The sequence below is a fragment of the Dermacentor andersoni genome, chromosome 6 (genome assembly GCF_023375885.2).
Source record: "Dermacentor andersoni chromosome 6, qqDerAnde1_hic_scaffold, whole genome shotgun sequence".
Classification (NCBI taxonomy): Eukaryota; Metazoa; Arthropoda; class Arachnida; order Ixodida; family Ixodidae; genus Dermacentor; species Dermacentor andersoni.
The window spans coordinates 156,553,929-156,698,107 of NC_092819.1; the positions used below are offsets into that span (position 1 = coordinate 156,553,929).

General features: G+C 47.3%; 3 protein-coding genes and 1 long non-coding RNA gene across 11 annotated transcripts in view; 3 read left to right on the forward strand and 1 right to left on the reverse strand.

Annotated features, from left to right (window-relative positions):
• LOC126523467 (uncharacterized) overlaps positions 1-11,732 on the forward strand; it is a 15,616-nt gene extending 3,884 nt beyond the window's left edge. The window contains exon 2 of the mRNA XM_050172072.3: positions 2,136-11,732. Within this exon, the coding sequence (XP_050028029.2) occupies positions 2,136-2,459 (324 nt within the window). The 3' untranslated portion in view covers positions 2,460-11,732. The remainder of the gene's footprint in view (positions 1-2,135) is intronic.
• A 41,334-nt stretch (positions 11,733-53,066) lies between these two features.
• Wdr82 (WD repeat domain 82) lies at positions 53,067-103,326 on the reverse strand. Of its 2 annotated transcripts, none has more exons than XM_050172080.3 (7): positions 102,995-103,326; positions 97,586-97,683; positions 94,134-94,200; positions 82,082-82,181; positions 75,476-75,748; positions 64,274-64,489; positions 53,067-54,268 (listed from the first exon to the last, which is right to left on the reverse strand). In XM_050172080.3, the coding sequence occupies exons 1-7, from the start codon at positions 103,153-103,155 to the stop codon at positions 54,233-54,235; spliced, it is 951 nt and encodes a 316-aa protein (XP_050028037.1). In that variant the 5' UTR covers positions 103,156-103,326; the 3' UTR covers positions 53,067-54,232. The 2 variants fall into 2 exon arrangements, with proteins under 2 accessions (XP_050028037.1, XP_050028038.2); XM_050172081.3 differs by lacking the exon at positions 102,995-103,326 and adding an exon at positions 102,479-102,977.
• Positions 103,327-103,397: 71 nt separating this feature from the next.
• Positions 103,398-115,367, forward strand: LOC129382605 (uncharacterized). Its single transcript, XR_008610651.1, has 3 exons — positions 103,398-103,550; positions 103,709-103,816; positions 115,269-115,367. It is a non-coding gene; the product is annotated as an uncharacterized lncRNA (long non-coding RNA).
• Positions 115,368-135,958: 20,591 nt separating this feature from the next.
• The window catches only part of LOC126523469 (ABC transporter G family member 23-like), a 198,501-nt gene continuing 190,280 nt past the window's right edge, over positions 135,959-144,179 (forward strand). For all 7 annotated transcript variants that reach the window (XM_055066856.2, XM_072288869.1, XM_055066855.2 and 4 more), the window contains exons 1-3: positions 135,959-136,820; positions 138,617-138,771; positions 142,409-142,610. In XM_055066856.2, coding sequence (XP_054922831.2) covers positions 136,812-136,820; positions 138,617-138,771; positions 142,409-142,610 — 366 coding nt within the window. In that variant the 5' untranslated portion in view covers positions 135,959-136,811. The remainder of the gene's footprint in view (positions 136,821-138,616; positions 138,772-142,408; positions 142,611-144,179) is intronic.

Here is a 144,179-nt window from a genome sequence, read left to right on the forward strand (position 1 = left end):
ATTAAACTTAATTACTGATTCTACGGGAGCTCTGACCGGTCTCATTCATGCCCTGGCAGTGTTCACAGGATTAAGGTACCTATGCTACCACTCACAATTCGTGCACAAGTTCTGGCAGCACCAGTGCTCTTATTTACACAACTGAATGTTGCTTAAATAAGAGCGTTACGTATATATGACTGTTCCAGCTAGATTACTGGCTAAGTTGCAACTCAAATGTCGACAGGTGGCATTTTACTCTGCATGCCATATAATGCTCAAATTGGGTGCATTACTTGCCTTTTCATCCATAATAATTTTCAAGTGTGAATCATCTGCAACGAAGCCAGACAAGCTAATTCACTACAAAGAAACGGTGACACCATCCGCCTCTTATGACGAGACACTAGAGTAATCTATACCTGGTACTCTTATTTCGACATGAGCTGGTATAACGTAAAACTATTCCAATCTGTTGTTATTCCAAATCAGTCATTAACCCTCCGTGATAGGTCAAAATGGCTCGGGCTGTGCCCACATGGGCTGGACCCAAACCATTCTGACCTGTGAGGGAGGGCTAATGGCCGGTTTTTAATAATAACTGATAGTTTTATGTTATAGGGCCCATGCTGGGATGGAGATCTGCTGGTACTGGAATAAAAAAATTGTGCGTGCTGTCATTTTCACTTGAAACGGGTGACTATATACCATTCACAATCACTCGCGCCTTTTCTTGTTCACATGGGATCTGGCGACCGGAAAAAGTATACAATTGCAGTCTGCAGTAGAGAACGGTGGCGCATTTCAATTATTACCTGTTATAAGCGTGCGCTGTGCTACCAGCGGCACCATGCACTGTGAACAGTTAGGCGAAGATGCTTATCGCTATAGAATTGGCAATGATAGCTGTGAATCCCGCATACGACGACCCCGGAGAAGATTCGCTGGTACCAAAATGAGAAGCTGAGTGCGCACTGGTGTTTTCACGTGAGACGGGCGGGTGAGTACTGCGGTGAAGATGTCGCGGCAGGCAGCCATATATTGCCGTGCGCTATGGGGCTTTGCTAGTTCAGGAGCAACCAAATTAAGAAGGCCCACTGGGCTTCAGCAAGCTTTCCTCACCAAAACGGGAATTGGCCTCCCTGGTGCAGTATTCGGCCACTACCTCTCTCGTTATTCCTTATATCAAAAGGCATCAACTCGCAAATCTTTTGCAACAAGAAGTCTTTTTGTGAGCTTTGAATGAGTCAAGTCATGGGCAATCAAGCGATCAAATTGTTACACCTTATTTGCTTTCCTCTTGTTTTTGCAAGTCTTGTGCCAACATTGAGCAATGTCTAGTTGCTTTGCTCATCGTTGCACTGAGCTCTGGTATTAATGTGATGTCCAAGATGAGTCTGTGGCGTCAACTGAGGATGGAGACCATTTTTTCGGCACAGCTGATTTGTCAAGAGTCATTGATTTTTTTACTTCTGGCCCTGCAGGAAATACTGCTTTGCTTGTGACATCATGAGAAATTCAGCCAGTAGCTTTCGTATGTGTATTGGCACAACACGGCAAGCACAAATGGTGGCGACAATTGCAAGATATTCAAGGAAGGTGCAGGCAGGTTACTGAAATTTATACTTGTTGCAGCATTTGCTGGGACATTAGTTGACTGTTGGTTGTTGGAGAGCCTTGGTTTGTTACTTAGCAAACTTATTTTTGTGTAATCTATGCTACTTACAAACTTACAAAAAAGGGGCTTAGATGCTCTAAAGGCTGCCCTGGAATAAAAAGGGGAGTCAAAGCAACTCGAAGCAAAACACTTTCTGAACAAAGCAAATAAACCTGCTTACTCATCTTGGGCGTTTTAGCCTAATATTACTTTAGAACTTGCAGATCGTTCTTTTGTCACTTGATGATTATGTATGTTTGTGGGGCACATTCTAAATCAACAAACTAAAGAAAGGAAAATTTACGCTTGGTCATTTGTTTCTTAGGTTGCCTTTTAGAATACATTGTAGCACATTTTGTTTTATAGTACGTCCCCGGGTGGGCCCTTTTATTCCATTTTGTTTTGTTACTACTTCTCTAGAAACCAGTGACATGTCTTTGTTCATATAACTACCGCCTTGCCTGCTAACCTATGCTAGTTTTGTCTTCGTTTTACACAGGCCTCATCCCTGGAGCTGCTGTGCCTGACTTCAAACGCTCCATTGCGGCCTGCGGAACAGCAGCATTTGCTTGACATGCTTGTGCCACGGCTCCCGCAGCTGCGCGCACTGCATGTGCATGCCCCAGGGGTGCGGCCTCTTCCACGCCGTATGCCGGGCCAGCCACGAATCCACTTTGACGGCAGCAATGGCGACAATGCCAATCCCACCATCGTCTTCACAAATGAGCTCAGCATCCTCTGCCGTGCGTCCAATTTCATTGGCCTCACCAAGCCGTACAACAGGGACCCCCAGCCTGTGCTGATGGAAGCCGTCAAGGGCTGAAAGGTTTGACGTAGGGTGGCTACACCCTTCACTAGAGGGGCAAGGCATGTTGGGCTTGTTTTGTTGCCAGGTGGTCTCGAATGAGACTGCGGCAACAACATCAAGCATGGGCATGTTTTTGCTGGTCTGCTACGCAGGGATGTTACATTTTATTGCAAAAGGCAAGTGCAGTGATGATGAAGAGCTGTTCTTTTGTTGTTGCCTTATGGGGTTTTGGTGAGAGAAGCACCGTGTGTAACCTTAATCACTCTTATTGTTTACCGTAGCATGGTTTCTCTTGGAGTCTGTAAAGTATCAGCCACGTGGTAGCATAGGCAGTGAAGGATTTTATGCTAAATGTCTGGGAAATGGGCTCTCTTGGGTACCTTTTTGTGTGTGCGCATGTGTGTGTGTGTTTGTGTGTGTGTGTGCTTACAATCAAGGAAAAGAGCGAGAGAGATGTAAATATTGATTTGGCCACGTTTCAACGTGTCGTTGGATATAAAATGCGAGCCACTTTATCTTGCCTCTCCTTGTTGCACATCTCATGGCTCAACGTGTGCAAAGCGAATTGCTAGTCCCGCTGCTGTGACCTCACAGTTTTAGTGTTGTGAATAGAAATGAGAAGGTGGTGGATAATATAGCCCTTCTTTTCATGCTGCAATCACGGCAAGCGCAAACTGCCACGAAGGCTCCTCAATATTTTTCCGAGTCCTAGCAGAACAGTTCCTGCTAGCTTTTTTGTTTTCCACATTTGCCTAGTTCTGTGGACTGATGAAAAGATGAGTGTACAGTGCAGATCCAGTTTCTCTGCAATGATTTCACATGATCGCTTGGAAAAGAAATACTGCACAGTCACAGTCTTTGTTCATGACAAGGTGAGCTTCACAGAAAGATGGAGGCTTGAAGTAGTGAGCAGAGTTTGAACAAAAGGTGTGTCAGGTGGGAGCCAATGTTTCAACAAGGGGACTTGTCTACCCTAGCCTCCAGGATCGGTAGCAGGCACTCCGAATGTTCATCCTAACCGAAGAGCGCATGTGTGGCGGTTCATCTTAAGTGGATTTTTTTTTTTTTATTAGTCTATGGAAAACTAAACAAATGTTCTCATGTTTGTTATATTCAAGAATTCGGCTAAACCGAATTCGACCTAATGGGAAATTTCTGTAGTACAGTAGAACCCCGCTGATAAGTTTTTCAAGGGACCGTACAAAAAGAACCTAAGAGCCAGAAAATAAAACGATTAAAAAGAATGTCTCCAGTGGTGAACTGTACACAACTTTATTGCTTGCTTAGCACAAAAAAATATAGTGGAGCATTGTCTGCCACATCTTGTCCCGACCGACGAGCACAAGACGTTTTTCTAGCATTAGCAAAGCCGCGTGGATTTCTGGATCGTCACTTGAACGCACGTAGCTTCTGATCCAAGCCCCTACTGCTGGCATAAAGGTTGGCTCCACTAGCTGCTCCTCTTCCTCCTCCTCCTCGTCAACTTCGTTGTCAATTGTGGAGGACTCGGCACACTCAGACATGATCTGGTCGATGGCGAGAACCTCGAAGGTACAACGGCGTTGTCTACAGAAGTGTAATCACTGTAAGCGATCCCGTTGGCACCAACAGCTTCCGTGGTGAGCTGGTTGCAGTCTTCAAAAACATCGTCCCCTACTGTTTCATTGGTGCAAGTGGCGCCGCCGAGACATTTAGCGAAGCAATTTGCCACTGCAGGTGCAGTGACGGTGCTCCAGGCTGCAACCAAGTAATGCATGGCATCTAAGATTGCGATGCCTGTCCGCTGCTTCCCACGCGCCACACTTGCCAGCGACCGCTTGACAATGCACTTCCGATAAAAGTGCTTCACGCTCTTAATTATGCCAGCATCCAAGGGCTGTAGGTGGCTAATCGTGTTGGCCGGAAGGTACACGACCTTGACATTCCGTAGCGCCAAGGTATCTTTTGGGTGCGCGGAACAGTTGTGCAACAAAGGAGCGACTTTTCTGTCCATGTAAGTCAGGAACTTCTCAAAGAGCGAGCTGGTCATCCATGCCTTAGAATTTTTCTTGTAATGGCAGGGCAGGTGGCAAGGGTTTTGAAATTTTCCTGTGACCCAGGGTTTCATCATCTCCGAGCCATCTGAGTTGCAGCACAGGCAGACGTTCTTTGCTGCATTTCCTGCCATGACAGGACTCGCCCTTAAGGCTCGATGTCTTGTCTGGCTGCAGCTTGAAGAAAAGGCTTGCTTCGTCTGCGTTGAAGATGTTTCTGGGTTCGTAATCCTTAACTATGGACACCACACTCTCTCAATCTGTGGACGGTTGCCATGTCAACGCCGGCAGCCTCTCTGCCGACTGATCTGTAGCAGATCCCATGCCTCCTTTGGAAACGGTGAACCCACCTGTTCAACGCAGAAAAATTTTCGATCTCGAGTTTGTCAGCAACCTTCATCGCTTTCTCTTGCAATATTGTTCCGTCAAAGTTAACATCTGCTGCTCTGCTATGCTTTAACCACTTGAAAACGGCCTCACCAAGGTGCATGTGCAACGCACCCCAGCCTTGCTTGCATATGACGTCGAAGGTCCGGGCGTTTTCTTCAATTTTGCCTCTTTTAGTGATAATGGAGTTAAGGGTAGACAGCGTTAGCCCTAACTCCTTCGCTACGCAAACCTTCTTCCTCGTTGGGTTTTCGTCCACTTTGCGCAGAATCGTCAACTTTTCTTCCAGTGAAGGTGCTCTTTGCTTTCTTGACGCCATAGAAAAAAACAAGCGGACGCTTCCTCAGCAGACTAGTTTCCTCCTAGGCACTGGAGAGAAGCCACTGACAGCAGCCCACACACGACTGCGGTGAGGCGAGTCCACAGCATAAAGAAGCCAAGGCAGCGAAAAGGTGGCAAAGGACAGCGAGCGTAAGCGGGGCAAGCGCAACCACGCAATTGATGCAACCACTGACATAAACAATGATTCAATTTCAATTCAATCCAATTCAGTCTTTATTTTCTCTTGGACAGAAGGAGACAGGACTAAAAGCTTGCAGGCTTGACAGAGGTCCTGCAGCCTGATGGTAGTACAGTCTGCGCAGATGCCCCCTTGCAGTTTTTTTCCTGTCGCAGAAGCATGGCACAACATCGTGCGGCTGATTTTGTAGTCAAGTCGGGCCAGTCCACGCGAAAAGCCAACATGGTCATCGCTGCTCATCGCTTGAGCCCGATTGGGGCGCCAGTTATCAACGTAGCACACGGGAGCGTTCCTGCGATTACGATGTAACAGCGGGGTTTCTAATGCATGGGATCCTACGGGGGCGATGCCAGCACCAACCAACGAAGACTTGGCAGCCAGGAAAACGCTGCAGCCGGGAACGTAACAGCAGGGTTCTACTGTAATGAGCTAGTAAAAAGAGAGGAGGGGGATAACAGGCGTATTGGCACGATGCACCAGCAGCAGCCAGGCTGTGTAGTGTCGGCTGACTTATTCTTGCGGGTTAGTTCAGTGCACTTGCTAGAAGCAGCATGGAAAGATATATGCAGACCAAAATTTGAGTACAGGTGTCTGAACAGGTTGTTGCCTTCTGTTGGCATTCCAGCAAAAAAGAAAAAAAAAAGCTAAATATTGTTTGTAGGGTACCATTAACACTGTTGCTGAATAAGGTGTCTTAAGTTGTGTTTTTTCAGTAGTGCATCTTCACGTTGCAAATAAGAAGCGTTCTTAGCAGGCACTAACCTTAACAATCCCCTTGTCACTCTGATATCCTCAGATTCTATGTTTTATTGTTTTGTTTTGTTTTGTTTTGTGGTGAAGCAAGTGTCTTGTGCTTAAATTAAAGGCTTGCTTTATTGAAATTGTGTTGCGTTAGTCTTGGCCGAGGCAGAATAAAGAGACAGCAGGCACAACATATTTTAAGGACAGAATTTGGTCTGACTTTCAGATACTTCTCCCTCAAAGCCCCTATGTTATTTATGGACATGCTGCTAGCTAGTACTTAATTGTATGCATTCTTTTATGGCATGAGTAGACAGATCGGAGTCGGCAGTCACATACACATACCGTATTTACACGATTGTAGTTCGACTCAAATGTAAGTTGACCCCCCCCCCCCCCCCATATCGCGTGTGACAGGGAAAAAACAAACAGCATACCCGAGGGTGCATTCCATAACGAAAATTTATTAGCTGGCATGGTCACTGGACTGGTCGTCATCACTTGTGCCATCATCCTCTCTAGTGCTGCCATAGTCATCACTGCTAAGGTCCCACAGCGCATCGTCGTCCGGCGAAATTACACATTTGGCAAACGACCGCGCCATGACATATTGTGGAACAGCAGCCCACGCCGAATGCACCAAACCGCACGCACCCGTCAGGGAGGCTCTTTTGACAGGTTCGGTTGACGGAAGTTTGCGGTCTTCTAGCGCGAGCCACTCACACTCACGGCGGAGCAGGTACTTAAGAGGCGAACATCCGGGCTTGTTTCATGACTATGTCGCACTGCACTAACAGGGGCCGATCACGCATTTCAGCGACGTACGCCGCAAGCTTTGCCGACAGCTCCGGAAAGCGTCCCGACTTCGGCCTGTGGGAAATTTTTTGCTTGCCGTCACAGCTGAAAATTTTGCTTCGCTGCAGTCGGCACTCTCGCACCACCCATTCAGAAACATCGAACTTGCGGCCCGCTGCGCAGTGATTTGTTTCTTAGGCGTAAAGGATGGCAGCCCTCTTGAACGCTGCTCTGAACGATCGCAGAATGTTTAGTGGGCCTGGTGCACTTGTGACGACCGAAGAAGCATGGAAGTAGCGCGTAGCCGGCAGTCGAGTCGAACGCGTCGAACTAAGAGCTACAGGGAAAGAGAAACGCATGAGCGGCGTTTGCTCGTTCATGAACTGTCGCTACTGCCCGCAAGAGTCGCCGTTCTGAGGGTGACGCCGCGAATGGAACAGCACCACTTCCAGCAACTATCGACGCCCCCCATGAGTGTTGCGTGCACTGTAAAACTCTCAAAAATGTTGAAAAGCTCTTCTGAAAAGCGAACAAACATGCAGGATAGTGAAAAGCTACAGGTAGGGTCATAGAGCAAACATAAAATTGTAACTACGCTGTGGCGCCCCTGATATCTCGTGGGTTTCGCTTTTTTGGTGGTGCCATGTTTTGGTTTCGATTGTAAGTCGACCCTCCCACTTCAGATTTTCAAATTAATAAAATAGGTCTACTTACAATCGTGTAAATACGGTATGCTAAAATCTGGGTTCACCATGCATGATGAGGAATAACCTTTCGACGGTCAGTGCAGGGACCTTTTGTTTTCACATATGAGAGAATCTGCAGTCCTAACCACAGAAACATTCTTCGTTGCCGGAATTGGGTAGTTAGAAAAAACATTTATTCGGCATTAAATGATTAAGCCTGCAGGGTGTCATGCTTCTGAGCTCAGTTTGTGGTCCAGTAACAGCACCAATACAGGTTACCTTAATGTCAGCAAGCCAATACGAGTAAAAGCTATGAATGTGGTGGTTGGATCACTGTCTGTAGATGTCCTGGAAATTGGCAGTCTGTCTTGTATAAATTTCATCGGTTTCACTCGTTGCTTGGGGCAAGGAGTGTTTCACCCAGTGCTAAAGTCTGGTGTGGATTTCTGACCTGTTGCCCGAGCATGGGTTGGAGTCCAGGAAAAGAGAATTGTACTAAGATGAAGAGAAAAGGACAGCGCTTGTCTCATCAGTTTCTACTGTTTTCGTGCTTGTTTTCCTCTGAGATAGAATGCACAGTTGTCTGACTTTCTTTCTTCATTCAGTTGTTGTGTCGATGTTTTCTCTCAGTATATTGCGTTGTTCTGACTCGTAGCTAATACATGAAGGGTCTGTGCCACTGAGCATCCTTTAGATTTTTTTTTTTCTTCATGGGGTGTTAGGAATCTAAGGGTGGAGGGACTTTCTTGTGCATTGAATAGCACAAAGTGGTGACAATGTCTATTTCGCAGTCTTGTTTAACAAGGAATGGCACGAGGTGAGACTTTCTTTTAACCAATAAGAATGAAAGGTCAGGCTGTTTGATTTTGACGGAGCCTAAACTTTGCTCTAGCTTAAAGGGCCCCTCACCGGGCCCCATTGCAAATTTTGGTTATCCACTGGAGCTTGTAAAATGTCGTCTGAGGGATGTCCTAGCAAATTAATTTTTTTAATCAGTTCATTAGTCTAGGAGAGAGAAGAAATTAACTGTCCTTTTACCGTACCGCCGGGAGGCAAGTGTCACTGCCAATGGGGACACTCTCTCCCTGTGCCTTGAGTAAGCTTCCGCAAGTGACGTTCCTTCCCTGCCTTCCGCCATACCAGAGCCAAGAGACTGCGTCTTGTTCGTGCGTCGAGCCCTGCCTCTTTTCTTTTTCTTTCTTCCTTCTTTTGCTGCACTGTGCATTCAAAATGACAGCATTGTGCACTGGATGATTCAGCAAAATCGCGTGCCATGGTGAGTGATGTAGCTAGCACTGCATTCTATGTTGGCACTTTTATGTGTGTGACCTGGACTCTGACCGAGGGTGGAGGTTCCTTGGTAGGGAGGGCGTGCGGTATTTTGTTTGAAATTTCAGCTCTTTTCATGGCCCGCAATGCTGCAATACTTTGCAGACACGATTGGCAGTGCATGATGTGTACGGTACACCTGCCTGTTTAAAATTGCCAAGCCTGGTGAGGGGTCCATTGAAAGACATGGAATGACACATGAGACCTGGTTTCAGCAGGTTTCTAAAGCATCATTTGAAACTGTAGCATACGTCCTGTCGTCCACTATCTGCTCATCTGCTAGTACAGTATCTGCAGACCACTGGCAAGATAAGAGATGCAAATTCCTTGTGAATAAATCTGCTCCTTCTGTCATCATTGGGAAGGATTGTAGCTTGGCATACAAAAGGAAGAGAAACGAGTACGAACTTGGAACTGTGAAAGCCCCGATAATACTTTCCATTGTTACAAAGTGAGGGATGTCGTACACCTCAGCGTATTGCTTGTACACAACATTTGGCCGCAAGCGAAATGGAAAGATATTCATTCGGGATTAAACTGCATCGCTGCATCTTGCTTTTCCAGGAAAAGTAAGAGTTGAAAGTACACAAGCGCAAGTTAAACATAAAAAGCATTGGCTTTCCTCTGTGCCCTCAGTGAAAGATCATAATCGAACCACTTCTGCATTTTTTCCTTACTTCTCCTTGAAAGCATCCTAGAATGGAATCGCAGGCACTCGAAATGGAATTACAGGCACTTGAACGTAAGAGCCTTATTAAAGTGCAAGTTATTTTCTCGGACATCTTAGAATGGAATATGCGAAAATATCTGGAAAATGAAAACATATGTATCATTGCTCCAGTAGGCTTGAAAACGTAAGCTAGGACATCAGGGGCAGTGCTCTAGTTCAAGCTTTTGAACACGGAGAGAATCAGTCGGGCTTGCTTATGGAGCACTGCACTTTAGAAACATTCCACTGTGTAAGGTGTCTCATTTTGACTTGTGTGCCTTTCAAAGTGTGATCAAATCAAGTGTCGTCTGTTTGCTCCTCTCTATGTGGCATTTGGCTCATGCTCAACCTTCTCCAATACTTCTGTGAAATGAAGTGCTTTGCAGTGGCCCATCCTGCCAGATTCCTCGTTTTCCTCATAGAAGGATCACAGTTACATCGTCAAATTTGTGCTGTATTAGAATGCAAACATAGAGCATTGATCCTCATATCAGTGACTAATGAGTGTCGGCAGTGTTAAAATGAGGGTGGAAATGTACACCGCTGCCTACGTTGATGCTTCAAAATTACAATGTAAACCACTTACATACAATTCTCTGCAAATTGGGTTTGGATTCACACTGTTCGTACACAAAAGTAATCTGTTGGAATGGGCACCAGCCAATCACGATACCCAATGAAAGCAGAAGCAAAGCCATGGACTAATGATAAACAATTCCCACAGGCAAATCGCTTTGTGGATTCAGCCCCTGATAAAATATGGCAAATAAACAATATGTCTTCTCTATATAGTACTCTGATTAAATTACTTCATTTTTGTGCTGTGGTGCTGTTACATAACTTGTTCTTGGGCGAGTCACTTCGTACTGAAGGAATAACCGTAGCATTCACATGACAGACACAAGAATGGTAACCGCATGACCTCATTGGATGTATCATTCGTCCTGTCGGCTTTCTTGTGTTTGTCTTGTGAATGCTACAGTTCTTTCAATAATGCGACTTTTAACTTGCTCGATCCAATACGTGTTTCGTTCCCTCGGTCCTTCGCTCAGGTACATGTGGCCATAGTAGTAACCCATATCCATGGTTGTGCTTTTCAAAATGTCATCTCCGTGTGAATATCTTGCTATTGTCAAGCTCATCTTAATGGTTGTTTGGAATTGCCACTATTTTTACACTTGCACATGCTTTCTTCTTTCCTGATTACAGCTCTCGTTAATTCATATTGTACAAGATAACAGCAATTTACACGTTTCTTTTATCTCTTTTTTGCCTAAGTTGTCGTAGTAGTAATACTTTAGTGCCCCTTTTTCTGTGATACATGCTTGTTGGCCTTGTACTTCCATTATCGTTTTCTAAATACTATTAATTTTCTGCTAATTACTCTGATGCGTACTGTTCCTGAATACTGTTGTGCCCCTATGTTCTGTGCCCAGCTGTATTCTTCTTGTGCAAACCTATGGTGGCTTTCTTTCGTCACTGTTAGTATATACTGCATACCTGTTTTGCGTATTGATGTCATGGCAGTTGAAGCTGCACCCATGGAAAATGTTACTGTTGCATCTTTTGACGTATACATCTGCCCCGAGTGATACCTTATAATCATCGTATTTCTAGCATACCCTTACGTTCTTCAGCGTTTTCTCTTCACTGCTTAGGTACACATTGTGTTACACGCTCATGTTGTGTCGTGCATTACTTCCATAATGCTGTGCGTGCCTAGACCCCCCTTCCCAAGTATCGGAAAGGAGCTCAACGTTTGTTGCATGTTAGCACGAGGAAGCGCACTCTCGGATGATAATTAGTGCTCTGGTGTAAAAGCATTCAATGCCTTTACAATTGTGGAAACCATTACAGCTTTCAGATTGCACTTATCAGACTTCTTGCCCCTGCTTTACGCTTCCAGCCTTGCCCTCCCTGTGCTCGTCTGTTTTACGATTGGTTGGTTACTGTATGTTGCAGAAAGTGCACTTTACACTCCTGCAGTGCATTCCCGTGGGTAGACAGCAGCCTTAAAAGGCACTCCCTCAGCGCCCTGTAGTTGCAATGACAGAATAATTGATTGGACTCTGACTGCTATACTCCTGATGCCTCTGCGCCTATTTGACCACAGAAATGTGCCATTGGAAATTTCACCCATTCTGGGGTGCATTTTTGTTGCGCAACAGTAACGGTAATCATTAGCATTCCCATGCGTTAATAGCAAGCTACCAATGCTTTCCCCTCAGGTTTTGCCTTCTGCACAAGATGCTTGGCACATCTAAACATTCCTGATGAGTGCTGGGCTCATGTGACATTAACAGAACCATCGTTACCACAGGAACTATATCTTTATTGTTGTGGTTGTGTGCCAGAAGTACACACCAAAACTGGTAGAAGATGGTGGCTCTCATATTGAGGCCAAACACTCAAACAGGTTCAACAAACTGATCTGTACTGTATTTACTCGCGTAATGATCGCACTGTCTTGTAAAAAAAAATTGACACAAATTCAGGGGTGCGATCGTTATGCAGGTTGAATTTTCCACGAAAAGAAAAAAAACATTTCATCCCACATGTGCTGCGGGATGATAACAGGTCAACAAACAGGCAGCTGCCACTGTAATAGCGTGCAATGCGGAAAAAAAATGGCAGCCAGCGGAGCTAGCCGAACACGCCAAACTCAATTTTTTTTCTTCTCGCGAGTACATTGTGCGCATTGAAACAGCTTCTTCCGTATCAGTAATGGATAATATTCTTAATATCGGCAAGTTTGCGGCAATAACATAGCCATGTCCACTTTGAGGGCACAGAAACAGAGATGGGTGCACTTAGCTGCCAGTGACACAGAAACACATAGCGGGCATGCTGCGAAAACTGCGGCATTTGTCTTCTCTACTATCCTAATACGGCATGCTTTCGCTAAGGGTGGGTGAATCTCTTAGCTGCGTTACAAGCGATGGCGTGTGAATAGGGTACACGTCTAACGCGACTATCGTTGCCACTCGCGATTTGTTGCGTGCCCGCAAGTCCAGGCGCCTTTCTGTTGTTGTTTTTGTTGGCCACATTCGTTATAAAGCCTATCTGGCCTTTATCTGCAGATAAAGCCAAGACAAGTTTGTTTGTAGCTATTTATTTTTCATGGAAGTGCGGAAAATGAATGAAATGGGGCATCTGCTTTAGAAAGTTTGGAGCATGCAGACCACTTGGTATGTTTTGAAGAGTCGTTCGCGTAGCATTCGACAGCATTCGACAGATAGAAAGCGCGATCATCATTAGCTAGACTTGAAAGTTCGAAAGTTTATTTAGCGTAATTAATGTACAATTGCAAAGTACACACTTTTGAGACCCAACAAATTTGTTAAAGGGTCCCGACCAATTGTTATTAAAAAAAAACACTTCTATGGCAGCTGTTTTTTGAATACTGTAAAATCGCATAAAACTAAAATGGCTGAAATAAGTAAAACAAGAAAATACAGTAGGAAAAATTTCGCAAATGAGATACATTTTTCGAACAATTTTTTTTTACATCATCAAAAGCTTTGGCACAGGAAAAGAAAAGAAAAAGCGAGGACGTGTACAAGCATGCACAGTGTTACACATTGTCGTTCGAGGTGCGATCATTGTACAGGAAAGAAAAAAATTGAATTTTGACGACAAAATGCAGGGGTGCGATCATTACTCGAGTAAATATGGTATGTTTACCGGCGCCCCAGGTGGTGCCACACCACCGCTGAGGTCAAGTGTCTGGGGCTCGAGTGTCCCTGCGCCGCCTGAGAGAGACGCATTCCAACCGTGGAAGCCTGCACATGGTCGATCGTGATTCTGTGCCTGTACGTGAATAAATAGTTGTATCGCAGTATAAAATATACAACTGGCGACAAGAAGGGCATTGTGGATGCAGAACCAGCCTGGTGAAGACATCAACCCCAGATGCAAGCAGGCAAGTGATTCTGCTTCCACAGAACAATAACCGAACTACACAACCTTCTTGCGCAAACGTACAGATATGGCGATGTTTGGCAAGGTGGAGGAATACAGCAAGGAGTCCTGGCTCTTGTACACAGAACGGCTTGATGCATTCTTTAGTGCAAACGACATCCAAGAAGACGAAAAATAGACTGTGGAGGGCGTGACCACAAATCGCCATATTGCAAGCACATCAACACCAAGTGCTACAATTGTGGCAAGGTGGGACATTTGGCGAGCTGCTGTCTTTCCAACACTGACAAGGCAAGAAGCCAGTCAGGTCGAGTGAACAGTCTCGAACCAGGTAACAACTCAACCGAGTGCTTTCCACATTCACTGGCAACAAATTCGGCTGTAAACCCCATCACAGTAACCTTCAAAGTGAATAGAGCCTTGCTAGAGATAGAGTTAGAGTTAGACTTTGGGTCACCAGTATCCGTCATCTCGGAAGACACATGCAAACCCAACCAGCATTCACTACCCTGGCTAATGGCAACAGACATCAAGCTAAAATGCATCTGTGGGGCCATCCTTGTGCTTGGTTCCCTTACGTGTAGACGTATGCATAGGCGAGACTACGAGTCAAAGGTCACTCTTGGTAGTTGGTTGGAAGAGTCCAAATTTGTATGGCCAGAACTGGTTCTCAACATTCAACCTTCTACCAGGGCTGGTGAACACAACACAACTGGTAGAAAATGCAACAGAGCTTGTGGTGCAAAACATGTTGTAAGAGTTTGAAGACATGTTTAAGCCAGGTTGTGCAGTTCTCAAGGGACCTCCAGTTCTTGTAGAGCTTTTACCCGACACTCAACCGCAGTACTACCAAGCGCACTCTGTACCTTATGCAGTGCAAGAGAGAGTGGGGTATGAACTTAAAAGATTGGGAAATGAAGGAATCATCACTTCAGGGGGGGGGGGGGGGGGGGGGGGAATTGACCACTCAGTATGGGCATCTCCCATAGTACCAGTGCTGAAAGCAGGAGGAAAAAGCATCAGGACTTGCGGAGACTACAAGTTAGGTGTGAATCTTGCAGTGATTACTACCCAGTACCCACTTCTAAAGGTTGAAGACATTTTCACTTCCTTGCAAGGTGGAGTCCAGTTGATGAAGCTAGACTTAAGGGAGCCTACAATCAGATACCTGTGAATGAGGAGACAAGTAAACTCCTGGTCATTAATACACACACAAGTCTGTTCACATACAACCGCTTAGCCTTTGGCCTGTCATCAGCTTTGGCACTCTTCCAAAGAAGAATAGAACAAACTAACCTTTGTTTACCTAATGATGCCCTCGTTACTGGCAAGACCGATGCAGAGCATCTGCAGAATCTGAAAAGTCCTGCAAAGGATCAAAGAATCAGGTCTGAAGCCGAGACAGGAAAAGTGCGAGTTCTTTAAACCCTCACTTGAGTCGTGAGATCTGTGTAGCTGGACTTCGGCCTGCAAAGAAGAGCGCTGAAGCCGTCATTGAAGCACCAGAACCCAAACATGGGGGGAACTAAGGCCCTAATTGGACGCCTTTCGTGCTACGGAAAGTTCCTGCTTAACATGTCGACACTAGTACTAGCACCCTCGTAGGCACTGTTACAGAGGGAAAACCATTGGAGATCGAGAATGAGATGCTTTTACCAAGAACAAACGAGCCATTATGGAAGCAAAGATTCAGGCCCACTAATATCTATCAAAGGAGCTTGTGCTAGCTTGCAATGCCTCACCCTATGGGGCAGGTGCAGTACTGTCACATCAGCAAGGTGGGGTGGAGTCGCCACTGGCATTTGCATCTCGCACCCTCACACCAGCAGAACCAAACTATTCACAGCTAGAAAGGGGAGCTCTTGCCATAATTTTTGGTGTCACGAGCTTCAGGGACTATCTTCTGTGCCATTGTTGTGTGCTAATGACTTATCACAAGCCGTTGGTGGCTATCTTTCAAGTATACAAGGAAACTCCAGCCATAACTGCATCAAGAATTCAACACTGGGCTCTTACCCTTGGAGCTTACAACTACAGCATCGAGCACCATTTGGGACGCCTCAATGGGAATGCAGATGCCATGAGCAGGCTGCTGAAGATGTTGCACCAACATCCAACAGAAACACCAGTGCTGCTAAAATCACTCTACAACTTTGAAAAGCTGACAATATCAGTTAAGCAACTGCAAGACCTTGCAAACAGTGACCAGAGCCTAAGTCAGGTTCTAGAATGGGTAAAGGACAGCTTGCCACAAAGCATGCCAGACAAGTCGCTACAACCATTCAAGAACAGAACTGCGTGGGCATCAGAGTCTTCTATAACCGGGAAATCGCATGATTGTGCCACCTCCTGCCCTCCAGCGTGTCCTTAAGCTGCTCCATGAAGCTCACCAGGGTATGGTCGTAATGAAAGGCATGGCAAGGCCTCTTCTCTGGTGGCATGGCATAGATGCCTAAAGTACTGCTCAGATGCATAGAGTACTGCTCTTGATGGTGTCCAGAGTGCCTTCAGCATTCTCCAATGCCACCTAAAGCAGAACCAGTGTCCTCGCCAGAACCGCAGAGATGCTGGGTGCATTTTCACTTGGACTATGCTGGACCTTTCGAGGGGAAAATGCTTCTTGTAGTAATTGATGCAAAGTCAAAGTGGCTCGAAGTGCTCATTGTGTCAAATGCCACTTCTGAGCAAACGGTGAAACACCTGCATGAATTCTTTTGCAAAGTTTGGATTACCGAGGTGTATTGTGACAGATGATGGAACGCCCTTTACTGGTCAGCCCTTGCAGGAATTTGTTTAAGAAAATGGAATAAAGCATATCCGAACTGCTCCTTTCCATCCGGTATCAAATGACTTGGCAGAACGAGCAGTTCACACAGTGAAGGACGGCCTCAAAAAGATTTGAGGGAAGAGACCTCAAGCTCTGGCTCGCTTGATAGCTGCTCATCTGCCACAGAGTACCTCGTCCGAATAGAACATCCCCAGCAAACCAGATGCTCAGTTATCCTGTCAAGGCAAGGTTCGACCTTGTTATTCCCAAGAAGGGTGATGAGGAGGCTATTACACACTCTGAGCAGTGGCCTAGTTCTCAGAAACTCAAACCATGCTACAAGAAGGGCGATAAGGTTCTTGTTCGCAACTTTGGCAGAGGACCGAAATGGTCCCTTGGTGACATTGACGACACCAGTGGATCAACTTTGGTAACAGTGTCAACTCCACAAAGACACGTATGCCGCCACTACGACCAAATCAAGTGGCAGTCGACAGGGACTCCAAACCAAGTTAAACCCTGCAGTCACTACAAGCTGTGGCCACGCACCCAGTGACATGCCCACAGTGGAGACTGGAGTGCAAATCGCAAGACTCGAACTACCCAAAAGCCTTCGAGATATACGTAACTTGCTTTCCTTAAGAAAGGAGGAATGCTGTGTATGTTTATCAGCGCCCCTTAAGATGGCACCACATCACCAGAGCGACTGCGCTCCCACTGAGCTCAAGTGTCTACGTCGTTTGGATGTCTACACACCATGTCGGAGAGACGCATTCCGACCAAGGAAACCAGCGCCTGGCTCATCGTGATTCTCTACCTATATGTGAATAAATAGTATCCCATTTAAAATGAACGACACAAACGTTACTGTGCACACTTTGGTGAAAATTTTTAACCCCAAAGTGTGCTGTTTATGCCTTAAACACATAGCACTTAATTGCACAAACCTTTTTTTGGATACTTCACAGCAACAATCGTCCTTTTAGAGTACACTTCCTCCAAATGTTGTGCAACCCAGGTTGCCTTTTCATTGTAATATTGAAATGCAAGCCCTGTTGATAGCAAACCACCAAACAGTGTGCTAAAATAGAGTATGCACACCAAGATGACATCATGTGGCAAAAGTGTGCTTTCAACCATTCCTGAAAGTGCTCACTGTAAGCAACGAAATTTGAGCTCGTGGCATTCACACCAGTGTTCCTGGATTTTGCCAAGAGAACTTCTTTTGTATATTATGCTTCAAAATATGCAAAACAAAGGTGGCTATTGGGCTACTGCTCTAATTAAGTAACGTACACTGAACCGTAAAATTTTACAGATCACGAGGCCCGAGAAAAAGTAGAATTTCCTAGCAGTGACTAGTGAAACCATATAGTGCTATGCATTGTTTCATAATTAGCATGCAACATTGGGAAAACTACCAAAGTACATGTAGTACAGTAATGCAAGTCTCGCTCCACACGTTTTGTAGTTCAGTTGTTGATATGCAATGCTTTTTACGAACACTACTACTTTGGTGTTGGGCTGCTGAGCACGAGTTCGCGTGATCGAATCCCGGCCACGGCGGCCGCATTTCGATGGGGGTGAAATGCGAGAACACCCGTGTACTTAGATTTAGGTGCACGTTAAAGAACCCCAGGTGGTCAAAATTTCCGGAGTCCTCCACTACGACGTGCCTAATAATCAGAAAGTGGTTTTGGCACCTAAAACCCCATAATTTAATTTTTTTTTAACACAATTGCTTCACATATTGCAAATACAACTTGTGAGCATAACATTTACTTATTGTTACGTCGAATCACAAGTAGCTTGCGCACATTTGTGCTTTGAGTATGTGACATACTGTTTTAGTGGTGAGGGCAAGGGATGCACTGTGGGTGCTCATCACAGAAACATGTCATTCCAATCGTTTGGGGGCAAATAGATTCAGATTTGTGACATTCATGTAATAATTAGATCACACGTTAGACATCAAAAGTATAAGACCTAATGTTACGTAATATTACGTTATGTGTGCTTATATGTCTCATTCAAATGTTACACAGTACTTTTTGTTTGTAAATGAGTGAGACAAGTCCCTTTAAGAGACAGAATATATATATATATATTGTAACCATGTTGAGGAACACAGGTTAACAAAACAGCGATATTTATTAAGGGTGAACCTGTACCCACAACTAAAAGTCGCTGCAGTTGTGAAGAAATCCCCGGCAGTCGCGTTTTAAACTGGCCTCGAACCATCTTCATCTTTCTTCTCGTGTGATACCTCGTGCACGTGGCGTATGCGAGCCGGGTCCAACCGGCTACCCGTGCCACAAAGATAGCTGCCTGTTGTTGCTGAACAACACCACGGTACGGCGTGCACAGCGTCCAATACAAAGGGCGCGCAACTTGAATGTCACCAAGTTTGTCGCGGCATTATCCCCCTCCTTATCGCATCGGCCCGATGCGTGAAAGGAAGTAGGGGATCCTGTGGGCTCTCACTTTTTTTTTTTTTTTTTTCATGACCTCTCGTGGAAGGGTTTCATGCGGACAACATGCACAACTTCCGTGGAGTTGTGCCGTCTTGGGCTCTCGTGTCCAGCGGATGTCACTTTGTAAGTGACGTCACTTATGCGACGAAGTATTTCGTAAGGGCCGAAGTATCCGCGCAGAAGCTTTTCAGACAGTCCACGGCGTCGCACTGGCGTCTATACCCACACCTTGTCACCGGGCTGGTAATGAGCTTCACTACGGCGCTGGTTGTACCAGCTGGAGTCGATGCGTTGTTGGCGGCTTATTCGGTACCTTGCCATCCGTTGTGCCTCCTTGGCTCTTTACAAGAAATCATCTAGGTCAGATGAGTTATTGTTTTCTTCATCTAACGGCAACATATCATCCAAAGTTATGGTTACTGCTCGGCCGAATACAAGTTCAAACAGGGCGACTCGTGTTGTTTCTTGAACGGCCGGATTATATGCTAAGGTGATGTACGGCAAACTTTTGTCACACAGCGTATGTTCAACGTCGACATACATAGAAAGCTTGTCAGCCAGTGTTCTGTTGAGGCGTTCAGTTAAACCGTTTGTCTGAGGGTGGTAGGCCGTAGTTCTCCTATGATCAGTATGTGTCATTGGCAAAATAAGCATATCATTAGGCTCGCAGTAAAGGCTGTTCCACGATCGGTAATAACAACTGTGGGAGTGCCATGCCTGAGCACGATGTTGTTGACAAAGAATTTTGCAACTTTGACAGCCGTTGCACTGTACAGGGAATCAGTTTCTGCATAATGGGTCAGATAGTCTGTGGCCACAACTATCCACTTTTTGCCTAAATATGATGTTGGGAAGGGTCCAAGGATGTCCATACTGACTTGTTGGAATGGGGCTTTTGGTGGCTCTATAGGCTGGAGGAGGCCGGCCGGTTTTACGGATGGAGTCTTGCGCCTTTGACACTCGCGACAAGTCTTGACATAGTGCTGCACTGATGCTAATAACTTAAGCCAGTAGTATTTCAGACGAATCCTGGCGAATGTATGGCTCACGCCCATGTGTCCAGATGTCAGTTCATCGTGACATGCATGCAAAATTTCTTCTCGCCTAGCTGTGGGTACAAGTAAAAACTTTGTCTCACTGTTGTCGAAGTTTCTCTTGTAGAGGACAGTTCCTCGCAGACAGAACGAGGAGAGCCCTCTAGAGAAAATACGCTGGAGTTGAACATCGAGTCCCTCCAGCCGCTGTATAAGTAGAAGCAATTCTGAGTCATCTCGTTGTTGAGCGATTTGTGACGCGTCAACAGTGCCAAGGAACGGGAAATCCTCTTCCGACACAGTTGTCTTGACTGGTGCACGTGACAAGGAGTCGGCATCGCTGTGCTTCATCCCAGATCGGTGTATGACAGTAATATCATACTCTTGAAGCCTAAGGCTCCATCTTGCTAGTCGCCCGGATGGATCCTTGAGATTCACCAACCAGCAAAGCAAATGGTGATCACAGACTGCTCTGAATGGTCTACCATAGAGGTAGGGTCGAAATTTATATATTTCCCAAATGACTGCAAGACACTCTTTCTCAGTTGCTGAGTAGTTTGCCTCTGCTTTCGAGAGCTTACGGGTGGCATAAGCTATTACAGTAGACTCCCGTTAAGACGAACTCGCTTAAGATGAACCCTCGGTTAAGATGAACAGTGGAAGTCGTTTGTTTGGTTTCCCATAGAGTCAATGCAAAAAGAAGATCTGCCTAATATGCACACTGCACACGTGCTAATAGGTTAAGATGAACTTTCATGACCAGCCACGCCTTACCTGCACAGCTTTACTTGACCATCCGAGCAGCACTTTAGGGGAAACAAAAAAAAAAAATATGAAAGCTTTTCTGCGCCGTCGACCATCTGTGCGAGGCGGGGAGATGAGGAGACCTAACCACCTCAGTGTTTCTGCGAAGGTTCTGCTGCTCCTCCGCTCCTTCTCTCCCACCCTTCCTCACTCACTCCTCTGTCTCCTCCCGGCCCGGCTACAAGAATTAGCCGCGCCTTCAAGTTCATTCTCTCCTTTGCCTCCCCATCACCGGACCCTCCCCCTCTGCCCTGCACAGCGCCAATGCGATGAGCTCTTCATACGAGGCATTTTCAGCGCTGTGCTACTCCCCTTCCTCTCTCAGCTCAGCGCAGAATGACTGCGATACTCTGAGCGAGGACTCTACTGTGAACTTGGAGGAGAGCAGCATTGTTTATACGCTGAGCAGTAAGGGTGTCTCCATTGGCATGAGTGCGTATGTCAGCATTGATGAAGGTGTGCAAACATGTAGGGCTGACACACTGGAAGCTTTAATGGAAGAGGACCTGCCATCAGAAACTGCTGCTGATGATGACAGCATGGATGTTGTGCTTGAATCTGCAAAAGTGACCTGCAATGCAGCTGACTCTCGCCTAGATACTTTAGTGCAGTTTTTCGAACAATGCGAGGTCACCGAGGAATATCTTAGAAAATTAAGTGATATGTCTGCATTTATAGCAGCCAGGTGATTTTCTTCACAGGCACAAAAAAATATAACAGACTGGGTAACAGTCAACAGTGCCTGATGCCTTACTAGGGCAATGTGTAGTATACCACTAGTAGTGCAATAAATGCTTATATTGCAGTTATTTTTTCCCTGAAAGGCCATTTCATTCATTTGTTCTCATATACGAGGTATTTGGACACACACTGCATGCATGCTCAAACGTCAGTTTTAGAAGCACTCCTGATCAGACGAACACTTTTCATGATCCCTTGGAGTTCGCCTTAAAGGGAGTCTACTGTACTTTCTCCTGGCCGTTCTTTCACTGCACTAGTGTGGCACTGAGGCCGACGTTACTCGCATCGGCATGAACTTCAGTGCCGGCTGTCTCATCAAAATGGGCAAGGATTGGAGAAGCTTGCAGGCATTTCCTTAACTCGTCAAAAGCGTCTTGTTTGCTTTTCCCCATGAAAGGTTCATCTTCTCTTGTTAGAATTGTAAGGGGCTCAGCAATCTTTGAAAATTTTTCCACATCTTCTGTAGTATGCGCATAAACCCAAAAAAGTCGCACTGACTTTTTGTCTGTGGGTGTCGGGAACCTCGTAACAGCTGCTTTCTTTTCGGGATCTGGCCGAATGCCTTCAGTACTGATGACGTGTCCGAGAAACCGAAGTTCATCAAAGCCGAATTGACAATATTGGTCACATAATATACTAGTACAGGCTAGAAATCTCAACACCAAGGCTGCATTCCTAGGCTGCAGACATATTCAGTTCTTTCCCAGACCCTGCGGTCCACAAACTTTTGCAGTTGAGTGTACATTGTACAAAAACCAGAAACACCTGCAACTTCTGTCACATTGGCACAACCTGGATCCAAAATGTTCTGTATAGATTGATAACAGGGGGCAACCCCTCAGTACACACTGCCTCCCAGCAGTGGTAAACAGCAGTGCTTGTAGAGTCAGCCTCTTGTGCAGAAATCAAAATCTTGTGAGAAACAGGTCATGTTGGTCTTCTTTGCCACTGGACACGTTCGCTGTGGGAATGCACTTGCTGCTTGCAGAATAGATTAATGCAAGCACAGAGACAGAAAATATTTACATGCCAGAATGTGTTCACAATGTATTGGGTAGGCAGTGGCCAAACGTGGTGCGTGTTGTTCTTTGCTCATTCATCTGTCTCGGTGTTCACTGTGGTGGCTAAGTAATAGCATTCCAGGACAGTGTCAGTCGAGCATGCTGCACCCGTTGATTGATGACTGGTTGTGGGGTTTGTGGCAATAACTGCGGGGCACTTCTGTCAATGTTGGAAATTGACCACAAGGCACAGTCCCCACCATGGTGTGGACTGCACACAATAATGGATGCTGGTTGCAAGTGTTTGCTGCAAGCATGTGACTCTTGGGGGTGATGTGCTTCCTGGTGTGTTGGTGTCGGGTGTACCAGTGGGCAGATGCTCTTGCTATGAAATGCCACTTCTGCATTTGTAATCCTAGTCTTAAAAATTTCCGGTACTAGTGACTATGTGAGCAGCCAAGTACATCTACTATGCCTTTGTGTGCACATGCCCTATGTAAGTAGGTCAAACCAGTATTCAAGCTCAGACAGCTTAGCACCAACTCAACAATGTTCGTGCAAACTAGGTCATGTCAGGCTAAGATTACAGCTGCAGTCTGTGCTGATGCAGGATGACGAACTGTACAGACAGCAAATTTAGTTTCATGTAAGTCCCTTGATGGTTGTGATGAAGGTGATGAGCAATGATTTCTTATAGCCAAGACTGGAAAAGTTCATGAGATTGACAGCTAAGTAGTCCATGACACCAAATTATGCCTAACCATTGACTACCTTTTGCTGTAAGCAGGTTGTGTGACTTTTCTTCCAGTACTTGAGACAGAAAAGTCACCTGTGATGTATTGCTACTACAGAATTGTCTCATTATCTTGTCATTAAATTCCAGCTAAGAAATTTAGGACAATGTTTGAAGTGAGCAGTGCTGGCAGGTGAGTAAACAATTTTTCCACTTGAACAAACAAGCACTGACGATAAACTTCAAATAGTGGCCACGACTTCCCAGGTGTGTGGGCTCAGCCTTATGGTGCTCTGATATAATATTGGCAAAACTGACTAGACATTCTTCCATACTCACCCGACAAGTGTTATGGCGGCACACTTCCAATGAGACAGGGACTGCTAGAAAAAAAATGAGCCTCCAGCATATTCTTACATCATTGTCATCATAAGTTCATTGACATAGGATGAGAATTATTTGTGATTTATTTGCTAAAAGTCTTATGGGAGATTAGGCAAAAGGTTGATAAAATAGGTTTTTGATATGGTAGGCCAGTACAGGATCGCCGCCAATCACAATGGCCACAGAGAGCTTAGCCTAGTCACACACGGGCCACATGTTGCTCCCACAGCCTCAAAAATCTCGGCCCTGGAGTATGTCATAACAGGTAGTAGCATGAGCATCTGCTTTCTATACTGACATTGTTTTGGCTGATTGCTGTGCACTTCGATCTGGCTTTCACTGGTAGCACAGCCATTGCCTTGCACAGGGATGACAGAAAAGCTTCCAGATAAGGCTTTCTATAGTTTACACAAGTACCTGAACAAGAGAAATTGTGATTAGTCGTCAGTCATGATCATCCGTCAATGCATGTAGTTCTTGCCACACGCCAGCTTATATTAATAGTGCAGTGTATACTATGTGAGACACATGTACCGTATGGCTTGTGCCAAAGGTGTTTTCAGCATTGAAGCAGTCGAGCTGTGCTGTCTTTTTCTTTTTTCCAGGTGCGCATATAGCCATCTATGTTGTCTACATGCATGTTCCAAGAGTTGTCGTTTGTGTGCTTACTCAATGTGTGTGCGACTCTGTAGGACCATGCCATCAAAGGAAGGCACGAGAGTCAAGAAATAAAGGGCTACTGTGAAAAAAAAGCTGTGTGTTTGTATCAGTGTTTAGAGGATGGCTCAATCAGATTATGTATGTGTAGCAGTAGACACAATACAATGCACATGCCCTTTCCTGGAAATTTTGCAGCAGAAAGCTTTGGTAGAAAGACCTGCTCAGCAGTGCAGCTTTGAGGTGCATGCAGCTTATAAACAGCCTTTGCAGTGGTTTATTGGCAAATGCATTTGCCCTTTCATTCTGCTTGTCCTTGTTTGCACACTTGCCTTTTCATACCGTTTATTTGCATCAGTTACATCATAAATGGTCACACATGAAGAAGGCAGCAAACAAGACTGATTCAGCAATGGGTTTTAATGTCCCAGAGCAGTACAGATGCTATTAGGAATACTGTAATAGAGGGTGCTAGGTTGATTTCGATCACCGAGGACTATTGCACGTGCATTCAATGCTAGGAAGCCAAGTGTTTATGCGTCCCCATTGGAATGTAGCTGGGAAGGGATCCCATGAAGTCGTGCTTGACATCATTATGCAAAAGCCACAGAGGTAAGTTACGGCAACAAATATATATGTAATGGGCGTACCCCAGATGCAGCTTTTCTGTATGCAAAAAAAAGAAAGACAATGCCTGTATCTTAGGGTTGCCATATTCTCAACTTTGCACCGAAGTGGCTACCTTGGGGGGCCTGTTAGCTACAAAAATTTCGGCTGCTATGCTGCTTGGCTAAATTTGAGACCAATATTTGTTATTGTAGTTGTACCTTTGTGACCTTTGTAGCAATTGGTACAGGATAACGAGTTAGTTCACAGGATGACGAACAAGGGAAGCCGCTGGCTTGTTTTGGTCCAGGCTCTGAAAAAGATCATTTCTTCTGTTGAAACATTGGCTCCAGCCTGAGCCTTTCCATGTTTGCCTGATAATGTTCAATAGAAGTAATATATAATGTAAGCAGTATTCTTTTGCCTATGCAGTATTTTGCTTCATTTATTGTGTCAGCTTAAAAGTGAAGATGCAGGAAACGGTTTTCAGTGGCTGATAGTCGCTACAAACTTGCAGCAAATTACACAACTTGTTCTCTGTACTGAAAATATAAAACAGCAAGCAACAAAAACACAGAGCAAACTAGTTTTGTAGTGCTTGTAAGTCTTTGTAACAATAGGTGTGAGCAGACTTTGGATGCTGAAGAAATGGTACTGGTTGCACAACCCCAGCCGAGTTGCAACTGGCACCTCCGTGTAACGTATATCTGTGCTTCACTCTGTCCTTGTCTTGAAAGCACACCCTAGCACAACTGCCCAGTTATCTTTCACTGCTTCCATGTCTATGACGGTTCATGTCATAGACATGTTGCCAGATGGTCCCACCAAATAACAGCCAAATGATCTCAAAGTGTAGCCCTAAAGTAGCCAGATGCAAATGTTTTGCGAGTGAAAAATACCCAAAAACATAGCCAAAACGTGCTATGATGTTCTGCAGGTGGCTTATAGAGGGTATAGATAGTGTCCAAATCTCGCAGCATAATTTTCCAGCTCTAAGGTTACCTCCACTGCATGCAACCAGCACAGCACCGGCCTCAAGATCTGCGTAAAGAGTTCTAGCAAGAGCTGCCACTCAGACGTAGATTTAGGCACCACTTATTGTTACAGTGAACCAAATAATTTCTTTTCCGGTTTTCTCGTGACATTATTGATATTTACTGAGCAACGCTCTGAGCTAACTTTAGTTCGGGCCTCGCTTTACCCAAGGCATTTTTCTATAAGGCTCGGGCAATATAATGCCAGCTGCAACCTCGAGAATCGGATATGGCTGGTCACGATCGACTGCCCAAGAAGCGGCCCAAACTCAAGGCATTAAAACAGTGGGGATGCCTTTCCTATATGCTTGATTTATAAAATAAACATGGTATTTCTCTCCCGGTCTCTCTCTCCTCTCTCAACTTACTCAAAAGCAGCTCAATGCTGAATGAGGCATGGCTGCTGTTTGGAGGCACACTGGACTCGGAAGAAAGTTATGAAGTACGAGTCTTGTGATGCGATTTTGCACCGATTCCAATGTTTTAATGAAACACTCAAGACCGGGATCCCACACCGAGCATGCCTATTCGGTTTTCGGCGTACGAGCTATTTATATAGAGTAATAGTTTTAATGAGGATGGTGCCATAGAGAAATTGCAATTTAAGCAACCAAGCGTGCGACTGCCATTGCTGGCAACGCAGCTGGCGTCGTCTCTGGCCGCAACTCGTTCCACGAGCACATCGACCAGCTGACTGCAAATTGAATTCCTTTCCTGGTCCCTGGATCAGTCTAAACAAAGAAGATTGAACTAACGAAGCAACAGCGATGCGTGTGACCGTCACAATAGATGGTGACAACTAAACGCATCTCCAGTTAATCGCGCGGGCATCAAATCGATGAGAAAACTGGCCTTCACCCCTTAGGATATGCCGATAACTACCGCCATCCAAAAGGAGTGTAAGAGGCGGCAAAATGTTGACCGCCGAATAGCTGTCAAGTCTCAAGATTGATTTGGCAGTGCTTTAGGAATACGTGTCAGGTCAGGAGTGGTGGCGTGTGCAGGAGGGGTGGGGGGGTTATGCCACTTAATTTCAGTGGGGGGGAGCCTTGGTACGTGCCCGCTCGTATGCCTAAAAAATTGTTGCAACGATCCCACAACCTTCGCATTTCAGTGAGATCGTTCCCAACCTGCGCAAGTTGTTTTTTCATCCACTTTCATTTTCATCAATTTATCGTTTCTTTATTTCATTAATTATGCACAAGTAATTTCCCCTATGTTGTCCTTGGTGTCAGTGTTTGTTGACTTCTTGTGATTTGACTAATAAAAATCGGGGCCCTTGGTTAACCCCCTTTATTTTCGTTTATATATATATATATATATATATATATGTATATGTATATACAAATACACACACAGGGTGTACGTCCCAGCTAACTTGGACCAAAATATTGAAAAAAAAACCTATGCGTTCTCCAGAATGGAAATCACGTGGGTGTTGTTCGCATTTATCTAAACTTACAGTACCATTTTCTCGCTCGTCTTGAGTAATTAGCCGAGATAAATTAATTAACTTTTTAAATATAGCTTGAAACGTTCAGGCGTCATTAGGAAAGTTGTGGAGCTTCACAAATATTGCCCAACCCAGGTACTTTCAATGAGGTAGACTTAGCTTGGCCTTTTTTATTCGCGAAAAACGAAAGCTCGCGGAGTTTTAAAAAATACTACGTCACAGCGCGCTCTGTGCGCCAGAATTCGCCGCGATTACAGCGCGCTCATAAGTGATTTGTAAAAACATCGCCAGCGCCGCGCCTTCCCTTCACTTACGAGAAAGGGCTTCAACCTTTGCTCAGCTCTAACATTACCTGCAGCGTCTGGCAACGGCCCTCCGAAAAAGCGCTTCGTCAGCAGCCGCTCGCTCCTGTCGCCGAAGAACGCACCGTCATCAGCCGTTTATTCCGATATGACGAGAAGAGCAATTCTTTTTCCAGCGTTAGCATTCAAGTCGATGCGGAATAGAAAAAATAAACGCAAAACATGCATCGTACATCTGGAACCTGTGCGAGAGAGAGCATCATTTGTTACAACGCCGCTTTTCTTCCAAGCTGTGCCAGCGGCTAGATGCATGTAAGCTCGACTGTATATTACCGTCGTGCCGCGCAACCGTTTCGAAGAATTTGTTTGCTGTGCCTAAAGCATGCCGTACTCAAGCGAGCAGAAGGCGAACATGGTCTTAGCCTTGGGAGTGGCACGGGGTGACAGGAGGAAAGCTGCCAAGGTATACCGAAATTGGCAATGTGGGGGAAGACCTAGTGCGAACGCAATGATGAGGAGTTAGTTGACACTGAAAGAAACAGGTAGCTTCAAGAAGACGCGGCACAGAAAGGGGACCATCGGTGAAAAGGCTGAAGGAGACATTTTGGCTTTCATGACTGCAAACCCTCATTCCAGCGTGCGTGATGTGAGTTGTGAGGTGGGCATTTCAAAGTCTTCAGTGTCAAGAGTTCTTAGGAACTGAAATAATCCGTATCACCTCCAACTGCATCAAAAGCTGCAAGGAAAATACTTTCAATGGCGGCTTGATTTCTCAAATTGGATCGTTGTGAACAGTGACGAAATACTGGATTTTGTTGACAAAGTGCTCTGGACAGATGAGGCAACCTTCTCCAGAAATTCTCAAGTCAACATCCATAATGCGCATTACTGGAGCGATTCGAACCCGCATTGGGTGACGCAGACCAGAGACCAGTACCAATGGTCATTCAGCATGTGGTGTGGTATCTTTGAAGGAAGAATAATTGGCCCCATATTTTTTGACCACATGCTCACTGCTCAGCGGTACGTGAACGACATCTTGGAAGACCCAGTCGAAGACTTTCACTGTGATCTCCCTCTTGCGTTTTTAAAGCGAACTTGGTATAAGCACGACGGTGCACCAGCTCACAGCAGCAGCCTTGCCCGAGCCTGGCTTGGCGAAGCCTTCAAACGCCAGTGGCATGGCCTGCAAGGTCACCGGACTTGACACCTCATGACTTCTTCTTGTGGGGACATGTGAAAGACCGACTGTACTGCAAACTTACATCCACACCAGGAGCGCTAAAAGCAGACATTGCTGAGGCTTGCAGCGAGATACCGTCTTGTGTCATCAAAAAAGTTACATCGGATGTGCTGAAAAGGAGCCAATACTGGATTATGGCAGAGGGCGACTTGTTTGAAACCATTCTTTAGACAGACATCACAGCGAATAAATCTCTACAACCGTTATCCATGAAAAGAGCCATCTGTGAGAAACATTTGTAGGATGTAGAAAAGGCACGTAAGTTATATGAAATTGCAAATTCTCTGCCGACAAGGAATGGACAGGAAGCTAAAAAGCAACCTTCCCTGTCAGTTTACAATTCTTCCTTTTGTGACAACCAGTGTAAATCACACGACGTTATCAAGCTTGTTATAATGCGTGATTGCTTGTTGGGGTGTTGCTCCCAAATTCGAACTCATGAGCTTGTCATTTTTCCTCCACATGCATTCTTCTAGCAAGAGAGTGCAATCATCGCCGCAGAAACGGGAGCCGCGCTGTATTTCAACTGCCGCCCGAACCCACTGGTGTTTATCTCGGAACCAAGCACAATGTGAAGCTCTGTCCCGGGCAGCACAAAAGGCGCGAAGAGAGCGATGTTTTTTACAAAGCACGGTTAAGAGCACTGTAATCGTGGCACACAGAGCGTGCTGTCACGTGGTATTTGTTAAACTCCGTGGGCTTTCATTTTTCCCGAATAAAAAAGGCTGCTAAGTCCATCTTGTTGGGAGTACCTGGGTTGGGCAATACTTGTGGAGCTCCACAGTTTCCTATTGGCGCCTGAACGTTTGAAGCTATATTTAAAAAGTTAATTTATCTCAGCTAATTGCTCAAAAAAGATGAGCAAATATATGGTACTGTAAGCTTAGATAAACGCTAACATCCACGCGATTTCTGTTCGGACGAACGCGTAGGTTTCTTTTTCTTCAAAATCTTGGTCCAAGTTAGCTGGGACACCCTGCATATATATATACATATGTATATATATATATATATATATATATATATATATATATATATATATATATATATATATATATATATATATATATATATAAATATGAGGGGTTCGGAAAATATGAGGGGTTCGGGCCACAGTCCTCTGGGGGGGAAAATTGAAAATTTCCCGCCTATGCGTCTTGCTGCTGTCGAGTCGCTTGTTGTGTCCTTTGACACATCCCAAGGTATTACGAATCTGCTGGGCATCATCAACGAAGCCATCAATGACTACGCTGCTGCTTTAACTTCACGTTTGCAGGAGCTTCAGGACAGATCGCGTCGGGACAACCTTATTTTCTATGGCCTTGCAGACAACCCATCTGAAACCTGGGCGCAGTCTCAACAGCATGTACGCGACATCCTTCCTAGAACTTTAAAGCTTAGTTTCTCCGACGATTCTATCTCGCGTACTCACAGATTAGGCCAATACAATGGAAAACGACCACGACCTATTATTGTTAAATTGGCTTCGTCAAAACTGAGGGAAAATATAATTTCTCAACGCCCCAAATTCCATGACTCGAGCGTCTCCGTTGGTGAAAATTTTCGCGTGGCTATGCATCATTTGCGTAGAAAGCTAGTGGAATTTGGAAAGGCTACCGGCTAACAATTCATGCTTCGTTTTAATAAACTGTATATTGCTACGGAACAGTATTTGCGATCACAAAGAGGCGAGCAGTGTGAAGACGACCACGACGATTAGAGGCTAGTGCGGGCTGTTGCCTCTTGGCCAAGCGCGGCGTATTTTCTTGTATATATACTTGTATATAGCTTTTAATCTGCATCTTCCTACGTAACATATCTGGTGGAGGTGGACATTCCCTGTACCTCGTCACGGAGCTTCGCAGCTGTGGACAGTACGTCGAGCCTTCCTTCATGGCTCCCGGCGACGACAACTCGACTCCGCCGGCTCCGACACCTGCTGCCACTTCGACGACCTACATCACTCTCCCCGCTCCCCGTGATCCTGGCGTATTCACGGGCAAAGATGGGGAAGACGTCGATGACTGGATCAGCCTGTACGAACACGTCAGCCGCAATAACTGGTGGGACCCTACTATCATGCTCGCCAACGTAGTCTTTTACCTCGGTGGCACACCTCGAGTTTGGTTTCGGACGCACGAAGATGAGCTCACCAGTTGGGATTCACTTAAGCAAAAGCTTCGAGACTTGTTCGGCAACCCCTACAGTCACCAACTTGCCGCGCAGAAGGCGCTTTCCGGCCGTGTGCAGACGTCAACAGAGCCTTATGTCACGTACATTCAGGACGTCTTGGCTCTGTGCCGCAAAGTTGACACACACATGACTGAGTCAGATAAGGTTTCCCACATCCTCAAAGGTATTGTCGATGACGCCTTCAACTTGCTCGTTTGCAACAACGTGGCGACGGTGGATGCGGTTATAAAAGACTGCCACCGCCTGGAACTCGCTAAAAGCCGACGTATTGACCAGCAGTTTGCCCATCTGCCCAACACCCCAGCGACATCTTCCTCTGCCGACGCTCCTCGTCCCAACAACACTGCTGATGTTACCAGAATCATCCGGCGTGAGATCGGGGCCGCCTATCCGGCTGCCTTCGACTCCAGTCCCACCAACGCATCTGCAATCACGGTTTCCCTGATCCAGGCAGTTGCCCGCCAGGAGTTCGAAAACATGGGTCTTCACACCATCTGCTCGGCCCATCGCCCTGATACCCGCCCGGCTTCTTCGATTCCACCCTGTCCCTCTTCTTCTTACCCACCACGTTTCCGTAACCCATCTGAATGGCGCACTGCTGACGACAAGCCCAGTGGTTTTCACTGCCATCGAATCGGGCACATTTCTCGGCACTGTCGCTGTTGCTGGAGTTCCCCAACCCGGTCTACTTATACTGCCTACTCTCGCTCCCCAGGTGGCCCGTCTCGTCCCTATGCCGCAGGCTCCGATAATGCCGCCACTGATTCTCCTGCATCGAACCGCCCCTATTCTCGTTCGCCTTCGCCCCAACAACGACAATCTCGCTCTCCCCAGCCCCGTCGCTCCTATTCGCCGACTCCCTTCGCACGCCGCTCCCAGCCGAAAACTAGACGATGCAGTGCCTCGAGGTGACCATAGGTGCATTGCTCCCTATGCCGCCAAATCCTCTACTTACGTTGCTCACTCATCTGAACCTTCTTGATGTGCAAGTCAACGGTGTTCCTGTGTCTGTACTTATAGACACTGGGGCGCATATGTCGGTAATGAGCGCTGACCTTCGTAACCGGCTCAAGAAAATTATCACGCCCGCCACGACGCCTGTTGTCAGAGTCGCCAATGGCGGAACAGCCGCCGTAATTGGTATGTGTACCGCCCGCGTCTCCTTCGCCGATCGCTCAACAATCGTGCTATTCACAGTCATCGCCCACTGTCCCCACGACATCATCCTCGGCTTAGACTTCCTCTCCGCACATTCTGCTCTCATCGATTGCTCCGCCAGTACTCTCCGCCTCGACCTGCCTGTTCTGGATCCCGCTGAACAACACCCCACTCGCCTCAGTTCCGTCGACTTCGTTCGCTTGCCACCTTCGTCCCTGACTTACGTTGACTTCGTGTCATCCCCACCAGTCCCCGACGGTCACTACATCGCGGCTCCTATGCAAGACGTCCTCCTTATACACACGGGATCACAGTACCTCATACAGTTTTATCTATTACGGCGAATTGCGTCTGCCTCCCAGTGGTCAATTTTGGCTTGACGACACCAAGTGCTGCCACGCGGGATGTCTCTGGCCCAACTGTGCTCACTCAGGATCACTCGGTAGCATCTATTGCAGTAGACGACAATTGATCCGATCCTCCTCTACCATCGCAGTCGGCAACTTGTACCATCGCCGACTTACAAAAAATTATTGTGCCCGACTTGCCGTCCGAGCACGCTCGTGAGCTCTACCGCGTTCTGTTTTCCTACCACAATATTTTTTGCTTTAACGATCGTCCTTTGGCCCAAACTACAGCTGTTAAACATCGCATTAATACCGGCGATGCCGCTCCTATTCATCGCCGCCCGTATCGAGTGTCACCGGCTGAGCGTCAAGTTATTCACGCAGAAGTTCGCAAAATGCTTGCCAAGAACATTATTGAACCGTCATGTAATCCATGGGCGTCACCTGTTGTACTGGTCAAAAAGAAGGATGGCTCATGGCGCTTTTGCGTGGATTATCGGCAGCTTAACAGGGTTACCAAAAAGGACGTGTATCCCCTACCTCGGATTGATGACGCCTTTGACTGCCTCTACGGTGCTCGCTATTGACCTTCGCTCCGGCTACTGGCAGATTGCCGTGGACGGCCTCGACCGCGAGAAGACTGCTTTTGTAACACCCGACGGTCTTTATCAATTCAAAGTGATGCCGTTCGGTCTATGTAACACCCCTGCCACTTTTGAACGCATGATGGACTCCCTTCTTCACGGTTTCAAATGGTCCACGTGCCCGTGCTACTTGGACGACATTATAGTATTCTCCCCAACGTTCGCTACGCACCTCGAGCGCCTCTCAGCAGTCCTGGACGTTTTTCGTCGAGCCGGTCTGCAACTCAACGCATCGAAGTGCCAATTCGTCCGTCGCCAGATTACCGTCCTTGGACGTCTCGTTGACGCGAACGGAGTGCAACCGGACCCAGGCAAGATCCATGCTGTTACGCAATTCCCTGTTCCGAAGTGCGTCAAGGATGTGCGCAGCTTCATCGGCCTTTGTTCGTACTTCCGCCATTTCGTGAAAAATTTCGTGAAAAACCGAGCTTTTGAAAAAAGACGCCCCTTTCCAGTGGGGCGATAACGAGGCCTCTGCATTCTTGCATCTAATCGACCTTCTCACAACGCCTCCCGTTCTGGCCCATTTTGATCCTTCTGCGCCTACCGAAGTCCGTACTGATGCCAGCGGTCAAGGAATTGGCGCAGTACTGTTACAACGCCGGCGCGGCAACGGCCGTGTTATCACTTACGCCAGCAGGCTCCTCTCACTCTCGGAGCGCAACTATTCAATCACTGGGCGTGAGCGTCTGGCCTTCGTTTGGGCGGTTGCGAAGTTCCGCCCATTCTTATATGGCCGACCCTTTTCTGTTGTCACAGGCCATCCCGCACTTTGCTGGTTATGCTCACTGAGCGATCCTACAGAAAGACTTGGTCGCTAGGCCTTACGCCTCCAAGAATATTCGTATTCTGTCACCTACAAATCTGGCCGACTACACAAGGACTCTGACTGCCCGTCTCGTCGCTACCCGGTAGACAACGTCGACAGTAGTACCGCCAACGGCATTTTCTCTGTGTCTGCCTTCGCTAACATCGCCGATGAGCAGTACTGAGACCTATCGCTGCGAGCACTCATCGAGCGTCTGCGCTCTGCACCTACAGACGCATCCGTTCGCCGATATGTCCTCAAGGGCGGCATTCTGTACCGAAGGAACTTCCTCTCTGACGGATCTGATCTTCTTGTCGGGCCAAAACATCTACGACAGACTGCGCTCTTTGAGATGCATGACACACCCATTGCAGGACACCTTGGGTTTACCCGCTGGTACGACCGCGTCCGCCGCTGCTTCTATTGGCCTGGTCTCGCTCGCTCCATCTGACGCTCTGTTGCTACCTGTGATCCCTGCCAGCTTCGGAAAACACCTCAGGTGCTACCAGCCGGTCATCTCTAGCCGATCACCATCCCTGTAGAACTGTTCTTTCGTGTTGAATTAGACCTCCTCGGTCCCTTTCCCACGTCATCCTCTGAAAACAAATGGGTAGTCGTCGCAACTGATTACGCCACCCGATACGCTATCACGCGGGCTCTTCCTACCAGTTGCGCCCCTGACGTTGCGGACTTTCTCTTGCGTGACAGTATCTTGCTTCATGGCGCTCCGCGACAGCTGCTTACTGACCGTGGTCGTAACTTCCTCTCGAAAGTTATCACCGATATTGCGCGCTTCTGCTCCATGCAATACAAGCTGGCTACCTCATACCATCCTCAAACCAGTGGCCTGACAGAGTGCTTAAACCGTATTCTTACTGATATGCTGTCCAAGTACGTTTCCAAGGACCACCACGACTGGGACATTGCCCTTCCTTACGTCACATTTGCGTACAATTCTTCCCGGCACGACACCGCCGGATTTTCTCCATTTTATCTACTGTACTGTCGCGAACCTACCTTGCCCCTAGACACGGCACTTCCTCCTGCTGCAATCTCAACAAGCGAGTATGCGCGCGACGCCATCGCCCTCGCCGACCATGCACGCCAGCTTGCCCGTGCTCGGCTGACGGACTCGCAAACCACTCGGCAGTGTCAGTACAACGCCCGCCATCGTGACGTACAGTTTTCGCCTGGTGCGCTCGTGCTACTGTGGTCGCCCTCTCGTCACGTCGGACTTTCAGAGAAGGTCCTTTCGCGATACACAGGGCCCTACCGCGTGCTGCGCCAGGTGATGCCTGTGACGTACGAAATTGCTCCTGTGGGTTCAACCTCATACTCTCCTCTGGCATCTAGTGATGTTGTGCATGTCAGTAGGCTCAAGGCCTACTACACTGCTTCCGAGTCCGGCCTTTAGTCGCTCCAGGACGGCGCTTTTGCCACCGGGGGTAGTGCTACGGAATAGTATTACCGATGACGAAGAGGCGAGCAGTGTGAAGACGACGACAACGATTAGAGGCTAGCGCGGGCTGTTACCTCTTGGCCAAGTGCGGCATATTTTCTTGTAAATATACTTGTATGTAGCTTTTCATCTGCGTCTTCCTACGTAACAATATTAACAAGAAGTGCTATGTATACTGTCATGTTGCCAGCCAAGTATGTGAAATGAATCCTTCCGATAGCCGGACTGCCAACAGTACTAACATATCCAGTGCCACTTCAAGCACTTCCCATACACAACAGTTATAGCCACTCCATGGTACTAAAGAAAGATTAGTTTCCGTCCTGTATTCCAAAATACGCAGTGAATGCAATAAGCGCGATCAGCTGTCCACAGTTATTGACACATGTGAAGCTGATATTGTGGTGCTGACCAAGACATGGCTTTCGAATAAAATTACTGAACCCTAGATATTGAAAATAGTTATACAAATTCTTTCGATATGATCGTGACCCGAGTACTGGCGGCGGTGTACTGATAGCTGTTCGTGACGAGACTATCTGCAGCAACTTAGCGCTTTCGTCGCCTCTTGAATTAGTTAAGTTAAATTATGGGGTTTTACATACCAAAACTACTCTCTAATTATGAGGCACGCCGTAGCGGGGGACTCTGGAAATTTGGACCACCTGGGGTTCTTTAACATGCACCTAAATCTAAGTACCACGGGTGTTTCTGCATTTTGCCCCCATCGAAATGCGGCTGCCGTGGCCGGGATTCGATCCCGCAACCTCATGCTTAGCAGCCCAACACCATAGCCACTGAGCAACCACGGCGCCTCCTGAATTAGTATGCATGCATATACGCGCCGGGCACAGGGACTTCATTTTTTATGTGTGTTACCGCTAGCCCACTTCATGTAACACGTTTTGTTCAGACTTTCATGATGCACTCAGCACAACAACCGTACGATTTTCCTTATATTCATTATTAACCCTGGGCGACTTTAACTACCCTACTATTAATTGGGGTACTGATTTTGCCTCAGTAGTTAATTGTTCGTCCGAGAGTTCATCTTTCATCAATATTTGTTTATACTTTAACTTAACGTAGCTTGCTCTTAAACCAACTCGGTGCACAACACATTCTGCTAATATCTTGGATTTATTCCTCACGACAGCGCCCGACCTTGTTTCCACTGTAACTCACCTGCCAGGTCTAAGTGATCATTGCATAATGCAGTTTAACTTATGAGCTTCTGTTCCTTCTATTAAATTGTCCAAACTAATTCGCGATTATAAAAATGCTGACTTTGATTCTATTAACCAAGCGTTACAATTGTTTATCATTGACTATTTTTGTAACATCCACTCAATAACCGTTGAAGAAAATTGGTGCCTGTTTAGGCAGGAAATACTTTCGCTCATTCATCGATTCATTCCAATTAGACGTATCACCTCTAACTCACAGGCACCATTGTTCAATGCACGTCTTAAACGTCTGCTAAATAAAAAGGAGATACTTTTTCGGCACACCAAGACAGCCATTAATGCAGAGTGTTGGCATACCTATGTCACTGCTGACTGCGAATACAAGCAAGCTATCGCACTTTCTAGGAGTGAATTTTATCAAGTTACTCTGCCTTCAATTCTTCATTATAGCCCGCGGAAATTTTGGAATATAGTCAGTGACAAGAAGTCATCCCCGATTGAATTGTGAGATGAAAATGGTGTTACGATAGCCCCCAATGACTGATGCGAAGTATTAAACAATGTATTCGTGTCACTCTTTGCTGCTTCATCACCCCACGCTTATCCTGACATCCCATTTGCTGATTACATTCCTATGAACCCTGTTTCTTTTGATGCTGTTGGTATTGCTAGTTTGATTACAAAGCTAAAGATATCTTCTTGTGCAGGAATTGATCATATCAATTCCAAGTTTCTTAAAAACACGGTTACGTATTCTTCTTTAATACTGTCGCATATTTTCGCTCAGTCACTCGAATTACCCGCCTTGCCTAATGGTTGGAAGGGAGGGAAGGTGGTTCCACTACACAAATCAAGACCCACTGACTCTTCGTTTAGTTATAGGCCCATATCATTAACCAGCATACCCTGTAAGCTCATGGAACATATCATATACTCGCATCTTATTACTTTTCTGGAATCAAACTCATTTTGCACTAACTGACAGCATGGTCTTAGGAAAATTTTTGTAATGTGACATTCAGCTCTTGGTATTTACTAATGCTTTATTTAGTGCTGCAGACAAAGGATTAACAATTGATTGTATATTCTTTGATTTCGCGAAAGCTTTCGACTGTGTCTCACAAATTGCTCTTCCTTAGGTTGCGGAAAATTAATATCGATGCTAATAACTTGCACTGGGTTGACTGCTTCCTTTCTAACTGCTTCCAATATGTATCTTCTAATGGACATTACTCTTCTATCACTTTTGTGCAGTCTGGTGTAACTCAGCTGTCTGTTTTGGATCCACTACTCTTTCTAATCTTTATTAATGACTTTCCCAAGTTCGTTACTTCTTCTACAAAACTTTTCGCCGATGAATGCGCAGTTTACCGCATCATCACTAACGCCTCTGATCATACAGCCCTGCAATCCGACCATACCGCCATATTTTTATAGTGCTTCGACTCTTTAATGATTAATAAATGTAAAAGCATGCGTGTCTAACGGACTTCCTCTTGCCCCGTTTCTCTCAACTATACCATCGATAACACACCATTAGCCTCTGTAGCATCTTGCAAATATCTCGGCATACATATCACTAGTCATCTGACGTGGAACGTACATCTCCAATACATATTGACACTGTACATGTTTATTTTTATCGAGTGACCATATTTCACCGTCTAACAAATGTTATCGCACAGCGCAGGACGCGCCTGCATGTATTGGAAGTTTCTGGAATGTTATCGATGGTTCCATCCGCTGTCTGTGACAGAACATTGTGTAATCTGATTGCATGTGTGCGCAACACGAATAATGTAGAACTTTGTGGAAGGCACGCGGGTCCCAGCGATTACTCTGGAACGTTCGACGACTGATGTATAAAAGCCAACGCGCTTGACTCGCTGATCAAATTTTCGACGATCGCCAAGCGTGTTTGCCGCTTTTGTTGTTCTTTGAGTTTAGCCTGCTTTTGAGGGCACAAGTTCGCCCAATAAAACGCTAGTTTCATTAATCACGGTTTGGCTGCCTTCTTCACCGTCACTGCTACGTGACATCTGGTGGAAGTGCTTTACGTTCATGTACTGGACGCCCCCAACAAGCCGTAATCTAAGCCCGAACCGCAAAGACCACACCAACGTCTTCCCGGAACATCGAGCAAGCCGCCGGCTACAGCAGCTGCTCCTGGAACACGGACTTCTATCAGAGACAACCAAGAAAATCGTCCAAGAAGGTCATCTAGAGACGACATAGAAGACAGCCCCAATGGCAGCTGCAGCGGCCGCAATAGCCCAGGGAGCCACCGACGTTCCGCGGTTCCACATTTGAGGACCCGGAAAGCTGGCTGGAGACGTATGAGAGGGTCGCTACATTTAACAGCTGGAACAGCGACAAGTTGCGACATGTCTATTTCGTATTGGAAGATGCGGCCAGGATGTGGTTCGAGAATCGAGAAGCCACCTTAACGACGTGGGACCTGTTCCGAACCGGTTTCCTGCAAACATTGACAAGCGTAGTGCGTAAAGAGCGCACCCAAGTGCTAGTACTAGAAATCTGAGTACAGCTTCCCAATGCGACCATAGTGATCTTCACGGAGGAGATGGCCTGTCTTTTCCGGCACGCCGACCCGGAAATGTCAGAGGAGAAAAAAGTCGGCTTCCTGATGCGGGGCGTCAAGCAAGAACTTTTCGCCGGACTGATTCGCAACCCGCCGAAGACCGTAGCTGAGTTTTCTGCAGAGGCATCGACGATCAAGAAAACTCTGAAAATGCGCACCTGGCAATAAAACTGCCAGGTGCTCACACCGCAGTGCGTCATCCAATGACTGCGTTCCGACGACCTTCAGGTGACCATCAGGGCCATTGTGCGTGAAGAACTGCGCAAGAGGTCGCAGCTTCGAGTGGCCTCGATCGCCGACATCGTGAAAGATGAGGTTCAGCGATCACTTAGAGTTCCTGAGGTGCAACCTCAATTACCATAGCCCCAGCCAAAAGCGATGACCTACGGCGCCGTCGCACGCCGTGAAGGTCCCCTCTGCGACCGTGCCAGGGCCCTGTAACGCCGCAATTCCGTCATCCGCCACCGTCAGCACGCGCAGCGCAGCTACGCGAGGAAGACGGACATTTGGCGCGCCCTCGATATCACCCGCTCTGCTATCACTGCAGGGAAGCCGGACATATCTACCGCCAATGCCCATACCGCGAAATGGGACTACGAGGGTTTACTGTCAATGCTCCTTGCCTGCAGCAAGGTGAACGTCCTCGTGATATCGCCGACTACCTCGCTGCTACTCAGTGCAGCTCTCGATGACCGTCCCGTTCGCCATCACCAGGCCGCTACCTGTCGCCGCAGCACCATCTATACACCAGCCCAGCCCGGGGCTGCTCTGCGAGCGCATATCTAGAAAACTAAAAGCAGCAACCGATGGAGGTGCGGTTGCTGTTCGTCGAACTGACGAAGATCCTCCGCCGCCGCCGAAGACAACTAAGAAACCATCTCGACGACCTAATGACGACACGCCGCCGTCCCGACGAAGTCAGGAAGCCGAGACTACACCGACGAAAGACGGCTTGACGACGCGACGTTCCAGCTCCAGTACTACACGACGCAGCCGTGATCCGACGCCAAGACCCAACTGCAACGCCAGACAAAGAACCACCAACCTCGACGTACTTCTAGACGGCCACGCAGTCACTGCCTTAATGGACACAGGGGCTGATTACTCCGTCATGAGTGGACACATCGCCGCCCAGTTAAAGAAAGTTAAGACTACATGTGAAGGCCCTCAAATTCGGACCGCTGGAGGACACCTCATTACGCCGACTGGAATCTGCACGGCAAGAATTACCATTCATGACCGGACTTACCCTGCTATCTTCGTTATCCTCCAACAGTGTTCACGAGACGTCATTCTTGGCATGGACTTCCTGAACCAACACGGCGCAGTCATTGACCTGAAGTCGAAATCGATAACGCTGTCAGAAGATCGAGCGATACCGCCAGAGAGCTCTCGTAGTCACCATGCCTTGAGCGTACTTGAAAATCAAGTCAGCATCCCGCCCCACACCAGCATTGTCATTTCTGTCGGCACCAAAACACCTGCAGACATAGAAGGCGTCACCGAGGGTGACCAACGTCTACTGCTTGACCATGAAATTTGCGTCGCAAGAGTGATTGCTCGACTGCACGGAGAAAAAATGAAAGTATTGCTGACAAACTTCAGCCAGGAGTTGAAGCACATCAATAAGGGCACAACAATCGCGTATATCGAGGAAATTCTGGAAACCAGCAATAGGTTTGTCCTCTTGGATTCTGTTGCATTTGCCCCGATGACCATAGTTCTCAAACCAGAATTCGACGTAATTCCAATCCTCCCCATGATCAAGCAGCAACAGCTCAGAAGCCTACTCCGACGATACAAAGACTGCTTTTCAACGACGTTGAGGATTCGACAAACACCAGTAGCCAAGCATTGCATAATCACTGAAGCATGCACTCAACCACCCCTCCAGAGCTCTTACCGATTTTTGACCCGAGAATGTGACACTATTAGGCAACAAGTCGACGAAATGCTGCAAGACATCATCCAGCCTTCGAAAAGCTTGTGGGCATTGTCTGTAGCCTTGGTGAAGAAAAAGGATGGAACCCTACGTGCCTGCATCGATTATCGTCGACTGAACAAGATCACGAAGGACGTATACCCCCTTCCCACGGATAGACGACGCATTGGATTGGCTCTGCAATGCTAAATACTTCTCATTGATGGACCTCAAGTCTGGCTACTGGCAAATAGAAGTCGGCGAGAGATCGCGAAAAGACTGCCTTCATCACGCCAGACAGCCTCTACGAGTTCAAGGTCATGCCATTCGGACTGTGCTCGGTGCCTGCAACGTTTCAGTACGTCATAGACACGGTGTTAGCAGGATTGAAGTGGCAGACGTGTCTTGTTTACTCGGATGACGTCGTCTTCGCCAGAAATTTCGACGATCACCTTAGCTGGCTTGCAACAGTATTAGAGGCCATCAAATCATCAGGGCTCACTCTGAAGCCGGAAAAGTGCCGCTTCGCTTACGATGAGCTTCTGTTGCTAGGCCATGTAATCAGCAAATCTGGAGTCCGCCCGACTCGCAGAAGACAGCTGCCATAGCAAAGTTCCCGCAGCCCATTGATAAGAAGGCAGTGCGTAGATTCCTTGGCATGTGTGCCTACTATAGGCGCTTTGTCAAGGACTTTTCAAGCATCGCAGAGCCGCTGACACATCTAACTAAATGTGATGTCGAGTTCAAGTGGGTAACGCCGCAGGCTGACACATTTCAAGAACTCAAACGACGCATGCAGTCGCCGCCGGTGCTTGCACACTTCAACGAGGACACCGATACCGGAATCCACACTGACGCCAGTAGCCTAGGCCTCGGTGCCGTCCTAGTCCAGAGGAAAGACGGACTTGAACGGGTGATATGCTAGCCGGTCGCTGTCAAAAGCAGAAGGCAATTATTTTACGACTGCAAAGAAATGCCTCGCCAGGATTTGGGCTACAGAAGAATTCTGCCCTTACGTATATGGCAGGCCATTCAAAGTAGTCAGCAACCATCAAGCGTTGTGTTGGCTAGCTAATTTAAAGGACCCTTCAGGACGACTGGCGCGGTAGAGCCTCAAACTGCAACAATATGACGCCACGGTTTTCTACAAGTCTGGATGAAAACATTCTGATGCCGATTGCCTATCACACGGCTCCATTGACCTGCCATTGCAAGACGACAAGGATGATGATGCCTTCCTTGGAATTATAAGCACGGAAGACTTCACTAAATAGCAATGTGCAGACCCGAAGCTAAAAAGCCTCATCTAGTATTTGGAAGGGAACACCGACTTTGTCCCTAGGGCATTTAAGTGAGGACTGTCTTCCTTCTTGCTTCAAAACAACCTACTTGTAAAGAACAGCTTCTCCCCAGTCCGCTCCAATTACCCACTTGTTCCCCCAGCACTGCGTACAGAAGTACTGCATGCCCTACATGATGATCCGATCGCTGGGCACCTCGGATTCTCCCGGACACTATCGAGGATACAGGAAAAGTATTACTGGCCATGCCCGACTGCCGACGTCGCCCGTTACATCAAGACACGACGAGACTGTTGGTGACGCAAGACACCACCGACAGGGCCAGCCAGATTACTACAGCCAATCAAACCTCCTTACCGACCATTCCAGCAGATCGGAATGGATTTGTTGGGGCCCTTTCAGACGTCAACAACCAGAAATAAGTGGATCGTCGTGGCAACGGACTACCTCACCTGCTTCGCTGAAACTAAAGCACTGCCGAAAGGTAGCACAGCCGAAGTGGCGAAAGTCTTCGTTGAGAACATCCTGCTGCGACATGGTGTCCCAGAAGTCCTCATCACCGACAGAGGAACTGCCTTTACAGCAGAGCTCACCCAAGCCATTCTGCAATACAGCCAGACAAGCCACAGGAGAACAACTGCCTACCATCTGCAGACGAATAGTCTTACAAAGCGCCTGAATAAGACCCTCCCCGACATGCTAACAATGTACGTCGACGTCAAGCACAAGACTTGGGAAGCCGTGCTGCCGTACATAACTTTCGCTTACAACACGGCAGTGCAAGAACACAGATCCCACCGTTCAAGCTGGTTTACGGCAGGAACCCGACGACGACTCTCGACGCCATGCTGCCATGCATCACCGATGAAGAGAATCTTGACGCCGCCACGCATTTTCAGCACGACGAAGCCCGACCACTCGCCCGCCTGGGATCGAGAACCAGCAGAGGATAGACAGCCGACACTACAACCTTCAATGACGCTATGTCGAGTACCAGCCCAGCAACCGTGTTTGGACTCCAATACCCCGACGAGGGCTTAGCGAGAAGCTTTTACGCCATTATTTTGGACCCTGCAAAATCATCCGATGCATTGGCGCACTCAACGAGGTCGTGCCAGACGGCATTTTGCTATGACAGCGATGCCGCTCATGACCCGAAATAGTCTATGTTGTGCGACTTAAGCTGTTCTACCAGCGCTAATAAACTTTGTAACTTCACTTAGCTGACTTTTGGACTTTCTTTTTCTGGACTGTGTTGCTTTGATAAGTGTCCGTGTGTGTTTCGCTCTTTGTACAATCGGCACGCTGTTCTTGAGAGGGGGGCATCGACACGTGGACTTGTTAATCTTTTTCGGGTGAGCGCTTTTCACCGTCTAACTACTGTTATCGCTCAGCACAGGACACGCCTGCATGTCTCGGAAGTTTCTGGAATGTTATCGATTGTTCTACCCGCTGTGTGTTGTCGCTGAACTTTGTGTAATCTTATTGCATGTATGTGCGATGCAAATGGTGTAGAACTTTCTGGAAGACATGCGGGCACCAGCGATAAATCTCGATGGCTCGTGTATAAAAGTCGATGTGCTTGACCGGTACATCAGACTTCGACGATTGCAGACTGTGTTCGCCGCTATCGTTGTGCGTTTAAGTGTAGCCTGTTCTTGTGGGCAGAGGTTCACCCAATAAAAGTTAGTCTTTCACAGTATTGCTACTGTGTTCTTTACCGTCAATACCACGTGACATTATTCTGTGTAACAGGCATTCCAGTTGGTTATTTCCTGCTTGCATTTCAATTTATGGTGATGCAGGCAATCCAGTCAGCTATTTTCTGTTTGCATTTCAATTTATGGCAACGGTACATAGGTATGCGATTATGTATAACAGGCATTCCAGTCAGTTACTTGTTCGCATTTCAATTTATGGTGATGGTACACATGTGTAACAGGCATTTATGGCAATGGTACATTATTTGATTACGTGTAACAGGAACTCCAGTCAGTTATTTTCTGCTTGCATTTCAATTTATGGCAATCGTACATATTATGTGAACATGCATTCCAGTAAGTTTTGTTTTCACTTCAATTTATTTTGATGGTACATGTTATGTGTAACAGGCATTCCAGTCAGTTCTTTCCTGTTTGCATTTCAATTTATTGGAAAAGTACATAGGTATGTGATTGCGTGTAACATGCACACCAGTCAGTTATGTCCTGTTCGCATTTCAATTTATGGTGATGGTACATATGTGATTATGCCTAACAGGCATTCCAGTCAGTTATTTGTTTGCACTTCCAATTTATGGAGACAGTACATACTGTGTGTAACAAGCACTCCAGTCGGTTTTGTTTGCATTTCAATTTATTGTGATGGTACACATTTTGAAATGAAGAGTTTGACGAAATCTCATCTGGCTGGGAAGTAATGGCATAACAGGAATAAAATACAGAACGCTGGCCAAAATGGGGCTGTAAAAATTTTAATGTTTCAGCTTCCACACGGAAAGCTGGTTGAGGGTAGCCGGACAGTTGGCAGAGGGGGAACGCGTGAAATCCACAATGGACCGCATCAAGAGTACCGTATTTACTCGCGTAATGAACCCACTCGCGTAATGAACCCACCCCCCACTTTTGTCGTCGAAAATTGAATTTTTTTTTTTTTTTACGTCGCGTAAATAACGCGCACCCGCCCGCAGGGTCGGTGTTCAGCATGTTCGCGTTATCTCGGCTCAATTGGCCGGCGCTGTCGACTGTCGACGATCATAAAATTGTCTGATCGCGCAGTGATAAAATAAACATCATTTGAAGCCAACGATGCTGAACACCGGCGACGCGAACGCGGGTGACGCGGGCGTCGACTGCACGCTTTCGTTGATCGTTCATTGACCTTGCATGATTCGTTGGTGGATGCGCAAAGGGCTTTACTGGGGCGTCCTCTTTGAAATGGGGTGACGGCAGTTTCCACCACGCTCGGCTATTTTCTTTGTATTTCTCGAACCAATTTGTCAAACTTCTCTAGATTCTTTTTTTTTACAATGATGATGATGATGATGTAAAGACAACGCACTTGGACAGCGTCGGTCGCCATTTCGCCAGTCCTATTTTGTTGCTGTTTAAAGGGACCCTGAAACGCTTTTGACGATTTTCTACAAGCGTACTGAGTCGTTAGAGTAGGTCCTTCTGATCATTAATTGACACATCTAAGTGCTCTGCGTAAAGCGTGTAATTTATTATAAGGTTTTAAAAATGCACATCGCTGCCGATCGCAGCGCACTGCTCGGCGGAATTTTAAGCCGCCCCTACCCATATGACCGAAACACGGAGGAAGGAAACTAAGGAGAGGCCCTGACGTCACTCTTTGTGAAGCAAAAGTGAAGCCGGAATTTGGCGTTGCTCATGGCGATGCTCCGCCTTTTGGGCCACCCTCCTCTCTTGTTTACATCTTTCGCGAAACCACGCCGCGCTGCGCGTGGTGTCGCGCGCTCGCGCAACATCTGGCAGAGCACGGTGCAGGTAACACAGCGCAACAAGACACGGTGACTAACGCAAACCCGCCCACTCAGCGCCTTTGCCACGGCCCGGAACCTACCAGAGCAACACGTGTGAGCGCTCAAAACCATAACAACGCCGCCATCGTGGCCCAAAAGGCGTGGCCATACAACAAAAGAAAATAAAAAAGCAGCAAAAAAATGAGAACCTTCTACGTCATTTCCTCCACACTTTTCTCTTAGCGCGCGGAGGGGGTAGGGCCTCTCCTTAGTTTCCTTCCTCCGTGGACCGAAATAACCCATATGACGTCAGTGGGGCGAGCTATCCGATTGGCTGACCAAGGCGCGTGATCGATAATTTTTCCAACTTTATGGTAAACAAATGATCTTCGTAATAGTTGGAATGTTAGTTAATTTGTTTTTATAAAGAGAAAGTAGCAGAAAGAGAATGCACAAGAACAATTTTTCAGTACACTTAAGCACTTCCGGCACACAGCAAGTGTCGTCTGCTTGTGTTACAACGTACTCCATTTTGACGAGAGCTCCGCGGTCAGAGTTGGTCTCAGTCTTTTCGCGAGCACTATGATTCGACTTTGTTGCCTTGTGGACTGCAAACGTAGCGACTGGCAATATGTCAAGCTGTGACATCGTGTCCCTCTGCAGGGCAGCGTACGAGCGAACTGGCTGCTGCGCATCGGACTGCCGCTATCCGATCGGCGTCAGGATTTGCACGTTTGTAGCCGTCACTTTACACCGGAAGATTACTAACGCACTAGCGTTTCGCGAGTCCCGTATTGAGGCAAACGTAAGCGCAAGGGGACAGGGTCTGGCCGCTTGACTGTGCCGTAACGGGATGAGCCGAGATGAGCAGAAGGGCAAAGGTGAATGGTCTGCATGGTGCAGCCACCTGGTGGCATAGAGCTCAACCATACACAGTAGCAGCAACGAAGCGTATTCTTTTTTGCTGCTCGTGCGTATTTTTCGCAGGAGTGTAATCATCAACACGTTGTTTTTATAAATGTTTAAAATGTTTTACACTTGGCTAGAGCAATATTAGCGCTTTGTTTGGCTGGTTAAGCGTGCGCCAACAAGTGTCTGGACCGTGCAGACCGATCAGGCCGCTCACGTACGTCTGCGCCAAAGTTCCTTCATCAGCTTGAGTTTATGCCTCCAGTCATTTGCCGATATGACCAGCTTGCCTGTGGCTAACGGAATACCAGACACGTTCGGCGCTACGACAGAATGCTCGCAACGCACGCTGCTTCGATAGCTCTCGCTTGGGGTCGACAGCCAAGCGGCTAGCGGAGAGGTTTCGCGCGGGCGGGGGCGGGCTTCAAAACAACCGGAAGTTGACGATGTGACGTCGCATCGTGACGCAGGACCAGTGAAGGCGGACCTTAGCCCCACTCGCTCGGCGAACGAGTTGAGGAGGAAAAGCATGGCTGGGGAGGAGGGTAACTTCTAATCGCGTGTAGCTCCATTAAAACGTAACGCCTCACTTAAATTGTGGTGCGAATGTTCTACTTAAGCTGTACCCTACGCGTCTACAAAATTTGTCCGAACCGTTTCAGGGGCCCTTTAAGTGCTTCGCTACGACCTTTGCATTATTTCGTGCGTGCTGTGCATTTTCTGCGCGTTGTGCGATGGGGCGTTACGCTAGCTACACGGCCGGTTTTAAGCTCAAAGTCGTGGAGCATGCTTTGGAGCATGGCAATCGCGCGGCTGGACGGCATTTTAGTGTAGACCCCGTGCGTGTGCGCTACTGGAGGAATCAACAAGAGGAACTCAGAGCGACGAAGAAAGATCGCCGGGCCTTTCGCGGGCCGAAGCAGGGCAAGTTTCCTCGCGTCGAGGAAGAAGTTCTGAGCTATGTGAAGAGGCTCCGCAACGAAGGATGTGCCGTATCCCACGAGCTGATACAGAATCACGCGCGGGCCACTGCAAGAAGTCACGGCATTGCCGCGAGTGAATTTAAGGCGAGCAGTGGTTGGACGACTCGTTTCATGCGCCGGAACGTGTTGTGCCTCAGAAGGCGTACTACGTTATGCCAGCGGCTGCCGGCAGACTGTGGGGACAAAGTGCGTGATTTCCACCGCTTTGTCATTCGGATCCGTGAGGACAAAAAGTTCCTGCTGTCGCAAATCGGGAACGCGGACCAGACGCCTATAAACTTTGACATGCCAAGAAACAGCACTGTCGATATGAAAGGTGCGAAAAGTGTGCAGGTTAAGACGACGGACGCCGAGAAGCAGCGGTGCACCGTGATGTTAGCTGTAACAGCGGACGGCAGGAAGCTGCCACCGTTCATCGTCTTCAAAAGTCGCAAGCGATATGAGTGGAAGCGTGGATTCAGATAGCGAGCCCGAGTGAGACAGACCATAAGCAGCCAGCAGCATGAAAATAAAAATGAATTTTTAATTCACATTCATCGCGTACGTGTTTTTACTATAAAGGTAAGGTTGGGATTGCGATTTTCCTATCTTCATTGTGACATGAAATTTCGACCTAAAAAATATCTAAATTTTTTTTCCCCGCGTAATGAACCCTCCCCCCAAATTTATGTCAACTTATCTGGAAAAAAGGTGGGTTCATTACGCGAGTAAATACGGTACCTGACTTGTGGATTTTTGGAAGACCATATAGTGCCGGAGTGGAGCCATTGTGGCAAACAAAAAATTTTTTGACAACCCCATTTTGGTCAGTGTTCTGTATTTTATTCCTATTATGCCGTTACCTCCAGACCAGACAAGATTTCATCAAACTCTTAATTTCATTCAACTACGACAGGCGTATGGCCAACCAACTCTTACCAAAATCCGCCAATTCATTTCGCTTACTGTGCAGGTGTCTTCGTTCAAGGCCCCATTCCAAATTCCCTACACTTGCTCAGACCCGTCGACACGGCTTTCGGACAGAGCGGTTTCAAAAGCTGAGCACTTGTTACTTCAAGCCAGAATCTTGGACTGCAAAGCAACCATCAGAGACTTCCAGAATCGTCTGTTCTTTGCTCGTCGTCGCCTTGAACACCAGTGCCCGGATGTCTTCGCCAGCATTCAGCTGCACGCTAACTTGAAGGCTCATCTGCAGTCTTGCCGCTGTGAAACTACACACCGAAACAAATTGGCACGTCTCGTGCCGCGCCAAAAGAGCACCATGTCAAATTGGGTCAAGTCAGCAGTGTGTAACCTGTCTTCATATGCTCCTAGCCAGCCCGAGCCAAGTGTTCTTGAACTCGGACTGATAACACGGGCCCTGCACCCGACCCCAAAAAAGTTATCTGTGCCGTGGAGCATGCCATTGGTCTCATCGATCACTCCGAGCGTGAAGATGACCGCACTTGTGCGATCAGTGTTCTCGCCAAACTCCCGCGTAAGCCACCCTCTGCCTTGTTGCCCGAGCAGCAAAACACCATCAAAAGTCTTTGCAGGAATAGCGACATTGTGATATTGCCAGCCGACAAGGCTAACGCCACAGTTATTATGAACATCAATGACTACATCAGTAAAATGTTGGACCTACTTCAAGACAGTTGCCCCTATACCGTCCTCAATCGTGACCCCACACTTAAGGTGGAACGGGATCTGCAAAAACTTCAAATGGACATTTTTCGGTTCATGCCGCCAGAACACAAGTCACTCCACTATTCACTTCTTTGCCACAATGGCTCCGCTCCAGCACTATATGACCTTCCAAAAAATCCACAAGTCAGGCCCTCCGATGCGGCCCATTGTGGATTTCACACATTCCCGCCCTCTGCCAAACGACTGGCTACCTTCACCATGTGTGTGCTCCACTTGTTGGGAGTGGCTCCATGTTTATTCACAACTCGCAGGACTTCACTGACAATGTACGCCACCTCACGGTGGATGATGATGAAGTCATAGTGTCCTTTGACGTGGTTTCTCTTTTCACCTGCGTTCCTGTGGTCCTTGCAGTGGACGCATGCAAAGCTGCCTTTCTGGCTGACAAGAAACTCTGAACATACAACAATGGGAGTGCAGGACTTCGCAAGATTACTGGACTTTTGCTTGAAAAATAGCTACTTCAATTTCCGCAGTGTCACAAGCAAGTGCACGGCACCCCTATGGGCGCATCTATTTCTACAACTGCTGCAAATCTGGCTATGGTTTCCGTGGAACACCGGGCTTTGGCTTCCTTTCATCCTCCTCTGAAAGTTTTCTTCCGCTACGTTGACAATTGCTTTTGCATCATAAAGAAAGACACCCTGGCTGCCTTCATGGATCGCCTAAATAGCATTGAGGAAGCCACAAATATCACTGTCGAAGAGAAGGGTTCCGGACGACTACCTTTTCTAGACTTGGTGGTAGAACGGGACAGACAGCGGTTCTCTTTCGAAGTCCACAGGAAGGACACGCACACGGGGCGGTATCTGCACTTCACTTCTGTAAACCCTATGTGCCACAAGCGGTCCGTGGCTTTTTCATTAATACAGAGAGCCCGAAGGATTTGTAGCAAGCCAGAAAATTTGGTTTATGATTTGGCCTGCATTCGACGTGAGCCCGGCACGTGCAGCTACCCAAAAAGCTTTATTGCTTCTTCGCAAAAAAGAGCCTTGCGCCCTGGGGAACCACGTGATGCCTCCGGCCAACGCCACGCCACCACCCCGTATGCTCCCGGCATCAGCGAAGCTTTGGCACGTGTCCTGCATAAATATAACGTGCAAGTCGCCCATGTTCCCAGCCGCAAGTTACGAAACGAGCTTGTCAACGTCAAGGAAAAACTAAGGAAAGGTTTCTTAGCATTGTATATAAGATACCATGCGCGGGCTGCAATTATGTCTATATTGGTGAAAGTGGCAATTTTGATCAGTGCCTAAAAGGAGCACATGAACGATGTGAAAAAGAAAGAAGTCACTTCCAGTGCACTTCCTGAACACGCAGAAGCCACGCAGCACGATTTCAACTGGAGCCAAGCTTTAGTCATCACCCAAGAACTGGACAAAGAGACAGTACGTGGAATCCCCGACTATCCAAACAACTGCACACATGCTTAATAGAAACGATGGCAATCTCCCGCCAACATACGCAAGATGCCTGCAGCGATTATTGATGCGAATTTAAGCTGAAGGTTTTTTGCCTCTCAGCTCAGTGAACAAGGCTTCAGTGTGGAAGTTGAAACGTTAAGCATGTTTTGACAACCCCATTTTGGTCGGCGTTCTGTATTTTATTTTTATTATTGCACATATTCTGTGTAACAGGCATTCCAGTCAATTATTTCCTGTTTGCATTTCAATTTACGGAGGTGGGACATATGAGTAACAGCCATTCCAGTCAGTTATGTCGTGTTCGCGTTTCAATTTATGGCGATGGTACATATATGTAACAGACATTCCACCCGGTTATGTCCTCTTTGCATTTCAATTTATGGTGAAGGTACATAGACCAGGCTGAGTAGTGCGATTGACTGACCAAAGGAGGATGCTTAAAAAGTCCAGAAAAGTGACAAGCTTGCAGTTAGTTCCTCTTGTTGCTGCCGCCAATTAATTGTAAGCCTCAACAATGAGACAGCAATTCCAGGCAGGAGCACCAGCAGAACAGCATGGCTTGTCTTGGAACTTATTTACTAATTACTACCCCTTGCACAAAGAAGCTTGGCTTCACGGTATAGTATGTTCAAACACCCCAGGTTCCAATAAACCATTTGGTAGTCTGAACTTGTACTTTCTTCCTGTTACTCCTTGTGTGTTGTCCTTTTTCCAAGCTTATGCAATTAGTAAACGACCATTAAAGTGAACCAACTAACTGCTACCTTGAGATGTCCTACTTACAGTAGAGACAATTTCAATTTAAAAATAATGAAAAACACAATTGATGCTGTATCACTATGCTTGCATGCCAGCCAAATATTATTAAGTTAATTTTATGCGCAGGCTTTGATACTGTTGGTATGTCAATCTAACTCCTGTGCATGCACTGGAAAGACATTTTCTGTGTCCCTCCAACTATAGAGAGTTGAAACAAGTGCCTGTGCACATCGTCTTGCGCATGCGTAGTTCTTTTGCACTCTCAAGCAGCAATTTTTAACCGACTCGCCATTGACAACTTCCCTAGCTTCAACACTTTTGAGAGCGAAGCTGTTAGCCTCTCGGTGGTCGGCATTTGTCATGTCCGTCCATTAGCAGAAATTGTCTGCAATGGCTCATACCTGCGTAAGGCAGAGGCTACAAGCACTCGGCAAAATGAAGCGAACAGTGCAGGCATTTTTTTGGAATCGGCCACACAACATAGAGAACAGTTTATGTTTCAGAAGAACAAGCCCTAAACAATAATCCGAACCAAATGATAAAACACTGCTGATTACAATGCGAAGCATGTAGTGCTCTCCGCATACGTTCCCAGTAAAGATTAGTGTTGCATAAAGCGACGGCAGCTTTCAATGTGGGGAGTGAAGTCCCGAGCCTTTCGCATACAATATAACCAGCCTGGCAACAGATTTCAAGGTTGTTGCAGCACTGCTATGGGCAGCAGCGTGCTGTCAACATTACCATTAGTAACATTCCTCTAAAGCAATAAAACATTGCATACTCCCCTCAGCTGTTGCAGTGGTGGTTTTCAACAGCTTCGATGGGCATCCACTTTTGCAGGGCCAGGATGCCAAATCAATTTAAACAAAAAATTATTTGCATTTGCTTGGTGGAGGAAATGAATGCTGAAATTTTGTTCCCGAAACTGCAACACTGATGGCGTTGGTGCGATTTTGCCATTTCAATGTGCTTTGTGCTTATTTAAGTAGTGTGCATGTATGTAAAGTTTTCAGAGACTGCGTCCAGTTTACTACAGTTAATTTTGCCCGCAATGTAATCCTCGTTTACAGCAAAACAGTTAACTAGCCCTGAGAGGACAATCAAAATCCGTGTTGTGATGGTGTACTGATGCAACAATTTAAAGGTCATGTTGCCACCAGTCTCAATTTTTTATATTTGAAAGTTCCAGACCATGGCATTCCGGACTGAGGACGCTGCCCATTGGGGGCGACCATCTTCATCTGATATTTAAATAAAGTTATTTCGCTCTCTCTCAGGTTTTGTAAGTATCAATGCAGGACTGATTGACTTGGTAATAATCAATGTGTAACCTGTAAATCTCTAGCACCTCTCAAGATATGTCTACAAATAGCAGTCTGGTAGCAAATGGACACGCAGTAACGACGTATGAGAAAAAGGTGTGTCTTTATAGGCATACCACGGTAAACAACTGATGACTCTAGAGGTGCTCCACGGGGCAGACGACGAGGAAGGAGCGCAACAACACAAGACCAACAAAAGAAGCCTTCATTGATGCAAATGATATGGTGACAAGAAACAGGGGGATAAAAGCTGAAAACAAGGGACAAAAACAGAACAAGGGGGAACAGCCAGCAACCAGCCTTTGACAAAACGATAGAAAAGGCAAACGGCACAGTCTCTGCGCTCTTACATATGTAGCACTTTCCGAGGTGCACTGGTGACAAAAACAGCTGTCAATCATCTCGAAACACACACTTCCCCAAACTGACAAGGGCAGAGCCCTTCTTCCCCCATCAAAAATGTCACATGTATGAGCATGAGAGAAAAACCACCAAATGCACAGTGGTTAAAATAATGCGTGTGCAAGGCTCGCCTGTAACAAAAACAGTGCAACAGACAGTTGCATGCAGGAGCTGGAAATCATACGAGGAATGAGGTAAACTTTATGTTGAGCCTTTGGATAGCTTCCTGCCACACATTAACCATTTGAACTAGGATATTTACTTTAGTCAAACAGCAGTACACCTCAAATGGAGCTGCATCATTAACACCCCTGGTCAACTCGGAGCAGGCTTTTTTTTTGGCTCGCAGTGGAGAATCGGTTTTCAAGCAGTTAATTTCAATCAGCTGAATCCAAACAAGTCGCATCCCTCACTCCGCTGTCATCAAGTTCCAGAGCATGTCATGTCACAAGAGTCATTTCTGCTGTAAACAAGCGCAGACTTTCTCGTCTGCCAGATTTAGATTTACCAAATCTGAGCGTTTGCTCAAGAACTCTCTCAAAGGCCTTCCCCAAGATGACCAGCGGAGTTCAGTGTAAGAGCGCAGTTCGGAGATATCGAAGAACGATGCTGAGATCGATGAATTCGAGCAGCGACACAAGCGATCCTTGACGAAAGCTGGGGGGGAGGGGGGGCAGGGCAGCGAGTGGCCACTCTCTTCTCACGAGTCTCCAATAACTTAAGAAACGGCGGCAAAGCGGGCTACAATGACGAGGAGGCAAGCACGGCGATGGACCCTTTGCCACAGAATGTTCGGTAAGCCTCCTGGCCTTGCAACAGTCGTGCTGCCACCCAGCAGTGGTTCGGTTTCACAAGTTGTCGTCTATGCTTGGCAGCCAGAAGGCCTGCAAACATGAACAAAACAACATGGCTTTATATTCGCTTTCTGCATTTCTGTTTCACGTTTAATGTGTTCTGCATACAGCTGAATTCTTTAATTTGACCTTAACCCTTTCAAGCACCAATTACTTCTGTTGATTAAAATCTTACTTTTACCACATTTCTGACATTTTTAGAATCGTAAAGCATACAGATGCACAATACATTAGGAATTTTCATTTCTTCAGTGAGTTTTGTCACGTTTACCGAGTGTTGACTCCATGCAAAAATTCGCTGCAGAAACATCAGACATGAGAATATAAACTATTTCATCTAGCAGGCTTGAAACGAACCTATCCAGCCACTTGAAAGTTATGCCTGGCGCAACACCTCATGAAAAACAATGAAAGAAGTGAACCCACTACATATGACATACGTTGAGCAAGAACACCCAGCCATCTATCTTCCCATTCATTTTATATAACAATTTGCACACATCACTAAAACTTGCAGCACAATTCCAGTCAGAAGAGTTTTGAGATGTAGATGACATATTTTAAATATCATTGCTTTCATCAACACTTTTGCTGTTAATGTACAAATCTTGTCGTGCAAAATTATGTACGCAGCTCCTTAAAGGGCTAATGGCACCAATTAAATTGACCAAATTATTCAGCAGGTTCAATCAAAAGAAGCGGCAGAAGGAATATCCAGACACACTAATGCTTCATTTAGCAATATTTACCCGATACTAACTCGCATATCTAACCTGTACCAGTTCTCACAGGCTCCAAGTAAAACATTTGAGCACTCACATCAAATGCACACCTAATTTTATATTTAAATAGAGAGTAGAACGCCCTCAAACCAGGCAATCAGAGATTCATGGAATCAGAGATCAGATGACACCTGCATAGTTCACCTTCGCACAACGGAAATTTATGTGCACCTAATGTGCATCGCTGTCACACTTGGACAGCTCTTTCTTGCTATGGGACACAACATGTCATTCTCCGTGCACACCGCTGCCCTTACTAAGCAACTCGGCAACACGGGATGATCGCCCACGCCTAAATTCACCACTTCCCCAGTTAGCGATGGGATGCAGGACTATGACAAACAAATCAGATCCGCATAAATCAGCAAGGTGGCAGAAGTGACTCAAAGAAAAAAAGTTGTCATCCACTCGTGAGTAGCACAAAGCAAAAAAGGAAAACCAGACAAGATTTCTGTAAGAAAGCTTCACAGATCAAAAATTCTTACTAGTCTGGGGATTAAGCCCAGAACCAACACCTCTATGGGGCAGTCACACTACGAATTTCTTCCATGTTGTGGAGCTCTGCAGAACTAATCTGCCCCATTAAATGCTAACTGTAGTACCGTATTTACTCGCATGTAGGCTGGCCCCTATTCTAAGTCGACTCCCGAATGTCCATGCCAGAAAAAAATAAAAAAAGGTACTTCGAATGTAGGCTGAACAAAAAAATTGAGCACAGCATCCACAAAATGATAACAGCATTTATATAATATGAACATGCCGAGCTCACTCTACGTCTTTACCACCGTTAGCCTCATCCCTATAGCCCAGACCACACGTACACTTGCAGACGCGCAAGCTCGCGTACATGCACCCATGCATGCGCAGACAGCGCGGCATCGCACGCCTCAAAACGGGGCGCACTCTTGGTGAACAGCTCCTCTCTGTTATTGCGCACTTATCTTCCTTATCACTGTCATCTCCTCGTCGCGTGTGGCACACGCAAAAGTGTCTCCCGTTGCCACTTCCACCGACGGACGTTTCTCTCATCGATGCTGAAGTCCTGCCTGGCTTACTATGCCTCTGCAGCTAGCACAAGTTTTCGTTTGAAAGCAGCACTATAGTGTGCCATTACAATAACACCACGCTGCACACGGATACCATAGAACCAGCTTTGATACGACACAGGTCAAAGCAATCACATCGCTTGTGTACTTCAGTTGGCTACTGGCCCAGCTAGTAGCGGCTGCGATACTGACTTTTCTAGATGGTGCTGCTATAGACAATATTTATCATTTTCAGTTACAAACAGGTGCGTTTTATAAAGTCCTCAAAGCTAAGCTGACCCTAGAGTTATGTATACGATTATTTGGGAAAAACTATTGGCCTAGATTTGAATAAATACGGCATATTCTCATGTAAATGTCCCACACTTAAATTCAGGCCTAGATATTTAAAAGAAGACTGGTTCTGTAAGGGCGCCTTCCCCCTCTTTTCGCAAGTGTGCACCTCAGTCGTGTTCACACAGCAGTAGCATTAAGGCGGTACACAGGTGCATATCAGTCCCTTCAGTTGTAACTGCCAGTAGTAACGTCATGGCGGGAAGCTTACTGACTTAAAACTATTGGTATCACCACAAAATTCGATTGTCAAGACCCCATTGTTTCTGCAATCCCACTGACCACATGCGCACATCATGCCCATGTGAGGATTTCTGTGCTTCAAGGGTTTGTTGTTACTTTAGCAACACCTGAAAGGTTATGTGGGTTTTCCGGCTGCAATATTCCAATTTTGTTCAGCGTGAAAACCTCTTTTCTTTTTTTCTCCATGCAATCTTACACAAGGCATGTCCGAGTCCGCGTCCAGGAACGGCTTCACCACTGAACAGGAAGGTATTGGCATGGCTCTTAGAGGCATATCAGTGTTCTCATTGGTTCATCGCGTAGTCAACACCGGCAAAATTTGTATCCCAGTGCCCCGTGACTAGTCCTATCACATGTGAAACATCACTGCGAGCCAGCTTACGTGGCATAGTTTCATCGTGAAACTATGTGCTATACAAGCTGGGACAAAGATAGGTACACAAGGACAAGCACTTTCTAACAACTGGTTTTATTTTTTCGGAAACATCAAACTTGGGTACCATGCAGATCTGCGTAAAACATCTCAGGATTGCATCTAGGGTGCATATAGCGATTCTGTGAATTGTCTGGAATTTATAGATATGAGGAAAGTAGCAACATCTCTTTAACACAGCAATGTGCGGGTGACTCGCACAAGCTTCTGCTTGCTTAGAAATGTAAAATACTTCCACAATTTCCCTTGACGTTTTATTACAATGCTTGAATAGAATGGCTGTGTTGTTAAAGCAGGGTGTGCATGCCCACTCGTTACAATTCAAGGCCAAACGTGTGCTAGAGCGTCCTTTTAAACTAGACAAGTGTTCACTTGCGTCAACGCATCTGCCGGTTTGGCCGATGTACATATGCCTGCATGTCATGGGGATCCTATATACCACATTCTTCGTACATTCAACAAACTGATACATGTACCTTATAGCACAGTCATTCTTAACTTCATCTTTGCCTTCAAATATTTGTTTTACCCTGGAAGAAACACTTATTGTTTTCTGCTGAAAACGTACATTCTGTGAAAATGCCTTTACCGCGGATCATAAATGTAGCAGGAAGTTACGGAGTTGTCATGAGTGCACATGCTGCGTTGGAAAGGCGCAGACGACAACGAAGGTGTGTGCATGATCGTTGCAATTGCACCAGAAAAAGGTGAAAAATAAAAAAAGAAGGAGAACCTCCGGACAGCCTCGTGGTGCGAGCATGGAACGTGGGAGAGAGCCTTGGTGATACAGGAATCAGAGCAAAGAAGACCCATGGTGGAAGAAGCAGGCCGTTGGCCCATGGGTCTGGGCTCCTGCCTATGTCTGGTGTTCCTAAGCATACAGCTCAACGTTTGCAGCTGGCGTTTGTCTGCAAGCTGTCCAATGGAGCACCAACCCCAACTTCTATGCTTGCGACTTTACCTCCTGGCTTACGTTCCTGCCACGTCGTCTAGCCTCCAGACTCCAGCTGGGGTGCCTAAGCAGCAGCCCACTTGTCGTGTGCACTATTACAACCGTGACCTCGTCCGACGCACCACACCAAACAATATGGTGATGCGTGAACTTTAATCATTTGATTCTGTAGTCTGCAGACTGTTTAGAGACTTCATACTTTAAATAATCCATATTAACCTTTGTCAGCAGTTATGTGTCGTCAAATTTTATAAAGCATTGTTTGTGTGTGTGTGTGCTACAGAGAGCCTACGCTTCGTAATTCCTAAATCGATATGAATGGACCACGTTAAAGGACCTAGTACGGTGAAAAGATCTACACCGTGACACACTGGCATCCACGACAGGAGGAAGCTATTCTCCGTCGGACAAGCACTTAATCCAGACGATGGACACTCGGTCATTAATGGAACTTGGGGAATGCTTAGGCTTATTGGGGGCGGAACTGAGAGTGGGTAATGGACGCAGAAAAGCGTCATCACGATGCGAGGGCAGTGGAGCGCGAGGTCACTGAGGAGCATGAACGGCTTGCTGCCGAGCGAGGCGACGTCTGAACACAGCCGTCAGCTACGCATTAAGCTCGCCGAAATGGACGCAGCCCGAGGGGACAGACCACAGGTGAGAGAATCCCCTGAAACTGCACAAGCGGTTCATTCACAAATGATAAATATGCACAAGTTTCTCCCGCAGTTTGAGGACGCCCGAGACGATCTGGACGTTTACCTCCAAAGATTTGAGTGCGTCGCCACCAGCCAAGGCTGGGACAAATCGCAGTGGACCATTGCACTGAGCAGGTGCCTCAAGGGGGAAGCATTGAAGGTGCATGGGAGACTGTCTCCACAGAACTGTTTAGAGTATGGCAAAGTTAAAATAGCTTGGCTGCAACGTTTTCGCTTCACGGCAGAAGCTTATCGCGAAAGTTCTTCACCTCCAAGCCTCAGAACGGAGAGTCTGCGACGCAACATGCAGCTAGGATTAGAGGTTACTACGATAGGTGGATAAACTATCAAGGCCCCTCAAACGTTCCAGGGCCTGGCCGAGTTGGTCATGATGGAACAGTTCCTAGCTAACTGCAATAAAAAACTTGTGACGTTTATCCGCGAGCGGGATTGCCGTACCTCGTGTGCTGCTACAAAAGCAGCTGATACATTTACGAATGCCCAGCAACAAAGAAACTTGTATCACTTTAAAGAAGATTCAGAAATGAAGCACACTCCGAGTCAGAAAATTCGCCGGAATGGTGGGGATACAACTTCGATGTGCTTCTTATGTGGTAAGGCAGGACATACGGCTCCAAACCGTAGGGCGAAAACAAAAACATTTTGCCCCAATTGCCGTCGACACGGTCATGAGGCCAAACAGTGCCCAGAGAAAGGGTCGAGGCAGGTTCGAACGTCTTGTTCAGGAGGCAACACCCCACGCAATACCAAACCTAGGCCTGAAATAGCCGATGCCGAACATATGCCGGCCAGAGGGATGCCAGGAGACTAAAGTGATGCACGGACTCCTCACAAAGACCTGGTCAGCACAATGCATGGCAGATACAAGGAAGATAATCATCCCAGTAATATGCCTGTGACAGGGGGAGTGTTAAATGGATACGGAGTTACAGTTCTGCGGAACACAGGCAGCAATACCGTCGTGGTATGCCGTAGCCTGGTTCCCCAGGAAGCTTTCACCAGCGAGCAACGGTCCGTGATACTGATTGACAAAAAGATCCACATTCTTCCCAAGGCCCGCGTCACGTTGTCATCACCTTATTTTATGGGAGGTACACTGGTGAGGTGTATGGAATCACCTACTTGTGATGTAATTCTGGGAAATACTATAGGAGCTCGTGAACCGGGTGATCCGAATTCTCTACGTGGAAGTTTCCTGAAGTACAGGTACCACGGGGTTTATATCAAATGCAGCCTTCAGAACCATTTGACCGGCAGGAGAAGGACGTTCTCGCCTTTTCTAAAAGCGAGAAAGGTACGAATATGCCAAGGACTAGCCTAGAGAAGAGGGGCGTGACCAAGGAAGACCTTAAAAAGGCACAAGGGAAGGATGCCAGTCTGCAAACCTGCTTTCGGATGACAGGCCGAGAATTCAGCCGGAGAGGAAGCAAATGGAAATTTCACCTCTCAAAGGAAGTTTTATATAGGCAATATAAGCTGTCGAGGGGTAGGGAATTCGAACAAGTAGTAGGTAGTTTCCTCAGCATTACATCAACAGATAATAAAGACTGCACATGAAAGCGCACAAGCTGGACACCAAGGCACTAAACAAACTACTGACAGGATTCTAGAAGCGTTATATTGGCCTGGAATCCAAGCAGATGTCAACAGATTTGTGAGTTCATGTGACGTATGCCAGCGAACCGGGCCACAAGGCAAGGCAGGAAAAGTGGGGTTGGGCAAAATGCCTATTATTGATATGCCCTCTGGAAGGGTTGCCGTCGACATAATCGGCCCGTTGTCACCCCCATCCCTTACTGGTAAGCGAAATATCCCGATAGTGGTAGACTTTGCGACGAGGCATCCAGACGCGGTACTTCTTGGGCCAAAATTGATTTAGCATCCGTTGTGCAGGGCTTATTGCAGATTTTCTCACGGGTCGGTTTCCCACATGAAATAATCTGTGATTGAGGTTCGTCATTCACGTCAGGTTTAATGAGAGACGTCAATGACTTATTGTCAATCAGACAAATGCGAACGACTCCATACCACCCAATGAGTAATGGGTTGGTCGAATGTTTCAATGACACCCTCAAGCAGATGTTAAGGAAGATGTGCCAGGAAAAGCCTAAATCCTGGGAGAATGATTTGGCTCCTCTGCTTTTTGCTTATCATGAGGTGCCAGAGGACAGCCTGGGCTTCTCACCCTCTGAGTTACTCTACGGGCGTCATGTACGTGGCCCTCTCACCGTGATGAAGGAACTGTGGACGGATGATAACCTCAACAGCAAAGTGAAGACCACTTACAAATATATTCTAGAGTTGAGAGAAAAGCTGGAGGCAACAACAATGCTTGCTCATAAGAAACTCCAGGAGGCACCAAAGTATTAAAAGAAGCACTATAACTTATGCGCTTCACGCCGACAGCTAAAGGTGGGAGATAAGGCACTCATTCTTCTACCAACAAGCCACAACAGATTGCTGCTACATTGGAAAGGCCCTTTTCGTGTTGTCGCAAGACAAAATGACATTGATTATCTCTTGGACCTCGGACATAAGAAATAGTTGTTCTACGTGAATATGCTGAAAGCATACAAAGATTGTGAACCGACACGCAAAACAACTTTTGCAGCTAGCTGTGTGGCTGTCGAAGATTTGGGATTCCTCAACACAACCCCAACATTAGAAGCGACAGGGTGCGGCAATATTGTCGGCGTGCCATTGTCAAAAGAATTGACTAGTTCACAATACAGATAGACCACCAACCATTACAATATTTGGCAAGAGCAAAGTTGGAGAATGCCCGAGAAGGAATGCTACTGTGTATAGACAAGGACGAAGAGTACACCATAGGCCTCCTTTCTGCCATTCACAGCTTAGCCCACTCGTGGGATGAAGTTGAAGCTACCACAATTCAAAGATGCTTCCGTCATGCAGGCTTCTGCAAGGAAGTGGCCACCAACTAAAAGGAATCTGATGCCGACAATGCTGAAGCACAAGCTGTTTTTGGTAAGCTGGCTCAGAGGTCTAGGCGGTGATGCTATTTCTGTTACTCTAGCACCATTTCTCAAATTACAATAAAAATAATGAGTGAAAATAAGAAGAAATATTCACAGTAAATGTTGGTCTGCTTTCTTACCTTTAGAATGCTTTCAAGCAAATAAACATAACTTGACTTCAAGTCTTTGGCATTAGCATCATGTACTTACTTCTTGTGTTTAGCAATGCGAAAGTGCCAAAAAGCCACGTAAGAAGTACCCATTAAGTTTATTTTCAGACTTTAATACTTTCTGAACCAGATTAGCTAAAAAAAAAAACTAATTACAGATTTGAAATCAGGATGAAAAACTGATTGAGACAGTGAGGTTTAGCTCAGATTGAACTTAAGAAAGAAAAACATTTTAGAACCCACATCCCGCCAGGACTTGGCAATCAGAACTTTTTTATTTATGGGAATAAATAGGTGAAATTTGGCACGCAGGTGTGATTTGTTATGCTGATGTCACAACAGAAATTAGTTTTGTGCTATCTATTATAGTTCTTGAGTTACAACAACTGACAGATTCTAATGGTCATCCCCAAATTAATTAATTAATTACACATGAGTTCACCAAGATTTTCACATTTGCATGTTCACAAAGGCCCATTCTGTGCAATAAAGCAATCGGTTTATTTTTAAATGCCAAAATGAGCATTAAGATATTTTTTAACTTCCTATGCGTATTGTCTTACTAACGACTTTTGCAAAAAAACACAAATTTTTTTATTCGGTGCATGTTAAATGTGGACAGCTCTATTGCACTCATCAATGTCTCAGGATCTAAGTGCAAAAGACAATCATTTTGTCTTCATTCGCTGTGAAATGGCACTGGGATGACTGAAAGCAACTGCACAAAAAATGAAAGCTGACAAAATGGAGCTCAAAGTTTCGTTTGTGGTAAACATTTAAATCTTTACTTTTAACACCTAAAACCCGCCCGGGAGGTAGTCCTTTGCCTGTGAGGACACATTTTCCTTACATTGTGAAGTAGTCTTTTGCATTCTTGCAGCAGTTTTGTACACCTTAGTTGCCTTGTTGATTGTGCATTCATCCGTCGTGTAGAGGTAGATGACAGTGCATTCAAAATGTCCGCTCATGTCTCTTGTTGTGCAACCTCTTTATTAGTGAGCTGGAGCTGAAATCAGCAGTTGAATATTTGATGCAAAAGCTTCTGCTCCGCCAATGTCGCATTGCCGTCACGATCACATGTGGATGCACCGTCACCATCGTTCATGGACAAGCCTTCACGATCGCTTGTGGATGCGCTGTCACCACCGCTCGTGAATGCACTTTCACCATCGCTCGCAGACACGTCTTCAGCACCGCACGCAGGAGCGCTTTCCCGGTCACTCACAGGCGCCAATTGTGCCTCGTCAAGAAGCTCGGCAGCATCCACTTCTATGAATAGTTTTCTCCCTCTTTTCAACGCCTTTCGTGGTCTTCCGTACATGTGAGCCATTCGGAACTTGATTCTTTTAGGGCTCATCACAGAAAAGTTGCGTAAACTGCCACGATCGTCAATCATGTTGACCGGAACGTGCAGCTCGCTGCTACGCAAACGCGTGCGAGAGAGGTTCGTCCGCAATTCAAATCTACAACAGCCAACAGGAGCGCGCCCCGTGCCCCATGTGACTACTGCGCCCAAACGCAATGCTGCATTTGCCTTTTTTTTTTTAAGTTTGCATTTGCTAATTTGTTTTTCGGTGGAGAAAACGTCGCTCCAGCTATCTTTAGCTCTGATCTCTCCTCTTTACGATGATACCAAGATGGCGGCGCTGCGTCAACGCATAGCCGGGCGATCCACGGTGCAACGGGGCCTTCCGAAGCCCAATTTTATCGTAATTTTTGATGACATCACTCTAGGAAAGTGCTGTTTTCTCGATTTCTGCTGCATATTTTGTTATGATACTTCACCACATGATAAATAAAGGTCCGTGGATCACGAAAAAAAATAGTAAATCAGAAAATCGATAATTTTGACAATTTGACCACTTCCATTGCCATGTCCCCCCTTAAATCAGCACTCAAAAAAATTGCACCCTTTGGGCCGTACCATGTCCCCAAGCAATAATCGTCATCTATCTCGAGTGCCTTTCCTTAACACTGTATGCTCTGTACTTCCAAGTTAGGAATGGCATGTGCTTTAGCAGCATGACATAGCTTTCTTGACAGGAAAGTAGTGAGTGCACAGTTTTGTTCAAGAAAAGAAACGCAAGCAAGACAAATGATGATTACTACTTCGGGACAAGATGCAGCCCAAAGGATGTGAAGTTTTCTTTTATTAATATCATTGTAGATTGAGGGCCACACAGAGTAATAGACATGGGGGATGGAGGGGCTCTTCTGATTTTCTTTTTTTTCTCCAGTAAACTGATGCAACCGTGTGGTTCAGCTTTCTCTCCACCTCTAACACCCCAAGTCTCAGAAAAGATGGATTGTCGACCAGCCGCCCGAGAACTCTGCGAGCCCCGGAAAGGAGGTCTGTGGCCCCACCGTGGGGGTGCTCACCATGTTCGTGCAGGCAGAGACCAGCATCATGTACTTGGGGTTGAATTGGACGCAGTGGACAGGCCCCGTGTGGTCGCAGCTGAGCACCGCAGTGCGCGTGCCTCCTTCCGCCGTGCTCCACACGTGCACCCGGCCATCCGTCGAGCCGCTGAACACAAATTGCGAGTCTGGACTGAAGGATGCCTCCAGGGGGATGCCCTTGTTGTTCGTGTGGCCCTGCAAGTAGTAAGTGGCAGACACCGTGAGAAAGTGTTTGCTGAACTAGTAAAGTGTTAACTCTCCTGCTGATAACACACATTTTGCAGGCCAATAATTCGGAAGAAAGATTTAATTCGGAGGAAGGTTTTCAAGCTTCAATCACAGCTCAGAATGTCTGATTATGGCATTTACCCAATTCCAGCGATCCTGAAGTGACACTTGGCCTTTGGGAACAGCTTTCGGTGCAGGAAAAATTGCAGTGTGGAGCAAAAATATATGCTTCTAGAGGAACAATGCTTTGGAGCAGTAACTTACTGCTGTGGTGCAAGGAGGAAGCTCTGTATAAGTTAGTACCTTCTAAAACATTGCAATAAACACGTATTATGATGAGATGCAAGTGCTTTTTCTTATACCTGCTGTTCTATATTATTGTTAATATAGAAGATGAAGATAAGCGCAAATTTAATTCTAATTCACGGTTAATTCTGTATTTCAATAAAGAGCTCACCCCACCTCCCCCCCCCCCCCCCCACCAAGCTGTCCATAGCTTCACTGTTCATTTCATCTGCTAAATGTTTTATCTGTTAAAGTGTTTCATTCAATAAACAAGTTGAATAAGCACAGATGCCCCATTCTTCGTTAAGGTGATCGCGGCTTTCGCATAGCGAAAAATGGCCGAAAAATCGAATTTTTTAAAATCGCATTTTCAATTTCTATTACTCTTTTTCTATCTGATTCCGAAATATCATCACTGCAAACCACGTAGAAGTGCTCTAATATATTTACTTTATCAGCCAAGGTGGCGAAAAATTTCGTGGAAATCAAGAAGGAACAGCATTTTTCAAGCCACAATATCTCCGGAATGGCGCAATCGAGCGCCACCATCTTGGTTTCGTTGGAAAGCGTATTTCTGTCTTCAAATCTGCCGCTTCAGCTACCTCTTCCATACAGAAACAAGCACATAAAAAGCAGATGATTCAAGTTCATGCCAGAGTCTGCGATTGGCCGCGCCCGCCACTAAGACTCCAGCACGGTTTGCCATTGGTCCGGCGCTCGCGTCGTCTACTCGGCTCTTTGCACTTCGCGAGTCTGGAAGTCTCCACTGGCTGTAATCTCAACGTGTAAAAACGGGCGCTACACGGACATCGCAGTAGCGTGGATGATTCCTGCATTTGTGGACGTCTCAGACTCGCGGCTAAGCATACCGAGCATCAGCGACGCGGATATCGTGACCAAGATTTTCGCGAGAAATCCGGACATGCGGCTAAGCCTTTCAGCACCGATGTTTCAGAATTCATGAGCAAGCACATTGCGCCCGCAATCCTCTGACCCGCCGCTAAGCATTTCGCGCATGGGAGTCTCCAACTCAGCGATCAAGCACATTGTGCGCGGACATCTCGGACCCTCGCCTAAGCATTTGGTGCATTGGCGCCTCCGACTGTGCGACTACATACATACATCGAGCGTCGACTCTTCGAGCCCGCGTCTAGGCATTTCGTGCATTGGCACCTCGGACTGCACGACTAAGCACATCAAGTGTCGACTCCTCCAGCCCGCGGTTACTAATTTCGGGCGTCGGTACCTCGAACTGCGTGATTAAGCACATCAAATGTCGACTCCTCCAGCCCACGACTAGGCATTTTGCGCATCGGCACTTCGGACTGCGCGGCTAGGTACTTCGTGCTTTGGCACCTCGGACTGCTCAACCAAGCACATCCAAGTGTCGACTCCTCCAGCTCGCGGCTACTAATTTTATGTGTCAGTACCTCGAACTGCGAGACTAAGCACATCAAGTGTCGACTCCTCGAGCCCGCGACTAGGCATTTCGCGCATCGGCACTTCGGACTGCATGGCTAGGTACTTCGTGCTTTGGCACCTCGGACTGCGCAACTAAGCACATCCGAGTGTCGACTCCTCCAGCCCGCGGCTACTAATTTCGCGCGTCGGTACCTCAAACTGCATGACTAAAGACATCAAGTGTCGACTCCTCGAGCCCACCACTAGGCATTTCGCGTATCGGCACTTCGCGCGTCGGCACCTTGAACTGTGCGAATCAAAGGGCAGAGACCCAAAAAGTCACCTGTAAGCAAAGACAGCAAAAACTACAATCCTGGTGCATTTTGAGAGATGTGAACTGCTCCAAAAACTTTGAGTGATGTTTTCTCAAAAGCATGTTTTCGGCATTCTGCATTGTCTGTGGAAAGGGTAGCATGGGAATGCCTGGACCAATGTTGATCCTGTTTGCTTTTATATATTCCCTGAAGTGTGCTTGAAGGTATGACAGTGTTCAATATCTTGCTGAGGGCTTAGTTTTTATTCTGCATGCTAATTTGTGAATGACAAGTTCTGGTACAATTAGAACAAGTGAACATGATGTTCTGTGTAAAAAATAAAGCACTTAAATTTTTGGAACTGTTGTGCCCTGTAGTGCTCTTTTGAGCATAGATTAAAGCTACAGGCAGCTCCATGGCATGTTTTGGTACAGTGCCAGGTTTTCCACAAGGGGAACACATGTAACATATTGTAACTTGAAAACTAGTCGAAGTATTGTAATGAAATTGCATATTTCTTTATTTCAGACACTTCTGAGTGTGGCTGCCAAATTACGTTGCTCTAGGTCAAAGAACAAGAAAGTTAGCTCTGATTCTCACTTTCCCCCTTAATATGTCACAAGTGCTGCATCCTTGCACATTAATAATAATGCGTGCAGATAAGCTCATGCGCTTAAAGCTCATGCTAGTCGCACCCCACGGTCTTCTAGGCTGTTCCAACAAGGCATTGGTGCACTATCTGTTGGGCACTCACGCGAATAAAGAATTCTGTGGCTACAGTATATCATTCCACAGCCAAATCTCGATGTAACGAATCACACAGGAGTGCTGAAAATCGTTATTCTGAAGGGCCATTATAGCGAAAGCCCCAAAATTAACCGTTAATCCCACCAACACATCAGTGCATAAGTTGTCAGTGTTTGAGCTCTTCATGAAAATGCTGGCTCTCGGTGCACGCTCACGCTGTTTTTCATAGATTCCGCCGCCACACACTACCAAAGCACTGTATAGCATGAGTGATGCGTGCAAATCAGACGCTGAGAAAACTACTGACAAAAAGGAAGCTCCGTGTCGCCTCCAAAGCAGAATATTTCTTGTTTGTTTTTACAATCCTTGCCGTAGACACTGCAACTGTCTCACTCGAGATGGACGCCTGAGCTATTTCAAAGGACAAGCGTGCATAAATGACACCGTATGGAAAGTGCAAAATGCAAATGTGCAGCATCCCCATGAGTACGGAGGTTACATTTTTCTGCGCGTAGCTAGTGTGGCCGCAGAAAGAAGCGCCAAAGATGGAAGAGACGCGCCTCTGTTGCCGAAGTGTCGACTAGCGACAGTGATGAGGACTACACGGGAAGCAACAGCACGGGCGATTCAGGCTTGACAGTTGCAGAAGCTGCGCGTTACGTCAGCTTTATGAATGTAGTCGTCGTGACGAAAACAGCACCCGGCAATGAAAAGGGCGTCCAGGGACTTCCGCAGCACTACCACACGCGTGCACGGAGAATACGTAACGCCAACAAGAAATCTGCCATGCAAGTGTTCGCCGAGAAGAGGGGGCTGGCTGAAAAGCTGGCACGCAGCTCCAGGAAGTTTGAGGCCGCTGTCGTCGTGCTAGGCCGCCGCGGCATCAAACGAAAATAACACTTTTGTCGCGCCAAATGAATAAATACTGCATGCATTTTTCCCCTTTCATCGCACTCTCTCTGAGTTTCGTGTTCCGTTTTCAACAGGTAAGTGGGCGATCTCGTGCTATTTCGGTTAAACAGTACAACCGTTTAGCACATACTTTTTCCGAGCTCCGGCCAACTACGGTTTAATGAGGTTTCACTGTATTCTGCCCTCACTTTTGTTATCAAGGTGGTTTCCCCACTTTCCACGTGCGGCAGAGCCACCGCAACGCATTTAATTGACATTTTCTCATGGAAGCCACATTGTAACCGGTATGCATATACACGGAGTTCTATGGCAGGGCAAACTGGAGTCAAAAAAGGCCGCACTGTAGCCAGTTTTGCACTACAAAGGGTCACATTTAAGCGGTCTAAGCTGTAGTCTATTATTGCTTATCTACCGTATAAAGGTTGCACTCTTTTTTTTCACAACTGCTTACATGAGTCTATACGGTAATTGTTATTTTGCATGAGTATACTTTCGCTGATTTCTGCTGTCACTGTTTATGTAATTACATGTATTCTCTTATCGTTTATCTAGCTGTTCCTTCCAAGCGACAACACAGAACTGATTACGTGCCTCTCCAAGCATCGAGTTACGTCGAGCGCTGAAGCCATCTGCTCCGTGCTGCTCGCCTATCCTTATCTCGGTCATCCATCATCCACCATCACAGCTGCACAGCTTCGTGCCTAATTTTGCCTATAAGGGGAGACATGGGTTATCGAGATAACTTTGTTATTTCTTGATGAAATAAGTGCATATGCTTATTCAGTTTTTGTTTATTTAAAATATCAAATTAGATTTTGCATATACATAGTAGTTGCCAAGATAATTACCTTCTATTGTTTGTTGAAACAATTAAAACTTACCCGCTAAATGGAATGTGGCAAAGAACATATAGTTGCGTACTACAGTGCATAAGGATGGCAACACTGGAAACAGATTCAAAATTGAAAGATTACTTGTCATTTTACAGCCTATTGAAGTTGTGTTCACAGTATGAATAAGAAAAAATGTAAATGTAAATAAAAAAATTTTGGAGCTGAAAATCAGAAATGTGCTCTCGGCGTTGCACTCAACACATTTAGCATTGTGCAGCAAGAAAAATATAATAGCTCTAGCTGTCCTAGGTCTAAAAATACTGATGCAGCAAACAAGCAAAGTGACCAAAAAGGATGTTTCGAGAAAAATGAGAACAAAGAAATGTTGCTCAGTGCTATACAGTAAACGCTACTTGCATATCTATATACAGAATTGACTAGAAAGCCCCGCAGTAGTCTGCTTGCAGCACTTCAAGCTTTATGCATTTATTTATTCATTTATTCAAAAGAACCTTACAGGCCCTATGGCAGGGCATAAAGTAAGGGGGGCATATTAAAGAGTAAAGGTATAAAGTGCAAATTTCCAACAGGATCAGTGCTATAAAAGATTACTGTGTTACACAATATTGAAGGCACTAGGAATACAAAGCAATATCTGAAGGCACACGAACACTTGTTATTGTTAACAGAGCAAAGTAATACCGTTTATGAAAATGATATACAACATGGCAAAAATGCACGATAACATACACTAGATTGGTTACTCGTGAACGGTATTAAATGGGAAAAGCATGAGTAACTGAGAGCGGAACGTGTCGGGATTAGATATGGAGGCTATATTATTGGGGAGGTCATTCCAGAGACGAATGGCACGTGGTAGTGCAGATGAATTAAATGCATTTGTTTTACCGTATATGCGCATGAAACTGAACTGATTATGTAATCTGCGTGAAAAAGAGTGGGGTGTTTGTAGTTGTAACCGGGTTCGTTTATTAGTGTAAATATATTTGTGGAATAAGCAGAGAAGAGCGATGTTGCGGCGGATATCTAAAGGCGGCAACAGTAGGTCTAGTTTAATTTGTGTAATGCTTGAGTTTATGCTGTAGTTACGGGATATGAACCGGGCTGCTCTGTTTTGTATCATTTCCGTCATATTTATTAGATAATTTTGATGAGGAGACCAAATTGGGGAGGCGAATTCTAACTGTGGCAAAATGAATGTTTGGAAAGCGAGTTTTCGAATGTTTGGCGGGGAATTTCGCAAGTTGCGTCATAGATAGCCAAGAGAACGTGATGCTTTCGCGCATGTAGTAGTGATGTGTGGGGCCCATGAAAGATTATCTGTAAGAAATACACCAAGGTACTTATATGATGAAGTGTGGGTAAGCAGAGTGTTATTAAGGTGATACGAATATTTAGAATTTACACATTTTCGGCTGAAGCACATCACCTCGCACTTTGTAAAGTTTAGTGTCATGAGCCATTTGTTACACCAGTTAGCGATAAGGTTAAGATCTGCTTGAAGTTTCAAGTGATCGTCAGTCGTGTGAATAGGACGGTAGATTATGCAGTCATCGGCAAAAAGGCGCATGCAGGAAGTAATCTGGGTGGGTAAGTCGTTAATGTAGATTAAGAAGAGTAAGGGGCCCAGGACGCTGCCTTGTGGCACACCAGAGCTAACAGAAGAAGACGGGGAAGAGAAGTTGTTAACAAAAGTAAACTGTTTTCGAAAAGAAAGAAAATTACGAATCCAGGATAATGTTAAAGAGTCAAGTCGTAGGGCAGATAATTTAGAAATTAGGCGACAGTGGGGCACGCGGTCAAAAGCTTTAGAAAAGTCAAGAAATATACAGTCAGTTTGAAGGTTGCAGTCCATGTTAAAGTGCAAGTCAGTCGTTAGTTCAAACAATTGCGTGTTACAAGAAAATCCCTTCCTAAAACCATGCTGATTAGAAAAAAAGAAATTGTGAGCTTCTAGGTGGCTGTACACGTGGGAAGTGATTATGTGCTCGAGCATTTTGCAACATATGCAGGTTAAAGATATGGGCCGATAGTTGTCAGGTGTATGAACATCTCCAGATTTGTGAATTGGTATTATTCTTCCTATTAACCAATCAGTGGGTAACTTTCCAGATGCTAGGGATTGTTGAAAAATATGGCATAAGATCTTGCTTGAGGCAGTGATGGTGTTTTTTAACATCTTAGAATTAATGTTGTCAATGCCGGCGGAAGTAGATAGCATAGAATAGCAAAAGCAAAAGAATAGCAAAAGAATTACACTTGTAGCTGTCCTAGTTCTTGAGATACTGTGGCCACAAACAAAGAAAAAAGTTTGTCTTGAGAAATATGGAGAACTCGATTTATTCGGGAATATAATGAAGTATTTACCTGTTACGAGTTGTAACACGCTAGTATGCCCCTGGCACATGCCCCAGTATGTATGTAGCAGGGCAGAACGTTTGTTACTGAAAAGCGAAAAAGAAAGGAAGAAAGAAAGAAAGAAAGAAAGAAAGAAATTGTGTCGTTTGCCGATCACCGGTGCTCCGCATTTCGCGCACAGTGGGATTGCTCATGAGGAATGGGTTGTAGGTTTGGTCAACACGGCATCACTGCAGAGCACTGCGTGCGACAGCGGTGCCCTGTGTGCTAAATGCACCAGCTTCTTGCAACGGTGCGCTGCGCAATGCCGCTTCAGCGGAGAGTTTTTGTGTCAACCACACAAGCGGACCACCACCACCATCCACCACTGTCGGCTCATTGCCGAGCAAGCGCCAAGGATGCTGCTAGGCCTAACAAGCCTCAAAGCAAAGTCGCAGCGTACGCCTCTTCAATATCCACGTCTGACGATTGCAAAATGCGCTGCTTTGAGGACGCTTCATTTCCCAGCACATCAATTCACGCAAAAAAAGGATATGCTGCTACTTGCGGCGTCCAGACTGCAAAGCGCGTGTTGCGCCTCACAACATGCACGGAGTTACATGCACTGCTGCACGAGTTTAATTTGCCTCGTACCTTGGCTCTCATTCGTGCTACACATTTAACAGTGGTCGTTCGTTGTCGCGACAGATCAAATTAAGACACCAGTTTGTACTACTGGCCATGGTTTTGTGTGAAGAACAAGCTGTAGTTGTCGTTTGTGTCATCTGCGGCAGCCACGCACTCTGGCTGGGCGGTCGGCATGACAGCGTTGGCCGGCCAAATCCTCACCGTTGTGTGGGTGAACATATTGTCGCAACGTCAAAAACAGGGGTCGTAGAGCGCTATTCAGGAGGCACAGCGGCAGGTCGCCTTTTTAATACCGAGCGCAACTGCGACTTCTTTTTCACTGCACCTTGACAAAAACACTCATGCATACTCGCATTGTCCTCTTCTTCATTGGAGTACTGGCGCGGCATTTGCGTCCCTCCGAAGAAAGCATCGTCCCGATGCACAATTTAAGCGAGACAACGGGACAATGGGACAGAGTACAACAGAACAGAGTCACACACACACACACAAAAAAAGAAAAAGTTGGTTCGACAGGTACGGCTTTATCCGTACCACATGCACTACTTCGGGTAAGTGCTTGCGGTTACTTGAGCTATTCTCACTGTCCGGAACGACCTCGTAATTCATGTCGCTCAGGTAGCGAATCACACTGTATCGCCCAAAGTACCATCTTAGGAGTTTTTCGGAGAGTCCACGATGGTGTATGGGCATCCAGACCTATACTTTGTCACCGGGAGTGTAGAAAACAGACCTGTGACGAAGGTCGTACTGTTTTGCATCTTGGTGTTGCTGAATGCAGATGCGTACGCAGGCAAGCTGTCAGGCTTCTTTGGCGTGCTGAGTAAATTCGTCAGTGTCGGTAGGTAGGTCATCAAACTCGTGCAGCAGCATGGCATCCAGCGTTCTCGTCGCTTTGCGACCGTGGACCAAGCTGAATGGTGTCATTCCAGTAGTTTCTTGTCGAGCGGTATTGTAGGCGAATGTTACGTAGGGCAAAATCTGATCCCAGTTCTTATGTTCTACGTCGACATACATGCATAGCATGTCTGCGACGGTCTTATTAGTAAGCTCGGTTAGTCCATTCGTCTGGGTATGATATGCAGTTGTTTTCCTTGGCTTGTACCCCTGAGTTTGAGAAGCGAATCAAGAAGTTCGGCAGCGAAGGAAGTTCCCCTGTCTGTGATGACTACTTTTGGGGCTACATGCCTAAGGACGACGTTTTCAGTAAAACAATTAGCTGCTTCGGCTGCTGTGCCCCGCTGTGTAGCCTTCGTCTCTGCGTAGCACGTCAGGTAATCGGTGCCAACAATGATCCATCTGTTGCCAGCTGTAGAAGTTGGAAATAGGACCGGGAAATCCATTCCAACTTGGGCGAATGGCTGGCCTCGTATTTCGACCGGATGTAAGAGACCTGCGGGCTTGCCTGGAAGCGCTTTGCATCTTTGGCAGTCCGCACATGTTTGCACGTGATGCTTTACAGCAGCGGGTAGCTTCGGCCAGTAGTACTTCCGTTGCAGTCGGGACAATGTTCTCGTGTAGCCTAGATGACCTGCGGTGGTTTCACTGTGGCATGCTTTGTGTAGTTCTTTTCGAAGTGATGCCAGTACAACAAGCAGGTACGTGCTGCCACTGGCAGAAAAGTTCTTATATAGAACATCGTTACAGAGACCGAACGACGGCAGTCCCCTGGCATATAGTCACAGACGCCTTTACTTCGGCCTTCCAAGAAATTAATGAGTGGCAGCAGCTCTGGGTCGTGGCACTGCTCCTGTGAAATGGTGACTGCGTCGACAACACCCAAAAATGCAGCGTCCACATCATCCTTACCTGGGGACTCGAACGGTGACTGCGAGAGGCAGTCGGCGTCGATGTGCCTCTTTCCCGATTTGTAAATGATGGTCATGTCGAACTCCTCAAGCCTAAGACTCGAGCGCGCCAGACGGCCAGATGGGTCTTTCAAGTTAGTCAGCCACCAAAGAGAATGATGATTGCCGAGAACCTTGAATGAAAGGCCGTACAAACACGGGCGAAATTTTATAATCGCCCACACCACAACGAAGCATTCGTTCTCGGTAATTGAGTAGTTTTCCTCCGGAAGAGAGAGATCGACATGTTCGCACAGCACAAAAGACGAAGACTGAAGGAAGAACACAACATGGGTGCTCACTTAAACTTATCTTTATTTGCGAAATCTCCAGAAATATATACATGAGCAAAAGTAATGAAAAAACAACTGCTGTAGGGGCATCTTGGTCGAAGTGCACAAGAACAGGAGGCGTTTGCAGGCGTTAACGTAGTTTGCTGAATGCTACTTACTCATTTTCTCCCCACAGAAAGGGAACATCTTCTGGTGTCAGGCTTGTTAACGGCGCAGCAATACATGAAAAATTCGCAATAAAGCGTGGGCAATAGGTGTACAGCCACAAGAAGCACATCACTGCCTTCTTGTCGGATGGTGTGGGGAACTTTGCCACAGCATCTATTTTGTCTGGATCAGGTCGTACACCCTCGTGATTGACGCCGTGGTCGAGGAAGCACAGTTCACCGATACCAAAATGACATTTCTCGAGCTTTAACTTCAGGCTAGCCGAGCGTATGGCTTGGAGAACAATGAGCAACCGGTTTAGGTGCTCCTCAAATGTAGCTGAGAACACTATGAATGTTTCCCACTTCAGGCCTGACAGTACGGTGTCCGTTAGATGCTGCAAAGTGGCAGGCGCTGAGCACAAACCGAAAAGAAGGACCTTAAATTCGTAAAGACCATAAATGCCGTGCCAGTACTCCGACGAGAAAGAGGACAACGCGAGTATACATGAGTGTTTTTGTCAAGGCACAGTGGAGAAGTCGCAGTTGCACTCGGTATTAAAAAGGCGACCTGCCGCTGTGCCTCCTGAATAGCACTCTATATCCCGTTTTTGACATTGCGACAATATGCTCTAGTACGGGAAAGCTGACACTTGACAGTAACCAGCAACCAGAAAAACAGTGGACAGAAAGACGCCACACCACGCGGCTGTACGATTACCTTGTGAACCCGTTCATATATAGTTAATTCTGATGTTCTTATCATTTTTGCATTCACTTACGGGTTAGAGTGCAGTACAAGCAAAGTTTCACCCTTTCACAACATACCACAACCCTAACTTTGAATAGAATGGGTTTCGGATACAGCGGACTTCTTTTGCTAGTTTATCACAGGCCTTGTGTCATGAGCACCTACTGTATCGTGCTTTTTCTTTACTGATTTATTTTACAGCAATCGATGGTCAAAACTGAGTAGCAGTAGCAGCAAATTGAAGGAGGAATGGTGCTTTTTTTTTCATGCAAGATAAAGATGGCTACTGAGCATGGAGTGGCAGCTGCATGTAAACGAAGGGAGCATCATTTGGTCAACTTTGGCTCCAAATTCTGTCAACACTGGTCATAAGTACGTTTAAAATACTGGACCAAGGTTCGAGAAGCTTGGCACCCACCGTGAAGGTCTGCTGGGGTGTCCCCTGGAAGGCATCGATGAGGTGGATGAGGGCCCCGTTGGTCGAGATGAGGATGCTCTTGCCGTCGGGACTGAACTTGAGCCCCGTCCAGTCGCAGTCCCGGTCCTGCGGAAGCTTGAACGTGTTGAAGGGGCCCTTGTCGAAAGTGCGGAGGTCATAGAGCTTCACCAGCTCAGAGTTGAGGCCCACCGCAAAGATGAGGCCCTCGGGGTCAAAGTTGCCCACGGGACGACCAGTCAGGTGCATCACCCCCTGCCGGTAATTTTAACAAAGGCCAGAAGGAGCACCATTAGGAAAAGGGACACTGGCCACCTAGTGACCCACTCTGCCTGAAAGAGGAGGAAAAGACTTTATATGTCGGGCCTCAAAAGACTCACCACACTTTTTGAGGCAGTAGTGTAAACAGTAGTGTTGGTCAACGACCAGAACAGATTGTATGCAAGCACTGTAATATGCAAAATTAGATGCACAAACAATACAGCTAAAGCTAATAATGGCACTCATCTGGCACCCACCTGGCACTCATCTTTTATGGCTCTATGACACTGCTTTATGTTCATACACTGTGCACAGTCGAATCCCGCCACAGCGAAGTCCACTTCAACTAAATGTTCACTACAACAATTTTTTTTATTCCCTGTCTATGTCCCACAGAACATAATGCGTCGAAATTCCCTCCAAAACGAACTTTACGGAAGATTTTCACTTCAACAAAGTTCTTACAGAGCAGACGTGAGCAAAATTATTTGAACTGTAGTTTATCGAAACCCCTAAAAGTGTTTTTTGATGCCTTGACAAACCATCGACCTCGATAGCATAAAAAAGAAAAAACACGAACTGGAGCTGCTCAGGCCATGATGCAACATCAACAAAACAGAAAGCTGTCATACTGCATTGGCGATGGCGATACAACATGCTCTTATGGAGAAGTATCCGTCCTCCAAAGAAACATTTTGGGTCATATTGGTTAGAAAAATGGTGCACGAACAAATAACATACACGCAATAATTACATGTTTATAGCATTTCTAATTATTCACTTCCAACAAAGTGTCGTGAAAATGGCTCGGCTGTATAACAGCAATTACAGTCGAACCCACTTGTAACAATATTCAAATGCCATGAAAATTCCATCGTTATAACTGATAATTGTTAAAACCGGGTTGCATGAAAAAATCAATATGGGGGTTGGCAGAGCTGATCACAGCGAACTATAATGGCGGGGAGGCCAGTGCCCCTCCTCACCACCTTCCTCCATCCGGCTGCCAATTGTGCTCACTTGTTTAGTAACTGCTTCTTGGGTGCTCTGATCACGTGCAACAAGCTGCGGCTGTCGGCGTTAAAGAATGACATTACTATGGCTGCAAAAAGGGGTCACGGGTGGCAAGCGATATGCGAGAACTGTCGAGGCAGCGCTTTGGCGGGCCCAAAAGGGGCCTTTTAAAAAAAGCAAGGAGGTTGCCGCGGCAGCCTGTCAGCTTGAGAAATCCAGAAGAAATGCTGAGGCGAGATCGCCAAAAGCGTCTTGCCACATACGTCGCCCTGCATTGCACGAGAAAACCCAAAGTCCATCAGCGTTGCCGACATCCTTCTCCAAGGTATCCAGCTGCTTCATGTAGTGCAGCGGAAGGTTCCTCGCGAGAACAAAGCCCAGGAGGGATTGAATCATCTATCGGGCCTCCTGTGAGGACAACATTGAGCCAGCCTGCCCTACTGCGTCATCGCTGTCGTCGTCGCTGTCGCAATCCAATGCAAGCACGTTCGCGACGATCGCCTCATCGGTTAGAAGCACTTAGTTTCCAAATCTATAGCCATGCACTTTCTTTTGACCGGCAACGTTGTGCATTGCCAATTCTCAGCGGGCGGGTCAGTCATCTTCCGTTCCGGCAGCGAGTCAAAAGAGGCTGAGAAACCACGTGCCCAGGAACGATTTCGACGCAAAAGACCAACACGGGCAATTACGCTGTTTGCAGAACTGCGCTGAATGAGGAGCCAGCGAGCAAGATGCAAGCAGCACAGTTGGCGCGATCCATACGTGTTTCGGAGGGTGGCGCGGCGTAGAGATGGGCACAGCCCATTCGTGTTCGGAGGGGCGACGGGAGAGAGGCACGTGGAGAAGGCTGGAAAATGCACGCACGGCAGCTTTCGAGCAGTGGACCACTGACTCAAATTTTTTCATTTATTTTTTTTTTCTTTTCGAGAATTTCGCATTTCACTACCTTTCGGTTCGGACACCGAGCAGCCAGACTTCATCGTTATAAACGATAATGTGGCATCGGGGCATTGTAATAAACGGGTTATTTCACCATGCAAAACATGGAAAAGTTGACGGTGCAGCAGCTTCTCATTGTTATCACCAATATATTGTTAAAACCGGTATCGTTATAAGTGGGTTCAACTATACTATACGAAGTAGTGGTTGCAAGGTCAAATCCCGGTTGAGTGCAACGAGGCGTTGGGGCGAGGCATGCTTGACAACGAAGGACTGCCCGCCATTGTGTCATGGTCTCGAAGCTATTGCATGCCGTCAGTCAGAGCATGCCGCAGCTGACAAAGAAACGCAAGTTTTTGTTGCTAGAAGAGAAGGCTAGAGTTATCGCCCAGGCTGAGAGCTGAAAAAAAAAATTGGTCTTCGCACAAGAATTTGGCGATTTTGGCAAGCTCTCTTTTGACAATATTGAAGAGCAAGGATGCTATAGACAAAGCGCTAACTTCAGGGACGTCAACAAAGCACAAGAAGGTGATTCAGCCAGTGCACGAGGCCTTGGACGAGACAGTTTACGCCTGGTTCGTGGAGATGCGGGCCAAGAAAATCGCCCTTGGTGGTGATATTGTGTGGCAAAAAGCACTGGATTATGCCTGCATGCTAGGAACACAGTCGCCGATCATTTATTCAGACCTCACGGGGACTGTGGAAATGTCCAAATAAACAGGTGTCTGAAAAAGCAGATTAAGAAAAAAAAAAAATCCTTTATTTCCACACACATATTCGGGCTGAAATCGTGAATGTGCCATTGCATGCTGTTCCATTTCCATGCAATCAGATAAGCCTGAACCTCGGAGAGAGTCGTACGGTCACTATAGGCGGCTGAAAGCACAATCACTACTTGTACACACTCCGCATGCGACAGCAGCGTAGCACATGGTGAGTCATCTTCCGACTCGGAGTCATCGTCCGGCGGTGCAGCAGGAACCTGACGAATGATCTCACCATCGTCGAGTTCTGCGCATGTCAGTACAGCAGTATTAGCACCAGTGAAACTGTCAAATCAGACAGTGTCCGGAATCGCAATGCAACCACTGCGCAGGTCTCAGCAGAACATTTTCCGCGTCAGTAGGGAGCACATCCCAAGGCGACAAACCTTAGGCCTCACCTCACGCGCCCACTTGTCAGCATTCCCCAGCACAGTCTGCGCGGGCACTGACGGCGCCATTAGACACTTGACGCGATGTCTCCGTATGCCGCGTTGGATCACCGGAACCTTGACACAGCACACAAAGCAAACACCACCATGCCGACACCAGTCGCACAAACGAAGAACGTGGCCTACTCGCAGCGCTGTGCGCGAAGAAACAAATCAGCTGCTGGATTGTCTTGACATGGCTTACTAAGCTGAAACCGGAACTGCTGTAGAGCCGCTCTATTGAACCAGGCAGAAACGATGATGAGCGGGGATTTGCAGTAGCGCCACTTCGTGGGGCAGTAAGGAGGCTCCGTTCAAAACAAAAACGGGGTTCAGCAAGTCGAACCATGCACCGGTCAGAGTCGGTGCACGGCGCTCTCGATCGAGTTGGCTCAAGGAGTGTCCAAAAAATCCGACAAGAGGTTGCGAGGTGTCCAAACTTTCAGCAGTTGTTATACGTTGCGGTCTATGGGAAAAATGGCAACGCTGCAAAGCTGACCGAATAATCGAGCATGTGCAAATTTTCGGAGTCCGAAAAATCAGTCGGCGACTGTAGATGACCTTTAAGCCAGTGTAGGTCGGCTGAACAGATTCAAGTCACGCCACAGGATCCTCGGCAAAGTTTTGTGCGGCGAAGCCACTTCGGCGGATAGGGACGGCGCCACTGCATGGACGTCAGCCAGCCTTGCAGGCATCCTGAAAGACTATGCACCATCAGATATTTATAATGCCAATGAGAACGGGCTCTTCTACGATATGCTGCCCACCAGGACCCTGGATTTTAAGGGGCTCCACTGCCACAGAGGCAAGCAGAGTAAGAAGAGAATAACTGTGCTCCTGTGCGCTAATATGGACGGTTCGGACAAGCAGCCGCTTTCGGTCATGGCAAAAAGTGCCAAACCGTGCTGCTTCAAAGGAAATCGCAGCCTTCCCATGAAGTACCGTATTTACTCGCATAATGATCGCACTTTTTTGTCAGAAAAATAGACGCGAAATCAGGGGTATGATCATCACGCGGGTTAAATTTCCCGCGAAACGAAAAAAAAAAACATATTTTCTTTTCGTCCTACGTTTGCTGCGGGACACCAAAAGAAAAATGGCGGCCGGCGGAGCAAGCCGAATGCGCCAAACGCGATTTTATTTTCTTCTCGCGAGTACATTACGTGCGTTGAAACAGTTTCTTCCGTATCAGTAATGAATAATATCGTTAATATCGGCAAGCTTGGGGCAATAACGTAGCCATGTCCACTTTGAGGGGACAGAAACAGATGGGCGCGCTTAGCTGCCAGTGACACAGAAACACATGGCAGGCATGCTGCGGAAACTGCGGCATCTGTCTTCACTACTATCCTAATACAGCACGTTTCCGCTAAGGGTAGCTGTGTTACAAGCGTCGGCGTATGAATAGGGTGCACTTTTAACGTATCAGTGTAAACGTGGCTACCATGGTTGCGGCTCGCGATTTGTTGCGCGCCCACGAGTGCAGATGAGAAGAATCGAAAGGCGCCTTTTTTGTTGTTGACCACAACCATTATAAAGCCTACACATAAGAAAGGCAAGTTTGGTTGCAGCTTTTTTTTAGTCATGGAAGTGCGGAAAGTGATGAAAGTAATGAAATGAGGCATCTACTTAAGAGTGTTTGGGGCGTGCAGACCGCTTGGTTTGTCTTGAAGAGTCGTTCGCGTAACATTCGACAGGTGGTAAGCGCGATCAATATTAGCTAGACTTGGCACACGACATATCGCTGCAGCAAGTTCGGCGTGCGATCATTACACGAGAAATAAAAAATATCGGATTTCGACGACAAAATTCAGGGGTGCGATCATAACGCGAGTGCGATCATTATGCGAGTAAATACGGTATGTGGCTAACACTCGGGCGTGGATGAATCGGGCTATTCTATAAGATGCTGCCTCATAAGACCCTTTCTGTGTCTGGCAATCCCTGCCACGGCGGGAAGCATAGCAAACAGCGCATCACCATCATGGTAGGCAGCAACATGTCGGGGACAGAGAAGCTTGTGATTGGCAAATCAAAAAGCCCGAGGTGCTTCAAAGGAGTGAAGTCGCTGCCCGTCTATTATGAGGCCAACAAAAAAGCATGGATCACGCAGCAGCTCTTCAGCGACTATGTCCGCAAACTTGACAGGAAGTTCAAGTCGCAAAACCGGAAGGTACTGCTTTTTGTGGATAACTGTGGTGCACACGGTCACATCCATGATCTCGAGTGCACCCGCTTGGAATTCCTGCCGCCCAACACCACGAGTGTCCTCCAGCCCATGGACCAGGGCATTATAAAAATTTGAAGGTCCTCTACAGAGCACGCCTTTGAACCGCATGGTCGTCTGCATCGACACCGGCAAGCAGTACGCTGTTAGCCTTCTGTCGGCTATAAACATGCTTGCAGATGCCTAGAAGGCGGTGGCCCCTGCCATTCTACAGAACTGCTTTCAGCACGCTGGATTTGTTATAACCGATAAGTGAGTGCCATGGAGGCCCCAGATCTGTCGCCTTCAGATGTGCTCCCTACTGAAGCCGAAAATGTTCTTCAAGACTTGCGCAGTGGTGGCATTGCGATTCCGGACACTGTCTCATTTGATAGTTTTACAGATGCTGACAGTGCTGTACTGACGTGCGCAGAACTTGACGACGACGAGATCATTCGTCAGGTTTGTGCTGCCCCACCGGATGATGACTCTGAGTCAGAGGATGACGCACCATGTGCGCCGCTGCCGTCGCACACGGAGCTTGTAGAAGACAAGCAGTGACTGTGCTTTCAGCCGCCTACAGTGACCGCACGACCCTCTCTGAGACTGAGGCTGATCTGATTGCGCGTAAACGGAACAGCGGGCAACGGCGCATTCACGATTTCTTCGCGCCTGCTGCCGCGCCCAAATAAGGACGTGGAAATAAAGGATTTTTTTTTTCTGAATCTGTTTTTTCAGACACCTGTTTATTCGGACATTTCCGCAGTCCCCGTGAGGTCCGAGAAAACGGTTGGCGACTGTATGTGGATCAACTGCATGCAATTAATTCTGAGACTTTGACGTCAGCTTGGTTCATATGGTTGCAACTAACAACCTCACTGAGCCCCTCGTTCTCTCCTTATTCCTCTCGTTCATCAACACCGAAGCGTCTAAGCGACACTGTTAATACGTCTGCCATTTCAGACAGGCAGCTTACCTGGCAGTTTGGTGAGCGCAGGTCCCATAGCCGGAGTGACTTGTCTAGGGAACCTGACAGGAACAGGTCGTCCACAGGTGACGTGCAAAGAGTCACCACCCTGGGCACCAGTATCAACGGTCAATGACAGCAGCAAATGACCAGCATTTCCACTATTACGAAGCAGATGTGGACCAGCTTGTCCAACAGCGCACAATTCTTGAATCTGTCTGTGACACAGTACAGCGATACTAGTACTACAGTGTCCCACCTGCTCAAGCATGATATGAGTAATTTCATCATTAAAGGGACAATAAAGAGAAAAACGATTTCCCCTGCATTACCTTTCTACTATACCAACACGGCCACTCTTACCGCGAGAGGAGGCTGGAAGAAAAGGGTAAACAGGTGGCGACGCCACCTTGAATTTACCGCACCAGTTCACAGTGACCTCAAGGGCGTCTGCTAGGGCCTAGTTAATTATTTATTGGGTGAGATGAAAAAAAAGCCAGAATGAACATGGCAAGTTTCAGGGTGCGACAACTTTGAAATCTGCGACGTCACACCGGCGCTGGTGCTTCAATGCACAATTTGAAGAATAGAACTTTGACCTGCATTCTGTCTTTGAATAATCAACCTATTAAGCTTAACTATAATAAAAGCTTAAATTGATTTCATGTTGCTCTTTAGTGTTCCTCACCGACTCAAAACAAGTGCAGGTTCAAACACAATGTTGTGGGTTAGAATGGAATCCTTGCAATCACAGATGCTATTCACATGATAACACAAGTTAGTGATGCATACCTGCCAACCTGGCGAGATCAAAAATCGGGATACTTTTTAATCGCGCCAACGGGGGTGGGGTTGCATTGACTGTTTCAACTTTCATTGGGACCGGGGGGTGTTCAACCTTTCAGGCAGCATTCATTGAGTCCTTTTGCAGGGACCTTGCAGTAGCAGGCTTTGCTCACTTCAAAAATTTGTCCGAGTAGCTTTGCTCAAAACATGGTCCAGGCTGACGGCCCTTCACTGGCAGCAGGTGTTGGAGGGTAGTGTTTCACATTGATGAGCGGAATTCAGTCCTAGTTTTTTGCGCCGTGCTAAAATCCTCTCACACTCTGCCTTGCTATGCGGTATCACGAGTAAATCGAGCATCGCCTCAGCAACTCGGTGAAACATGTTTTCCATCAATGTTTTTCATTTTTCCAACCATAGACCACTGCACTTCCCACCTTTCTTCATTCAGAATGTGCTCTTGAAGACTGTACGCCTGTAGTGTGGCAAACTCAGCTTCGAGAGCATCTAACGCATCTTCAGCAGATTCATTGGAATCTCGGGGCAGCAGCTGAGGGAAACTCTGAATAAAAAACGAAGACTCGAGAGCGATGCCTGTGAAATCTCAGGTTGGACACCTTTCCATTCTTCCAAGTTGCATGTCAGAGTTGCGTCGACATCCATAACGCTTCACCTCGTCACATTTCGGAAACATTTTCCGTAGAAGAGGCCCAACGTGGTCGCTGACACTAAGGGGTAAGTTGTGTTCAACGAGGAATCCCGTAAACAGGCACTCCACACTTATGACACTGTCGTCGCAGTTGTTCCGGAAAAAGTTCACTATGTTGTCTTGCTGCTCAGTGGTGCATCGTGGAAACGTGCAGTTTCAAGAAGTCTTTGCCACCGTGTGCTGACATCGCATCCTGACGTTGTACAAAATGCATAAGGTTCTCCTTTTCTTGATGTCCATAAGCACGGAAATTCCGAAGTATAAGTTCGCAAAAACTTCTGCAAATACCTGTTCTTGGGCTTTGACAGCGCCATGGCATCAAGCACACGAGGATTGTAACTTTACGCGGTGCACTGCGTACACACGGCCTAGCCAACACTAGTCATACACACAAGCAGCAACGCCTTGCAAGCAGCAGCAACAAGAAGTACCATGGAGGAAGGCCTGCATGAAATGCAAGAGCTACATTGGCTCTGACTTTGGTCAGCTTACTAGGCACCGTAGTCAGCTGCTTAGTCGATGATACCGATGGTGCTAGTGCGGCCGTTGTTGGTGATGCTGACGATTACAATGTGGCTTTAGATTTCGCAGTGCCGGTTTCGCAAAAACCATTCTTGCGTGAACAGAGACCACTTTTCTGGAGATATAAGACAGTGATCGTACAATCGGAAAGTTCAGTCAAAAATCAGGAGTCTCTCGGGTGAATCGGGAGGGTTGGCAGGTATGGTGATGCTTCAGTCAAGCTATTGATGCATCAGTCTGGCCAAGCAGACTGTGCTGCTAAAGTCGAGCCCGGTTTTCTGCACTGCCAAAATTGATGCCTCCCTCCTGTCACACCGTACACATCTTCGCTTAGATATGATAAATGAGAGGCTGAATGGGATGCCCTACAGCCTCAGAGAAACCCCAGTGGATTTGGGGCACCCTGTTTGTGGACCGTTGGCTGGCACAACAAGACGGCAATGATTTGGCAGGGCAAGGCTGGTTAACCCTGTACGAGTGTCGACAAAAAATAAAAAAATGCATTCAGAGCAACAGGATTGCACCAGTGCCAAAAATTTGCACCAGCAGCGAAGTAGAATACACTTGGTTAAGGCAATATTAGCTGTTTTTGTCTCTTTGAGCTCTGTGCCACCAGGTGGCTGAACCATGCAGGCTGCTCACATTTATGCCTCCACTCCAACCCCCTGCGTCCATCTGCGTTTACCCGAACACCAGACAAACTAAAATTCTCAATTTTTCTGTTTGGCACATTTTGGCGAGGGAATTTGTGTTCGTATCAAAATGGTGCTATTTGCGTAGGAGTCCCACGACCAAGACGGCCATGTATAAAACTAACTGTGTCAAAAGGTAGGCCTAATCAACGAGGCCGAAAAGTGGACAAGCTGCAAAAAGCAGCCGCAATAAACACAAGGTCCTTTGACAGCCCTTTCCACAATACTGAAAAACAAGGTGCAGGGCAATATGATCAGGCATTGCTTCCAGAAAAGCCGAGTTTTTTAAGCAAGAAGATAGTTCCAAAAATGATCTGAACAATGTTTTTGATGACACGCCAGATGCTAGTGGAACCCTGGATGATGGAGTGAGACTGTGTGCATGCACGAACAACTTCAGCGAAGACGAGAGCAGGAGCGACAGATTAAAACTTCAGGAACTATTTGAGGGCCGAAAAAGATACGCAAACGTCTTATGCAGACTTGGAAGGCGAGATTTGCCACGGTGGGCTTTCCAATGAAAATGGAGGTGATGTCCCATGGTGCGGAAAAGTACTGCGGCAAACAGTCGTGCATCAATGACTACTTCAAGTGAAAGTTTTGCAGGTGAAATAAAGGTGTAGTGCTGATGCGGCAACATTTCAAGGGTTTATTTCACTTTTCAACCATTTTTGATCATTCAAAAGCCAGGTTAATTAAAAGATTTTTTGCAGTCCGAAGGACTTTGAATTAATGAGGTTTTACTGCATATGTGACATGGGGATAGTAAATTCACCACTTGTTTCTGAAAATACAGAAATTTAGAATGAAGAGGCACTGGCAGAAGGTTCCGTCCATGTAACTTTGTTCACCGCCGCACCATACGCCGTGTCAAAACTATCGTCGTACTTGGTGACATCAGTCACTGGATGTGTCTATAGCACAGAAACCACTGCCATAACTGTCAATGCTTTCATGTAGAAGCAAGCCATCTTTTGAGCTTGATGACTCAATGAACTGAAAGCCACAACTTCCTGATGAGCGTGGCAGTACATGACTGGCACCTGCCACTGTTTAAAATTCCTACCAGACAAACGTAAACAAGCGTAGTCTATAGGTCCCCTAGTGGCCTACAGAACGTCAAAATGAATGCGACCAGCCCAACCTGCTACTAGCATTTAGAAAGAGTGCCCAAACATGCGGATGAGACACTCATCATTGGCACTTACCGGAAAAAAAAAAATTGTGATCATCTTACAACACTTAAAGGATTACAGTCAAATCTTGATATAACGAATCATGTGGGACCACTGAAAATCGTTCGTTATTCTGAAAGGTCATTATAGTGAAAGCCCCAAAATGAACCATTCCACTCATCAACCCACCAGTTCATAAGTTCACCGTTCGAGCTATCCACGAAAATGCTGCTGTTGGCTCTCGGCCTGCTCTGTTCATAGTGTCCATAGATTCAGCCGCCACGCACAACCTAAGCACGGTATAGTAACAGATACTATGCACGCGAAGCAGACGCTGCGAAAACTACCGACAAAAAGGAAGTGCCACGTGGCTTCCAAAGTGCAATGTTTCGTTTGTTTTCACATTTCTTGCCATGGTCACCGCAACTGTTTCAGTCGAGGTGGGCACCTGAACTATTCCAATGTGCAAGCGCACGTATGCGACACCATCTGGAAAGTGCAAAGTGCCGTGTGGCATCCCCGTGAGTACAAAGGTTACATTTCTCTGTGCGCATAGCTAGTAGGGCCGCAGAAAGAAGCACCAAAGAAAGAGCTGTGTGTAAAAAGAAGGAAGAGATGCGCCTCCGTTTCTAGGCGACGCTTGCCAGGGTGGAGCATGCGCTCGCAAAACACGATGCGTCATGGCCTCCGGAATAGATAAAAAATTTTCTCTCGCTTTTTTTTTTTTTATTAAGCACTGTCTCAGGTTTTCTGAACCCGTGTGTTGCAGCACCAGTTTTCTGTGCCTAGTCATCTGCTAGCCTACTGTTTTGGCTGCCGTGAAAGATGCATGGAAATCTAAGAATACCCAGATTTTGGAACATAAGTTCTAAGCACTGAGGCGTTGCTAACGTGACGCGGAAACTGAATAATGATCGTTATTCTGAAGCTTGTACTACTGAGATACTTTTACACTGAAACCATAAGAAGTCAGTTGCAGATTTCTGAAAATTTTGATCTGAAAAGTTAATTAAGTTCGTAGTAACGAGATTTAACTAATAAAGCACACCCAAATACTTGAAAAGCACACAGAACAACATTCATCTGGAACAAATTTAATTTGGAGATAAATGGACATGTGACATTCTCCATGTTCTTGTGGCTATTTCTAAGGGTATTTCAACACCCCTGCTATTTGAGCTTACTTCAATATCAGTCTGCTAATTAACCCATTTCATCAAACCACCTAACAGATACAGTAGAATCTCATTAATCAACACTTTGTGGAGAGTAAAGGTCTAATTATGCAAACATCAAATTACAAGATGGACGAAGGGAATAAGAATAGCTTTCTACTGCGCCAATGTGTGCTGTTTGTGCATTTTGCAAAAGCTGCACAAAAACTGATCCTCCACGGATTGCACAACAAACGCACTAGTTGAAAACAACCACCATGCAGCTACCCAGGTACCATCAACAAGGGTCATGTAAGGTAGCTAGTTTATAGAGGTGTGTGAATATTCGTAATTTCGAACATGAATATGACAGTGAACATCCGATTTTTTGGACTCTCTAGGAACCATAAAAACATCCGAGAAACAAAGACTAATGCATGTATGCAGAAAAATGCACCACTTGACAGCTATTTCTCGGATGGCAAAGGTCAAGGACAAAGTGGGAGACCATCGCAACTGTGCCAATGCGTCGCCGAGATGGCTCTGAAAAGAGCCATCGATATGTCGTCAGCGGGTGGCATCAAAGTAGCCGATGCCATCATAACTGGGGTCTTCAACGCCAGTCAGAATGCTCCTCTTACTGCCCTAGTGGCTTGAAAAATGAATCAATTTGCTTTTGTACCCGTCCTGCATGCACGCGATAAAGTCTATGAATTTCCGCTACGGTCATGTCATCACTATACTGATGGCACGGTAATCACCACTCACGTTAATTCAGGACTCGTCAGCAGCGATGGCACTGGCTCTTGATTTTCAGTTTCGGAGTCGTCCCAATCCATATCGCTAATTTGACAGACAATTTTAGGTCATGCAATGTCAGCATAGGCAAATCATTCAATTGTTATCTCAGCGAGAATCACAACACCAGCAACGCATAGGCTGTCGGTCACAAAGTCCACGGGAGGGGACTGATCCAGCAGGCTGTTGTCGTCTTCGGATGAAATCACCACCTCAGTACCAAGTGTAAAGTCCGCATGGCAAAAACAGTTGCAAAATGTGTCCTGTCACTGCCTTCCACACATCTGCAAGCATGCCAACAGCAGACCTGAAATTAGCATAACTTTTGCCGCTTCCAAGATTTTCCCCTCACTTTTGAGGTGAAAATCCTTGCTCCCGTTGGTGTGACTGACCACTCTCAACTTGCTTGATGATGGCAGCTTCCTTTTCCATCGGCAAGGATGACAAAGGTGGACTCAGCATCATTTCTGACAACAGCAAATCCTTTCAATGAAAAAGCATGGCACCAAACAGCTACAGCTGGCAGCAGATCAACGTGCGAGAGCACTGGTTCAAGGTTGCGAGATAACCAAAATGTTGGCAGTGGCGATTTTGATTGATGCAGTTTCGGCCCTGTGGTCACAGCGAAAAAGTCTGGAAAGTCAGACAGCAAAGGGTTTCAGTGTCCGAAATCAGACGTCCTCATACATTGGCTGTATGGGGTACATGGCGGTGCAGCGAAGGTATCCGAACTGTTGGGCACGTCCGAAATATCAGCTGTCCAAAACATTGGTCTTTGACTGTAGTTTGCGCAATATTCAACTCGTACTTGACTCAAGCATTCACTCTTTGAAGTGGTCGAATATTTGTTTCTCTCAAATCAGGCACGCACCTAAGGTATTTTTTTTTCAGGAGGGGGGCAAACCAAGGTAACCTTTCCGTGCAAACGAGTGGGGGGGGAGGTACCTTACTAGTACAAATGTGAATAATGCCCGCCGTTCACCATCAAGACACGTAAACCAGCAAAAGAGAAATGAAATAAGGCATATTTCACAGGTATACGCCTGTGAGACACCTCTCCTTAGCTTGACAAACAAGGAACCACATCAAATGGACTCTTGCAGGAAAGAAGCACAGGAAGAACACTGCCAAGAACAAATAAACAAGTGAAAGTGTAAAATAAGGTTTTCTAGTAGCATTCTTTTTTTTAATTAGCTCTGGAAGAAATGTAGAAAAATATATATTAGGAACAATCAGTTCTTTTCGATCCCTCATTTACTGCTCCACCAGGTTAAGTGCCAAAACCGACTCGTAATGTTATTTAGAAGTTGCGCAACGATGCGTGGCCACCAGTCCCATACAATCGTGTAGAGTGCAGGACGCTGCGGTTCTAGACGTACTGCGCCCACCACGGAACATTAGAGAAACACCCACATAAGCATAGCAGAGAAATGGCTACGTCAAGCGGTTAGACTGATAACGGTAGAAGCGTCATTCAATATACACGGAATCCTTCTCCACTTCCGGCGGTGTTTTCTCAACTGCCTTTTTAAATAAAAAGATGTTGATCCATGAACATTTTCATAAACAATGGTTAAATTTGTTAATTTTCGTTTTTCCTTCCTGTTTAGCTGTTGCCTCAGCTCTCTCCCTTAGTAGATCACTTAATTTCTCAACACCTTGCGACTCGTTTCCAGTTGCCAATTTTGCATGAAAAGTGCTGTACAATTAGGGAAAAACCAGACAGGGTAACGGGTGACATTCATATTGCTTATAGGTTTAAGTTATTGCAGGGTTTCATGATGGACGCTGTTTCGCATGATCTTATTTTCCACCTTATCTAACCTATATCACGGGTATATGGTTCCGAGGATTTGCCCGCATCGTGGCAAGCCATCACTCAAGGAAATAATGAAGCAAAAGGAAAAGTTAAGCGCAACTGGCGTTGCCTCCAGCTGCAACTAGTTCCACGAGCATACAGACAAGCTGACTACAAACCGAATTCCTCTCCTGGTCCCTGGATCAGTCTAAACAAAGAAGGTTGAACTAGCGAAGCAACAGCGATGCACGTGACCGACTGTTTCAATAGATGGTGACAGCTGAATGGATCTCGAGTTAATTGCGCGGGCATCGAATCGATGAGAAAAGTGGCCTTCACACCCCAGGAGATGCCGATAACTACCGGCATTCAAAAGAGTGAAAAAGGCAGCAAAATGTTGACCACTGAATTGCTGTCAAGTCTCAAGATTGATTTGGCGGGGCTTTAGGGATGTGTGTGAGGAGTGGTGGCATGGGTGAGGGTGGGGTGGGGGGGGGTCATGCAGCTTAAAGCTCATTCACACCGGCGACTGACAGTGGTCGCGCGACCGAGCAAATGGTCGCTTTTCTAGAAAAGCGACCATTTTGGGCCAGTCGCTTGCTGCTCGATTTTTCAGTCACACAACCGTGGTCGCAAGACTGATAAACCAATCAGCGACGCAATGGAAGTGATCTTTCATGTGTCTACATCCGGCCTCCTCCCGCGTCGCGGCAAATACAAAGTGCACGCCACCATAGATTCAGAGAGTTCTCGCTGAGAACGATAATCTCCGGGATTGCGACTTGCGGGTCACGTTCAGCTGGGCTTGCCGGTGTGAACACCAGTCGCCTTCGGTCGCTAGTTGGTTGCGAGTGGCAAATGGTCGCGCGACTTTCTCAAGCCGCCGGAGTGAATGAGCCATTAGATTAGAGGGGGGGGGGTCCCTGCCTCCCCCCCTCCCTGGGTACATGCCTGTCTCAATACACAATAGAAAAATGACGCACAAACCATTGACATGATCGACTGCTGTAAGCAAATGCCATGAAGGAACAAGTGAGCAGGCGACAGTGCCCCCCTCCTCCCAAGCCCATTGCCTGAAAGCACATGCCCTTTTCCTCGCCTTGTGGTGACTTATGAGCCACCCCTCACTTTAGCGCCCACCGCAAGAGCTCGCCCTCCAGTTTTACCCCTCGCCACTCTTCGCAACTCAATTGTCTGAGCACACGTGCCCTTTCCATTGCCACACTTCCTCGCCCACCCAGCCCCAAGTCCAGCCTACAGTTGTGCCACTGACCTACCAAGAAAACTGCTGAATAGAGCCAAAGACAGCTATTCACTTCAAAGCACTTACTGGTACAGGATATGGTACAGTATAGCTGCAGTTATCACGCGGGGCCATCAGTTGCCAAGTGAATGCGTAGGGCTGATAACTTCTGCTCAATAAATTTCCGTAAATAATGTGGGAGTTCTCCTCCCGTACTCTTGGGACAAAGGAACGACAACACAGTGGTGCAAACAATCACAAGGGCATTTATTGCACCTTTCATAGATCAATGCCTGCTAGCCGAGTTGCTATCCCCAAAACATGCCGATGGGCGCGCGACAAATTTAGGAAGTCCGACTCACCGCGATCGGATAGCGAGCGAATATGTTCGCCCCATGCTGGATCCCAACGCCTGGTCGTTCGCGCGTACGGTCATGCGAACGGTGGCGTGTTCGAAGGCGGCCACGCGAGACGGTCTCGCAGAAGCATGGATCGGCGCACGCACGGCACGTCCACGCTCGCTGCTTGCCGTCCCGAACCAAAGAGGAAGTGTGTTCTCCCCTGCGCCCCCAAGTAACCCTGCCGTGAGGCGGCGTTAGCAGCGCAACACTCGCGCCATCTCTCGCACTGCGCTTCAACCACTCCAACCGCCGCGGGCGCCAGGCCACACGGCGAAGCCGCACTGCAGGAGACGGGAGCTATGCGGGAAAACAAGATATCAGGGGACACGTGAGAGTCACGCATCCCCACAATAAATAGTAGCTCACTTTTACACAGCCTATCGTTTACTGCTCAGGTATTTCAGTGCGTGCCAACAGCTGCAAAGCATTGGCGACAGGTCACTAGTGTATACAAGAGCCTGACATGGTAAAACATCAGCACTTAACAGCATTTCCACCAATATCGTACACTAAGATAAATGTACGAGACGTGAGTTGGTATAAGAAACTAAATTTAACACGAACTTTTTGCTATATATATTTTGGTCAATTTCGCCATGTTTGTATCCCTTTAAAACAATACAAGCCCCTGCCGTATCACTTTGTCTGCTTTGGAAAACATAACAATGCATGGGCATCTGTTCACATGCTGTTCCCTTGTTTCCTTACAGTCATTGCCATGGCGCTCCAGACAATTGAAAGCAGATGATGCCCATTATTTATATAAGCTGCTCAGTTGTCCGAACGTGTAACTGCGAACGGTGTTACCGTATTTACTCGATTCTAACGCGCCCTCGATTGTAATGCACACCTGTTTCCCGTGAACAAAAAAATTTTAAAAATGAAAGCCTCAATTGTAACGCGCACTTGTTTTCCATGACAAAAAAAAAGAAAAAAAAAAGAGTACAATACCGCACACCTCGTGCTTTCATATAGAAATACTATTTTCTCTCATTTGAAAAAAAAAAAAAAGACAGATTTTTTTCCCGGTACACTAAAGTTGCGATGAATAAAAACACAAATGGAAGCAGCGTACCTTACTGCCAAGATTTTCACTGCGCCGGTATGAGTCTCGTGGGGAAATAGATATCACTCGTCGTCGCTATCAGACAACTCTTTATCGCTATCAATAGACCAAAGCATTTCATCCATGGCATTCGAAATCCTTCACTCTTTAAAGGCCTTGTTGACCATGGCAGACAGGATCATGCACCATGCATCTTTCACCCATCCAGCAAAGTCCTGCAGCGAGGCACGCTTCATTTTATTGGCGGGCGTGAATTCGTGACAGCCACTGACAAGCCATTCAGTGTAGAGCGCCCAAATTCTATCTTTCATTATCTTGTTCAAACAAACAGAGTGGCTGGGGCTGTGATGTCATGGCACCGGGTATCACGACAAGGTCAGTGTTGCATGCAGCCAGCTGGTCAAGGTGGCACCTGAATGCGTCAAGCACAAGCATCCCACGCAGACCCAAACTGCCACCGGGTCTCTTCGCCAAACATTATCAATCCAGCCAGCGACCAAGTCCGTGGTCATCCAGCCTTTTTCATTTGCATGCACAATCACGCCACTTGGAAACGATTCCTTTCTGGAGCGCCTTCCGTCTGAAGATAAGATATGGGGGCAGCTTGTGGCTATCCACAGTGCAACAAAGCATTGCGGCAAATAGTTTTTTCGTGGCCAGAAGACAAAACATGAACTTGCTTCGCCCCCTTCTTTTCAACGGTTGTGGTGGCAGGCATGTCAAAGTAGAGGGGCGTCTGATTGACATTTCCAATCTGTCCGAAGTGGTAGCCGCAACTTCAAAACCTACCGCTGAAAACTGCAATTTCTCTTCATATTTTTTAGGCAATTTTCGGCATATCCCTGTCCGCCTTCAAAGAGAAAAGCCTTTTCTTTTCATAAAATTTGATAGCCAGCACCTGCTCGCTCTGAAGTCACTCCGCATTAGCCCTTTCTGTAGGGCTAACTGTATCGCCCGTACTTTGAGCAGATCGGTCGTCACAGGCCGCTGTGCCGCTCACTGCTCTTGCACGTATTCCGCGAGCAGCTCTTCTATTTCGGCGAAGCGGCCCTGCTTCAATCTGCTGAAACCCTTCCTTGCTGCTTTGCTGGCAAAAATATTGTCCTTCTGTTTGCGCCAGTCGTGCACGCAAGTTTTGGGAACTCCGAACGCCCGCGATGCGGCCCAATTTTCATCCATCTCTGCACACATGACAACTTTCCTTTTAAATGTGGCATCATGGTGGACTTGGCGTGTCTTCGCAATCGGCGCTTCCATGCTGACTGAATAAACGCAGAAAACGGGAAGACAGGCGGTACACCAGCACCTGGTTACACGTACAACATGGAGATATGCACATGGAGGAAGCTATGGCAGCTAGGCTAGAAGCATGTACGAGGTGCCATTTTTCTAATGCCGATGGCAATATGGTAACATGAATTTAGGGTCATACTCGATTCTAACGCGCATGCGATTTTTGGAACCGTTTTTATAGGAAAAAAGGTGCACGTTAGATTCAAGTAAATACGGTACATGCATGTGCTAATCTATAAGAGCCTGATTTCTTTTCAACAATCTGACTCTGTGCAAACTTAATATTTCATGTTGCTTTAGAAATCAGAAAATTTTCTATATTCGAGCACCACTACTTGTTTATTTATGACCCATATCGTGTATGCACCCAGAGCAAAAAGAAGCTGCAACAGGTAGACTCGCTTTAAAAGTAAAGGAGGCAACTCACTTTTTGGTGTGGCCTGGGAAGTAGCGAATGTACTTGTTGTCATGCAGGGACAGGTACCTGATTGTGTCTGCACGAAAAGTGACAGAAACCAACGGGTCAGTGGCCCAAATGCACTCCGTTCATTTGTGAAGCAGCAGCCGCATGAGCTCCACTCATTACGCTACTTGACACGCAGGGGAAAAGGTGAGCAAATTATATATAATGCGCACAGCCACAATCGGTGGAGACTGCGATCAGCTGCTATGACCACAGTTAACCTTTTGAGGGTCAATTTTTTCTTTAAGAAAAAAAGCGTCCCCCCCAGGGTGAGATTTCTTTACTGCAGCTTTAAATTATTCAGTGCAACTTAGTTTGAGGAAAAACAAGCAAATTTTATTTTAGGTTGCAATAAAGTGAGACAGACAGACAGACAACGAGCTTTATTATGCAATAAAGTTAGAATATTTTTTTTTAATGTCTGCAGCTTTATACACAATTTACTGTAGAATACATAAATAAGATAGCACAAATAATTTTCTGTATATGTAATAAAAGTTGCACAGCTTATTTTTATGCTTTAAATTGAGTTGACACGCTAGGGGCTGTACTTTGGACCATTCCATTTCACTTTCCACATTTATCATGTGTTTCAAGGAGGGTGCGATCCTAGCAAAGACAGCGGCCCCCGAGCCACGTCCAAGCCGACGACCAAACAGCAGAACGGAAAATAAACTGGGCATTAAAGAATATGGCAACAGGGAAGCCCGGCCATAGTGGCAGCGGTGTATGCCACGTGATCACCCATGAGAAAATGAAGAGAGTGAAATTCTTGCAGTAATCAATTGTTAGATCACTAGACAAGATTTTATCTCTCTTTGCGGGACTTGCAAACAGAATAATCGTGCGCCTGTGGGTAAGCCCTGTGGGTGAGCCACGCGGGTAGGCAAGTCGTGCTAGCGCTTCGAGTGATAAAAAAAAAAACAAGATGAAAATCAGTTTTCATGACGTATATAACTTGAAATGCCACATGTGAGAATGCCGATTAAAAAAAGAGTACTACAAGCGCAGGTGCACGCATGTGGCACTATACTAGGCAAACCAGGAATACTTCCAAACTAACGCTAGTGGCAGCCATCATAGCAAGAAACAGAACATCTGTTTTGGTAGAAGCCGAAGGACTGCATCACATTAAAGATTGTTTTTTAGACATCACAGACGATTCCACGGCGGTTCTGTGCAAGGCGCGAATTTTGAAAAGGTTCGCTTCCTGCCGTGCATATACGGCTGTGACCATTTGGGATTCGTTTTCACAAGTACAGCAATGACCCTTAAAGCATTACAACACACACAGAGGTAAGCAAAAGTTAGTAAAAAATTTACCTCGTGCATGCAGTGTAGAGTTTTATAGTGCTGAACTACACAGCGAGAGGGCTCCACTTCTTTTTATTCATAGATTAACCAACTGGTTCCCTGATCCAAAGCCACCTGGGCTACAATACGTCATAGCAGGGAAACAATGTCACCTGGAGAAACACAGCTCCACTTACGAGTAGTTGCTGAAAGCACCTTGTAATGGAACCAGAGCTCAAGAATCGTCAAGGAGCATTAGCAAAGCACAGTCACTGATCCAGTTAGTAGCACCTCTCATTCAGCAGTCAAGAGTAAGCAAGCTGGGGTCCAATGCTGAATATTTTCGACGAAAATATAACTGGGTGAAACTTTTCCAAGACTCACAACAACAAAATTTCACTTTGGATATATTCGTTATAAATGAAGAGTAGTGTATACTATTGAAGCAATCTTGGCGCAACTGAAGGGCTCATAATTGCATCATTTTTTTCTTCGTAACAGCCTTCAAGTAGCACCCAAGCAGATGACACAACACCTGGTGGTTGGTTGATAGAACACAAATCCTGAAACATGCCCCGAGATATTTTAGAGCGCAGCTCTTTGGCGTCCGTTCCTGGGTTTCGCGTCGTCGTCGGCGTTGTCGTCGGCCTCGTAACCAGCTCCGCCCCCCTTTCATCCCCCCAGCGCTAGCAGCGACCCACTGATACCGCTGGATGCCGCTGACGCCGCTAGAGAGTCAAGATAACGTGACTGCATAGAACACCGTCGCCGCCATGCAGAAAGAGGAGGAAAGGGTCCCCCCCCCCCCTGTTCTTGTGTGGCGGATAGGGTGCTCTTCAGTTGCCGACGCGCCGGTTATTTCACGTAGGCCCCGGCACGTCGACGAATACGTGACCACCTTCCCACGGCTAGACCTGGTTCTTAGCGCTGCGGAAGCGAGGGTATCATATTGTTTGTGTCGGCATCGGCGGCGTTGTCCCTGAAACCAACTCCGCAGCTGGGGTTGACTCACTATCGGCGTCAGCGGCATCAGTCAGTCGCTGCTATCTCTTCCCTCCTCCCTTTATCGTGTTGTCCACTTGCTGCGCGCGCTTCTGCCCCCATCGTTTGCCGCTGGGTGTACACGCCGCCCCCCTCCCCCCTCTTCCTGCGAGTCTCCGGTTGTCAAAGCGCCGGCTCGAACTTAATTCCTTTCTTCGCTCCTCCTCCAATGCAACCCCTGTGCGGTGGCAATCAGAGAGCCAGATCGGTGGCGGCGGATCTGTATATGTGCACCGCCCGAGCCGAAATTGCCGCTGGTGTACCAAGTCGAACATATATCAGTCTATTTCTCCGACCACAAAGCTTCCTTCATGACTGTCAAGAACTGTTAGTGGAGTCTTTGTTAAAGGAATACGTGTGAAAAAAAAAAAAAAATTCTGTGATAGCGCATACATGTGTTGCTCGATTTCTTTGCCTCAATCTATCGAAAAGGTGAAACAGCTTATTTGCTGCGCTCAAATTTCGCATTAGGAAGTAACGTAATCGTCGGTAATTTTTTTAAATGCACCCCAGGCACTGCCCGACCTCAGCAGTTTTGCATCATTTCCTGTGAGCAACGACGGCTGCTTTTGTGTCTTTAGTTTCAATATTGGAAACGTCTATTTTGCAAGCTTTTCCAACACATCCACTAACACTTCGAGTCAAAACTTTGCACGGAGGCTGGTCTACACCTATGTTATCAGAATCTAGGCCTTTTTTACGTGATCCCACATGTTGTGGCAGCCGACCTCTGAGGAAAAGAACATCTCCAGACATTACTGCAAGGGAGTCCGAATGTTTCGAGGGCAATATGGCCTGTTCTTTTAATGTGACTGTTAAGATGGCCACTGAGACAACATAAGCATTTAATGTTGGCATAGCTGATAATCCATAATGCACAGTATAGCATATAGACGGCATGCATAACCGATAGAAGGAGCTGACTGAACACCAGGCTTTGTCATTTCCATCCACTCTGAAGGCAGTCCTAGCACTATAGGCCCCGACAGTGTCTCCAAAGTATTTGCAATCTCTCTGCTTGGCCTTGCCACAAAGATCACTGGCACAATGAAAATGCACTCAAGCTGTAGAATGGGACTCACCGTCCACCTTTGTGGAACTATGGATGGCGGTGTTTGTCGCATGGGTGTAATGAATGAGGTCGACGCCATACTTTTTGCTGTTCAGTGTCCGCTTGTGCCTGCATTGTTGCAGTAGAACAAGTAGTCGGTTAACATTGCCACATTGGGACCAGACAACACGGCAGACTGCACAAGTAAGAAAGGTAAAGGTGTCAGCCCATTTTGGGCATTTTTACATGGAAATAAACAGCACAATCTACACGGTACACTAGTGCTTGTCTTGTCTACTTATGGTGTCCCTTGTTGTTTCCACTGTTCATTTCAATACGAAAATGTACTTTGGTTTGTACGCCAATGTGTTTCACGAACCTTGCGTTACAATAGCAACTTTCTCCTACAAATGCTGCATAGCTTTCATCTTAGCATCCTTTCGTAAATGTGATTTCGGTTCATATATGAACTTCTTTTAATTTGCTGCTTACAATTCCCTTGATTGCGTTTCCAATTTTGAACCAAAACTTGTTTGAGGCCATAGGTTTGATCAGTGTTTGCAAACTTTTTGTGTATACTGAAGAAACAATCGATTTCAACTTATTTTCTAGTGGCTCATAAGCACACGTGTTGGCATGGGCAAGCTGAGCTCCTCTTTCAGGTAAGCGGTACAAATAGTAAATGGTTGGGAGACGGCAAGTGAAGTACTGGCACAAAATTTTCCCACCCCTCGAACCAGCGATCGCGGTACCTTAGGCACTTCACCATGGAACAACTACCGCACATTAATGCAACTGTCACAGATTCTTTAAGAAAAAAATTTGAGACGATACTCATTGCTGACCCAAGGTCCACAGCAGTGCCACACATATGAATTTGTGTAGTAGTTGCCATTACGCTTATTAATTAGCAAAGTCATGCTGTTTTTTTAACTTCAGAATGACCTTCATAGGATATCTTGTAATCATAGAATTGACAAGTCAACCAGTACTCGTAGCATAGCGTTTTGATAATATTTTGACCTAGTACCAGTTTTAAGAAAACTCGAAATTAAGTGAGCAGCAGTTTAAGTTAAAAGTTTTCGTACTGCATTTTGCTGCAGTGCAGAATATTAACTGAAGCAGCCGTGAACTTCACTGCAGGTTTTCGGTACTTAACTCAAAACTAGCGCAAGCCATAGAGTTTCTAGCAAGAAGTCATGCCTTCAAATCTTGCTTCTATTCTCTGGTTTCAGCGTGCCCCTTGAAGTCATTTAATGAGGAAATAATCATCGTGCCAATCATTCCATAAATTCATATGTCTGCTGCTGTCGTGACACTTAGGGACAAAATTTATCACTAATCCCTTATTTTTTAACACGGGGAGTTGTCACAGATACACACATTATAACATCCTCTATTAATAGCAGTTTGTAGCGGCATGGACAGGTGGTGCACCTGTTCTTTCCTGCACAGACAGCACATGTTGGAAGGTGCAGTTGTGGCAGTAACAACACGTCACGATGCTGTGTTCAGCTACAATGTGCCAAAGACGGTTTATGCATTGAGCAAGTGTTCTGATCAAAGCAGAAAAGAAGTTGGAAATATGCTAGTAAATACAGTCACTGCCGAGGCTTTTATGTTAGCAATAGGAATTCTTTCGATTGAACAGCGCCACGAGTCCAGACCAGCACTGCCATTGGAGTCCACATATTCTGTAAGCAGTGATGCGGACAGCTACTGCAACACTTATCTGGAGCAGCGGAGTGGCGAGCTCCTGGCTGCATGATAGTCGGCAATTTTATCTGAGCTGGTTGGTTCACGATGACTGTAGTCTACAGCCTAAATTTACAAACAGTTGTGCTGCCTCCTTTGCGCCCTGCCCTCTTACTGCATGCACGACACCTGGCAGCAGCAGCCGCCAAATTAGAGATCTGTCGGCCAGGAGAGACAAGAGCACACACGTGGATGCATGCGGCCTTATTTACGTGCCGGCCTGCACGATGCGACGCTCACGAATTATTGCACTGGCTCAACACTTTCACTTTACCGGTTGGGCTTCCTTAATGATAATGCCATTTTGTACCTGGGCTGAGGGTTCTCGATAAATAAGTATGAAGGCTTCAGAAACATTGAAATTTTTAAGACATCTGCATCCTTATTTACCTCCGTTATATCAAGTTGTACTTTGACAACATGGCCTCTATTAGTCTTCAAGATGTTCGTTGACACTTGCACTTATTTCGGTTTTGTAAACAGAACTTACCGCTTGGCTAAAATTCGCCTTTACGCCAAGCCAAAAGTAACTTTATAAATAATTGCTGAAATAAGTGTGTTTAAAGGGGCCACAGTTCTCGGTTTATATTTGTAACTGAGAGTGGAGGGTCCAATACGGTTATACACACACAAAAAAAGAAAGGCTTTCAGCACACATTTTGACTCTAAACTTCAATTTGAAATTGCTGCCTCTCAATTCCGCCCACCGACAGCAACCACCATTTCGGCAAGGCCGTGTTGTCAGGAACTGAGGGGCCACCTCCATGTTCTCTGCTTTGAAACAATTCGAGACCACATCGAACGTCTTTCTCCACCTGCTCTAGCACTCAATGGTGTCATCACTGAATTGTGTCCGCAATTCCTTCACTTGCTTGACAAAAAGCCTTAGAAAACCACAGAGATGCACTGAAACGCAACGCACATGCAAAACAAAATCACACATGGCATCCGCGACGTATTTTTCTGGCGTTTGCAGTACACAAAACCATGGCCTTCGAGACCGGCTTCCGTTACCTGAGGGAGCCGTTTTTGGGGGGTGCTAATTCATTCCATCACTACTCAGTGTTGCGAGACTGCTTTACGACTCAATTGCTCCAGTCAAAAACACAAATAAGAATTTTCTACTGCACCCAATGCCCTAAAATTTCGACACCTCGGTGTGAGACGCGTACTGTTCAACATGCAATGCATAACTTATGGTCGAAAATTTGGTGTCATGGCCCCTTTAAGTGTCAACACCCATCTTATGACTGACAGATTTGTATGCCCAGGCACCAACACTGTAATCAGAGCTACTCCATGGATGTAAAGTTGTGCTGCATAGCTCGAAAAGACATATACTAGTTTCCTCCGTGATACAGTTGACACGTTCAGTTCTGCATCACTCATGACACATAAGGGACGTGCTTGCCTGATGCATGCACAAGGCAAACCATCGCAGATGCTGGGTCTGTGTAGGCACTAGCAAGCAACATAGCAATATGCCTGTGTCTCGATGAGGTCATGGCACATGTGCCCACACGTATGCTCTTGGCACTCTTGGCCAATATACATATATAGAAACCAACAGCATCTAGCAAGCATTACGGGTGCAGTACACAGCTGGCTGTGTCCTGCACCCAAGTGTGGCCATATCTCTACACGTGAGGCTAAAGCTTTCAAATGACTGCAAAAATCCACCAACAGTAATGTACTATTGTGAGCAATATGAGCGGGAACACACAAACACGTGGCAAACAGCCTCGAAACCAAGTTAGAGCGATACACGGATGGCGCTGCCGAAAACGGAGGTGCACTTCCGCTAACTGTTGGCACTTTCACCGCACTTGCACTTGTCGAAAACAGCAGCTTACAGCATTTCACTGGCCGCCAATAGCCGATAAGGCAGTTACGTGTGCAGTGACTTACAGTGAATCACTTCTTTTTCAATCATGTTTTTTTTGTTAGAGTGCTGCTCTTAGACGGCCGTTCTTGCGTTTAGCGCAAGGTATTTTCCAATATGCCCTCATAGGACCTTAGGTATATCTTGTGGAGCGCATCATGTCATGCATTCCAGACAGATGGACAGTATTCATCGGGTAGTAGCTCTCGAATGTTTATGCATGAAAACAGTGCTGCTATTGGCCACGCTTCGGTGCACAAAGTTATCGGTAACCACAATATCAAACAGTTTTGTCAATGCATGCTGGCGATGCAAAGTTCCGCACTTGGTATAAAGAGTCGCATGGTGGGAGCACCAACAGTTATTAGAACAGCGTCCCCCTTTCCACTTTGTTTCTGATGGCAGCTGCCACGTATCGCCCACAACAGGGTTCGAGGCCATCCGACATGCACTCCTGTGTTTCCCCTCGTATTGCTCATGATAGTACATGCATCCTGCCTTGACTGTTCTGAATTGCTGACTACACATATGACACATGGGCATGCTATGGCCTAGATACTGTAAAATTTGTGGCTATGCCTCCACCCAGCTAGTGGAACCTTGTCAGAGATAATGCAGTGGAACACAAACGTATCACAAGAGTAAAGCATGCTCAGAGGAGCGGTCATTGCTGAAATCAAACGCACACATCAAGCATGCTGACCAAAATCATCTGGGATGTCACTACCTGGCGACAGTGAAAAAAATACGATGTTTCCCCATAATTCAAATTCGCAGCGATAGAAACTGCAAAAAATTATAACACGACCTGCCAGCTACGTGTGCAACTGTTAGAGCGTGCACTGTAACACTTTGTTTTGCAGAAATACTAACTGCGCAGCTTCCATTTCAATACTCACTGCCCATTCGTGAACAGGCCACACTGCACGCAACAGACTATTAATAGAGTAACCCGATCACAGCGTATGCCTCACCCGTTAAAATAGAAGCGACAAAGAGACTAATAACGGAAACTGGGTTCGAAATTTTAGGCTACGTTCACTACGACTGTGATCCCTTAGAGGCGCCAATGCGCGGCTAGACAGGACCTATATAAACGGCGAGTCACATCTGCCGAGTTTGTTCGACAGGCCGGTACGGAACTCACAGGCCACGCGTGAGCACGTGTGTCGTCGCGGGAAACACGGTATCAATCAGCACTACGCAAACGAAGGTTATCGGAAGTGCGCCCGCACCGCCGCGTGGAATGAAGGAACACAACGCGAGAACTTCAAGTGGAGGCAGCACCTGTTCGTTACGTAATCCGTCCGGTCGCGGCACACACGCACCACACCTTGCAGCACCAACGCACGCGCCGACATGCCGCGACAGCCGGCGGAACATTTTTGTTTACGCGTTTGACGGAATGTGCCAGCAAACACCACAACCAACGAAAGCGTTAGCGGACGCGATCTGAGATGAGGCGGACGAGCCGCCCATTGCCAATGTCGGCGGCCCATGTTTGCAACTAGAGCACCGACTCGAAAAACGCAGCACTGAATTCACACGGTCGCGCGACGATGCCGCGGGCGTTAGAAACACCGGGGGATATCGTGCCGCTCCTTCGAGCTACAGGGACTGCACGGCTGCCGGTCTTGACACCGCACTCGCACTAGGCCTACGCGGCTTAGGCCTACCAGCGGGACCTCGACGTTGTTTACACGACTCCGCGACGCACATCACCAGACCGAATTCGCGAGGCATGTCGCAGCATCAGCACCGGGGAGGCTGGCCGAGCTTTGTGCAGTGGGCCCATCAACTTACGTTCCTTTTTCACAATCGTATATCACGATGGAGTCATCGTCCGAACTGGAGATGAGCGTCTCTCCATTGGGCGAAAAGTCAATGCTGTTAATGCGGTCTGTGTTTTCTCTGAACACTTTGGCAACGCGGAAGCTCTTGACAGTTTGTTCTACGAGCTTCATGTTCACGCGAGTTCACATGTAGCCTGCCTGGAAAGAGTTACACGACGGTCGTGTCAATCGCTTGTCTTCTCACGCCCCATCAAGGCCGCTACACAGCTACACTTCGGTTCGGCGCCAAAACTCTCGAGCTGCTGCTGCTGCGGCTGTTGGTGACTGGCTCCGTGCTCCCCGGAAACGCGCCAGTCACATCGCTTGGCCAACTTGGCTAGCCACATCGGCGGCCGGGAATGAAGCCGAAGACAGTTTCGGTATACTGTAGCTTTAGTTTCGGTTCTGAGTGCAGAGCACATCACTGGTACCATGCCCTGTGTTTTCTACAGGGAGGCCGTTAGCGGTGCCAGCAGCTACGATACAGTTTTCGCTGCATCGGTACATCTTCTTGTGCAACAACCGTGGTAAGCTGTCTGCGCAACCTGTGTTATCGCGCATCAAAAGAAACAATGAGAGCAAATGCTCCATCGCGTGCTGGCCCGCGCAAGCTCGCGCTCTCACCGCCGGCCCAGTTCGCATTCGCCTCTGCAACGTACCTAGCAGGCTCTGGTTTTCTGCCCAGGCTCGGCACCCGAGCGAGTCTCAAGCGTGCGAGCTCTTCGTTCCGTGAGGGAAGAAGCTTCTTCTCTTGAGCCGGGAGTCGCAAGATCACAGTCGCTGACATGGGACCGTAAGTGCTAATTTAACACTTGAGTATCTGAACGCGGCAGCGTGCCCACTGCTCTGTATAGTCGTACAAAACGGGATGGAGTGCTCACCCTGCTGTCGTCCTATATAGTGTACACTCTAAAAACAGTTGCACCCTTTGGGGTGTATATTTGTCCCACAACAATAATCGTCATCTGTCTTGCCCGCGTTTCCTTTCTTTAACGCTGCGAGCCCGGTACTTCCTAGTCACGAACGGCACGCGCGTTATCAGTGTGACGTATCATTCTCGACAGGAAAGTAGCGAGCGCCGAGTTTTCAAGAAAGGAAACGCAAGCAAGGCAGATGACGATTATTGTTGTGGGACAAATATACACCCCAAAGGGTGCAAACTGTTTTTAGAGTGTACATGCACCGGACTTTTACGGGTGCAGGGAACACACACAGGGACAATGTGATCCTGCACGTGACTTCTGTCTTGTTCATCTTAGCGCGACTGTGCGTGAGTAATTGAATGGCGGTACCAGGCACGTACCCAAGGGGGGGCCCCGGGGGGGCCCGGGCCCCCCCCGAAATCAAGTGGCATACCTCCCCCCCCCCCCCCCACGCCACCACTCCTCACACATTCCTAAAGCGCCGCCAGATCAATGTTGAGTCTTGGCAGCTGTTCATCGGTCAGCATTATGCTGCCTTTTTCACTCCTTTTAGATGGCGGTAGTTATCGGCATCTCTTGTAAGGTGAAGGACGGTTTTCTCATAGATTCCGCACCCGCGCGATTAACTCGAGATGCGTTCAGTTGTCACCATCTATTCAACCGTCACGCGCATAGCTGTTGCTTTTGTTAGTTCAACCTTCTTTGTTTAGGCTGATCCTGGGACCAGGAGAGGGATGCGGCTGTTACTCAGCTGGGCTGTACTCTCATGGAACGAGTTGCGGCCGGAGAAAACGCCAGTTGCGTTTAACTTATCCCTTGGCTTCATTATTTCCTTGAGTTACGGCTCGCCGCGACGCTGGCAGATGCGCCGGAAGCGCTGCCCGAAACCATATACACGTGATATGGGTTAGATAAGGTGGGAAATAAAATAATGTGAAGGAGCGTCCATCATGAAACCCTGCAATAACCCTTAAACCCATAAGCAAGATGACTGTCGCCCGTTACCTCGTCTGTTTTCCCTAATTGTATAGCACTTTTCGTGCAAAATTGGCAACTGGAAACAAAAATCGCAAGGAGTTGAGAAATTAAGCGGTCTGCTAAGGGAGAGAGCCAAGGCAACAACCAAACTGCGAGCAAAAGCGAATAATAAAAAGGTTAACCGTTGTTTATGAGAATATTTATGAATCAACATCTTTTTATTTAAAAAGGAAATAGAGAAAACGCCACCGGAAGTGGAGAACAATTGCTTCTTTTGAATGACGTTTCTACAGTTATCGGTCGAACCGCCTCACGTAGCCGCTTCTCTGCTGTGCTTTTGTGGGTGTTTTTCTAACCTTTCGCGGTGGGCGCAGTACGTCTAGAATCGCAGAGTCCTGCGCTCTACGCGGTTGCATGGGACTGGCGGCCGCACAGCGTTACGCAATTCGCGGAACTGTCAAAACTGATCAACAAGGCGAAAATAACTGATATTCGAAACTATAACATGAGAAAGACTGAAGAAGCCGTAAAAAATGAACGCAGCCTGAAATCAGTAAAAAAAGAAACCTGGCATAGGACAAACCACGATATATGCACTAAAAGATAAGAAGGATAATATCATCAGCAATCTCGAAGATATAGTAAAAGCAGCGGAAAAATTCTAAGCTGACCTGTATACAGTACCCAGAGGAGTCACGATACCTCACTTAGACACAGTAATGAACAGGATACAGAAACTCTCCTATAACTAGCGATGAGGTCAGAAGGGCCCTGCAAGACATGAAACGATGAAGAGCGGGAGGAGAAGGTGGAATAACAGTCGATTTAATCAAAGATGGAGGAGACATAATGCTTGGAAAACTGGCGGCTCTTTATACGAAGTGTCTATCGACTGCAAGGGTCCCAGAAAACTGGAAGAATGCAGACATTCTATTAATCTACAAAAAAAGGAGACGTTAAAGAATTGAAAAATTATAGGACCATTAGCTTGCTCCCAGTATTATATAAAATATTTACCAAAATAATCTCCAATAGAATAAGGGCAACATTGGATTTTGTCAACCAAGGGAACAGGCTGGCTTCAGGAAGAGATACTTTACAATGGATCACATCCATCTCATCAATCAGGTCATCGCGAAATCTGCAGAGTACAATAAGCCTCTCTATGTGGCTTATATAGATTACGAAAAGGCATTTGATTCAGTAGAGATACCAGCAATCGTAGAGGCACTACGTAATCAAGGAGTACAGAACGCTTACGTAAAAAGCTTGGAAAATATTGCTACATGCGTGTGGTATTTGTTTGTTTGAACGAGGCGCGTAGGCGCCATCACTCCAGAAAAGAGGAGGAAGAACGAACTGGGCTCGCGCTGTGAATCTAACCGGTCAGCGCTGCAACCGTTGTTGTAAATGTAATCTGTAAATAGTTTCTCGTCTTACTGACTCGTCCTTCGCGTAAGAATATCTACAGAGGTTCTACAGCTACCTTAATTCTACACAAGAAAAGCAGGGAGATACCTATAGAGAAAGGGGTCAGACAGGGAGACACAATTTCTCCAAAGCTATTCACTGCGTGCTTAGAATTCAAGCTATTAAACTGGGAAGGGTTAGGAGTAAAGATCGACGGCAAATATCTCAGCAGCCTTCGGTTTGCCGATGACATTGTTCTATTCAACAACAATGCAGACGAGTTACAAAAAATGATTGGCGACCTTAACAAAGAGAGTGTAAGAGTGGGGTTGAATATTAATATGCAGAAGATTAAGATAATGATAAATAGCCGGGCAAAGGAACAAGAGATCAGGAGCGCCAGTCGGCCACTAGAGACTGTGAAGGAGTACGTTTACCTAGGTCAATTAATCACAGGGAACCCTGATCATGAGAAGGAAATTCACAGAAGAATAGAAATAGGTTGGATCGCATACGGCAGACATTGCCAGCTCCTGACTGGAAGCTTACCATTATTATTGAAAAGTAAGGTGTGCAATCAGTGCATTTTGCCAGTGCTGACATATGGGGCAGAGACTTGAGAGCAAGTTAAGGACCGCGCAAAGAGCGATCGAACGAAGATTGCTAGGCATAACGTTGAGAGAGAAAGAGAGCGGTTTGGATCAGAGAGCGAACGGGTATAGAAGATATTCTAATTGACATCAAGAGTAAAAAATGTAGCTGGGCAGGTCATGTAATGCGCCGGTTAGATAACCGTTGGACCATTAGGGTTACAGAATGGGTACCAAGAGAAGGGAAACGCAATCGAGGACGACAAAACACTAGGTGGAGTGATGAAATTAGGAAATTCGCGGGCGCTAGTTGGAATCGGTTGGCGCAGGACAGGAGTAATTGGAGATCGCAGGGAGAGGCCTTCGTCCTGCAGTGGACATAAAACAGGCTGATGATGATGATGATGGAGGTGGTGGGCCCCCCCCGAAAAAAAATCCTGGGTACGTGCCTGGGCGGTACTCAAAGTCGTAAGCGACAGTGCGCGCGCACTCGAAATAGACCAGGAGAATACACTCTTAAGCAAAATTACACCCTTTTGCCACACAGCAATAATCGCCATCTGTCTTGTCCGCATTTCCTTTCTTTAACGCGGCGAGCCCGGTACTCTCCAGTAACGAACTCCATGCGCGTTATCAGCATGACATAGCATTCCCGACAGGAGAGTAGCGGGCGCGGCGTTTTCAAAAAATGAAACGCAGATGACGATTATCGTTGTGTGGCAAATATACACTCGAAAGGGTGTAAACTTTTCTTACACTCTAAAACAGTTTGCACCCTTTGGGGTGTACATTTGTCCCACAACAATAATCGTGATCTGCCTTGCTTGCGTTTCCTTTCTTGAAAACTCGGCGCTCGCTACTTTCCTGTCGAGAATGCTGCGTCACACTGATAACGCGCATGCCGTTCGTGACTGGGAAGTACCGGGCTCGCAGCGTTAAAGAAAGGAAACGCAGGCAAGACAGATGACGATTATTGTTGTGGGACAAATATACACCCCAAAGGGTGCAACTGTTTTTAGAGTGTAGAACTAGTGTAAGCAAAATTACACCATTTTGCCACACAATAATAATCATCTGTGTTGTCCGCATTTCCTTTCTTTAACGCGGTGAGCCGGGTACTTCCCAGTAACGAACGGCACGCGCGTTATCAGCATGACATAGCATTCCGGACAGGAAAGTAACGGGCACAACGTTTTCAAGAAAGGAAACGCAAGCAATTGAGGGAGATGACAACTATCGTTGTGTGGCAGAGATACACCCCAAATGGTGCAACTTTGCCTGAGAGTGTAAGAAAACTTTACACCCTTAGAGATGTATCTTGCCACACAACAATAAACGTCATCTGTCTTGTCCGCATTTCCTTTTTTTTAACACTCACTGTTGAAACGGTTGCACCCTTTGGGGTGTGCGTATATTTGTCCCACAACAATAACCGTCATCTGGCCTCCTTGCGTTTCCTTTCTTGAAAACTCTGCGCTCGCTACTTTCCTGTCGAGAATTAATGCTGCGTCACACTGATAACGCGCATGCCATTCGTGACTAGGAAGTACCGGGCTCGCAGCGTTAAAGGAAACGCGGGCAAGACAGATGACGATTATCGTTGCAGGACAAGGTAAGCCCCAAAGGGCGTAAATTTTTCTAAGAGTGAGATGTAAGAAAAGTTTACACGCTTTGAGTCGTATCTTGCCACACAACAATAATCGTCATCTGTGTTGTCATCTGTGTTTAGAATAAGAGTACAGGGTCCTGAATATTTGGCTGCGCGTGTTCAAAACATATATTGCGCTCACCGCTGCACTGTTCTTGCTCAAATTTTGCAGAACGATAGAAGTTTGTCGTCGGCTTCGTTTAGTATAACACTTGGCACGATTAGTTGCTCTTTTTTTTTTTAGGACAAGAATGAGAAACTGTTTTCGCCCATGGGGAAAATGGCGTCTGAAAAGCAGGCCCTGGCATCAAACTCTATGCCTGGCCACAGACATGTGTCACCGCCTGCCGGCAGCAGCAGGAAGGAGCTGCTGCCGCGTAAGCGGCTGATTTCAAGATGCAGTTTCTTCTGTTACTTCTGCAACCGACTGGCAGTCGTGGCGTTACCGTTCCCTGTGCGTTTTGTTTCTTGTTTGTGAACTCCCTACTATAAGCTTTATTGCAAGTGCTACGTCGCTTCGCGGCGTTTTCCATTACAATAAGCTGTTGCGCCTTCGGATGTCGAAGTAGATTCAGCGAAGGCGAAATGCTCTTCGCAATACCGCCTGGTAAGCGCGACAGATTAATATGGAAGAAGTGGGTTCAACGAATTGGGAGGGAGAAATTCAAACCGACATCCTCCACACGACTAAGCGAGGCAAGTTGCGAGTCTCTGTAGCATGGTATGTGTCGAGGCTTGCGTAATTTGCTGCCGACCATAACGTAGCAGATGTGACACATTTCACTGAGCATGCTGCCATTTATCTGCACGTTATAGCACAATTCCAACGCGACGTGCGCTTTGTTTAAATATGCACTGGGTCGCATTGTGGCTCAGCGTGGCATCGTAGAATTACTGTATATGCTACCGCAGGTAGCATATACAGTAACATCGCTCTGCTGTTGCATCACTCCGCGGAGCGCCAGTGCGTCTGGCGCAGGCGCACAGGGCATCGGGGAGGTGCTTCGCGCCGTCTGCTACAGCGCTGGAGCGCGCCGCTCTGCTGCGAGTGCACTTCACCAAACGCAGGAGACCGAGGAGGTGGCTTCGCGGAAAAGCGCGCTTCACTCACTGGAGGGTTTTCCGGCTGGTTTTGTCTACAGCCTGCAAAATGCATGAACAGAAAGAAGCTTCTCAGCGCATAAACGACTTGGCATCGTTTTCTTCTAAGTGATCAGGGTAAAAGAACGAAGTTATTTTTTGCGCTCTCTTCATTAGGCTGGGGCCATTTTATTTTACTGCCACAGCTGCTGGTGCAGTGCATCCGGAGAGACACATCAGGCACGCTTTTCATGATTAGGGCCACGACGTGATGAGCCTAGCACGCGCGCGTCTCTTGATGCCATAACGAAAGTGGTTAATTGGTTTAAGAAAATGGCCGATGCCCGTCACAAACTTCACAGAAAATTTGTGAGGGATCGTTCAATCGTGCATACATACTTGATCACGTTTGTCAACTCTTCTACCACGAAGGAGGGCAAAAAAGAGTACTTCCACAGCAACGAAAGAGCGACATCCGCGGCTCACTTACTGCCGTGTTCATGTCGCTCGTAACTGCGCCTGGATCGCTTTGCGTGATGTAGGAAACTGCTCTCTCCGGCGTAGCAATTGATTTGGGAGTAATTGTACGTGCCATTTCCATCTTTCTAAATCCAATAGAGACATGCAGCTCATTTTTTTTTTGGGTCATATTCTATGTAAAATCGCCGAAGCGGTACCGGCCGTTGTCGCACTCTCATTTAGAGTAAATGTCGACCAATCCTTTGAAAACATTGATAAGCTGATGTAAAATAAGTGGCGCCGAGATATTCTTCTTTCATTTTTTTATACCTGGAGTCAATGCACGCAGAATGCGAATGTTGCCTCTGTCGATTTTAAATCGGTGGTTAAAGTTGAACATCAATAATCGACGTGTCCGTTTTCTAGCTTACACTAGAATTTGCCAGCTAATTAAGTAGTTCTTCGCTTCCAGTTCGTTTCGCTTTTTCCTCTGATAAGGTCGTATGCATGCATATTCTCACCAGAGAGAGAAAAATAAATAAACTTTATTGCTGGCTTCTTGAGCCCAAAGGTGGGTGACCTCCTCAGTCCAGGTAGCCATGGCTCGCTGCAGCCACCCGAGCCCTGTTCACCAATCGTAGCTAGGTGTCAGGGTCTTGCGTCACCAGCAGAGCCTCCCAGTGGTCTTCTGATTCTTCCTCTGAATCTGCTTTTTCCTGCACGTTATCGCCTGGTGGTGATGATGACGTTGGTACTTTTCGGTTATTCCTGCACTCCAGCACCATATGGCGCAAGGTGTTGGGCGTGTCCGGCGGGCAGAACTTGCAGTCTCGCCCGTAGGTGCCCGGATACATGGCGTGCAGCAGTGTTCCATGCGGGTAGGTTCCAGCCTGGAGTCTTCTCCAGGCTACCGCTTGTTCCCTACTCATCGTCTTATGCGCGGGTGGGTAGCGACGCCTCTGCTTCCTGTAGTGCGCCAAGATATCCAAGTACTTAAGTCTTGGATATCCGTTCATCATCCTCGTCACAGTTGTTGGTCCGTGTCCGCTACGTGTCAGAGATGGCTCGGCGTGCATGATCTCGCGCCGCGGCGTGCGCCGCCGGGTTCCCCGCGAGAGACATCGTGCGGAAGATTTGTGCTGCTTCTATCTCGGTGTTGTTCAAGACCCGAAGTGCTGTCTTTTCGATCCTTCCTTTCATATACCTTCTGCATGCTTCTTGCGAGTCCGTCACCACGGTAACCAGGGTCTTCTTGCACGTTGCGATGGCCAGGGCTATGCCCAGCTCTTCCGCTGTGCTCGCGTCCTTGCCACGTATGTATGTGGCTGTAAGTTGTTCGCACTTCTCGTCGACCACGCTGATTGCAAATCGGTCGTTTGTTCTGTACGCAGCTGCGTCCGTGTATCCCACATTTTCTTCTTTGCTGTTGGTGCTGCGTTCGAGTATGTGCTTGAGCGCCTGTATTCTAGCCTGTCTCCTTGTCGTACTCGTGATTCATGCTTTTGGGCATGGTACTTATGTGTAGCTTGTCTCGTGTGGGATACGCTGAGGTAGGTGCCTCTCGTCCTCGACTCGGTAGCCCAGATCTTGGAGCGGGGCTCTTCCCGTCTTTGTCGGCTTTCGTCTCTCCAGTTGGTTGACGTTGTGCGCTTCGACGAGCTCTTGCTACGTGTTGTGTACTCCCATTTTGGGAAGTTTCACTGTGGACGTGTAGGGTACAGGGCCAACGCACGCAATATTGTAGGATTTTCTGATGAGGGCGTTTTAGAGCGCAGCTCTTTGGCGTCCGTTCCTGGGTTTCGCGTCGTCGTCGGCGTTGTCGTCGGCCTCGTAACCAGCTCCGCCCCCCTTTCATCCCCCCAGCGCTAGCAGCGACCCACTGATACCGCTGGATGCCGCTGACGCCGCTAGAGAGTCAAGATAACGTGACTGCATAGAACACCGTCGCCGCCATGCAGAAAGAGGAGGAAAGGGTCCCCCCCCCCCCTGTTCTTGTGTGGCGGATAGGGTGCTCTTCAGTTGCCGACGCGCCGGTTATTTCACGTAGGCCCCGGCACGTCGACGAATACGTGACCACCTTCCCACGGCTAGACCTGGTTCTTAGCGCTGCGGAAGCGAGGGTATCATATTGTTTGTGTCGGCATCGGCGGCGTTGTCCCTGAAACCAACTCCGCAGCTGGGGTTGACTCACTATCGGCGTCAGCGGCATCAGTCAGTCGCTGCTATCTCTTCCCTCCTCCCTTTATCGTGTTGTCCGCTTGCTGCGCGCGCTTCTGCCCCCATCGTTTGCCGCTGGGTGTACACGCCGCCCCCCTCCCCCCTCTTCCTGCGAGTCTCCGGTTGTCAAAGCGCCGGCTCGAACTTAATTCCTTTCTTCGCTCCTCCTCCAATGCAACCCCTGTGCGGTGGCAATCAGAGAGCCAGATCGGTGGCGGCGGATCTGTATATGTGCACCGCCCGAGCCGAAATTGCCGCTGCCGTTCGCCACTGCGAAATTATCTGCCAGTTCTTTCTGAGCCATGAGCGAGACGACCGATGGAAGTCCTCCGTCTGCTGCTGCTGCTGCTGCTGCTAAACGAGCTGCCAGAGCAGAGGCCCAGCGCCGTCGCCGTCAGAATCCAGAGGTGCGTGCCGCCAAAGCAGAAGCTTACCGTCGCCGCCGTCGAGATGATCCAGGAGTACGCGTCGCCGAAGCAGAGGCTAAGCGCCGCCGCCGAGAAGACCCTGCCGTTCGCGCCGCCGAAGCGGAGGCTCATCGCCGCCGTCGAGAGCAAAAGCAGTATCCTGAAGCAGAAGCTCATCGCCGCCGCCGAGAAGACCCTGCAGTTCGCGCCGCCGAAGCGGAGGCTCATCGCCGCCGTCGAGAGCAACCAGCAGTAAGCGAGGCTGAAGCAAATGAGGAATGTCGTAGATCTCGTCTTTGAGAATCAGGCATTGGTGTACCAAGTCGAACATATATCAGTCTATTTCTCCGACCACAAAGCTTCCTTCATGACTGTCAAGAACTGTTAGTGGAGTCTTTGTTAAAGGAATACGTGTGAAAAATAAAAAAAAAAATTCTGTGATAGCACATACATGTGTTGCTCGATTTCTTTGCCTCAATCTATCGAAAAGGTGAAACAGCTTATTTGCTGCGCTCAAATTTCGCATTAGGAAGTAACGTAATCGTCGGTAATTTTTTTGTCTCGTTGACTTCATGTCAACGTATGGGGTCCCGCACGTGACGATGCTTGTGAGCAGCGCTTGTATCATTCTCGTGCAGTCTTCTTCCTTGAGTCCGTGACTTTTGTTTGTCACACTTTTGAAAAGGTGGGTTATTTGTTGCACTGTTCTCTGAATTTTTTCCAACTCCCCCGACCCCGTCCGTTTGAATCAGGAATCCGAGGATGCGGGGCGTCGTAACCTGCGGAATCATGATACCTCCCACCGTTACTACCGAGTCTGGTATCTGCTGCGGTTGTCGGCCTCTTCTGCGCTTTCTTAGCATCAAGAGCTCCGACTTTCCAGGTGCGCACGTCAGTCTACATGCTTCCAGGTACTTTTCCGTTGTGCCAACCGCTTCTCGCACAGCGTCTTGCTGTTTACCTGTCGACCTTCCCGTAGTCCAGATGGTGAGGTCGTCAGCGTATATTGCCTGACCAATCCCTTCTATTTGCTTCATTTGTTTGGGTAGCGAGCTCACCGCCAGATTGAATAGCATCGGCGAAATGACGAAGCCTTGTGGCGTTCCCTCTAGTCTAATAATTAGGTCTGATAAATAAAATTCCAATATTTTATTGTTGATTCGCACAGCTGGATACCCTTACAACGAGCTGTCAATTATGGTTATATGACCGTTTTCCAGATTTTTTTATAACTTGATCACTCGCGAAGTTTATATTTTTAGGTAAATTTGGGGCCGATATGCAGTCAAATTTTGAAGTGTTTGCGTTAATTGGGGGTAAATGAATATTGCTAAATCTCTGTGTACGGCCTGTTTAGGGCATTATATGAACTTAACAGTGTTATATGAAACTCTTACAAAGTTTGCCCGCTCCCCTCAGAGGACCAAAAAGGGCAGCAATTTCATATTTAGCGGGAATGCTGCCATTCTATGTAAGACGTGTGCTGAAAGTTAGAAGTCTGCAAACTAATGATGTGCTTTGAAAATAATTGCTGAACACTTGTTTTCAATTTTCATGCTTCACACGAGACGTGTAATTGATTTTCTCGGTCTCCTCAGTGAAATATGCGAGACACGTTCCTTAAACATCTTGTGAGTGACGAACGATAAATGTATCGGCGTACAGCCTTTTCGAAAGTTACTTATTCCAGTGTTCCAGGGTGTCATACTGCCGTTATCCGCAATGTTTCTCGGAGTCCTGAAGCACGGGCCTGCACAAGACACCAAGTTCAAATTCGGTGAAAATCGGGGCATGTTGAGTGTAATACGAAATTGGACTTGGTGGCGCGCTTTCAATGTGCGGTGTGGTCATAGCCGCTCGATGAAAACGCGCGTTGTGTGGTCTAGCTGCTACGTTCTTCATGCTACCGCCGCGCCCTGTCATTCAGACGTTGGCTTAGCTTACGGGCATCATTTGAAGCACCTAACCACGTCATAATGGAACTGACAGGACGGCAACTGATCCTAGTAGGTTAGCAGAGCTGCTCGGGAGTACAAGGACACGACGAGGAAAACCGAGTCTCTTGTGCAGCAGCCTCCCTATAGTTTTCGTTTTGCGTTACAAAACAGCGCGCCTGTAACAGCGACACTCGCTATGAGGCCGGCTCTGCACTAGTGCAGGATTAGCCCGACCGCGAACGATAGAGTGACTGTCATAACCGGTATGTGCTTCGGCTTCACTCATGCACTGTACCACTAAAACGGCTAAGCACGACGGCAAGCGAGAACAAATGCATGACGGCCGCACCGTTGTGTGTGTTTGTTTTCGTGTCTCCGTCGCTTTAACGCTTTAACGCTAGTAAAAAGAATGTCTCCGCAGCAAGCACTTGACCGCCAACCACGAGATACGAGTATTTCTGATTCATAAGTTTTCGAATTATTAAGTTCGGAGAACCTAGTCCACCTTTTCTGTAGCATTTTGCTGCAGTGCGGTGGGCGATACGGTTAGCTGGTCTAATTGCGGTCTCCTCGATTCATCGCCCGCGGTCGTGCAGCAGCAATCTGGCGGCCGTGGCGGTACGCGACCTGAGACTGAGCTACAGCAGGAACTCGCCGCCCGTCATCGACGGGGCCAACATGACCATCACCAAGGGAGCAATGTGAGTGCGCTGCCGAGGCGCAGTGCAGCCGTGTTTTCGCATGTTTTAATTTTGTTTAACAAGGAAAGCGATGTTCGATGTTATAATTAACGTCAGAAAGATTTAGGGAGCAGTAAAAATTACGGCCAGTATGAAATCAGTGAGAAGGAAACTTCGCATAGGAAAGAGCAAAATTTATGTATGCAGTAAAAGATAAGCCGGGTAATATCAACAGTTCTGATGGTGTAATAAATGCAAGAGAGGACTTCTGTACGGACCTGCACCGATCTCAGGGCAGCTGGGCAACCTCGGTTGAAAGTAGTGGCGATCAGTATATATACTGATCGCCATCACTTATATATACTCTATATATAGAGGCTCCTTGTGTAACCAGCGATTAGTTTAGAAGGGCTCTGCAAAACACGTCCCGAGGAAAGGCGGCTACAGAAGGTGGAATAACAGTCGATTTAATCAAAGATGTAGAAGATACTATGCTTGAGAAGCTCGCAGCCCTTCATGCGGCACCCCTCACGGCTTTAACTATACCCGAGGGTTGGAAGAACGCCAACATTATAGTTACCCATAAGACGGAAGTCGTTATTTATTGAAGAATTATAGGCCCGTTAACTTGTTTTCAGTATTATATAAAATATTCACCGAGGTAATTTCCAATAGAATCAGGGCAAGACTCGACTTCAATCAACGAAGAGAACAGGCTGGCTTCAGGAAGGGCTATTCTACAATGGTTCAGATTCATGCCATCAATAAGTCAATGCAGAAATCAGCGGAATTCAATCAACTTTTCTCCGTGGCTTTCATAGATTATGAAAAAGCATTTGATTTGATCAGCATAGATACAGTAGTCTTGGAGGTATAGTGAGATCAATTAGTACAGGAAGCATACTTGAATATCTTAGCAAATATCTATATTGAAACAATGTGCCTTCAAATCACGCGCGCCAGCCGCCTCCTGCGTTGTTTACGGCTACGTGTGAAGTATAGCGGCAGTGAAGCGGGCAACGCAGGCTCGCAAGGCACGTGCGATCGGGGCAACGTATCATGTGCGCGGGGCACGAGGGAAAAAGTGTGGAACTCTTGCGCCAAGACTGTGCACATTGGAGTGAGACTCTCGCTTTGTTGTTTGTCGTGCACAAGTCCGCCCATCGTACATTAATTAAGGTACCTTCATTCAACACTGCGTTACAATTCTGGTGAAGGTGTGGGGTATGATTTCGAGCCGTTCTCGAGTCAGAGAAAGTAATTCCGACCCCCGGCGACTCGGACCCATCGAACGGAGTCCTGTTCACCAACGCAGCCCTCGACGCACCTACGTCGTGGTTTTTCCCTTTGCCGGATTCTATCGGAGCGTCAACAGCTGCTAACGGAAATGCCACTAAGATGACAACTCAAGTCACGCCAACTCAAATCGTAGTGAAGCCATCGATGACGCTGGAGCCTTTCCACGGCGACACATTTGAACACGCCGACGACTGGCTGGAAAGCTATGAGCGCGTCGCGGAGTTCAACGGATGGAACGGAAGGTACAAACTGTGAAACGTTTACTTACTTCACGTTACAGGACAGCGCACGAACGTGGTTTGAAAGCCACGAAGCGACATTTGTGTCGTGCGATGCTTTCCAACGGGAGTTGCTTGTAAACTTACCCGACTACAGACCGCAGGAAGAGGGCCGAAGCTGCCCTCCAAACAAGAAACCAGCAGAACAATGAAAGCGTGGCCATGTACGTAGAAGACACGTCCCGTCTATTCCACCTAGCTGATCCGAACATCAGCGAGGACAAGAAGCTCCGCCATCTAATGCGGGGCTTAAACCGGAACTGTTCACAGGGTTGGTTCGGAGCCCGCCACGCACCGTCGCTGAGTTTCGCTCTGAGGCGACAACAATGGAAAGCACGTTGCAACAGCGATCAAGGATGTACAATCGGGAAGTGAACATCACCGCTGTAGACGCAGTTCCAGCCGTCTTCGGAAACAGCTTGGAGGTCATACGGGAGCTCGTGCGATCTGTAGTGCGAGAAGAGCTTCAGAGGCTACGGCTTGACCAGAACGCTCCAGCGCTCTCTTCGCTGCAGACGTGGTTCGCGAAGAGGTCGAACAGGCGGTCTGGGAACCACAGCTCAGTGCACAGCCTCAAGCGCCACTTCTGTGCCAGCCGAGCGTCTCATATGCCGATGTGCTGCGGCAAACTCCCGGGCGTGCTGACGCCGCGGCCACTGCCTCCATGACCCGTGTCTCGAAATACGCTGCCGCCACCCTAGAGAAGATTTAAGAAGGCTGATGTATGGTGCACTCCTGACCGAATACCTCTTCGCTACCACTGTGGTGAGCCTGCCAACCTCTACAGAATGTGTCACTATCGCCAGGCAGGACTTCGTGGTTTTCCGGTGAACGCACCTTGCCCTCAAAATGGTGAGCGTTCATCTGAAATCGAAGAGTACTGTCTACTCATCAAAGCTTCTCATACGCTTATCAACAACACCAACCTACACGAGCAGCGTCATCGAAGTATCGGTCACCGAGCCCCCGTCCATCATCAAGCTCCCCAAGACGCAGTTCACAGAGCCCGTGTCGGGAAAAGTGGAGTCACCGACCTCGGGAGGTAAGGCCGCCGCCGATGCGAAAACAGAACCTCCATTGATGACTCCGAACAGCGTTGAATGACTCGGAAACCAGTGCCGTAAAAGCGACGTTGCTACTTTTTTACGTGTGTTTGTGAGAGTCAATGAGTTAGTGTATACAGGTGCAGGTCACTCGGTAATAAGTAGTGAGCTTGCCAGCAAACTGCAGAATGTGCTGACTCCTTGGAAAGGGCCACAAGTTCGCACCGCAGGACACCTCATCGACCCGACGGGCAAGTGCACGGCTGGAATAGGAATACGAGGCTTCACGTACATCGCTAGCTTTATCGTGCCTTCCGATTGCTAAGAGGCTTGATTATTGGCATGGACTTCTTGCAGGTTAATTACGCTGTAATCAACTCGCAGGAATCATGTGTTTCCTTTTCAACAAAGCACGCTGTCGCAATATTCTACACCGAAGAAAAATTTGATGCCCTTTGCATTGATGATGATCACGTGATGCTTCCTGCGAGATCCAGCGTAGCTGTCGCAGTGAGGAGTGACGTGTTCAGTAACTACGAAGGGATTGCAGACAGCAACACCATTCTCCTACTCGAGAAAGGGTTCTTCATGGCAAGAGGCCTTAATTGTTCAGCTGCGTGACAGATGTGCCGACGTTTTTCTCACTAATTTTGGAAATATTGTGCAACATGTCGCGAAGGGGACTGTTAATGCCAGCCTTAATACCTTCGTCCAAGCTCTGGGCCTGAGCATTCCCGACATTGCGCCACTGAATTTTCAAGATGTGGATTCTGTCCTTGCATCCATCGACATCGAACCAAGTCTATCACGCAGACAGAAGGAGTAAATAGACAACCTCGTAAGTGAATTCGCCGAATGTTTTTCAATGTCATCCAAAGTCGGACGTACATCTATCGGCAAACATAAGATAATTAGCGACGAATCAGTAAGGCCTATTTTCCAGCATTCCTACCGAGTGTCACCCAAAGAGAGACAAGCCATCGGAAGCCAAGTTAAGGAAATGCTTGAAGACGACGTAATTCAGCCGTTGGCAACTCCGTGGGCGTCGCCTGCGGTACTTGTCAAGAAAAAGGACCAGACCTTGCGCTTCTGCATTGATTACCGAAAGCCGAATGCCGTCGCAAAGCGGGATGTTTACCCACTTCCAAGCATCGATGGCACTCTAGATAGACTACGAGAGGCCAAATTCTTTTCCTCCCTTGACCTCAAAAGTGAGTACTGGCAGATAGAAGTGGACGAACGATATCCAAAAAGACGGCATTTGTGACGCCAGATGGACTATTCGAGTTCAAAGTACTTCCGTTGGGTCTTTCTTCCGCACCTGCCACATTGCAGCTGATGAGGGACACTGTGCTCACCGGTCTGAAATGGCAAACCTGTCTCGTTTATCTCGACGCCGTCGTGTTTTTTTCTGTCACGTTTGAGCAGCATGTAGACCGGCTGCGGGCTGTGATGAAAGCTATTGGATGAGCAGGTCTGACGGTAAGGAAACTCTACACAAAAGATGAAATAATTCCTAGCTATTGTCTAAGATTCCAAAAACGACGCACTCCCAAATACGAACTGAATACGGACGACAGAAAATGGAATATCAGGTAGCTGATGTCTTAAATAAGGTCGAAGAAAAATTGAATTTCAGTACAGCTATAAATATTTTCAAAAATAACATAAAAATTGAATAATCAGTTCTAAATTAACATACTCTCCGCAATAATGTTTGCTGTGGTTCTTTATTTAATTACTGTTTGATTTTTTTGGTGTGTGTAAATATGCAAACGCGTGCAATATTGTTACGTGTAGAAAGACACAGACAAAAGAGGCTATTTACAGACTATTTACACTAGAATGGAGCCAGAGCGCCAGGCCGACATTCACTCGCGCCAAGGGCACAGACCCACTTCGTCGTCGTTATCACGGCGGCTCGTCTCTCGGGTATATACCGATCATATCGTTATACTACCCCCCGGCGGCAAAAGCGCCGTCACGGTGCAGTTAAATATGCAAGGCACGTGGAGAGTTGTAGGGCTTGAGTCGGGCGACGTGGACAATGTCACTGGTTGTCACAGGAGAGGACGTAGTGGGCGTGGCGAGGACGATTTCGTAGGTGACATCTGTCACTTGGCGAAGCACGCGATATGGGCCCGTGTAGCAGGAAAGCAGTTTTTCACAAAGGCCAATTTTACGCGATGGTGACCAAAGCAACACGAGGGTGCCGGGGACAAAAGTGACATCACGGTGACGGAGGTCGTAGCGCTGCGTTTGTTTGTCTTGAGAGACTTGTAGACGAGCGCGCGCAAGTTGGCGAGCATGGTCAGCATGGGCGATGGCATCACGGGCATAAGCGCTAGTTGATGCTGTGGTGGACGGAAGGACAGTGTCCAGTGGTAGCGTCGGTTCACGGCCATACAATAGGTAAAAAGGAGAAAAGCCAGCAGTGTCGAGACGGGAAGAGTTATACGCAAAAGTGATGTAAGGTAGAGCCTGGTCCCAGTCACGGTGGTCGTCTGAAACGTATTTGGATAGCATGTCTGTAAGGGTGCGGTTCAAACGTTCAGTGAGGCCGTTCGTTTGAGGGTGGTAGGAGGTGGTAAACTTAAGCTGTATTGTGCGGGCACGCATGATGTCGTCAATGACTTTGGCTAAGAACGTACGGCCACGGTCTGTTAGCAATTGACGCGGAGCACCATGAATCAAAATGATATCATGCAGGAGGAAGTCCGCAACATCAGTTGCGCAACTGGTCGGAAGAGCGCGGGTTACGGCATAGCGGGTCGCGTAGTCCGCCGCGACTGCAACCCACTTGTTTCCTGATGTAGATTCCGGAAATGGGCCGAGAAGGTCTAAGCCGACACGATGGAAGGGCTCGGCAGGGATGTCGAGCGGCTGCAGGTAACCAGCGGGGAGCTGGGAAGGCTTCTTGCGTCGTTGGCAAAGTTCACAGGCGGCGACGTAACGTCGCACGGAACGGGCAAGGCCCGGCCAGAAAAAACGGCGACGTACACGGTCATAGGTTCGAGATACGCCAAGGTGTCCTGCCATTGGTGCGTCGTGAAGCTCTTCTAAAACGGTTGAGCGGAGGTGTTTAGGCACGACAAGTAGGAACTCAGAGCCGTCCGGATGAAGGTTACGACGGTACAGAGGTTACGACGGTCGCGGAGGACGAAGAGGCGTAGTGTGGCGTCGGCCGGAGTGCGTTCAAAACGGTCGATGAGTGCTCTGATGTAGGCGTCACGACGTTGCTCGTCGGCGAAATGAAGCAGCTGCGACACAGAGAATATGCAAGCAGCACTGGTAATATTGGAGGAGTCAGGGTCGTCAACAGGGTAACGCGACAAGCTGTCAGCGTCTTGGTGCAGGCGGCCAGACTTGTACACCACGGAATATGACAATTCTTGTAGCCTCAAAGCCCATCGACCAAGCCGGCCTGTAGGATCTCTTAGCGATGAGAGCCAGCAGAGAGCATGATGGTCCGTGACTACGGAAAAAGGGCGACCGTAAAGGTAAGGACGGAACTTCGCTACCGCCCAGACTACAGCAAGGCGTTCTCGTTCCGTAATAGAATAGTTGCGCTCCGGTGGTGTGAGGAGGCGGCTCGCATAAGCAATAACGCGATCCTGGCCACGCTGACGCTGGGCTAAGACGGCACCTACGCCATGACCGCTGGCATCTGTACGCAATTCTGTAGGGCCATCAGGGTCGAAGTGGGCGAGGATGGGTGGTGAGGAGAGAAGAGTAACGAGACGAGAGAAGGCGGCGGCTTCTGCAGTACCCCACGAGAACTGTACGTCTTTCTACAAAAGATTAGTGAGGGGTCTAGCAATTGCCGCAAAATCTTGAATAAAACGACGAAAGTACGAGCATAGCCCTACAAAACTTCGAACGTCGGCGGCTGTCTTCGGAACCGGATAGTCTCGGACAGCGAGAGTTTTGTCAGGATCAGGCTGTACTCCGGAAGCGTCAACAAGGTGGCCCAGAACAGTAATTTGGCGGCGGCCGAAACGACATTTGGACGAGTTAAGTTGCTGCTTCGCCTTTCGAAATACATCAAGTATAGCTGTGAGACGCTCAAGGTGAGTGTCGAACGTGGGTGAGAAGACGATGACGTCGTCGAGGTAGCAGAGACATGTGGACCATTTGAAACCTCGGAGCAAGGAGTCCATCATACGCTCAAAGGTGGCAGGGGCGTTGCATAATCCAAACGGCATTACTTTAAATTGGTATAGGCCATCAGGTGTGATGAACGCGGTTTTTTCTCTGTCCATATCGTCAACAGCAATCTGCCAGTATCCAGAACGAAGATCAATAGAAGAGAAATAGCTGGAACCGTGGAGGCAGTCAAGGGCGTCGTCTATACGTGGGAGCGGGTAGACGTCTTTCTTAGTAATGTTGTTCAGATGACGGTAGTCTACACAGAAGCGCCACGTGCCATCCTTCTTCTTAACCAACACTACAGGTGACGCCCAGGGACTCGAAGAAGGTTCAATGATGTTTTTGTCTAGCATTTTGTTCACTTCGCTTTGAATAACTTGGCGTTCCGACGCAGAAACTCGGTATGGTCGTCGGTGAATAGGAGTAGCATCGCCAGTAAGAATCCGATGCTTGACCGCGAGCGTCTGGCCTAAAGGGCGATCGTCGAAGTCGAAAATATCTCTGTAGGCCGATAATACTCGATAAAGGTCTTCAGCCTGCGCAGAAGACAGGTCCGTCGCAACCATTTTCTGTATCTTGGTATCGGCGGCCGAGGCTGGCACGAGAGGCCTGCTAAGCTCGTAAGAAGGATCGGTTGATAAATTTGCCACGAGATGGTCGCCGAGACAATCAACGTTGGCAAGGCAAATACCTTGTGGTAGAATTTGCTTCGCCAATCCAAAGTTAAAGATAGGCATGAAAGTGCGGTTCGCAGTAACAGTAAGTATACTGTGACGCACGGTAACGTCATACTGTAGTGGAATGTCGCGCAGAGGAGTGACGAGGTACTCGCCATCAGGGACTGGTGGGGAAGACAAGAGTTCAATATAGGCTATTGATTTTGGCGGCAGGCAAATAAAGCCAGTGGGGCGTAGGCGGCACTGGGGTGCGTCAGAAGGTTCTGCGAGAATCGGTAACTCAAGGCGAAGGGTACTGGCAGAGCAGTCAATAAGAGCAGAATGCGCGGAGAGAAAATCGAGGCCGAGAATGAGGTCGTGGGGGCAATGAGCAATCACGGTGAAGAGGACAGGAGTGTGGCGGCCGGCGATGCTAACACGTGCCGTACACATGCCGATGATAGGCACAGTACCACCATCCGCAACGCGAACGACGCGTGCCGACGCTGGGGTGAGGAGCTTGTTCAGTCGTCGTCGGAAGGCAGCACTCATAATAGAAAGATGTGCCCCTGTGTCGATGAGTGCCGTGACAGGATATCCATCAACGTCAACGTCAAGAAGGTTTTGCTTCGTGTTTAACGTGAGCAGAGGATTTGAGGGCAGGGTCGACAACGCAGCTTCACCTCCAGAAGCTGCAGTGCCTAGTTTTCCGGCTGGGCCCGGGAGGTGATAGGCGGCGAAGAGAAGCGGCGCGGTTGGGGCGAACGGGACTGACGGCGTCGAGGTGAGGGCGAGCGGCTGTAGCGAAGGTTCGAAAGAGGAGCATCAGCGGCAGTGGGTTCACGGCGGGTGGTATAGGGAACAGAAGGTCCAAAGGTGCGGGAGTAAGTGGCGGCGTATGTCCGAGGAGGCGGAGGCCATCGGTTGCGGCAGTGACGAGCGACGTGGCCGATGCGACAGCAGTGAAAGCAGATTGGTCTGTCATCAGGGGTACGCCAATCGGACGGGTTGCGGCGAGATGTGGCGGAAAAGGACTGTCGTGAACGAGGAGGGCCGGTGGAGAACTGGGGAACGCTGGGTTGAGATGTTGAACACACGGAGTTCAGACCCATGTTCTCAAATTCTTGTCGGACTACGGCCTGAATCATGGCAATCGTGGTTGCTGGCGGATCGGGAGGCGTCGTGGAGAAAGCTGGCGAACAGGTGGCCTCGAGCTCGCGGCGAACAATACGGGTGACGTCGTCACAGGTGGTGGCCTGACGCGATCGACCCTCACATGTCGACGTAGCAGCGGTGTTGGGTAGCCGCGTGATGTGGTGTGTGGTACGACGGCTCTTGGCATGTTCAAGGCGACGGCATTCTTTAATGATGTCGTCGATTGTCGAGACATTGCCGAAAACAAGCAAATTGAAAGCGTCGTCGGCGATGCCTTTTAGGACATGTGACACTTTATCTGATTCAGACATAGCATCGTCAGCTTTGCGGCATAGAGCCAAGACGTCGAAGATGTAGGAAACGTACGGCTCTGTAGATGTCTGAACGCGAGACGCAAGAGCCTTTCTCGCGGCAACCTTGCGGCCAATGGGGTCGCCGAACAGTTCCCGTAGCTTTTCTTTGAAAGAGTCCCAACTGCTGATTTCTTCGTCATGCGTCTGGTACCACACGCGGGGCGTGCCGCCAAGATAAAAGATGACATTGGCGAGCATAATGGTTGGGTCCCACCTGTTATTAGCGCTGGCATGTTGATATAGTTTGAGCCATTCGTCAACGTCCTGTCCCTCCAGGCCAGAGAACACACCAGGGTCGCGATGTTGGGCAACCGTGACGACGGGAGCAGCCGGACCAGCCGAAGCCGTTGCAGAGGCGGGCTCGTCACCGGGAGGCATGGTGACAAGCTCGACGTACCGACCACTGCGGAGTTCCGTGGCGAGGACGGGGATCGCTGACCTCCACCAGAATGTTACGTGTAGAAAGACACAGACAAAAGAGGCTATTTGCAGAATATTTACACTAGAATGGAGCCAGAGCGCCAGGCCGACATTCACTCGCGCCAAGGGCACAGACCCACTTCGTCGTCGTTCTCACGGCGGCTCGTCTCTCGGGTATTTACCGATCATATCGTTATAATATGTATACGTGTATACAAACATCTTCGTATACTGATGAATATAGTCGCATAATAAAAACACGCACGTGAAATGTATGTTTAATGTACATATGTACTTCATACAGTATGTAAGACGATGGGCAAAACGTGAACAAGGCGAATGCAGGAGCCAACGTTTCGACAAGTGGACTTGTCTTCTTCAAGGCTTGAAGAAGACAAGTCCACTTGTCAAAACGTTGGCTCCTGCATTCACCTTGTTCACGTTTTGCTCACCGTCTTGAATTTACATCTCCCGCATTCCCCGTCTTTTCTCTGGATACAGTATGTAAGTAATATAGATATGCATAGACATTGATACTGTTCTTATAAATGTGTAAAATGGTTATATTCTGTGTTTTTTGTTTATGATGAAATCGTGACTGTCGTCTTTGCCTAAAGCCGCTTGCCAAACTGTAAAGGGTAAGAGGCCTTTATCAGGCATTTTAAGCTTTTAGCCGCTGTCCCTCTGGCAGGCTCTGTATTAGGTCTTGCTAAAAAGAAAGCTTTCTAATTTTTTTTAGTGTCCACAGTAAATCACAGAAATGTCATTTCGGCTTTTGCGAACTTTTTTTCCTGGCCCATGTCGTCAGTTTAGAAGGCATTCGCCCTGGCCCTGAGAAGGCTGCGGCAGTTGAAAAATTTCCAAAACGACCCGACAAAAAGACCGTCAGGCAACTCTTTGGACTATGCGCCTACTACTGACGCTTCGTCAATTTTTTCAAGGACCGCTGCACCACTAACGCAGCTAACAGAAGAAGACATGCTTTTCGTATGGTTGAGTAGGTTGGAGAATGCTTTCCATGAGCTCTACCCCCTCTCCCCCCCAGCCCCAAAAGCGTCTTCAGAACCACCAATTTCTTGCTCATTCTGACGAGGAAGCCGAAACTGATATTCACACAGACACAAGCAATTTAGGCCTCGGGGCAGTCCTCATTCAGTGGGAAAATGGAGAGGAACGAGTCATTGGTGAGCTAGTTGAACACTTTCGAAGGCTGAGGTGAACTACTGAGCGACAGAAAAGGAATGCCTCGCAGTGATGTGGGCCATCAGCAAGTTTAGACCATACTTATATGGCCGACCATTCCGAACTATCAGCGACCATCATTCGTTGTGCTGGCTGGCGAATCTCAAAGACCCATCTGGACGGCTTGCAAAATGGAGCCTGCGGTTGCAGGAATACGATATAACGGTCCTATACAAATCCGGTCAAAAGCACAGCGACGCTGATTGTTTGTCACGTGCACCGATTGAATCCACGGAATCTACACCTGCGGAGGTTAGATAGGATTGCCCGTTCCTAGGAGCTGTGACAATCTCGCAAATGGCGCAGCATCAGCAGTCTGACGTGGAGTTATGCTTGCTCATTGGTTCTCTAGAAGGACACACTGTCCAGGTTCCACAAACTTTTGTCCGCAGCATGTCATCGCTTGTCCTAAGAAACAATGCCCTGTACAAAAGAAATTTTGAACATAGCGCAGAGACATTTCTGCTCGTCGTACCTTCAAGGTTACGACTCGAGATATTGGAAGCGTACCACGATGACCCATCAGCAGGGCATTTAGGAGTGAGCAGAACATTCGAGCGCATCCGCATGCGTGCGCCAAAGTTGCCCACTGGCCAAAGTTGTTGAATTCTGTGCAACATTACGTAAGAACCTGCCCAGATTGTCAAAGACGTAAAACACCATCATTAAAGCCAGTAGGTCTCCTATAACCCATACAGCCACCGGAAACTCCAGTCGCCCAAGTGGGAATAGACTTACTTGGCCCCTTTCCCACATGGTCATCAAGAAAGTGATGAATCGTGGTTGCAATATGCCGAGACGTCAAGGGAACTCTTGTCAAGGGAACGGCCAGTGAAGTAGCTGATTTTTTTGTCACCAACATAGTACTACGTACGGCTTGGCACTGCTAAAGTTCTCATAACGGACCGAGGAACCACATTTACTGCCCATTTGACACAGTCCATTATGAAATTAGCGCACACCAGTCACAGAGAAACCACCGCATATCATCCGCATGACTGAACGACTCAACACAACGCTGACAGGTACGTTGTCAATATACGTGGACATGGAGCACCGAACATGGGACAGGATATTACCGTGCGCAACGTTCGCGTACAATACCGCTGTGAAAGAGACGACTCGAATGACACCTTTTCAACTCGTTTTGGCCGGACCGTCACCACACCCTTAGGTGCAATGCTACCTGTAGATGGGACCTCCGAAAACGACCATGATATCAGCGACTTCACACAAAAAGCTGAAGAGGCACGTCAGCTGGCGCGACACCGCATTCAACAGCAACAGCAAACCGACGCGGACCGATACAGCTTGCGACGAAGATACGTTGTCCAGTACGCACCTGGAGACGGGTGCGGACTTCCGTACGGATGCGCGGCCTATATATCCGGAGAGCTTCTTCGTCGTTATTCTGGCCCGTAAAGGATAATTCGTCGGTTTAGTCCCTTGAACTGCGAAGTTGTTCCAGAAGGTAAAGTAACCTCATCGCGATGGCGGCATCGAACAGAAATCATTCATATCGTCCGAATAACAATAACTGCTTCCGCCGCGAGCATTGCGAATGACAGCCTAGAAACCACCGCCTTCTTTATGAGCATCGGGATGACGCACTCTTTGAAGGGGGAAAATGAAACAAGGTGCCTTCAAATCACGCGCGCCAGCCACCTCCTGCGCCCGTCCAGTTGTTTACTACTATACGTGCGAAGTATAGCAGCAGTGAAGCGGCCAATACGGGCTCACACGGCACGCGCGATCGGAGCAACGTTCCTGTCGTCAGTGCGGGCGCACGAGGTGCGGAACTCTTGCGAAAAGTCTGTGTCCGCTGGAGCGAGACTATCGCTTAGTTATTCGTCGGGCACAAGTTCGCCCAACGTAAACTAATTAAAGTACCTTCACTCAACTGTGCGTTACACTATAACGACTTCCAGCTACCTGGAAGAAAAGCGGAAATGTACCTACCAAGAAAGGGTTCAGGCAAGGAGACCCAATATCTCCAACGCTATTCACTGCTTGCTTATAAGTATTCAATGTCTTAGACTGGGAAGAATTGGGAGTGAGCATCAACGGGGAATATCGTAACAACCTTTGTTTTCCGATGACATTGTCTTGTTCCGTAATGCTATAGTGAAGGATTGCAACAAATCATTGAAGACCTTCACCGATAAAGTGTAACAATAAGGTTGAATGTTAATATGTAGAAGAGAAAGACAACATTCAATAGCGTGGAAAGAGAACAACAATTCGTCATTTGCAATGGGCCGCTGTATTCTGTGCAAGATTACGTTTATCTAGGTCACTTGCTCACAGGGGGAGCCTAATCACGAAAAGGAAGATTGCAAAATAATAAAAAAATGAGTTGGAATGCCTATGGCAGACATGAACAAACCGTGACCGGGAGCTTACCTCTGTCGTTGAAAAGAAAAGTGTCCAACCATTGCATTCTACCGGTGCTAACTCATGGGGCAGAAACTTAGAGTTTAGCAAAAAACCTTGCGAAATATTTACGGACCGCGTAACGAGCGATGGAACGCAATATGTTAGGCGTAATGTTAAGAGACAGGAAGAGAGCGGTGTGGATCAGAGAGAAAACGGCGAAAGCCGATATTCTAGTTGACGTTATGAGAGAAAAAAGAGCTGGCCAGGCCATGTAATACGTAGGGACGACTGCCCCTCCCATACACGTTTTCTCCGACCAGGTTGAATACCGCCACCTACCCTCCTCCTCAGCGCTCCTCCCTCGCTCACCGCCTCAGATTCCGGCGTGAAGCGGAACTTGCGTAATCGGAGCTTATGGTTTCAGGCGGAAACGACGTCACTACTGCATAGGGGTGCGAGCATGCAACAAGAGAAAATTCAGTAATAGCATAATCCGTAAAATCCCGTAAATGGAATGACCGGAAACGCAAACACCGGAAGTGGAAATTACGGAAGCGGAACAGCGACGAATCAAGGAGCAGTGGCGCACATCAAAAGTTGGCGCTACTATGGTGGCTCTAGCCACCATAGCGCTACTTACCAAAACCGGCGCTGACGCGTGGATAGAGAGTGAAAATAATATCGCACGAAAAAGACGAGAACACAGAGAGACGTGGTACACGCTAAAGCCCCTCCATCCACGCGCCACCGCCGAGAAAGCGGCGGTGGCGCGTGGATGGAGGGGCTTTAGTACACGCAGGCGCCGACAGTGCCTGTGTGTCTTTTTGTGTCCTCGTGTTTTCGTGCGCTACGAACTTCGCCATGTCATACAGACACGCGCGAAACTATGCGTTTCTCGAAAGAGGCTTTGGCGCAGACGATCGATGGACCGTCAGTGCTACAGAATGGGTTTCCAAGGGAAGGTAATCGCAGTCGAGAATGTACGGCAGAGAATCGGGTGGTGTGATGAAGCTAGGAAATTTGCGGCCACAACATGGAATCGGCTTGCGCGAGACAGGGATAATTGGCGATCGCTGGGAGAGGCCTTCGTCCGGCAGTGAACATAAATACAGGCTTGTGATGAATTTTGCTGCCGGTCAATAACGTTCGTAATTTTGAAAACAGACATCGTTTGTAGAGCGCACATTTTTTAATTCTCTGCAAGTGCCCATACAACCACACGCATATATCCTTAACACTTTTGATTAAGAACACGGAAGAAGGAAACTAAGGAGAGGCCCTGACGTCACTCTCTGTGAAGCTAAAGTGAAGCCGGAAGTTGGCGTTGCTCATGGCGTTGCTCCGCCTATCGGGCCAGCTCTCCTTTCTTGTTTACATTTCTCGCAAAACCACGCCGCGCTGCGCGCAACCGTGCTGCTCGGACCCGTGCGCTCCGCAGCAATACTAAGCACGTTAGCATGATTCCGCCAAAGAGGACAAAATTTCCCGCGGATATTCCTTCGTCCGTAGCCATTGCTGTGGCGCGGTACATTGCGTACAGCGTTGCATGCGCGTTCATTTCACGAACTTTAGTTCCTCCTGTCCCACCTGGCCACAGCAGCATACGGTAGAGCACGGTCCAGATAACGCAGCGCAACAAAACACGGAGACCAACGCAAACCTGCCCGCACGGCGCCTCTGCCACGGCATGGGCCACGGTACGAAACATACGGAGCAACACGTGTGAGCGCACAGAACCGTAACAAAGCCGCCATTGTGGCCCGAAAGGCGTGGCCGCCAGTGTTGCCACGACAGATTAAAAAATAGTAGTAGACTTTTTCGCGAAAAATCAGTAGAAATCAGTAGATTTTTAATTTCAATTATTGCACTCAGTTTATGAGCCCACGAATTCAGCGCTTATATTAGTACTCTGTTGAAGTATTGTAGCTTCCAGGAAATAGTACAAAAATTGACCCCAAGATTCTTAGCGATACTTTTGAAAAACCCGGGGATCTAGAGACCCATTGTCAAGCACGAATTTAAAAACAGTGAAGCCCTCGATGGCCTATTCAAAGGCGTCAGATGGTAGTTAGTACCTGAAAGCCTTAGAGTATAGTATCTTCCAGACAGGGTGTAATTGAACATCGCTGGGAGAGGCCTCCATAGAGGCCTCCGTGCTGCAATGCACATAAAAATAGGTTGGTCGTGATGATGATGATAATGGTGGTTTTATAGTTGTGGGGTTTGGTTGTGCGCCCACTTCCACAATTTCACCGCCTCACCTTTTCCCATAGAGCATAGAAGCTCTATGCCTTTTCCCTACTTTGCTCAAAGACAGAGGTAGCGCCACGTTTGAGAATCTGGAAACGCAACAATGTATGTTAACCTCGGAGCCAACCACGTTTTTCTTTCTCTCGCTAGGTGGCATCACATTAATATAACATCTGTAACCTCTATAACCATCCATCCATCCATCCTCTGTACTGAAAAAGTTGCAGATTTCGCTTTCGTTTCAGTAGAAAAGCAAGAAAATCAGCAGATTCAAGCGCTTTATCACTGAATCAGCAGAAAATTTTAAAAATCAGATCTACTGATAAATCAGCAGCCGGGGCATCACTGGTGGCCGCTACAGCAAAGAAATAAAAAAAACCAGAAAAAAGGAGGAGAACCTACTACGTCATTTTCTCCACACTTTCCTCCTATAGCGCGCGGAGGGGGTAGGGCCTCTCCTCAGTTTCCTTCCTCCATGATTAAGAAGATTTTTTCAAATAACGTAACGCGGGAAACGTGCGTTACAGGAACAACGGCGCTGCACTCTGAATCATAACTGCACCAGAAGTAACAGCTCAGAACAAAAAAAGAACACGAAAACGAGAGACAAAATCGAGCGCCATTCATTCGTTTCTGCATGCCTTCCTGTGTTTTGATTTCCTGCTTCGATTTTTTAATTTACCAGCCGTATGGGGAACCAGCGATGAATAGGCGGCGCGTCGAAAAGAGCGCGTTGCACGCCGCCCTGGCGACGAAACGCGGCATACTCCAGCCGCTCGACCAGACGACACGTCCGCGGCCGTCTCATAGTTCGCATGTTTTCGTTTTCGCGCCGCTTGAAGTGGACAGTTTTCATAAAGAAGCTAGCGTCATCAAGTGAAGAAATGACGAAAGAAGCTTTTTAAGCTTTATATATTTTTCACAGTGTGTCGCGGCGAGCACGTGCGTTTTTTTAACGGTTGCGCCGTGTGCCATTCCCACGCTTGTGTGGCAGCCTGCCTCGCAAATCTAGCAGCCACGGCGCCGGTCTTGCTGCGCTATGGTTTCGTAAGTATTAGTTGGCCTGAAGACACTCCATACTTCTCTCACTAGACATAAGAAATTCTGATGCTACTTCGCCACAACAGTCAATGGAGAAGAAAGCTTTATCGCATCAGCTGACTCGGGCAAGCAAAGGTTTGAGTGCTCCGCTCCTTGATCCGTAACAACCCTGGCTACGTTTAGCACTTACTACATAAATTTACCGCATGCATCTCAGCGCCGAGTCCTCATCTGCATGCGCATTTTTAAAAACACATATGCGGCTTAGTCGCGCGTGCGCCGGCAGTATGCGCACACAACTCGTATTACAAGGCAGCTTCCCTGCCACATAATTCTTGGCAATGAATGGAAACTATTTACCTTTCGTATCGTTCGCTTGGTGTGGTGGCATTGGAAGAAGCTTGGCGGTGGTATTGCGAAGGAAAAATGGTTGGTACATATGCCGGATGGTGCATATGCTATTGCTCATTTTGTTTCCGACGAAATGCCGATTGCAGATTCTGCTGTTTGGTACTGGCTGCCATGGCTGACCGTCTTCACTATCGAATAAACCAAGCACACACGCGAAATTCGATTTAGAAACCAGCCCGACACCTCTTGACAGGGCGACAAGACGGGAACTTACTCCGCTCGCCTGACTGTTTGGATCCAACGCCGCCTCCGTTCTTATTCGTAGGGTTTATATGGAAAGACACAGAAGGACACATTTTCCCTCATTCCGACGTAGTTGTGGCACTTGTATACGCAACAGTAACGTCGGCGTCCTTTTGTTTTCCTTTGACTTTCAGCGCACGCAATGCCGCTACCAGCAGCAATTTTCGTCCGCGGGAGCGGCTGCATTGTGCATGTTCTGACCGCCAGGATGGCGCTGCAGGCATCGTGAAAATAAACGTGAAAACTCCAGCGCTGGTTCCCCATAGCTTCGTTTGGTTGTAAAGTGACTAGGATGATCTGATTGTGACTGGTATACGTTGCTGTAATGAAGCGAAAAGACTGGGCAGCACATTGTACTTGTGTAAGTATAGTATGCACAGTTTTACGCTTTGTTTGACTGCAAGCTTGCTTAGGAGTGCAAAGACAAACTTAGCCGACTCTCGCTTTCTTAACAATATCTCACTCTTTGCACAGGATCGTACAGAGGGACCTCTTGTACGAAACTCGAGTGGACTGCGTTCGATGTTTTAGTCCGCTACAGACACCGATAGCATAGCACATGTGAAAGTGTAATGAAAAGATGCGTCGCATTTTGTAAAGGACGGCACATTTCTGTATGCATTTTATCAGCATGCGTGCTGCGCATGAACACGTAGAATGCAGTACCTATCCACCCCGAGGAATCTGGTGTTTTGAACATGTATGCACTGGCGTTCCGTTCATCACGGGGTCTGGACTGCGCTGACTGCCATTAACGATGTTAGTTGTAATAAAAAAAAATGTTTGCGCGTACAACATACGAAGTAACGAGACAGGTATCACGGCAAAACTAAAAGCAGCAGCCGCGCCTAATGTGCCGCGCCTGTGGTGCGCGTTCGTGTGGTGTAGCTATTGGGGCCCTGCGCTTGAGTGTGCTGTTAGCGACTGGGCATTGCTGATTGCATTGCATTGCTAAATATCTGTGTTAGTTAAGCCGGAAGCCGCGAACGCTGTAAGAAAGTTTCTCACAGTAGATAAAGCTTGACTGGCCAGACCCACGGCATTTATAACACCTACAATCATTGCCATGGCAACGAGCTTGTTTTAGTGTTTTCTAAATTTAATTTGTAGCATTATGTGCATGGAGGAGAGCAAAAGATTAGGAAAGCGCGTGATGTCAGGCAACTATCCTCGGGAAGGCAACCCCCTCCCCTGCTGTCCACTGGGGCCCATGCGCGCGTAGACTCTCGGGAAATCGGCACTACACAGTTGCCGGGCCTTTCAAGGCACACACTTCGTGGTGGCTCTCGTCAGTATCATCGGCCCTTGCCACCCGCTCTCGGCGCGCTCGGCAGCTTTAAATTACCGCTTGCCTATCATGTGGTGGAAGCCTATTTCCCATGGTCTTTCTTTAATACGGGGCCGTAATCTTGAGGTTCTCCGGAATTCAAAAAAAAAAAAAAAACCGCCTGTTGCAAATAACATTGTTAGACCTTGGGCTGGATTATTCAGAGGCGGACGTTGCTTGCACGAGAAATCGAAACACATATTCAAAGAATATAAAAAAATCACTAATTAACTTAATTCGTTATTTTACGGTGGAACATACTGCAATTTACGCATTGGAGCCGCCGAGTTTGCAAGGCGTATTCTTTCTATTCTTTCGAATTTCTAGAATCACATTAGTTTGAGATGTGCACCGTCAAGCACGCCGTAAAAATGGACTGTCTTTCCACTTCGTTTTTTAACAAAACTCTCTTTTATTCATTGAAGCAAAATAGTAACAGGAACGCCCATGTATTTTGTCCCACACTTTGGGAAATAATATCTCGAAAATGGAACCATCCTGGAGATTCAAGTGAATACATGGTCTTGCAAGGTCACCGGCTACAATTCGTAAACTGCAATATGCGCCGTTAAGTAGTTAATGAGGAGGTTATTAGTGAGTTTTTGTTAAATAGGTGAACACATGTGTTTCGATTTCTCGTGCTAGCAGTGCCCGCCTCTTCAAATACTCCAGCTCAAGGACAAGAATAATGTCATCTATCACAGGCGACCTTTCAAAATTCCGCAAAACTTAAAGATACGCATCGCGTACGTATAGTAACAAGCAGTCAGAAGTATCGCGCGAGGCCAGCCCTTAGTCCTCTTGCTTCCTCCTTGCCTATCTGTAGGGTATTCCACAATTAAGCATACAAACCTTTTGCCGCCGGACCCTTAAAGAACGCCCAATAGGCATTCATGGACGCTCCACAGTATTCGCAATATTTAAGGGCGTTGTCGGCCTTTCCATGGGTATTCCAAGGGTATTCCAAGCGCAATGCGACACACACGCAGAACCGAGACACAACGAGGTGTTACAAAAAAATTGTTCATACAAGCAAGCAATGTATATACAGGTGATGGCTGAAACAGCTAGAAATATGGTGAACCAGAAAACAAGAAAAAAAAACATGACATGGATGTTTTAATTTGTAGTCTATAAAATCCGATGACATCTAAGCACTTTGTATGAGTTGTGAATGCAAAAGCATTTATGTCCAAGTGAACGCCGCTGAGCGCTCCTTCGAATTTAGCGCTGCGAGTAGTGTTTGAGTTTTGCTGCGGGGTACGTTATCGAGTTATGCTATTAAATTGGTGCTGATTATATTTTTTGTACTGTTACTAACATAGCATGTTGGCTGTAGACTGCAATAGACAATATTGCCGAGAAATCAAGGACGCCGCAAGGACGCCACCTACGTCGTACGCGACGAGAGACGGAAGAAGCAGCACCTTCTCCGACGAGGGGCGCTGGCGACGTGGCGTTGCGCCGATGCCCTCTGCTCTCACGCAACGCCTGACGCGTTACCGCGGCAGCTACCCCAAGGCGCTGAGTCATGCTCCCTAAAGGGCTGCAGAAAATAGCGCCTCTTCCTCTTCACAGTCACTCGTGCATGTGGTCCTTTTCGCCCACTCTGCTCCGTCGAGGCCCGATCGAGACAGCGTCACGAGCACGCGGCCGTGACGTGGCGTCGCAGTCAATTGGAATTTCCGCGCCGTTTCGCTGCTGCACGCGCTGCCGGCTTTTTCGCTCAATGGGCCATCTGACAATTTCCCATCGATAACGATACGTAGATGAACAGCTTGCTCCCGTGTCACGGTTCTTCTTAATTAACAAATGCTTCAACAATCTCCCTGACTCTCGCAGCACTACCATGAAGACCCGTGAGTATTAGAAACTGTGACTATCATTAATTAGGAACCGTGGCATGTGCCTAAGTTGTTCATCTGTATCGGTATTCCCCTATGAATTAGCATATCTTGACGGTACGTGGTATATGTCTTTGTTCACCTTTATTTCTGCTTCGCCTATGACCTTAGCCATTATTTAAATTAGCAATCTTTAGTAGCAGCCCGCTTTGTCTCGGTTTTCTGTGTGCGTCTGTTTGCGCTTCAATACCACGGATATCTACCAACTCATAAACTCAACTCAACTTGCTCTCAAAAGATCACGTGCATTCTTTTCAGAACACGCATTATTATCTTTGTACTTTGCGTTCATTCACAGACATATCACCTATGATATTGCTTCCTGGGGAATTACGTATAACTGCCACCTCTCGTCTATTCAACACATACAGAACCAGGCTATTCACATAATCACCAACAGTTCCTTTTACTCAAATGCTCTCCCGCTACTCCAGGCAAACATTATACTACTTATATCTGGCTTGTTTAAGTATCATCTAAGTGTTTTCTTTTTTAAATTACTTAACAAACAGCTTCCTTACGAATTTGTGGACTACAAGTTACTCACTAATACCAACCACACTAGGTTTGCGCATAATTACAACTTTTTATTGCCTAAATGTAACACAAACTATGGGAAAATGGCATCCTCGTTTTCAGCTTTAAAAATATGGAATGACCTACCCTTAAACTAACGTCATCTTTGAATGTATTCAAACATGACTTAAGATGCTTTATTTCTTTTTGTAGATAGTTTCATGTCCTATAACATGTTCTCTGTAGAATTATGCTTTTTGATATATGTACGTTTTGGTTTGTTTTCTCTTACTAATGTATAGCATTACGCGCATTCATTTCTTTTCCTTGTACTTTTTTTATATTTGTTGCTTTAACTCACGTTTCGTACACATTCTTTTTCTTTTTAGAACCGAGGGTCCCGTTCCAGTCATTGACTTTGGGACCCTCGTCTGCATACTATTTGTTGTTTACTTATTGTTTTTTGAATGACGACAAAACTGAAACTGAAACTGAAACTACTGCAGCTATGCACCCTCTCGCGGTATTCCAAACGTTTACGGGCGAACAGATGTTGACTACCCTTTCGCAGCATTACTTTGGTTAACGGGGCGGCGTACTGTAATAGCCGCGGCCGTTTGGACCACCCTTTCTGCTTTGCACGCACTGCAGCTACGGCTTGCTGGGCGCGAGCGGCTGCGGCAAGACGTCGCTGCTCAAGTGCCTGGTGGGCCTGTCCAAGCCGGACTCCGGCACTGTGCTCATCTTCGGACAGCAGCTGCACAAGGGGCTGGTTCCCGGACCGGGCGTAGGATTCATGCCGCAGGTATGTGCACGTATATGCATCGTCTTTGACACATTTAGAATAGTTGTGCGTGTTTTCGGCACTTACAGTTGTGTTGCTGTCAGATATGTAGCAACCTTTGCTTCGCAGTGACCGTAGCTGCGTGCGTAAGGTGCCGTAGAAAACGCAGCGATTCAGCAAATCCTTCGTCATCGGGAGCTGCGCCGCTTCCGCGTCTCGATTACGGCGTCCTCGAGAGTGTTTCGGAGGAACGAAGTCCGATCGATATCCCGCAGAACAAGTAGTCTGTTTTAGGGCGCCTTTGATGGCTGTCACTGTGATCTCTGGTTTGCGGCTGTGGTTATAGATGACACGCGAGACCCTCACAATTTGTTAATTAATCTATCTGAGCATTCGCGATGATTGATCTGCGTATAATGACAAGTACTGAACGCGTATTTATTGCTAGTATCAATGGCGCATACTTGCACGTATGGGAGCAGCATTTGCGTGTAATTCAACGTACACTACCATAAAGTATCTTACTTAAAGAAAATGGAGGAGAGGGTGATTCTGCAACCGATTCGCAGCATTCTGCTATAGACAAATGGAAGGATGCATTCATTCCACTGGCTAAACATTCTACGTATAAGAGGCTAGCATGATAGTAGTGATATATCTGGGCCATTTGACGTCATCAGGAACAGTGCGATGCCCCTTGGTTGGAACCTTGGAACCCCATTCACTCGCCGCGGTCAGCTTCGGTGCTTCAGGTTTGCCATTTCACTGACGACGCCTTATAGAATGAAACCTGGTTGCGATAGCACAACGGGAAAGAAAACTGTCAGGGAAGACTACCCTGCGATACCAAATTGTAAATCCTAATAATCCCCGGACGTGCGATGTCCATTGCGTGACGATCACGATATCTGCCGTCAAATTTCAGATTTCCTCATCTCATCACATCAATTCGTCGTCTGCCGTCCCTTCACGTGGGGCATATTTTCGTACCTCTCTACACGACCTGCGCAGTTCCGCTCCTTGCTCCTGTCGCAATCAGAATGTCAACTACGCCCGCCTGCTCTTCTACCCGTACCACCGTCTTCCCGTCTCCTAAATGAAACCTAGCATTCTTCCTTCCATCACTCGATGCGCTTACCTTTGTAGCTACTTCTCAAGCTTCTTTGCTATCCTCCAAGTGACTGCACCACAGCTGGTACTCATGCAGAATCCACTAATTGCATACTTAGTGCAGCGTGAGCAGTGTGAACCGCACATTTCTGGTGGTGTGACGCACATATAGATTTCTGCAAAAATTACTAAAGGGAAATGCGGCGATAGTGTCTACGAGGGCCGGTGGTATGTCGGTTTAACAAACCCGGGAAGGATCGTTAGTACATGCATTTGCCTAAACTTGATCCTTATGGCTTCACACAGCTTTATGGCTTTGAAAAGTAGTTATTTTCAATGAAATTTGCGATTTTAAATGCAGTCATTCGCGATGATTATGCATGTGCGCAGAAGTTTATTGACTCGCTGTGTTTACAATACTACGCTTTCTTCGAAATTTACAGAGCGTTAAAACGTGATAATCTGTACAACTCAACACTGTGGTGTGAAGCCTCAAGCATGACTGCCAGGCGAATCCATGCAGTAGCCAAATCATTCCCGTCCTTCTCATGGTATAGGTACAGTATAACTAAATGATCGCAGCGCCACAGTTGCCTCTAGTGATTTCTGTAGGAAACTCTGGGGCGCTCCCTGTCGGGGTCGGGCGGAAATTTTCTAGTCGTCGGTCCGCGTCAACGTGTCAGCCTGATGTGCGCATGTGTTCGCAGGAGTTGGCGCTGCACTCGGACTTCACGATAGCCGAGAACATGTACTTCTTCGGCCAGCTGCTGGGCATGCCTCTGGAGAAGATTTACGAGAGGATCGCTTTCCTCTGCTCCTTCTTCCAGCTGCTCCCCGCTAACAGATTCGTCGAGCACCTTAGGTATCGTTCAGCAAAGCCTGCACATGCGCTGTGTGCCGACATACTTTCCCTGCATGATCCAGCATGATGCTTGCCAGAGTCAGGCTTCGAAGTGCGCTTACACCAGCAATAGGAAAATATTTTTATATCGATAAAGCCTTTGCAAGGACCATTAAACGCACGCGCAGAAGCGCGATGTCATGTGTCATTCTGTGCGAGAGCTGTAAAATGACGATAGCTGGGACAGGTGCGATGCAATCGGATCGCGCGTGGCGTGCTGATAATTTTTTGACGCCTTTATTGAACTGCACCAGAGTTACAAGATAACATCTGCACTGCCACCTGCTGCTCTTTTTTCCATAGCGCTGCCGCATAGCTGCTCCGCTTCGTGCTTGTCGCCGGCTGTCAGCTACTGCTTGCTTAGAGAATGGCAGAGTGAATAGGTGGTCGGCTTTAGTGACGTCTGGGAAGTGAGGCTGGTAGTCATTCGCTTTCCATTTCTCTAGCCTCTCTGGCTCCGTCCGCGCCACCTACACGTTTTAATAGTTGATGGCAAGAAGGGATCGCAATGCGAGCACGCGCCATCGAGATTCGTAGGGAGAAAACGAAATAAATACACAATTTTAGCTGCCGCGCTATATATATATAGCCCAACCGCTACGCGGGTTCGATCGCGTCGGCCGCATGTCGAGGTGGGCCGTGGGCTTTTCACTCACGGGGCCACAAATCGAGTCGTTATATAGTTCCATGTCCCACGAGTGCTTTTGGTTGATGCTTTTGCTTTAGTTGAGCAGGGCATTGCACTGTCTACGTGCTATATTGCTTCGATGGTCCAGCAGCGGTCAAATAAAAACCGTGCTGTGGTAGTATGAGGTAAGGTGAAATTGTCAGGACGGGATGTGTGAGCACTATGACCTTTACTCCGATAATCGGTGTTTTTTAGCATGCATGCTGTGTTGTTAATGCCTACTGCATTGGAAAACATAACGCAAGATTCGTGTGCAGGTTTTCCAATTCGAGGGAAATGGTAACTTCTACAGCGAAGCTGTTAAGGGCTACTTTCGCCACTATCGTGTCCGCCGGTAGAAAAAATCCCGAAGATAGTGCAATGCCCTGTCGAACCGCGGCGGAGGGGACGTAGGCGTTAAGATTTCCCCATACGTGGGCCGATCCCGAAGAAAGTACAATACCGAGCCGACCCGCGGCGGAGGGGAAGCAGGCGTTAATCACTCCCCATATACGCGGGTTGATCCCGAAGTTGGTGCAATACCGGGCCGACCCGCGGTGGAGGTGAAGCAAGCGTTAAGCACTCCCATACGTAGACCGATCCCGAAGATAGCGCAATACCGGGCCGACCCTCGGCAGAGGTGAAGCAGGCGTTAGGCACTCCCCATACGTGGGTTGATTCCGAAGATAATGAAATGCCGGGCTGACATGCGGCGGAGGTGCAGTTCGCCATTAAGGGCCCCACATAGACAGGTTCGCTGCTCATCCTTCTTCACAGAGTACAAGGGCGTTGAGATTTTGTACAATTGTCTTTGTGCCGAGGAATGTTCAGAAAAGTAACCCACACATTCATTACTGCGCAACAGTCAACACCTAAGTGGATTTCCTTGTACAAAAAAGAGAAAGCCGTTAACATCATTTCTTTGGACCAGTTTCAATTATAGTGCCTGGTGCATGGTTCATCATCATCATCATCATCATCATCATCATCATCATCATCATCATCATCATCAGCTTGGTTACACCCACTGCAGGGCAGAGGCCTCTCCCATACTTCTCCAACTACCCCGGTCATGTACTAATTGTGGCCATGTTGTCCCTGTAAACTTCTTAATCTCATCCACCCACCTAACTTTCTGCCGCCCTCTGCTACGCTTCCCTTCTCTTGGAATCCAGTCCGTAACCCTTAATAACCATCGGTTATCTTCCCTCCTCATTACATGTCCTGCCCATGCCCATTTCTTTTTCTTGATTTCAACTCAGATGTCATCAACTAACGTTTGTTCCCTCACCCAATCCGCTCTTTTCTTATCCCTTAACGTCACACCTATCATTCTTCTTTCCATAGCGCGTTGCGTCGTCCTCAATTTAAGTAGAACCCTTTTCGTAAGCCTTCAGGTTTCTGCCCCATAGGTGACTACTGGTAAGACACAGCTGTTATATACTTTTCTCTTGAGGGATAATGGCAGCCTGCTGTTCATGATCTGAGAATGCCTGCCAAACGCACCCCAGCCCATTATGCTTCTGATTATTTCAGTCTCATGATCCGGATCCGCAGCCACTACCCGTCCTAAGTAGATGTATTCCCTTACCACTTCCAGTGCCTCACTACCTATCGTAAACTGCTGTTCTCTTCCGAGACTGTTAAACATTGCTTTAGTTTTTTGCAGATTAATTGTAAGACCCTCCCTTCGGCTTTGCCTCTCCAGGCCAGTGAGCATGCATTGCAGTTGGTCCCCTGAGTTACTAAGCAAGGCGATATCATCAGCGAATCGCAAGTTACTAAGGTATCCTCCATTAACTCTTATCCCCAATTCTTCCCAATCCAGGTCTCTGAATACCTCTTGTAAACACGCTGTGAATAGCATTGGAGAGATCGTATCTCCCTGCCTGACGCGTTTCTTTATTGAGATTTTGTTGATTTCTTTATAGAGCGCTACGGTGGCTGTGGAGCCACTATAGATATCTTTCAGCATTTTTACATACGGCTCGTCTACACCCTGATTCCGCAATGCCTCCATGACTGCTGAGGTTTCGACTGAATCAAACGCTTTCTCGTAATCAATGAAAGCTATATATAAGGGTTGGTTATATTCCGCACATTTCTTTATCACCTGATTAATAGTGTGAATGTGGTCTACTGTTGAGTAGCCTTTACGGAATCCTGCCTGGTCCTTTGGTTGACGGAAGTCTAAGGTGTTCCTGATTCTATTTGCAATTACCTTAGCAAATAGTTTGTAGGCAACTGACAGTAAGCTGATCGGTCTATAATTTTTCAAGTGTTTGGCGCCCCCTTCGTATGGATTAGGATTATGTTAGCGTTTTGCCAAGATTTCAGTACGCTCGAGGTCATGAGGCATTGCATATATAGGGTGACCAGTTTTTTTAGAACAATCTGCCCACCATCCTTCAACAAATCTACTGTTACCTGATCTTCCTCAGCTGCCTTCCCCCTTTGCATAGCTCCCAAGAATTTCTTTACTTCTTCCGGCGTTACTTGTGGGATTTCAAATTCCTCTAGACTATTCTCTCTTCCATTATCATCGCGGGTGCCACTGGTTACAGGCCACTTAACGTAAGCCGCGGACAAAACACACAATGTACAATGGCCTTGCACGTTAAAATGCATAAGCGGTATAAGTGATTATCGAATAAATACTAAGCAATATAGTATATGGTGACCTATAATAAATACTCTACTATATCGTACTTATACCAATATATCTGACCAACTGACTCAAACTGAATTCATTATTTCTTGAATGGTCGCGACAGTGGATGGGGCGAAGGGCCCGCGGCAAGATAGTTTGGCTACCGCAGTGAAAAGCGCTGTGCACACCTTTGGGAGGGGCGCGTCGCTACGCTAACTCTGCGGTCGCGGCAACACGGCGTAGCCGACGACTGCGTGTGTTTACGCGCATGCGCGTTGCAGCGGCGGCCAGCAGCGCCGCGTGTCCCTCGCGGTGGCGCTGATGCACCAGCCGCCTTTCCTCATCCTGGACGAGCCCACCGTGGGTCTGGACCCGGTGCTGCGCGAGGCCATCTGGCGCTACTTCCTCGTGCTGTCCCAGGAGGATGGTGTCACGCTCCTCGTCACCACCCACTTCATCGAGGAGATCGCGAAAGCCGCCATGGTGAGCATTCGCGGGCTTGTTTCACGCTCGGAAAAACTGCTATGTAGCACATATCGAGCAACAGCAAGCTGTTTCATGTAGCTCTACAATTTTCTCATTGACACTTCTAATGTAACTATAATATTTGAGAAATTGTTTAAGTAGTTAAGACTAGTTATCTACATAGGCGGAATGCAAAAAAAAAAAAAAGCAGTCTGACCTGCTGCAAGCGACGGCAAACAACATTATTTTGGTTCTCTCCAGTTTCGTGGCATCTGCATGTTCTTAAACTGATGGTTGGGACACCCTCTTTAGGCGAGGTGGTATCGATTTTTTGCGAATGTCGCGGGACGTTCCACTGCCGCATGTCGACTTTGATGCCGCGGTTTCACCTCCGTCGGTCTCTGTTTGCGCGTATACCGATGACGTACTTGTCTGCTTCCTTCGTTGCTTGGGAGCAAACGGGCAACTTTCCATCCGCCACCGTGCATGGTTCACTCGCAACCGGTGACAGCCGCAACACTGGACATGTTGCTGCATTTCGAGACTTATATGCTATGCACAGTCTGTCCGCGTCGGCAGCCTCATCACCCGTCGCTCAGCTCCTCCGCAGGTTAGGTAACACTCAGTCATGGCTCGTTCCTGCCCATTGAGGGACAGTAAACGGCCTGCCGGTTACTGTCCGACGTTTTGTTTCCTGCGCGGTCCTTTTACCTCTATCGCCTGTCGGCTGCGTCACTGGCGCCCGTGCACAATGTCACAATCGCGAGTCCGCGGCTCTGCCTCGAAGCAGCCCCCAACTCCCGTCTATGCGCGTGTCATCAGACAGTACCTCCGACAGGGCATGCCACACAGAGCTGCTTTCGCCGACCCTTTGTTTTCCCCCCACTGCTGTGCGCTCGGCTTCGTCGTCCAGTGTTGGCCTGAGTGCTAAGGTAGCCCTTCCCCGTGGTCGGTCACAGCGTTGGCCGCACAGCTTTCTTGAAGATATTGTTGCTCATTCTCTCCTGCTGCGTTGACATCTTTTATACATATATTGTAATGAAGCAGACGCGCCCCTGTGTATGTGCCGTCTGAAGAGGAAGACGATGGGCCGTGCCGTGATCTCGAGTGACCCCCGTGCTTCGGACAGCCCTTGCAGTGCCTTGATTTACATAGCGTTCCACAACGTTGTGAACGAGAATAAACCTCATCGCATTTGGTGGAGGTTGCTGAGATCCTTCGCCTCGTCCTGGAGCTCCACACTCGAACCATGCCAACAAGGGAAGACACCTGCACAGCGTTTCACAGGACCGTTGCAGCCGCTACCATGCCCGTCTCGTCCGTTCGACCGCGTCGGCATGGACCTCTACGGCCCGTTTCCATGACGCGGGCGTGGAAATCGTTGGATTATTGTCGGCGTAGATCATCTTACTCGCTACGCTGAGACTGCAGCACTGCCAGCAGCGACCGCCCGTGACGTTGGTGTTTTCATCCTTCACAATTTTGTTCTTCGCCACGGTGCTCCCCGAGAATTACTGAGTGATAGGGGCCGTGTCTTCCTGTCGGAGGGCATCCAAGCCCTCCTCGCTGAGTGCAGGATAATTCATC

What these genes read in the sequence shown, in the direction of transcription:
- Wdr82 (XM_050172081.3), bottom strand. Translation starts at nt 102,690, where the DNA reads ATGGGCCGCCGACATTGGCAATGGGCGGCTCGTCCGCCTCATCTCAGA. An exon ending in TTCCCAGGCCACACCAAAAA is followed by an intron (nt 82,182 to 94,133) that starts GTGAGTTGCCTC and finishes ACTGGTGCCCAG; the next exon opens with GGTGGTGACTCTTTGCACGT. An exon ending in CACCCCAGCAGACCTTCACG is followed by an intron (nt 64,490 to 75,475) that starts GTGGGTGCCAAG and finishes TACTACTTGCAG; the next exon opens with GGCCACACGAACAACAAGGG.